General features: G+C 42.3%; 6 protein-coding genes and 1 pseudogene across 6 annotated transcripts; 6 read left to right on the forward strand and 1 right to left on the reverse strand.

Moving 5' to 3' along the window:
• Positions 1 to 502: 502 nt before the first annotated feature.
• gria3b (glutamate receptor, ionotropic, AMPA 3b) lies at positions 503 to 64,397 on the forward strand. Its single transcript, XM_068740246.1, has 15 exons — positions 503 to 584; positions 1,074 to 1,232; positions 19,860 to 20,099; positions 33,294 to 33,481; positions 41,999 to 42,052; positions 42,956 to 43,117; positions 43,776 to 43,943; positions 44,352 to 44,456; positions 45,999 to 46,103; positions 48,084 to 48,290; positions 50,365 to 50,738; positions 51,249 to 51,447; positions 58,797 to 59,044; positions 59,793 to 59,907; positions 64,152 to 64,397. Exons 1-15 carry the CDS (start codon positions 506 to 508, stop codon positions 64,395 to 64,397), a joined length of 2,649 nt encoding a protein of 882 aa, XP_068596347.1. The 5' UTR covers positions 503 to 505.
• Positions 64,398 to 92,999: 28,602 nt separating this feature from the next.
• eda (ectodysplasin A) lies at positions 93,000 to 104,416 on the forward strand. Its single transcript, XM_068740696.1, has 8 exons — positions 93,000 to 93,314; positions 100,531 to 100,630; positions 102,264 to 102,302; positions 102,588 to 102,758; positions 103,086 to 103,120; positions 103,216 to 103,267; positions 103,762 to 103,892; positions 104,156 to 104,416. The coding sequence occupies exons 1-8, from the start codon at positions 93,000 to 93,002 to the stop codon at positions 104,414 to 104,416; spliced, it is 1,104 nt and encodes a 367-aa protein (XP_068596797.1).
• A 995-nt stretch (positions 104,417 to 105,411) lies between these two features.
• LOC137895306 (tumor necrosis factor ligand superfamily member 13B-like) lies at positions 105,412 to 106,642 on the forward strand (annotated as a pseudogene).
• A 618-nt stretch (positions 106,643 to 107,260) lies between these two features.
• Positions 107,261 to 109,344, forward strand: LOC137895362 (transforming growth factor beta activator LRRC32-like). Its single transcript, XM_068740846.1, has 2 exons — positions 107,261 to 107,347; positions 107,479 to 109,344. Exons 1-2 carry the CDS (start codon positions 107,261 to 107,263, stop codon positions 109,342 to 109,344), a joined length of 1,953 nt encoding a protein of 650 aa, XP_068596947.1.
• An 8,844-nt stretch (positions 109,345 to 118,188) lies between these two features.
• LOC137894553 (gap junction beta-2 protein-like) lies at positions 118,189 to 119,025 on the forward strand. The gene has a single exon (XM_068739983.1). The coding sequence runs from the start codon at positions 118,198 to 118,200 to the stop codon at positions 119,023 to 119,025; it is 828 nt and encodes a 275-aa protein (XP_068596084.1). The 5' UTR covers positions 118,189 to 118,197.
• A 2,504-nt stretch (positions 119,026 to 121,529) lies between these two features.
• On the forward strand, positions 121,530 to 122,626 carry LOC137894547 (gap junction Cx32.2 protein-like). The gene has a single exon (XM_068739978.1). It carries the CDS (start codon positions 121,530 to 121,532, stop codon positions 122,598 to 122,600), a length of 1,071 nt encoding a protein of 356 aa, XP_068596079.1. The 3' UTR covers positions 122,601 to 122,626.
• Positions 122,627 to 127,018: 4,392 nt separating this feature from the next.
• vma21 (vacuolar ATPase assembly factor VMA21) lies at positions 127,019 to 129,682 on the reverse strand. The gene is made up of 3 exons (XM_068739979.1): positions 129,539 to 129,682; positions 129,179 to 129,288; positions 127,019 to 127,978 (listed from the first exon to the last, which is right to left on the reverse strand). Exons 1-3 carry the CDS (start codon positions 129,598 to 129,600, stop codon positions 127,839 to 127,841), a joined length of 312 nt encoding a protein of 103 aa, XP_068596080.1. The 5' UTR covers positions 129,601 to 129,682; the 3' UTR covers positions 127,019 to 127,838.
• Between the last annotated feature and the right edge of the window lie 7,250 nt (positions 129,683 to 136,932).

Genomic DNA, 136,932 nt, shown 5'->3' on the forward strand with positions numbered 1-136,932 from the left:
GAACACTCGTGTGCGCAAACTTGTCTGCTCGTAGTTTTCCGTGGTGGCGCAGCCCCTCCGCGGGTTCTGGAGCTGTAAACGGCCGGACGGCGCAGCCATTGGCCCCCTGCGATTGCTGTGTTGTTATTGATTCACCCACCCGAGACGTAATATCGACAAGTGTGGCTTTTATTACAAGAGGTCGTAATCCAGTGAGGTTTATCTGCACAGAGGATTTTACATTTACGGTCACATCAAGTTTGACCAGTATAGGCCCGCCGCAACGGGTCCAATCCGAGTCCAGACACCCCCCCCCCCAGCCCTCCCCCTCCTCGGCTCCCCGCTCCGTCTCTCTCCCTCTCTTTAGTTATTATGCAGCTGGGCTGCACCTCAGTGAACCTAATTGGCGCACTGAGGGCGACCATCATCTTTCCACTTGGTTTCCATCGCGCCCAGCTTTTATCCAGAACATATGAATTTGCTGAGACAGAACCTTTTGAGGAGTTGAACAGATAGGTTGGAGAAAATGGCACAGCGCGTGGTTTTGCTGCTTCTGTGGCTCTTCGACAGATCGTTTGCAGGATTCCCCAACCAAATTAATATCGGTGAGTGGTTTTCTTTTCTTTTTCTTTTCATGTTAAAAGATGATATCTGGGGTTTTTATTTTTTTGTGAGGGTAAACCACACGCAAGGTTGCAGTTTTGTATCATCGTGGAGCGCCGGCGCGCTGCGCAATTATGAGACTAACTTGCTTTTTACAGATGCCGCATGATTAAAGTCGCTGAAAAACAACTGGGCAGATAAAATCTGTATGCAGCGTTCAGCGTAACATTGCATTGACTGAATAAGTGGAGTTTTACAGGCGACTCAACCGGCCAGTTGAGAAGAGTTAGACGCATGCACGTCGGTCAAAAATGTGATAGTTGTTCTTTCACATGGCAATCAGCCGACTTTATATTCCAGCAGGACGCACAGAGTTCTTATTCAGTGCAAGAGCTCCATAGTTGACACACACACACACACACTCACACACAAAAAAAAAAGGCGCACAAGCAACTGAGAGCTTTGTCTGCCTGTGGTTTTTATCTCTTAAGGGGGACTGTTCATGCGTTCCACTGTGCAGGAGCACAGCGCGTTCAGATTCGCTGTCCAGCTCTACAACACCAACCAGAACGCCACTGAGAAGCCTTTCCACCTCAACTACAACGTCGACAACCTCGAGTCGTCCAACAGCTTTTCGGTCACCCATGCGTGTAAGTGTGCCTCTATTTGAAACTCAAGTCCACGTTCCACGCCGCTTCATGTCCCACGCAGAATGAGCGGAATTATTTATTACATTCGTGAAGTGAGGAGCTTTATAGAGGCGGCATCTCAATCCCACGGAACAGCAGTCAAGTTCATTTCACTCCACTCTGGTGCAGAAACGCTCAATGACTTCCATGCATGCGCAAATGCAGATTATTCGAATGCAGTTTTCTTCTCTTATGTACAAATGCATTATAGAGAAAAAAAAGTTGATATTAATATATTTTAATAACATTTGATCAGTTCGGCTGCACATTAACAGTTCCTTATTCCAGATGAACATATGTAAAATGTTATCTGTATTCTGTATTTATTTGTTCTATGTCTCTCTGTGGGTCCTGTTATTGATGTTGTGGTATATTCAGTAGTGCCACTGGTGCAGTGGCTGATCCATCAAAGAACTACTATATTTTCTATTTTCTGTCCCCCCCTTTGGCCGCAGTTTCTTAAAATCAGCAAGAAACAGACTGGGGGGGGTCAGAAGAAATAAGCTGGTAACGGCTGTTTGTGATACCATGTTGGATGTTGAGTTCAGAGTGGTCGCCTTTGTAGATGCAGTGCTCTGTGTGATTGGTGCGGTTGAATTCCTCTAACTCCTGTGGCACAATTTGTGCCCCCGCATCTCTGGCTGCTCTGTCCTCTGACTCCCCCCCTCTTGCGTTACAAAGCGTCTCCCCCCCAGCATTGCAGAGTCAGCTCATTAGCACCCAGTCCTCGTAGCACCTCACCGTGCTGTCATTGGGTGAAAGTGGGGGGGGGGGGGGGGGGATCCATAGCTCCCCAACCAACGCCAGTAAATGAGTCGGGCTCAGACCTGCAGAGGAGGTGTGTCTGAGCAGTGAGGGAGATGAAGATGAGCATCATATCACAGCCACCAGAGCTGAAAGTGCCCTAACGAAGGCATCCATAAGAAACAATAAGCAAATGAGAGCGAATAAATAATAGAGAGTGCACTGCAATTTCACGCATGTTGAAGAGGAAGGGAAGCATATAGGAGAAAAAGCTTGATGTCAGAATCTAATTAAATCCATGGGCAGACAGAGCTTTGGTGAGAGGAACGGGATCCTGTGGGAGCAGTGGCCCCGTTTCTCTTTTCTTGCTGCTACGTCTTGGCTTTTCCACCAAGAGTACGCCGTCTCAGGACCGCCGTCAACTTCACATTCAAGACAGCAAATTATTAATACCCATTGATCGTTTACTGAGGTGAAAATCCTAAATTGTTATACACAATTATAATGTTTGCTGCGAGCAACGTCTCTGCTTTGCTGCACACATAATTAATTAATTTGTCGTTAACATTACACATGATTACACGTCGATGTCTAAGACTCGATACAGAAGGAAGTTAACGATTGAACATCACTATCGGAGCTCTCCATTTTATTGTAAAATAATCGGAATGCTCTTGAAACCTTCTGACATGCAGCTCTCCTTTGAATCTGTGCTATATGTGAGACGCTTTTCAAGGTGGTGTTCTGAGACTCCCATCGAGCTGAGCTCGCAAACCGCCGACAGCTCATGCTGAGCTCACAGCCCTCCACAAGCCCCTCAGATTGTCTTTACCGATGTAGTGCACAAACCAATGAGATGACGGTTATTAAATATCACTTATCTGCTGACTTCCAGGCCTTTGAGGCTTTTCCTAGTGAGTGAAGACCTCCTCTGTTCAGAGTTTTACATTTGTCAGCGTTGTTGTTTGTTCTGCGAGCTGTCACACTTATTTACTGGGCATTCAGATTTGCTTTTGTCATCAATAGCCCAATGTGGATGACGCAGGCCTTTCTCAGCAAATAACGGGCATTTCTATTTTATGATCAGGCACAGGAAGGTTGCACAAAAGTGCCATATATGTGTATTTGGGGAGTAAATCTATTTTGAGATGAGCTTTACTGCTTGGCTGTCTGGGACTTTGCAGAGTTGGTAAAATGGCGCATTTCTTTGTGTTTGGACTCGTTGTTTTGCTTTTCTGTGCATTCTCTCCTTATACAGAGCCCTTGACTCTGACTCATCATGTGGATCACTCCCACTCACTTTCTGTACACTAACAGTAATGCGGTGGCTGCAGAGGAACAAGAGAACCTGCATGCGGCTGTTCAGCGACTTTGTTCACAGTGTAATTTGCTTTTCAGAAGCACCATATGGAAGCCGTGAATGATAAAGGCGCAGTGTTGTGTCTGAACTGTTTAAAGCCTTGAGCTGGTAATTGAATTAGTGACCCGCAGCAAAAAACAATGTGTGGCTTCAGCAATCCTTAAGGCCCAGCTTTGTACAGCGGAGGCATAGCGTGCGCTTCGGTGCCAGGTCCGTTGTTGCTTTGAAGTGACATCAGAAATGATGAAATCTGTAATTACCAATGCAGAGTCCATAATGGCTGTGGAGGCTGGGAGTCAGCTACGCTCCTCACACGGGAGACGGGAGGAGTTCAAAGCAAAGGGTAGCTGTTTAAAGAAAGCGGAGCAGACAGCTCTAATGTTCCTGATGGTCACGGCTAGCTCGCTTAATAGCTGCACCGTCCTTTTCACTCCTGTTTAGCCCTCTCCTGCTCCTTCCTTTACCTGAGCTGGAAAAAAAAATCAACCCCCCCCCTGCCTCTCCTATTTATTGGATTATTTGCCTTGATTCCTGTTCAAGCCAAATTTTGCACTGCTTAGCTTTTGAATCTCATCTCCCTAATCCTCATTCTGTCATTAAGCCAATGATCTGTGTTCCCTCTGCTCAACCTGTTTGCATGTGCCTCCTCCTCTTTCGTTGAATCCGTCGGGTCCATAAACCCCGGCAGAAGCAGACGCCCTTTTGGCTGTACCGTTCAGACGCCATCTCGCCACTGGCAGCTACAGTAGAAAAAACTGTTTTGCTCCAGGAAGGTGGAGGGAAGTAAAAGAAAGAAAGGATAAAACAAGTCATTGTGACTGCATTTTTCATTTCTGAAAGCAAGAAAAAGAGGGAGAGGGGAGAAAGGCAGAGTGACTGAGTGTTATGCCTTTTGGTAAATGGAGGGAAGATGAGGTCAAAGGAATAGATTGACATATCTGGAAATATGTGTAGTAGTAGATGAGAGTAGTATGACCGCTCTCATGTCTGTAATATATACGGTATGAAGCTGAACATACACCCAGCCAGTCTCACAAAGACAGGGTGAAACATCCTGTCTGGATGGTACAAAGGTCAAAAGGTCCACCAAGCAGCACATTTAAAGTGAATCCATATAGTTAGAGGAACAGTTTGAGATAATTTGTATTTATTTATTTTACAAGTACCGGTAATAGACATTATTTAGTACTGACAGCAAGCTGAGAATCACATTTATTGCTGATCTCAACCAGGAAATATTATGGGGCATCAGCCTCCATAATATTGTCCAGGGTGTAACCCGCCTCTCGCCCATTGACTGCTGAGTTAGGCTCCAGCTTGGCCCACGGCCCGCTAACGGACGAAGCGGTTGGAAAATGAATGAATGACTGAATGATTCAGATTCTTACAATCAGTGTTATAACACACAAGCCTGATTTTTGTCTAATCAACAAATCATTTGTAAAATAATTGTCTTAAAGTTTAAGACTTGAACTTTGCACCCGCTCAGAGAGTACTCTCTCCGCACATGTAGCCCAGAACCACCCAAATATTTTGTACACTGCAGGCCGTAACAGTGACGGAGCACATGTGGCAAATGGCATATGTTGTAAAGCACAGACTGAAGGGCCTTTACTGCATATTTGCATATATTGTTGAGTCGCTACCAGGGCTGTTGTTGGTGTTTGTGTGTGAAAGGATGGTAAACAATGCGACACACAGACGTGTTTTTGCAGACGGGCTACGGTTGAGAGAAGCTCCTCGGGTGATTGTAGTGGTGCTACGCTTCTATTTTCTTGCAGGCTGTAACTCAGCTTGAAAGGTGTGACCGGGGAACCATGGCAGGATGGAGGGTGGAGACGAAGTCTCTGCTGAGAAACAGCATTAGGGAAGAAAAAAACAAGTGATGGAAGAATGTTTCAGAAGATTCTTATATAGAAAGTATTGTATATTTGTACTTCTGTGAGTCTGTGTGAGTAAGAGACAACTTCTCCAGGCTGCAGGGGGCCTGTGCCATAGATGCCATCACAATCCAGCTGCGTTTGAGGCACAGATGGAGTGTAATTTGCAGCATGTGCATACGCATGCACGTGTGTCAGACAAACAGACACAGTAGGACCTCCTTATTCACGATGTCACAGTGTAAATCTCACTCTTTTGTACTAAAGTTCTCATGGCACGCTTCAGCTTCCATCCAAAGCAGATCGGCCAAATATTGCTGGCTCACTCTGTGTCTCTGCTTTTATATCCAGCTAACACATCTTTAGAAAATAAAAGAAAATTCACTGCATGCAGGGCAGAATTTATGTCAAATGCGATGAATAAACGAGCAAGCCTATTTGATAAGCACCATGACTGTAAAAGCCTCAGAGAGAAACATGAGCCACCGTACTGTAACACTGTGCATTTGTATGAATTGGAGGCCATTAGGCCAGGCAGTCTCAGAGGCATGTGGGGGGGGCAGCTAGATGTGTGGGCCTCAGTCACATGAATGGTACTGTAATGGCCCTGGATGAGGTCAGGCGCTCTGGGAATGGAGCAGGGAAGTTACCAGAAGGGGTTGACTGACAGCGTAGTTCAGATAGAAAAGGATGGAGTTTATGTTAGATGTTCACATGTTATGATCTGACATAAGCTTAGAGCAGTGACGTGCAGTGAGGCTGACGGTCGGTCAGTGAGGCACGGTCTTCATCACAATCAGACTTAGAAACTTGTGCTCTACAGAGTAGCTTATTCACCAGTTGATTGACAGAAGTTAAGAGGTTATAATAAAAGAAAAAACATCAGCATTGTTTACAGATACAAACTGTAGCACACAAAAAAGCACATTTAATTAAAAAAATATTAAATATTAAAATATGTTATTATGGTCTTACCTTAAAAAAAGCATAAACAACTTGTTTATAGAAGTTTTCCTTATCCTTCAGTTTTACAAGTCAAACAAGAGAACGAAAATTAGATCTCAGATCCGGATTGTGATCCGGATCAACGCCATTCTCGGGGAGGATCGAGCCACGGACAGAACCTTGCTTGTGTAAAAATTTCAAGTCGATTGGGTTACTAGTTTTTGAGTTATGCACGCGGACAGACAAACAGACAAACACACAGACAGACAAACAAACAGACCCAATTGCAATACCCTCGCCTCCCCTTCGGCGGGGGTCATAAACTGAGGAGCCACAAATGGAATCTCCGGGATCACAGCGCCCCCCTACCTTGAGGCACAAAAACTGTGTCTCATCTCGTGCCTTTTTCTAGTCGTTTCATGATCGCTCAGCATGAGAAACATGCTACACATATACATTTATTGATAATAAAAAACCCTACATTATATAAATCAGCTGAATTATTTTTGTTCATATAGCTATAGTAATTAGTGACATACAGATAGACAGCAATACGGTCTCACTGCGTAGCATGTAGCACAGTTAGCTGAGTAATTGATCAATGCATGATCAACAATTTTAAATTCAAGATAAATTCAAGATAATCTAAAACTGTTTAATTTAAAGGGAAAATTACTTGTTAATAGAAATCAGTGGTTAAATTAATATTGTTTTTATTTTCATTGTAGTTTTTTTTTTTTTGCATGATATCGGGTGAGGCACAGCCTCCCCTGTCTCCCCTGACTGTACGTCACTGGTTCAGAGTCATTGCTACTGCTATTATTTCCATATCATACCATTACCTTAGAACAAACGCTGCATGTCTCCTTAAACCTTAGTACGAATAAATTCCTGCATTTTACATGAGATTTTAACAAGTTTTGCTCATGTTGTTGTGATCCATTGCATAGTTTGTTGCGAGCATTTGTGGTTAAAGATTTTTCAGGATAGAACATTACAAAAGTCAGACCTCCACAGGGAAAATCATTTTGACCTAATTTTCTGGCCATGAGATGCCCTCCTCTGTATTTATATTTATTTATGTATTCCAGTCAGGAGCACGGCTGAAGCCTTAATGAGATTCAGAATGAAAAACATAGAACACACTCTAAGGCAGATTCAACACAATGCATTTTTAATCAGAATATCAAAACATCCTCCTAAACCCAACCTGAGGAGAAGCGTTGCTGTCGGAGTGTTATTTGTCTTAGAATCAATGATGCTGGCAGATGTTGTTTGATAAAATAACAGTTCTCCTCCCACACAGCTGTGTGAGCTTCAAGTCTCCATATATCTTTCACAAACACAGGGCACATGGCCACTTAAGCAGCTGTGGAACATTAAAACCATATAGGGTGGAGACCTATTTTTTGATTTTGGAAGGCCGAAACAGCATGACATATATTTTGATATTTTTTTTAAAAGGTGTGTTCCACCCTGTCAGCATTAGCCACTAGTTGTTTGTTCAGACCTGCTGTTTGGATGCTCGGGTCCCTGAATTTCTTATTGATTTTGTTTATCTGTTTGCTCAGCTTTCTGGGGGATGTGATAAATTATAAGGGAGGAGAAGGATTAAGGCAAAAAATATTATGCATGGACTGTCTTCGCATCCTGAAGCTATCACCTTATAGCTAGCAGTTAAACAGATGTGATGGACAACATAGATAGAATTCCTGTAGATAGTAGAATATTAAGACAATGCTTTCTTCAGTACGTCTGACACATCAGGCCATACGAGGCTGCACACAAACCATCACTATAAAATATATTAATGCTGCAGCTGAGCAATAAAAGAAAAAAAGAAAAAAAGAACAGGTTAGCGCTACCATTAAGCGGCAACTCGAGAATAGATTTAAGAATAATTTGTGCAACACTGATGCATATGGGAGCTTTATGGCAAACCCATGTAAAAAGGCGTAGATCAAGTCAGCCGACATGATACAACATGACAGACCGTCTATGCTCCTCACATCTGTTCCCAACAGTTCAAATAGTGGGGTGGTTTCCAAACCATAAGTCAACAATGACAGGCAAAGTCTGTGTCCTGTTATTGAAGATGGTATCAGCACTGCATTGGGATGAACAAGAGGAGCCAGCTGACCATTTATAAAAGTGATAAACGCCACAGCACTGGGGGGGGGATTTTATGGAATCTTTGTGGTGCACTGCCAGCAGTGATTGCTGTATTCTGTGAGGGAACATTTTTTTGATAAGAAAAAGACTGCATGTTGTGTATTTAAGCAAAAGGCTCAAAAGGGCAGGGCACTATTGTGGAGCATTCATCCCAGTTGCACCAGGGAACCCAGAAGCTCGGTTCCATGTGATGGCTGCTTTCCATGTTGTGGAAGGGGTGTGGTTTGTTTGTTTGTTTGTTTGTGTTTGTTTGTTGCAAAGATTATTTCCCATGCCAAAATGTCATTTACCCTCAAGCACCAGTTGTGACACAGGTAAGGTCACAGACAGTAAGAGTATCTTCTATACTTGCCACTTGAATAGATCTCTGAAATTGCAGTCAGCTGTTCTTTGATTTTTTTTTCTCCCCCTGCTCCATTCCTCTTTTTCATCTCTATCTCTTTATATATATATTTAATCTCTTCTAAAAAGCCCATTGCAGCTACGTTCCTGCAGCCGCTGCATCCTCACCAGCGACTGGTCTTTCACTAGACTCTTCTACAATACTGATAATCACTGAATCAGTAATCCTCTCCTTCAGCTGGAATAGCACAGCCCCATCAAGTTGTTGCATTGGCCTGGCTTTCACTGGGTCCAAAAGAAAAGGAGGGACTCCTCCTCGATGGGAGCTGTTGAAAGCATTGTCATTGCCAAGGTCAGATGGCTTATGAAAGGAGAAACTTTTTTTTGTGGGTTATTACTTGCGGGGAGCCTGGAGACGAGCGTATATATGTGCCATCTTAATCTTCTCTTTGATTGCAGCGCTGCATTTTTTGGTTTGAGAGCACGTGTGTGATGATTTATTTTATGCCAAAAATGAGGAGAATATCACGCCAGCATGATAAATACGAAAATCAGTAAGGAGCACTACAATGTATTCCCCTAACTAGTGATAATTTGGATCACGGTGCAACTGGCCTTTCAGCTTCTAGCGCTCCATCTGCAGACCGGGCAGAATGATCTGCACATTTCTGGCCCGTTTCAAAAAAAGGCAGTCTGTAGCAGAGCCCTGCCAAAGCTGCACGTCTGTGCAGAAACAAGGGCTCAATCATAACTGATTGCTTGTGACAGTTCACAGTCGCCGGGCCACTGAAGCATCATAACCTTGTGAAACGAGTGCACAGGCATTCTAGCATGCAGGCTGAAGGAGAGCAGGAAGGGAAAAAAGATGATATTAGCATATTCCTTGCAGTTATGCAGCGATGCAAATAAGATATGCCGTGTCATGAATAGCCTTAATATTTAACGTGTTTCATGTGATGAAAGACATAATGCAGACCAACACATCTGTCAACAGCGTTGGTTTAAAGACAATTACTGCAGCTGTGATTGCTTTTGTAGAGTGTAGACCCCCAGTAATGTTGGATCTGGGTCTTTTGATGTGCCGGAATAAACTGTTGATGACACTGGAAGAGAAATATCGGCTGGCAGGCCAACGCAAGTCACTCAGATCATTTTGTCTGTCATCGCTGTATCTGTTCATCGCTATAAGGGCCAAAATATATCTGATTGCTCACTGATTCCCATTGAACTTGTGACTCTAATTGAATTCTGGAAAGAGCAGAATGATAATTCAATGGCCACGAATAATCATCTTGGAATAATTCAGTTGTAGGCGACAATAAAGCTCCATGGGGCTCTGACTCATCTGTAGTGGGTTGTCGGGAAAGACGGCTTGCCATTGCTGTTCGTCAGGTTGCCTATAGCTTAAATAAAGAGGATGTTTTCATCGGGTAAAAGAGTCCGATTCTGAAACAGTGGTGTTGTCTTACTTTACGTGCCTCTGACCACGACTCTTCCATTCTCAATGCTGTCTATCCCTGTGAGTAAGAATTAAGTGAACACGATGTGCCCGTTCAACCATGACCCGCCTCTGTTTCTCCCTCCAATGGTTAATTTGGAGAGAGCTGTCGTGTGGCTCTTGCCATTTCACACACGGCATAATAAAAACCTGCGGGCGGTTGCTCCCAGGCCACTGTCCGTGTTTGTGTGTCCATGCATGAATATGAATGTGATTAAATATTGAAGTGTTCTACCATTGACTATTGGCTTGCCCCCCAGTGAGATACACATCCTTTAATTTCATTTTAAGTTCCCTTTTTTTTTTTATCTTGGTGCTATTTTACCCAGCATGGTGCGCGTATCCGGAAGGCAAGGCAGACAGACAGACAGACAGTGCTAATCCATCAGTGCAGCAGAATGAATAGGCAGTTTTAAGTGAAGCAATTCCAAAAGGCCGTATAGTGAAGTGTTTCTCAGATGTCGTGCCCTTTGCAGTCCTGACAGTGCGAGGATATGATGAAAAAGGAGTTGAGGGGCTTAGTTGTGTTAGAGAGAGAGAGAGAGAGAGAGAGAGAGAGCTGAAGATGGAGGGATGAAGAGATCAGCCACTGCATTTGTGCATTCATGCGTTTGTGATGTGAACTGAAATAAAGGCGTATATCATAGCAGCTCCGTTCATTATGACTTCACATACCTGCCTTCTACATTTAACCGGGGAAGCTCAATGTCGGGGATTTCTGAGGATGTGTGACATTATATGGTTGGATGAGCTGCATGCATTCAGTATCAGATCCACAGTGGGTGTGAAGAAGAAAGGGGTCCAAGGTTTCCGATATACGTAAGTGATTGAAATAAAATATCATCTTGCTCTTTATATATATAAAAAAAAAGGCCAGTAATATTGAATATCACATCTTCCTTAAAGTTCCATCTGTTCCTTGGCTTTCGTCTTAATACTTTGTGGCATGCTTTTTCCTTATGCTCATTGTAGTGCTGCTGGTGCCACTGTGGGCCGATCCTTAAGCTGTAAGGGGATAGACTTTGGGTCTTTTATGCATAAAGAAGCTTAAATTTAGAATTTTCTCTCAAGTGTCCAAAGTTTGTGAAAAGTCAGTGAATTCACTCCCAATTCGGGGCATATGTCTCAGAGTTAATCCTTTTTAACCATTAAGTGACCTGTAATTGAATGAAGGCTAGGCATAGTGAATATCCCTGCATGATGAGTTTCCTATTAGACTTTGTGTACTACTATCTACTAGTTTTGCTCCTATTACATTGAAATCTTCTGATTACTCTGCACAAAACAGAGAACATGCTGGTTTGAACTGTTGTCCTCTGGAATAAGTGATTATCGCTATATTTGTAGGTGCAGGTCCTTTGGTGAATACGATACGCATAATGTGCGGACTGAAAGCAGCATTTCTTTATGCATTTCTATTTTAACGTAAGCCTTTCGAAAAAGCTTTGAAAAGCTTTTAGAATTGGATTCACATTGGCAGGGACATGCTGGAGCAGTACTAAACAAATACTATAAGTAAATAATAATGAATTAACGAATAGACAGACAGACAGACAGAAAGGTAGGTAGGTGGATGGATGGATAGATATACATATACTCACTTAACATCATTACCCTCTGTTTCCCGTCTCTGCCTTTTTGCTAACTCCGACATTATCATTCTGAGATGTCAGCAAGGACTCTAATAAGATGAAAGGTGGCACTGGACTCTACATATTTAACCGGCCCTGGGTTGAGAATGAGAAGGGGAGAGAATTATTCACCTGCAAGGTTAAATTGCTCCCTTCGCCCGTCCTCATTCAAACATTCCTTTATTCTTCAGAGAAAGACAAGGACCTGGAGGAGCCCGGTCATGGAGAGGTGCTGGTTCAAAGGTCAACCCTGTAATCAAGCTTTCCACTGCAAAGCTCTAAATTGCTTGCTTTGTCACTGCCGTAGGATACGAATTGTGACGTGTAATTTGATTAGTAGAGACATCACAGGCAAAGGCTTACGCAGAGGAAGTGGACCTCGTGAGAGTGGCAGATAGTCATCCCCTTCTGGTAGCCCTGCTTGTGTGTAAGCCATGCACAAGTCACACAGATCAGAGATCTTCCTAAAGGACAGAAACAGCAAGTCAGGAAGCATTAAACTCAGACGGTTAGACTCTGACTGGAATGGAAAATTCCAGACCCACTGCTGCCCTGTCTTAGAGCTCGGGAAAGGAAAAGGAAAGAAGAAGAAACTAGTTTAGCGAGCAAGGCTGGAAATCAAGTCGAATTGATACGGGAGGGCAGCACAAACAACCAGACTTTTGACATTGATGGGAAAATATATACGTCTGCCAGACATCCAGAAAGTTCACTCTGCTTTTTTTTCAATCATCCAAATGAAAAGAGGAACAAGCGAGGCTGCCAGGTATTTCCCCTGCTGTGCAGAATTGGATTCAAAACAAGTCAGTTGTGTGTGTCACACTATTCCTGAAGCATCACCAAGAATCTTTATCCTGGTCGTCCCATCTCTCCCGTGGGCAGGTAGAATAATGTAGAGGCATCTTCTTAAAGCATCACTTTAATCTCTTATGGCAGCTTTTGCTCGCTGCGCCTCTGTTTTTAAAGGTATCTGTCATGGAGTCCATGGACTGTTTCCTCCAAGTCAATAAGGACAGTCCCTTTGTTGTGAAAGGAGAACCCCGAATGGTAACAGTTCAAATATTTGATATTTCCATCTGACGTGATGAACTTTGTCTTGTCCTTTCCTTTTCAGAGCTGCTCTGGGCTCGTCTCACTCACAGCATAGACAGGGTAATTAGACCAAGTGTTAGGACTCTCCGTCCTCGTGAAGTTGGGAGTGCTGTTCGGGGGGGGGCATCCTTTTCCCTCTTCATCAGTGATTGCCTCATTCTTCCTCACATCGTGCCTTTCCATTCCTCCATATCCGTCTGCAAAAAAAATAGCATGCTTCAGGCCGGCACCGCTGATTGGAAGGATTAGTGGTGTGTGACGGACTTTGTCTCCAGCTTTCTCAGAAATCCAATTACAGCATATCATAAGCCTTACATGTTTCACACTTTGCCGAATCCTCCTTAAAAAGCGTGCCACTCTGAACTCAAAGGGTCAGTGTTAAGCGTCTCTCTCTCGCTGTGCGTATGACGCCTTCCTGAAGGTATGCGGAGTATTCACCTTCGAAAGGACAAGACAAGTCCTGTAGCACTCCTCTCGCCTCCGCATTGCAGCAAACGTCGGGCTGCGCGAGCCTGCCGAAGAAAAGGTTGTTATTTGTTCTGCGTAACGTGTCGGATCTCAGGGCAGAGCTCTCAAGCTGAAGCAAAGGCCGGGGGGGGGGAGCTTTGTTACAGCAGCTTGCGTAGATAGCCCTTGATTGTATGTGTAATAATATTCTCTTTACCCTCTTTCTTTTCTCTAAAGCCATTTTACCAGCGACTCCTTCTCCGCTACACCTGCTATCTTCATGATGTAGTCCTGTACTTGTGACAGTGGCCGGTGAGCAATGCCCAAGGGAGTAAATGAGTCTCAACTCAATCTCCTCCTGTCAGATATTTCACCTTCAAGGTCTCTCCATCCTGCTTTTGTGTGAACACAAAGCAACACAGGGAACGTAAGCTTCGCATGTGCAGACCACATAGGTTGATGTCAAGCAATTATTTCACCAAATAAAACCAATTATGCAGAAAAAGGAGCAGGAGGTCTGCACAAAAAAAAAGGTACTCAGTCCATATAACATTGTGTCATCGCAGAGACAGGATTGAGCAGTTTGACTACTTGGGAAATCGGTTTGATGGGATTCTTTGCATGCTCTCGCTGACTGCCATTTCCTTGACACATACAATTAATAATAATACTGCTCTGATGCCAACTTCTGAATGTTTCTAGAGCAGCTAGTTAAGGTGTGTTTTTACGAGCCCTCATTCCTCCGTGTTTGCATTGATGTCATTTAACTCAGTGGATAATTTGAAGTGTAAATAGGTGCTAGATATCGATGGAGCAGAACCGCTAACAGCTTCCTTTTAACGTTTCATGGCGTAGCCTAAGTTGAGCTCCTCTTGAATCTGGGTCTGCCATTTGAGTTAATAGTTTGAAGTACTTCACATCTCTATATGACAAGAGCTGTTGCAGCCCCCCAGGGCACCTAAGAGCTATCTCCCAGTGACAGCATCCCATATTCAGAGTGCACTGGTCATGATGTGTGTGTGTTTCAGAGTGTGTGTTTCTCCATTTGTTTCTCAGCCAACCAGAATAAAAATGTGTGCCTACTAAAAAATATGGGGGAAACAGCTAAAGATATACAATCATAATTGACATTTACTGTTTCAGACCTCTCTTTCCAAGGCTGTGCAAAGCTCTGGCCCATGGGTGCAAAAGAAGATGGCAGTCCTAATGCTTTGAGTGGATGAAAAGGGTTTTTTTTCTCTATGAAGTAGCCTTGCATGCCTGCAGGATGACGCATATCCCTGTATGAACTAGCATCCAAGGCCAGCCATATCAAGTCATGCATCAGAAATGTAACATCCCTCTAGCACTGCCAAGTGTCCTGATTATGGACAGGAATGAGGGTGGTACACTGTGTGTGTTTGACCAGTGAACTGGGGATGGGATGCATGGTTCCCTGCAGCAGGATGGGGGGGATAAGGAGGAGGAGGAGAATGAGGAGGAGGAGAAAGGCACTGTTAGCTGCAGAGGAAGGGAAAAAAAGAGCAAATGAGATTGGAGAAGGAAAAAGGGGTAGCAAAGGAGCGAGATATAACCTTATATCTTTTACCAGTTATTGATCATGGAAGATCTTGAATTAACTGTACATGGTTGTCTGAGGATGCGTGACTAAATACCAGAATTGAAATTCAAGGTGACACTCATTTATATTAATTATGTTAATTATATGTGTTATGTTAATCATGTGTTATTTCTTCAGAGTCTAAGAAGGTGTTGTCTGCCTTCTACAGTGCAGCATTTTGTATTAATTTACAGAGAGGCAAGAGGCAGAGACCGAGCAACTCCTCTAAAGCAGCTCTCTGCTCTGACTGCACCGTGATTCCCCCCCCCCCCCCCCCCCCTCCCAGCAAACCCAACACCAATCTCTGCTCCGCTGATGGAGCGGGATGATATTACAAGGGAGACAATGGGAGACGGGAAAGAGTGAGGCACTCAGGTGGAGAGAGGATACGGCCATGCTTGAAGAGGATGCATGCTTTGGGGGATGACCAGATGGCTGAGGCAGAAGACAGACAACAAAAGGAGAGGTCAAAAATTGTGATGAGGATAGAGGAGAGTGGAGAGATGGCGAGGAGTTGGAGGGAGGGGTTGGTGGGTCGGTACAGCATAGAGAGACATCTGGGCGAAAGTCACTGAAGTGTTGGTATGCATAAGTATACAGAATGCAGCATTTTACTGGCCGCAAGGGGTAATCCAGATTCCAGAACTCATCAGGCAAATATGTGAAACAAACACTTAAAGATGTGAGTCTGAATCTTAAAACTTACATCTCAGATATCCACGCTGTTACCTGGGCATCCCAGGACAGGAGCCTCACATTACCGTGGTTATTTTTAGTTTTCCTGAACAACCAACAGCAGAAGGCTCTTAAACGTATAGGCTGAGGTGAAAGAGATGCATCCAGCCATTAAACGTCCTCTTCCTGAAGTCTTCCCAGCTGCCGTTACCCTGACCCATAAACAGATACCAAAGAAACCGCTTCCTGTAACGACAGCTCCTGTCTCAATTGTAACTGTTGTTATGGACGCTGGGTAATTATTTTAGCTGTAAATGTACTTGTACTGCTAAGGAGATCTGAATTAATAAATGTAGACCCCAGAATAAATCTTTAATAATTCTAGATCAAGTAATTAGAGCTGTCGTCTATTCACCACACTCAGACACGCACATGCATGCCTGAGGAGACACTACTAAAAATCCTTAATCATCACAGACGCAATGAAGCTATAGAACAAGATTAAAATGTATGTAAGGCAAAAAACAAAATCAATGATCAATAATCATTAGTTACTTCAATCTGACCATTTTAGTCACAGCCCCTCTTGGAGTAAAGGTCTAAGGCTAAAGTCCATCTCTTGGGCCCGGAGTCCTTTTTTTATGCTCCCATAAATCCTCCCAAATAAATTCCTCAAAATCTAGGTCTGTGTTAACTTCCCTTACATCCCTGATGAATCTCAGTAAGCGATAAACAACAATTAGACGAGGTAGAGTTACAGATTGCATAACCAACTCGACAGCAGGGTCATATATTCACTTATCTACACTACTCCTATTTAGACTGCAATGTATTTATCAGCATGACATCCAAAACTGAAGATTAAACATAATTCCCTGAACAGATTTGCATTTTTCATTACATAAGGCCTGTAATACCTGTAATGGATGGATGAAGGTACATATTTGATATATTAATGTTGAAAATATTACAAATTTGATATTTGAGAATCTCAATAGTATATATCATAACTAAAGAATTTAAGAAGTCAGATCTGTGTTGGAGCTTTAAGTTTTTAACCCTCATTTAAGTAATCAAACTGAAAAATAATGTTGCCTTCGCTTACTACCGTGAAGAAATGTACATTTCTACAATCCAAGCTGCTCCAGCTCATTTTGTTTGCTGTCCCCAGAGTAGACAGGCTTTGCTCTTTAGTTCTACGGTCTTGTTATTTACCCTTAGCTGGAAATGTTTTTTTAAATGAAATGGTAATTTTACATGCATATGGAATAAGTGAGGTAGTAAAATGGTCCAGTTTAAAAATAAATACATGGAAGGTTACAATTGTGTGTAATGATATGTGATTCAAAGAGGGAGGTAAAAAAAGAAATGCCGAGCTCATTCCTCATCCTGGCTGCTGGCGATGAGAGCCAATACTGCTTTGTTTTCCTCCACCACTTCTGGGTGAAAAAGTTTATTGTTTTCCGCTATTTTCTCACTGCACTTTATAAAGATGATGTTTTGTAGCTGCCCACCCTGCCAAGAGAAGGGTAATAGTTGCTCATGAGATGACATATTTCCTTAATCGGTCGCCATCTGCAGTGCTGCTGCTTCCACCTGAAGGCTCAGTTCTGTCACCTCGGGCTGCAGTATATAAACACCTGAGAACCCGTGAATCCTCCATGTGTACGATTGGCTTGTTACCCTCTGACCACTAACGATTAAGAGTGAAAAAGCAAAAGGTTCCTTGATACCTTAGCTTATGGCGCTCCATTGAAAATCAATAATGCTGCTGCCATTAGTTGTTTGAAGTGTTACATTAATTCCCAGGCCTATTTTTGGCAATGTGTTCATTTGGCTCTGAATTCCAGTCACATACAGGAGGCTTTATGACCTGTCACAAATGCCCATGGGGTAGATTCTGATGAAGGTGGTGGATGAATTAATCTTTTGCAGCAGGGTGACCTGCATCTGATGGTCAGAGGTAAGTTTTGTGTCGCATCTGGTGAAAGAAGACTGGCTTGTGTGTGCCCTCAAAACACAACGGGACCTTCTTTGACTTAAACGTGTCATTTCATCAATAATGCATGAAGCATTCCACAACAATGTGATGAAGACCCTGGAAAAGTTACAGAATAAAGACACTGGAACACTAAAGGGAGGGAGAACGACAAGGGGGTGGATGAAGGTGTGTGTGGACATATCTGTAATTGATCCTCGAGCTTGCTCAAAGCTCAACCCAATAAGCAGAGGACAGCTGAGTAGAGAGAAAGAGGCCGGTCCCCCCAGGTTTAGGTTCTTTGTCAGCGATGGCTCAAATTAAGAGAGTGTGCAAAGAAAAGTGAGGCCTCGAACTACCGGCCGGCATTCAGTGGGGGAGATTGTACCACTCACCCTGCAGCAGCAACTCACAATACTGCTGTCCACCTGTTGATTTACTTATCAGCACACATGTTCCCCCCTCTCTCTCCGTGTGTGTGCCTGCTTACCTGTGGCTTTGTCACAAAGAACGGATGCCTCCAGCTTGGGAAAGATGTCTGTAGCTGGACAGATAGAGAGGGAATAGAATTATAAGGGATGAGGTAAATCCCAACAGTGACGAGATCGCTTATTCAACACAGCAATTGTGCTAAAGAGCTGAGTATGTGAGTGCTGCCATGTCCTCTGCGTGCTTGAAAGTGTTTACACTACTCTTCACAAAGACAGGAACATTCTCAGAGTCAGAAAAAAAAAATCAAGGTTACTGTGTGTTGCATTAATGCTCTTGTGTTTCATTTCAGTGAAGGCAAAATTATACACCGCTTAGTTCAGCATCAATTAGTGCTGAAAATGCTTTGTTCAAACAAAACATCTGCTGTGTCCCACTAAACAAACTAAAAGAATATCTGTCAGGAAGAAGGAAAAAAAAGTAGCATAACTGTTACACAAGATTAGATTCAGCCTTCCCACCTGTCATTCAGCCATTGTATTAGATGCGGGAAAGTATTTACGGATGTTAAGGATGCTTGATTACCCAGCGGGAGCATTTGAGAGTCAATCAGAATAACGGCACAGCCTCTCATGATACGGCGGGAAGGCAAAGCACATCTGCAGCTCCAAATGTTGCTTCACACATTAATGGCTTCTCGCTGGATGGAAGTCAATTCTGCTTGACAATTTACGCCGTCCCACTGGAGTGCATGATGAGCACATAAACAAATAAAAACATGTTTTTTTTTTAACTATACGCTGATTAAAAAAAGACCTGTCATATTCATTCAAGTGTTCTGTCGCCATGAAAAACGTTCAAATCATTTAGTAATACAATCAAAATAACAATAATAGATAGTCATTTCACGATCTAGAGACGATCTAGAGACGATCTAGAGTTCACAACTCTAGATCGTGTCTAATGCCAAACAACCAACGTAGCCTAATGTGCAAACATATTTGCACATATAAAACTATGATCTCTATATGCATGCTTTTTCATAAGTAATACTCTATATCCTCAATAGACCTGATTTGACATTGTGGCATTCACAAAAGCAAGTGAAGCTGTGTTCACTTTTTCTTTTCTTTTTTCTTTTTTTGCCTGAGACGGATAGAGATGTGTTTTACAGCTCTGCCATGGGAGGCAACAGAGGCGGCAGCGGCTCTCGCTGCTGCTGCAGTGAGTCGCTCACTGTGGATAAGGGAGCAGACTGGTAACTGGTGGGAGCTCCTGGTGGGGGGCTGGAAACCTTAGGTCAGCGGTCCCCAACCTTTTTCCTGCCACGGACCGGTTTCATGCCAAGCAATTTGCCAGGCTGACATCACCATGGTGTTCATGGCATCATGATATCAGTCATACATTTTTTTGTATTTAAATATCTATATGTATTGTGTTGATTAGTGAATACATTTACTCTTTAAAATTTATACTAGTTGCAAAGTATTTACAAAATGTATGCAAAGTACACTCAAGTTATTCATTGTATACAAATAAGCAATTTATTAAGTGTTATTAGAAGCAACTTATCAGAAATAAAACTAAATGTATTATGCATTTTATGTTGGTTAATAAGTGGACAGTTTGGTGTTTTAGAATCATCAAACAATTTAATGCATCTTTTTTTGGACTGAATAAATGTGATAGTCAACAATAATTGCTATTATAAATTCATAATGAAAATAACAAAAACATGTTTTTGCTGATTCATGTCTTTACACTGATGTCCTCTTGCCCTCTGCTGTCCCTGCAGTTTGCTCCCAGTTCTCCCGCGGAGTGTACGCCATCTTTGGATTCTACGACAAGAAGTCCATGAACACCTTGACCTCTTTCTGCGGCGCTCTGCACACCTCCTTCGTCACGCCCAGTTACCCTACTGATAATGAGGTGCAGTTTGTCATCCAGATGCGCCCCGCCCTCCGGGGTGCTGTCCTCAGTGTGCTCTCTCACTACAAGTGGCAGAAGTTTGTCTACCTCTACGACACCGAGCGAGGTAGGTGGCTGCGCGGGCCTCGAGTCAGAACCGCGGGAAGTGTTGCAGTGGCGCAGAATAGCGGCCGCATGCCAGGGTTAACACAGGATGGATTCAGCTTCCCCTGTTAACACTGCGCTGCTTTATTCTAGTAGTTTGCTGTTATGGTAATGTGAAATAAATGACACCAGCAGCTCATAACATATGTAATAACACATTACACTCAAAGAAATGGCGTTTCTGATGAGCTATAACCTTTGCATTCTTTAAACAGTTGGCTGGTTGGTGTCAGTTAATCTTCTGTTTAATCATGTTGTTGATATCGGCTCGTCTTTCATCTGAAATGAGGTATGTCACAGCTGCTGCTGAAATGTCCTCTATGGAAATGCTTCTGGCTGCCTGTGGGGGCTGCGTTGTGTTGCCTCACTGAGGGCTTTTGTGTAGCTCCCAGACTTTGTTTCAACACAGCACTGCACTATTCATGTAATGCCTGACAACAGGGCAAAGCATTTAGTCCCTTAATGTTCTCTTATTATTAAAATGTCCTGATGTGCAGGTATGTTTCAAGCAGCTTGTCTTCTCTGCAGCAAGCTCTCAATGCAAGCTCTTTATTTTGGGTCCAGCCTCACACCACCAACTCTCAGTGTCTGGCTGTGAGGCTGAGCATGAAGTCCTGTCTGCAGGGCTGAAAAAGGTCCAGGGCTGGAATCCTCCACACAGCCTGCAGATAACATGTGGTTAATTAGGGTCACTCTGACTAGAGCACCCGTTGGATCTTCCCTCGGGATGTGAGCGACCCACACGTCCTTCAACGCAACCCATACGGTTCAGCTGCCAGTCCCGATCCCACCTCTTCTCCTCTGCTGCCGAGCAAGGGAAACGGTTTAGGGCGCTGTTCAATAAAGAGCGGAGGTGGATAAAAGAGCCTGAAATGCAAACACAGAGGAGGTGTTAGAGAGAGAGAGAAAACGGTGACAAATGCACATAAACTTTAAAGATAGAAACGATGGATTGAACGCAAAAGAGGTAGGTGGAGTAAAGAGGGGGGAACAAAACACCAGTTCAGTCGAGCGATTAAGGCAGCAGCAGGTGCCAGTGATTTACACCCTATTAGATGTGTACAGACAATTCCCTGCGTACTGTACATCCCCATGCCGAGGTCCGTGCCAAGCCACGTTTACCTCAGTCCTCACGAGCAGCGGTGTAAGACGATCCCTTATTAGTGTGAGGACATTGGCCCCAAGAGGGGATTAAAGCAGTTTATTGATGCACTCCATCCTGCACTTTGGGGGGGCTTTGACACTTGGCTCATCAGACAGATGTGTCAGAGAGCCTCTACCTCCGCTTATCAGCCTGTGCAGTTCCCCAGGCAATATGGTCAGTGACTGCTGGCTAAACTGAGAGGAGTGACAAGGGAAAATAGTTTTCAAAGGAGATTTTTTTTTTTTTTTTTTGGAACCTTCCGGCTACCGGTAAACATCAAAAGGAAAACTTAACAGAAAACTTCTCATGTCTGTCTTCTTTATTTTAGCAGTTCCGTATTCATAAACATTAACAGCAAGATACTGTAAATGATTACGTTAAAGCCGATGTTGAGTAAAGCACATACAAGTGAGTATCATATACTAAATATACTAAATAAACTATATATATACTATATATGTCCTAAACACCAACATTGGGGGCATTTTTTCTTACCACTCTTGATTATCTAGAAAAAAAGTTGCTTTATATTCTTGATCTCCTGAGCTCTAGTTATTCTTCACAATCAAGTATGCCATGGGGTGCAAGTACACTGGCTGTGGTCTGGATGTAGCCGTTTCTTTGTTCCGCCACTGAGAGGCTGCTTTGGATCACCTGATTGAGAGTCGATGAGAAATCGTTGTCTTTCGGTCCGACGGGTTATTGCTTTTCTGTGATTTTCTTGTGGCAGCATTGTCTGAAACAGAAAATTGACACGTCAAAAAAAAGCATCTCAGTGATTTCTGACCTTAAATGTAAATAAACTTTACCCCGGTAAAAATACAATCAATCAATATTTCAGTAAGGCCCATAAGACTAGACACGTCTGCCAGATTTCTATTTTAGATTCCTGGGATATTTCTAATTTAGATAGACAACAAACAAATCCAAATAACAAATGGCCATCTGCTTTAGATTGTTTATTTTCCTGGGTAACGTTTTTTTGCTTTTCGATTTGATAAATGCATTGATCATTCACAATGCTGGAGCGAACTTTGTAATTATTCTACCTACTTTTCTATTAGGGAGAAAAACACAGCTCTCCGGGTTCCACCAAGAGGCTTCATTCAGTCAATATAAAAGACTAATTACAACCACACTATTCATTTGTCTCTGTTATCGGGAGAACAAAAAATGCTTTTAGGCTTTAGTGCAGGGCTTTCAGTCAGAGAGTGACGGCTCATATGCATCAAGTTCAGATGTTCTGGAGGGAAATTTGTTCTCTAAATGCCAATATGGAGCCACCGTTGGCAGCTTGGCACCACCTTAATAATTATATAGATGTCTTCTATCTGATATTATATATTGTTGAAGAATGTTTGAGTTAACACCGAGGCAGAAAAAGAGCGATCTATGCAGATCTTCCATTATCAAATCAGCCCTAAACATCATGGTAAAAAAAAAACTGCCGAGCTGTTTTTTTTTTTTACTTTTCAGACAAATTTCCCCTTAAAGCTCCTGGCCTGTATCGGGTGGCGGTAGATGTGTCTTGGCCTTTATGTTCTGGCCGTCAGGTTTGGCCAGATAATTGCCAGATCTGTGCTGCAGACAGACGATCACAGACTTTATTTTCCTCTCCCAGGTACAATAAACCGATTCAGCAATCTCACCTCTCCTTGATTTACGAGTCACTCTTTATCTTTCTATCGTCACACTTCTCTATTCCGTATCTCTTTCGTGTAGGTTGACTTGCTCTCATCGTCCTTTCCATCTCAAAGCTCGATGGGCTCGCTCAAAGGGCCCCCACAAAATTCCCTCCCATAAATGCATTGCAGTGGCCGAGCGAGGCGCCATCACAGGCAGATGTTTAGAAAGGTGCTTTTGGAGTATGCAACAATCAAAATGCTGACAAACATCTGACAAGGCTAGAAAAGAGGAATCATAAATATATTCATGAGGGCTACATATATCAAAGTATCCCGGGAGGCGGAGCCTAAAGTCAACAACATTCAGCATCCTCAGCAGCTTCTGCACAAAATTTGAAGAAACAGAATCTTGTTTTGCAGGGTAAAGTTGTTACTTGTAAAACACACTAAGCTCTCCCTTACATGCATTATTTTTATTTGATCATTCTTGGTGAAAATCAATTCACCTTGAGCTAAGCAAAAATAAAAATAAATACATTAAAATCTAAATATTAAGTTATGTAAAACCTTAACACAAGTGCTTGGAACGCTCGTGGAATTTTGTGGTCAATGCTGGAACTACCATTTCTTTATGTCCATGAAGGGATTAAAAACGTTCTTTCAGTATCTACAGCTGCGTCAAGGCATCGATGACACAGCGAGAGCAATGATGCGCATCTCGTTTTCCCTGTCTGCCATTCAGTGTTGTAATCAATGACGGTGATTGTAGCTGCTGTACAGAGAGTTCAGTGTTATGACCTGCTGACAGTTGAAGCTACAGATGGAATAGTGTTCGATGTCAAAGCCTCGTTATAACATCAGGACGTCAAATGTTCTTTGAATGCCAATCTGCCAGGTGGAAACTGTTTTTCAAGATTTAGACCCAAACATATCTCCGGGGCATTTCTTACATTGACTGCGTCAATATTTGTTCTGACCTCGACTGCAGCAGAGTCTTCTCAGCATCTGCAGCAGTAAGCTCATGTGTGGTATTGATCATCAGAGGTCGCTGCTCCTGAGCTACTGAGTGGATACAGGCGCTTATACAGGTTTTACTTCAGCAAGTTTTATTGTCAAATATAATTATTAATACATATATCTAGATACTCTCCAAAAACATATTCAGACATTTTTTTTGATATACCGGTACACAAAAAGAAGATTGATGTCCTAAAGAGATATTTATTTACTTTCTAAAGTAGTTGCTTGCTCATTTATTATCACACAACTGGACAGCAGTCTGAACCGAACCCTAATTCAAACATTTCAAATCAATCATTCAAATCAAACATTTCCCCTTCGTAAATTCATTGACAAATATAAAAAACAAGTGATACTATGCAGTCCCATGGTTCCTTTATTTTTTACAACCCAGTGTGTGGTTCTGACAGTAAAAACTACAACAATGCAACTCAACCCAATCCCAAACCAATCAAGTAATAAAGTGATAAAATCAAAAGACAAATTGGACTGAGCTCCTGAGCCCAACCACCTACAAAGCACATAGAAATACTACAGGTTAATCTGTTCTCAAGCTGCAGGTTGTCGAGGAACTAGAAAACGAATTGATGGGAGAACATGAAGGTGATTTTACTTTGTTTTTATTTATTGCTGAGGGTTTGCGTCCATGCTGTTAAAATAAACCAGTTCAGTCCCACAGTCAAACCTGGCAAAGGATAACAGGTTTTCTTTCATATTGAAATGTCCCTTAGATTATCTCTAAATGTTATTAAAAAAAAAGAATATTTAATTCACATTTTAACTATTTTAATACAAGACTATTAACCATGCAATCCATCTTTATGAATGGCAGATGCTGCTGATAAGCTGTTAATGAAGCAGACAAGATAAAGCCGGCCGGGTACAATTGGCAGAGCGATATATTCAATCAGGGCTAGGAGGCTTGCAAATGGGAGGTTTGAATGGCCGAGTCAGTTGGTCTCTCTCATTCTATTTCCTGCAGGGTTACTATGGGTGGAAAGATAGCATGACGTACATGACAAAATGGGGCTGAGGTGGGGGGGGGGGGGGGGGGGGGTGCAATCAGCCGCGGTCAGTTATACTGTAACTGAAGTGAAGCCCGCTGCCTATTCCTCAACATTCCCTCTAATTAGCCATCCAGAGACAGTTGGGTTTGTTCCCTAAACGAGTCAAATAACGAAAGGCTCTCGCTGCTCGCCTTTGACGGCCAAACAAATCAAGTCTCTCCTTTGGTTTGTTTGTCCTCATTTGGCTTCGCTCTTACTGTCGTAAACAACCTGGAAATCAACCAACGTAGCCTAATGCCAAACCCAGTGAGGATGGTCCTGCCTTTCAGCACATAAACTAAGGCATTAAATAAGGGCTCTGTTTTCTCATGTATAACTGTGTGTGTGTGTGTGTGTGTTGACATCTTGTTACATGCAGTGTTTTGTGGTTTCCATTTTATCATCCATCCATTTCCTTGTGAATGAGACGAACTCAAAACGTCACGTCTGTTGTTGTAGCCTATTCCAGCTGGCTACGGGCGAAAGGTGGGGTACAGCCCGAATGAGACCCCAGCTCATCGCATCAACACACACACACACACACACACACACACATACAGACTAAGATGCATGTTTCTGGGGGTGACAGGAAGCCGGAGAACCCAAGCAGACACGGGGAGAACACAAACTCCACACAGAAAGGAATAGAATCCGGAACCTTCTTGGTATGAGGCAACAGCGCTATCCACTGCACCACCGTCCTGCCCTATATTTTATCTTATGACCATCATACGTTTGCAGATTAAACCAGCAGTGTTTTTACATGTAGAACTAAAAGCCATCGCCTACTTTTTGTTATCCAAGACATTATTATGCCGTTCTGATGCACTTCACGCAAATAATATCTTGTCAAGTACAGTATTGTCATCTGCACCTGCAGATTTAAACTCTGTGATCGCAATGTGAGATAATAAGTGTGAATGCCAGTTCCCTATTGTAACCTTGTCTGCATCACTGCAGCTTTTCTTTTTTTTTTTTAGCTCTGTGGTCTCATCACACCCTATTGTAATGGCGCATCAGCTGCACCCAGCTGAGACTTAAGACACACACATATGCCTCTTGTTCTTGCGGCTCTCTCCTTCATGCTGGCTTCATAACAGCTGAATTATGCATGCATCAGGAGAATAAATCAGCTTGGACACACTGACTAGAAATGGCACATCAGATAAGCCATAAAATGCACAAGAAAAATAATAATAAAGAAATATGGGTGAAGCGCTGCATCAGTGGCCATCTTCTGCACAAATAAACTGGTGTTGCTACCAAAGTGAAATCCCACTATAGAGATAGGCCAGCCTGCACCAGCAGCCTATGCATTACCGCAATGCCTTTTAAAACATAATACCAAAGAGGAGTAATGAAAGTGCTATCGTCTGTCACAATAAACCTCTCTGCTCTCTCAGTGTCTCTAACTGAACCTGGAATAAAGCCATTGCACCACCTACCCACTGCTGGCCTCAGCAGCCATGAAATTACTGCTGGGAGCTTCTTCATGTTGAAGTTGATTGCTTTGACGTTGCATCATGTCACAGGGTCTGTAGAAATACCAATACAACAATGTGTATGTGTGTATATATATATATATATATATATATATACACACACACAAGCAAAGCACAGCAGTTGATTAGCACCTTCAGAAACACACACAAAGCCACGACTCTGCATGACCTTCCCTTCTTGTCTGTTGCCATGTCGAAGTATGCAATAAAGATATGTGAGAGAAAGAAGGCAGGGAGAGATGGAGAAGCTCTAGAAAGTCTGTGGGAGGAAACATGGTAAACTGTTTCTCTCCTTCCTCCTGCATGCATGCACTTCTGTAGATGCAGACAGCATGCTTACTTGTGTTTGATTCTACATGTGCTGGCTGTTTTATAAGGACAACTCTTGGCCGTGAGGCTGTTTTGCTTCTAGTCCTAATGTTCTGGCTGCTTCAGAGCTGTTGGGTGCAGATTGTCATTCACATCATGTTTAATGTTGCCTTTCAACAAGGCGAAGCTTCCTCGCCCTGTGACCAGGGACGGCGGAAGGAGCTCATGATGCAGCTCAGATTGATTTCACATCCACTTGTATTTTTCCTTGTCTTAATCTTAGAAATGATGTTTCCCATTATCTGCGTCTGCATTTTCTCTCTTGCTTAATTTTAAACACTTTCCTCAAATCAATTATCATGTATGAGCAGCTGGCCAGATATTCTCATCTCATTCCTCCTTGTCATCATCTCAATGAAGTAAACGTGGAAATCCCCTAAAACGTTGTCTGGATGGCAAATTATTTAGTTCCAACACCTGTAAATATTGTTCAGCATTTATGATCCTTTGCAGATGGGCAGGCGATCCATGCCACGGATGCTGGTGTTCAAACACTAAAATGCAAAAAGAACATACCATCCTGGATGGTAATTTTTTTTTTCCTGTTTAATTCCATGATTTCCAGAAACTAATCTTTGAAATTTAATTTTGTGTCAGTCCATCTCGTCAACAAACATCACCTAGTCTCCTTGGCTTTTCTCTTTTTTGGTGCTGTACTATATTCCAGATTATTTATGAGAGGAAACAGTTGTTTTTTTGTTTTTGTTTTTTATCTCTACTGCACAAACACTGGAGAGATCCTGATAGCCCTGGGACCACATACTTAGCCGGGAGGCAAACATTCACTAGGGCTTAAATATTGTCACTATTTATTTTGCATCCTTTCAAAGGCAGTGAAGGCAAAGCATCTCTGAGGACGTTTGGAAATTAGAACATACACTGACGCGGCTAATTAAGATTTTGGCATTTTCAGAACTTGAAATGGACCTTTCTCATGCCAGAGAGGATGGAAGATCTCAGGCTTACTCCATGACCAGCCTACCAAATAGTAGGATGTAATAATAATAACAAAGCATTGATTTTATAGAGCACTTTTTGAGACACTCAAAGACGCTTTACATTACATTTGATTTGATCAGAAATAACTCTAACCCATATTTTGTATTAATGAGGACATGTAACAAATATGGTGGCATGTAGAATTATATACCTAGAGAACATGGTTGTAGACCAGATGTCTGTGTGTGTGAGAGAGAGAGAGAGAAAGAGAGAGAGGCCTGAGACACTGCACCACTCTGTACCCTAATGAGAGGCAGAGAACCAAAAGAGCTGGGCAATTAGATTAGATGCAACTCAATTCAATTACTGCCGAGCCGCCACGGGTGACGCTTCCAAACTCATCCTGTTAAGATCCGGGTTCACGGATGGGGAAGAGCACTGCAGCTCTCACTCAGCTGCTGTGCAATGTATGCACAGTATGCCATTCGCAAAAGCTTAGATTTGTAAGTACACTTGGTGTCAATGGGCTCTGATAGCAGACTCTGTGATGTTCTGATATATGTTCAAAGAAAACGCAGCAATAATTGAGTTTCCACCCATTGCAGCTGTTCATACACTGCTCCACGTTCTGTTTCAGCTGAACAGGATTTCTTTCTGTTATAAAAATGCATTCACTCCCACGGCATTCACTCCTTGTTACACCAGAATGAGTGGATCTGATACTGCCCTCTCAGCTCAGTAATGTAACTTCCTCGTTATACAATCACACACCAGTTCTTTTAGTCCTGCCTCCTTTAGTTGAAGCCTGAAAACTGTAGTTATGCCTCTGTGAAAACCTGGCACACTAAGTATTATGTTTCTAGCCGACAAATGTAAGAGAAATTGACAGCGCAGACCAAACATGTGTCCAAGTTCACTTATTCAAGACTGGTCAATCAACAGCCGACTGGTGGATTTAAAGATTTGAATTCATCCACTTTAGGAAAGTAGTGTGCAGCCCAAGGTCATCAACTTCCAACAAAATGATTTTGGTCTATACAGAAGCAATAAATGATTTTATCTTTCACTATTCTATAGCACACGGGTTAAAGCTAATGCACATCTATAATAAAAACACTCCAGGAACTATTGATTGTTTAACCCTTTCAGTCAATTGAAGATCAGTTCATGTTGTAGCCTGGAGGGCAACCTCTATGAAGTGCATCACTTTTCTACCCTGGTAGGGAAGCGTTGAGGGCAATTCATCACACCTGTTTCTACTTTAAGGGAAACCATTAGTCCAATTAGCCACTCTTTACTCACAAGGACAGTCTAAAGGGTGCTTTCTCGTGTTTTCTCACTAGTGGTGCTGAGGGATCACACACAGACAAGACGACATCTTGTGCTGGGATTTTGCTGACTAGCTGCATGAATTCTCTCCTTTATTATCAGGTATAATCACACATGTTCGGTGTGCACAGCCTCAGGTGATTGTAACTGCAGAATGGCAACACTTCTGGTAATGAGACATAAGCCCGACTCTGTGTGGCAAACACAATCGCCTAAATAAACATCTGTGGTATCACGGAAAAGGATGTGGGATTGCCTGTGAGGTGCATCACCCAGAGGGTTCCCATAGACATGTTTAGCTCAGCATCATTTATCCAACCCCAGCTTACTTCTAGAACAGAAGATTTACTTGATTCATTTAGTGTTTGCTGAATATTTTTAAAAGACAAGCTTTTGCTTGTCACACTTCTTTGCACTGGCTTTTCCATGACCGCTGGATGATTTTATTTTACACGGTTTTGTACAGATAAATGATAATGGAAGACATTTGCACCCTGGCTTCTTGGTCTTCTTTTATCATTTCATTTGTTTTTATCTGCAGGATGTTTCCCATTTATATATAGATATGACTCACTTTGTATTGCGTCTGTTGTCAGAATGATTGATCTTGGGTAATTGGGCCGGGCACTGTTCCTCCTGCTTGAGAGTGCTGCCGTGTTCCTCGATCCTGCTGCTTTGTGGACTACTGCCTGACCTTCTCTCCCTCACATTGTTTCGTCCAAGTCTTGATATATTCATGAAGAATTTTAAAAATCACACTGCACTGTTTACACGGTGCATAAACGGGGTTCTGTGATTCTCCTTTATACACGATACAAGCATGACGCAATTCCACCTCTTTTAAAATAAGCAACAGAAAATACATGATTAGAATGCGATAACACACTTTGACAGGGAATATGGTTTAACATGTTATGGCGGACTAGATAGTTTGTGTCCAAGTATGAAAATCTGGTTCACATGGGGCTCAAAATGTAAAATAATACTTGATGAAGAAACCGATTTTGAGAGGCTACAGAAAGCTGTGGATATAGATCATACCTCCGATCAGACCTGTTATAATCTTACTTTGAAAATAGGAACTTATCCCTTTCTATATATTTTTGTACAAATGTACTAATTCTGCTGTGCTGCACTGTTTAGCTGTTGCCGTTTTTACAGTTGATAACGTGAGAATAGCTTGCATCATGTTAATTTCCTCCCCATTTCAATGACAAGCTGTAAAGAGCAGGATCAGCAGAAGCTGCATGCCACATGCTCCTGCTGGCATATCCGTACAGCAGGAATTTATAGATGGTGATAAGGATAGCTTGTTGTTGTCTTCCATAATTTATGTAGTTGACAGTAATACATTTTTAGAAAGACCTGACAGGCTTCTGATGGTTTGGAGGTGAGTGGGGTGCACAGCATTTCGGTATTTTGGAAATATATCTGAAGGAAAAGCATATGTCAGGGTCTCCATTTCTGTTTTAGGGGGTTAACTTGACTGATTGGTTGCAAATAAAATGGACTTTGGTCAAAAATATCTGATTGCAAGGTATAGGTCAATGAGTGAGTATGAAATAACAAAATTTGTCCTTTTTTACCTGCTGGTGGGGGAACGGCTCGTCGCTGCGGTCGAATGAAGTTGCTCAAAGGAAATCTAAATTGCCAGACATGAACTTTTCCGCTGAGCGTCGAAAAAAGACAAAAATAAAGGCAATTCATTTCTTGACAAACTATTTACCACCACCAGATTCCATCTCTTAATTTCCATACAAATGTAAAACTAGGCAAGCATGGAATCTTCTGAGAATCTTAAATGAATCCAATTATTCCAACGCAGTTCAGGGTTTGCTGGAGGCAGGAGAAGATCAGCACTGCACAAATCAGCAATTTCAAAATAAAAGCACTGTGTGATTTTAATCTGATTGACAGGACAGTGTTTTCTCCTTTCCCATAAGAGTGAGCAAAATTCATGTTCATGTTCCTCCTACCTTGGACCCCAGGCAGGGAAACTGGAAACACAGTCATATATGAAGTCCAGATCCCTGCAGCGTTCCGCTTTGAGATTTTCCTTTGTATTTTAAAAGTTTCCTGAGATTTCTATTTATGATTGTATTAGAATTTTACCTTCATATTCTTGTGTCCAGTATGTTTTGCTTTCCAAAATCCAAAATAATTAAATTCATGTCGTGTCCAGATCTGCGAACTATGAAGCCAAAAATTAATTACATGAGCAGCTGTAATTACGATGTATGATAATTAGCTCGAGCTGAAAGTTAGACCCATTAAAATAGTCTGAAATCTAACAAGTTTATGGATTGCCCCATAAGCTCAAGGCCTTGTACACTGATGTCTCTGGGCAGGATGCATTGCACATCTGGAAAGATGACAATATGTCCATTAGTCTAAGCTATTTGCTGTGCTGGTTGCCAAAAGATCATCTGATGCAGTGTAGACGCAGAGTGAGCAAAATTCATGTTCATGTTCCTCCTACCTTGGACCCCAGGCAGGGAAACTGGAAACACAGTCATATATGAAGTCCAGATCCCTGCAGCGTTCCGCTTTGAGATTTTCCTTTGTATTTTAAAAGTTTCCTGAGATTTCTATTTATGATTGTATTAGAATTTTACCTTCATATTCTTGTGTCCAGTATGTTTTGCTTTCCACGCGTCTCTGGAGCATTTACAAGTGAGAAAAAAAACACCGCCTGGCATTCATTCAGATGGAATGGAAGTGAAGGGAATTGCAAAAACAGGGAACTGCCACCTTATTGCGGTTGGGAAGTTTGAGTGCCTGAATGATCCCACTGGCTATTGTCGGGAGCTCAGGCTCCTGGTAGGGTCACCCATGACAAACAGGTCCTGGGTGACGGGTCAGACTAAGAGCAGCTTGAAAACCCCTATGAGAGAATCATAAACAAGGACCGTGACGTTGCCCGGTACGGCGCAACCCCCCCCCCCCCCCCCCCCCCCCAGGTCTGGGGTCGGGGCTTGTATGCATTGCCCATGGCTTGATGAGATACCAGCAAAACGCTTGCTTGTTATTAATAACCTCCATGTTCTTGTCTTACCCATTGTACATTGGGGGAGGCTTTAGCCTTCTTTATGCGTGATCTATCCTACCAGAAATAGGACTCCATTATTCATTCTCTGGTATGTGATTTGACCATAGTGTTTCTAAGGACTCCATTAAATGAAAATATTTCATGTGTGAATTAATCATTAGAAGGGCTCTCCTCCTTTCTTCTGGAGACATAATGGTCCCCTTTTACCACCATTTTGGATGAATCTTTTATTGTCTTTATCTTTAAAAGACTTGGCACGCTCCTCCAAGGAGACGCGGGCCATGGTGTGTTTCACCGTGCTCTCAACGTGAACATGTGGCTGAGTCAAATACCAGCATTTAATTGATTCCATGTGCAATAACATCACCCACTGATCTTTTTAGTAATATGATTTGTGCCCTTTCTCTTTATTATGATATGACTTTCTAAATATGCAAATGTAAATTCATACACTCACATGCTTGCCCACGTAGTCGAGACTCTAGACAGCAAGACTTTGGAATGCTATTTTAGATCATAATGAGCTGATAAATCATGACATTGCATCTTTTTATTTATTTTTTGTTGTTTTGTCACTGAAACAAGTGCTCATTTAATTTTGCAGTTTTTCTTTTTGTCGTATTTTTGTTTGGAATGACAGTTTTTTCCCTTTCTAATCAATGTTAAGGCATTTGGATGAGGGGTTTGAGGGGTGGGCAGAGGAGGATGTGATTTTCACATTTGCATACTAATGAGAAACTGGAGTTCTGCTGTGCAGCCTCAGATATAGATAAAACGTATACAGATTCAGTTCTGTCATTTTGCTAACTCTATAGTGTGTGTGTGTGTGTGTGTGTGTGTGCGCGCGCGCACGTCCTTGCAGCAGAGACCTCAGCACAAGGATTGATCGTGTCACCAAATGGAAGGCGAAATGTTCAGTCGTTTTTGGGCTTCAGAAAGGAATCTGTGAAATGACTATCCCAATACTTGATCAATTTTACGCTACTGAAAGGCTATCTGATGCTAAAAATAGTGATGTGGCTCTAAATGTAGTTAAGCCAGCTATGCCCCAGTAGCATTGCCGCTGCCTGCCAGAGCTCAGCTCACCGTGTTCCAGTGTCTCATCCTCTGTGCCACTCTCTCCGCCTCTCTAGGTTTCTCGATTCTGCAGGCCATCATGGAGGCAGCCGTGGCCAACAATTGGCAGGTGACCGCTCGCTCTGTTAGCGGCACCACTAATGCAGCAGAGTTCAGGCGTATCATTGAGGAAATGGACAGGAGGCAAGAGAAGCGCTACGTGATTGACTGTGAGGTGGGCAGGATCAACACCATATTGGAGCAGGTGAGACTCAGTCCCAGTGGACGATAACTCCTGAAGAGTGCGTGACCAAATGCTGACTGACTATCACCCTGTTGTTCTTTCGTGATTTGGTCAAAATATTACACAAACAAGAACAACAACAACAAGCAACTCCTCCAGGTTGTCGTCTGTCTCTCTGCAGGAACTGCTCAAATCGCAGCACTTGTGTTTATCCTTATTGTATTGTCTCTGTGGGAGGACAAATTATTACCGCTAACAGAAACAGGCTGTGGAGCATTAAATATGTGCTTGTTTACTAGACAACAAAAGATCTAACAAAGACGCTTTTGAGTTGCATGATGACTATTGTTTTTAAATCCGCTTTAATCAAAAGTGTTCAACTAAAGATTAAATGCCTGCTTTAATCTGTAACCGATATATCACCCTTTTTGCCGTCCTCCTCAGCTCTAATGAGCAATTTTGTGCCTTTTAGCGGTTTGTTTTGGCTGCAGGGCATGTGTCTTTCCCATTGTTGTTCATGCACGCCACTCTTATGAGTGTTATTATTATGAGTGTCATGACAAATAATTGTTTTTAAGAGAATCTAAAATCTGACTGTGCATTCTGTACTAGCACAGGGACTAGCTGCTGAACATGCTGGAGCTTTTGGATAAAGGCCCAGATTATTCATATACAGACAAAGGCTGGACTCAGGTTGACTGAAACATTTCTGACCGTTACTGATTGATGTGTAAATGTACTTTCCATTTCTCTAAAGTGAATCCACCTACTTTATAGAGCAGAAATGTTACATTCCTGGCTGACACCTTAAGTAGCTGTGCACCAACATGTGTAAATTCTGCTTTACTTGCACGACTGATTATTTTTGCCTGTATGTATCTGATTCTTTTTTTTCATTATGTTTAAGCTCATAAATATTTAAGTTGTGTTAAGTTGAATACTTGGCGCAGCAGTAATTGGGCCCCTTTGAGGTGCTCAGCACCGCAATGTTTCAGTTGACGAGTTTGAAATCAGTGTGTGGCAAAAGCCACCCTGTGAGTCTGAGGCTGAGAGGTCCAAGGATCAGCAGCCATTTGGAGAGACAACTGATGATGCATCCTTTTTAATCCTCTTCGAACAACCCCAGAAGCCTCCATTCCTCCATCATGTCCAATCCCTGAGGAGGAAATGAAAGGTTCACCAGTCCTTGTAGTAGGGGAAACACAATTACCATGAATAACAGAGTGGTTATTATGCCATGCATCTCCTCTGTTAGCCCGCCTTGCTCCACCCAACACTTCTCTGTTTGCACTGCCTACTTATAATGCAATCAAATCGCAATTCAGATTCTGCTCCGAACATTCCTTTACATATTGGCTTTACTCTGCCACACCACATCTCTTCAAAACAATCTGGCACTTATTTTTATGAATCTAATTTGATTCCAGTGTTATATTTCATAGTAGAATGGCTTTTATTTTTTATTTTTTTTATTTGCTGCACCTATAATTTAATTATTGTGTTATAAATTATCATTGCTTTACAATTCAGGGCCAACACTAAATTCCATTTTCTTTCTGTGATCAGAATATGTATCGGCTGTTAAGAGAAGTTCAGAATATTAAACACTAAATGGATCCCGTGTAAGGCTGGTAGTATCATTGCGTTCCCCCCCTCTTACAAACACTAATAAGAATGCAAGGCAATAACGTGTTTGATGCTCTCCTGCTTCTGTTTGCTCCCTTTAATGCATTATTCCTTATTCTTCTAGAGGGAGCGCTTTCCCTTCCTCCTCCTTCACTTCATCATCATTATTATACATCTTTCTGTCGAAAACCGTGCTTTAGTGCGGGAAGGAGAAATACATGTCAGCCTTTCAAAGGCTAACCTTCAAAGAAGAAGGGTTCTGAATTATGACCTTTGTTTCTGTGCCAGCCTCGATGTGGGATTTCGTTGTTATTGTTGCCGCTAATTGAAATAATCTGGCTTCCTCTGCCAAAAATGTATGAGGTATTAATGGAAGCTTCTGGACTGCCACCCCACTATAAATTGAAACAGGGATGGGCCGTCTCCATGAGGGCAATCACACCAAAAAATGGCTTCCATTGTCAGCTATGTGGAACCCTGCTGGTTTCACCCGCTGTTGTAGTTCCATTAGCCAATAGCTGTAGACAGAGAGAGTTCATCTCTGGAGGACAGGAGTGATAGTTTCGACAGAAGCCGCGTGCTGATGCTGCGGTCTGTGTGCCGTAATGGCGACATTACGCTTCAATCCATCAAGGTCACCGCTGCTGAGAGGATCAAGAGGAGAAATGGATCCAGCTAGATGGTTTCTGGGGGGAAATGTGGATCAGCTTAGTTTATTATTATTCCAGTTGGAGTAATCCCATCACAGAAACAATTTCTTTATACTGGGCAATGAAGTTCATGGAGTGTAGAATTATCTTGAATAGGAAAGCGGTAAGCCTCCACAATTTGGCACAATTGTGGTTCACACAGTCCACAACTCTCTGTCCTTCTCTTTTCTTTTTTTTTTGCACCACTTTTCATCCAGTTACTCATAAATGCAAATTGTTTACCGGCCAACATTTATCTGACTGGGTTTAGCTATAGAACAAAACAAATATTTGAGCATATCCAGCAACAATGTTTAATGTAAATGCGTGAATGACAATACTTCAATGATTGACTTGAAATGTCTTGAAAAACATTTAAAGTGCTCTAATTTATGTAACTTTTGCAAAATTCGGAATTTTTTCATGGAGATTTTTCATGGAAATTGTCAGATGCATGTGTTGGCTTGTATTTATCAGCTTTTTCGGGGGGGGGGACTTCTACTTCAAACCTCTGAAGTAGAAGTCTCAAAATCCTGAAAGGTCATGTGTATCAAATATGAAAAAGGGTATTTACATACTGCTGCATACATTGCTGCTTTTTTGCTCAGAGAGTTAGACTCCCAATAAATTTGCTTTGGGATGCTGAGGAGAATGCAACATCCCATTATTATTATTATTTCATGCTGTAACCACTAAGGATTTATTGCTCACAGGACTTCAATACATCAATACACTGCACTGCAGATAAATTACCCCAATGGCAATCCTTCCCTTACAACGAATGGAGGAGTCTTTGCCAGCTTTGCTCTCTGAATCACATCCAAACATTGTGCTTCTTTGAACCATCTCTAGATTTATGAAATGATGTGATGATAAAAAAGAAATGTGGCAATTAAAGAAGGTCAGCGTAAACCAGAGCGTTGATGGAGGATGAGAGAATCAACTTTGTTGGCACCTCTTGTCAGAATGATGATTTTGATTTGCATGATTATGTGTTTGACTGTACATTATGAATACAGTTTTTTTTTAATTCACACATAATATGATGATGATATCTGCCTCTATGCTCCATCCTGGCCCCCTTCCCTGTGCTGGAGTCTGCTCAGAGGCAACAACCTGCACATCACAAGTGTAAAGAGAAGCAGACAGGCAGGGGGGGAAAAAAAGTGAACGGTGTCTGGGACAGGCCCAGGGCGCACAAGCTGTTCAAAGAAAAGCACTGTGCCAGCCACAAAGATGCATTTCTATGCAGAGAGAAGGATCCACAGGAAGATTAGAAAAACAGAGTTACATCTGGGATTTGTTAGAACAATATTCTGCTGCCTGTGGAGGCGTGAAGGGTGGCCATATTCTGTCCTCGTGGAAAACCGGAGAGCCTCCATATTCTTATCTCTTCTCATGAATGAAGAACGCAGGGAAAATCCACAGGTGGATGTATTATTTTTGACATCTCGGTGTTAATATCAAATTCAAGAAAGTGGAGAAAAAAATGTCCACAAAGGGAGATAAAAAGTTTTAGGAGAGGGAGAGAATGGATAATGATGAAAATGTCAGCATAAAAAGAAGGTCCTTTTTTCTGCAATAGTGTTGACGACACAGAGAAATAAGAGTATAATATCGTCCTCCTGTAAAACTGCGGCTGACACGTATAACTAGCCTTATTAAAACGGAAATAAACTCTCTAATCTCTAATAAATGCACTGAGCCACTCTTTTATTTGAAGTTACAACACAAATTTGAAAGCTTCCTAATTACGGTATATATTCTCCTGATCTCAAAATCAGGGTGTTGTCCTCTGATTGCTGAAGAGAAGCCGACAGAAATGCAACCAAACCAATCCCAGCTCACTGTAAAAGCTGCAAAGATGCAAAGTCCTTTTCACGTAACCGGGCACCAACTGTGCCGTGTCACACAGGCCATTACTAGCTCCGATTATGGAATTAAATCGGATTAAAGTGTTATCTTTTAACAGAATATGTTCTGCCGACGCTCTGACCGAATGAGACCAGCGTGCTCCGGCTCTCTGACATTTTGACCATGCAGTTATGACACTGTCAAAAATTCTTCCAATAAACAGCCGCTCTCTTTAAATCGACAAAAATTAGCCCGGACATTTCAAGCGAAAACAGATTAGGTCGTCTCACTTCTTTGCACGCAAATACGAGGCCATGCCAGAAATGTCGAGCCTGGGTTCTCAGAGCAATCACAGACATAATCATGCGAATATGTGTCGGGTGTTTCTAAATTTTGTGCGCCCATGCTATCTTCAAAGGCACACATCACTACTGCTAAGAAAAGCATCACAACCAGAGCCTCTCGTGGCTTTTAATTAGAGAGTGCTCCACCAACAGCCCTTTGTGCCAAGAGCAACGGTGCAGAAATAGAGCAAAGAAGAGGAATGTCCTTTTGTTTTAAAGCATATAGCTCCAATCCACTCTGCCGTCCTTGTACTGTGTGAAGTGGAGAACTCTCGAAACTCTGCAGGCAGTTAAGTACATCTAACAGTCAGCCTGCTCTCAACAAAGCATACAAATAAGTCATTTTGCATGCTGCTACTCAATATTTCTTTTCTTTTTCACAAGCCCTTTAAAATAATCTGCAGGTTTAAGTATTAATTTCACAGGAAAAAAAAAAATTCAGGTGATGTTGAATGGAAAAAAAAACAGGTATCAGGATTTGTGTGAAAACCAGACACTGACCTATTTTAACTTGCATCCCATAAGTAATTCATCAATGTTGTAACTGTCTTAATCTGTGGATACACAACTCAAACCCTAAACCCTAACTTTATACCTAATGCTCGCCAAACTGACATGATAACGAAGGTCCACCTCTTTTTGTGCTAATTGGGGTTGCTGTTTTTAATTCATTATCTTTTTTATTTGTATTTTCTTGCATTTTAAAAAATGACTCTGAGATACGCACAATAATTCCAATGTACCTTTACTGCAATTTACCTGTGCAAATGGCAACAAACTCAATTCTATTCTATTCTATTCTATTCTATTCTGAATCCCATAAAATCCAGGTTGGCTTTGTTGCTTTTTAGAGTGATCTTTTCATTATTTTGAGTTGATTAGCATTCATTGTTATAATTAATTTGCCAATATAAGATTTTCTTTTGACAAGTGGGACATTTGAATATGCTGGTGCCCAAATGGAAAAATATAACTTCCAAGTTAGCCGAACACTTCACCGCTATTCATTGTGAAAAGGATCTTTGATGCCATAATGATTCTGAATGTTGGAGACACCGAATGACGAGTATCAGCATAGAGTGGATAGTTATCAGAATCCCTCAGTTATACATTTAAGTCCCTCACATGAATGCCTTAATCAGTTGAATCAGAACATCCAGACTGAGCCGCAGCACCTCCTGCCAGTCTACAATATCCTAATGTTGGCTAATGTTTGCTTAGCACCTACAGGCTCGACTGAGAATTCCAGAATCACGTCAATAAATTCTATTTTCGTCAGCAATGGATAGACACCATTCATTATTACAATCTAAGACAACTGCACAGCAGCCACCAATAACAAGTGGACGCCCGAAGGCAATGATTAGAATGAGCAGAGTCTTTTAACATACCGGTAGATAATCTGCATCTATTTATTGGCATTAAATATGACCAGAGCCAAAGGACTTGTTATCCTTCACACTTTTAGAGATAAACCATGCCAATAACTGTTGAAATTATTTTTTTCCTGAGTCAAGGAATGAACGCCGCATAAGAAATCATCAGAAGCAACACCGATAAGCCTGTCTTGTATTTTTAGATGCCTCAGTGAATGGTATGTTATTTACTTACTCTAGGGAGCCTATCACTTCTAGTCTGCCTCTCCCCATGGATTAGAAAGGTCAAACTCAGAGGAAAACAGTCTGGTGTTTACTAGAAATAAGGAGCTGTGCTTTTACATCGGCCTGTCTGGAGGGGGGGAGAGGCATGTCGAGTCTGGATGAGGGTGAATTCAAGGTCATCTAGGTTGTCTGTCGCCATCAGGCTTTAAAGAAAACTCCAAGTCTACTCTCCTTCAGCCGCAGTAGAAAAGGTAGCGGGAAGGGCTCGTGGGTAGCAGGATGAAGGGTAGCGCACGCAACGCGTCCTCTCTCCTCTCCGTCAAACTGGAAAACGATTATGGCCAAGGCTTATGTTTGCGCTCTAAAGGTGATTAACAGCAGGGGTCGATCCAAGGAGAGGGGAAGGCAAAAAGAGAATCAGCATGGTGAAAAGGTTCCTGGGTCATTTCTGAAAAGCGTTTTCTGCAGTTTCAGTAAATATTCATAAGACAATTAGCATCAATTTTAATGAATAGCAGCGTGACAGTCTTAATTAACTCTGTTCTTAAGAGTGAGATGCCAAGATCGATGTAACTTGTCCTTCTCCCAAGTGAAAGAATCTATTGTACAACACCTAATTAGCACACAGTACGTGTAAGAGCTGCATCCATCTACACGCAGGGATTGTGGGTGGAGCTTTCCACCTCCGCACCCACAAATGCTGTGGAGGAATTGTGTTATTGGGTGGTTTCTGTGGATATGTATATGAATCATATTATATAGGGACGGACAGATGTGGATGACCCCGTATGCGTCTTTAGCGAGGACATAAACAGTTGTCGCCATCTGCTGTGTCTAAGCGTTTCGCTCACAGGGCATATCCCACCTCACAGCGATGAAATCTGTCCCTTTCAGCTGGAGCCAGGTCTTGCCATCTGACTAATTAAAGAGGTTGAGGGAAAAGCCTCGCGTGATCTGGCCGTGGGACCTTTGCATCTCTATGCCATCAGTGTCTCGCTGTGCTTCCTCCCAAGGTTTCAGGTTGTAGCCGCTGCCAGGCTGACTGTGTGTTGCCGACAGCAGGCAGGGAGTCGGTTGGAGTTCTCTTCCTGGCTCCAGGGCACATTTTGAGCAGGTTTACTGTCAGTCAAGGCCAGTAAACGGCAAAGGAGCGTCGTGCCGCGGAGTTTGTCGAAGAAAATGCAAGACTGTTAAAATTCAAAGCTCCGATGTGAATAATAACTGAGGGTGGGGGGAGCTGTGATCGATTTATCTCTGACATCACTGCAGTACAAGTGTTGCAAGGATTTCTTTTCATCAAGCTTTCAGTCACTTACTTATTTGTTATTGATGGATTACAGAAGCTATTTCTGCATTGCAATCAGCTCCTTTCCATCTGACCGTCTTGCTTTGTTCTCCTCTGTCTGATATCCTGCAGTGGTGGAATGTTAAAGCCTCAGCGAATGGAAAGAAACCAGGATAATTGTCAGGGTGTTTGCGCTACTGTAGAATAGTACACAAGATTTAGTTTAACTTCAGAGTCGTAATTGAAGAGTTTTGGGTGCCAGCGATGCTACGATATGAGCGTTCCATCAATCTGCTCAGTGGAAATGCTGTCAACAATCCACAGTAACAAATATCCAACATCCCGACACACACACACACACACACGCACACGATTAACTGACAGTTTGTTTTTGCGACCGAGCCAGAGCCAGAACACGTACAAACATGCTGATTTTGCTGTAAACTTATGTCGCTGTGTTTGTAGACCGCAGATGAAAACTGAGAAATGGTTGACAGGCTCCTGCATGGCAGCCACTGAGAAGTCCATCCACAGCGGACTGCAAACTCATAAATACCAGACATCACAGGGCCCAGATGACAATCCGTCCAACATTTAGAGAGCCAGAACAATTTAGAGTTTCACTCTTTGCTTTATCTTGGAGGCACAGAACAAAAGGAAGTAGAACATCTAGAATAAAAGTGATAGAACGGCTTAGAACACCACTTACTATTTTCAGACAGGCTGTGTGGGTTGAAACATGCTGTTATGTTCCAACGGTGTGATATTTTCAAAGCAGAGCCAGATCTACATCTTACCGTCTCAGTGTAAGTTCTTTTGAAACATTTCCTTTCCATGCCTATACTCTCTATCCTACGGTTGCAGAGGAATCATTTCCCGGCGCCACAAATTACTTCAAAGTGAGCAGAATATTTAAGGATGTTCCACATTTTCTCTCTCTCATCACCCACTCCTTAATGAATGCTCCCGCTGACTGTTGCCTCGCTCCCGCTGTTCCACAGTCAACTTTGTTTTATTTCAACTTCGCTGGGCAGTCGCAGGACACGACTGCAATTCCAGGTGCTGTTGCAGCCGAATGTACGAGGCTCTTAGCCCTCATTCCATGGGTGGTTTACCGCATTGATGTTTCTCTCCCATAGGCTGTGACCCTGGGGAAGAACAGCCGAGGTTACCATTACATTCTGGCCAATCTTGTGAGTACTGTAATAATGGAGCTTCTCTCCTGGGAGGGGCCGCTGCCTGCTTCTTTGCTGCATGTGATAGAACTTCCGAGCCAGGAACGCAATAAGATTATAGGCTTTTGCTTTAAATGACAAAAACCGACCTTCATATATTTTGTTTATTTCTCTTTACTGTTCATGATAGGTTTGCTGCTTATGTGTGTGTGTGTGTGTGTGTGTGTGTTGCTTATGCCTTATCAATCACCACACAGTAGTCAAACTACCCTGACCAATAAATAAACCGTATTTAACCTTTGTAACCATCTTTGGAGGGCAGCCAAGTCTCCCTTTCTGTCTGAGGATGAAAATATTCATTTAGCCTTGATGTTATCAAGAGGGTTTAAAAGCGGAGGCCGATACTGCGCTCACTTACTGATTCCCTGCTGCTGTTCCCTGACGGTGTGATTATGCAGCAGTCAGACGCATGTCCTTGCAAGCCGGGACGCAATGCTGCACTTAAAAAAAAGGCAGTTTGACAAAGCAAAGAAAGGAGCTTGTCTTGCTCCTCGAGGATAAAGAAGGAAACTTACCTAAATGTAGTTGCAGTAAAGGTTTTTTGAAATGCATGAGGAGTGTTCTTATTTTTCCATTTTCCTTTTCTTTCTGCATCATTTTAATGAAAGTGGGCCACCTGAATGAAGTTAAAAAAAATTAGCCATCTGCAGGATCTCAGGTTCTATAGAATGTGCATGTGTAAATAAAGAGAGGATGCTGCAGACTATGCCACATGGTATAAGGCAAACACATTGCTTTCACACACGGCTCCGTGTTCATAGAAAGATTAATCTTACTCCAGCAAGTGTTACTGAAACAAACCCACTTCAAATAAAAATGGTTGCGAGTCACCTCTTCCCGTTTCCCCGTGTCTCATCTCAGGGATTTTCCAATGTGAGCCTGGACAAAGTGTTTGCCGGTGGAGCCAACATCTCAGGGTTTCAGATAGTCAACCCTGAGAACCGGATTGTGCAGCAGTTCGTGCAGCGCTGGGAGCGGCTAGATGAAAGAGAATTCCCAGAGGCCCGGAACACTCCCCTGAAGGTACTTTGCTCACAAGGCCTTTCATTGTGCATGCAGAATGCAACAACTGTCCCTTTAGAAGTCCTCTCCTCCTCTTTTCCTCTGTTTTCCTTTGTCATTCCCTCATTCTTCCACCCCTCAACTCCTCATCTTTGCACCCTTCCCAGAAATCAATATATCAATCGGTGGTGCAATGCAAGGTTATATCACAGGTCCAATTTACATCTAATTAAACAATGATCAAGAAAGCATTGGATTTTGAATGGCATTTAATTAGATTTTGTCACGGTGCAGTGGTTCACAAACAGGTGGCTCGACCCTCAGTGATGAAAAGGTCAGTCGAAGTTGGAGATAAAGTGTGTGGGGGATAAAATGATTAATTAATGCTCTCTTTTCTCCCCACAATTCTTTTCTGAAAGTTTAGAAAGAGGGCATGGCCATCAGAAAAGTCTTATCCTCTCCTCTCAAATCTGTCTATTCAAACTATTTTTTATTAGTTCCCTACTTCCCTTGCTTATTTCCAAAACCAATGTCCGTGTGGTGTGGCAGGGCTTTACCCAAGACACAAACCATCATTTTCACGAATGCCACAGTCGCTCAATATAAACTTTTATCCTACCCTGTCAGGGATTATGGCACTAAACAGTCCCATTTAATTTGATGTCCTATTTTTTTACAGTACACCTCGGCCCTGACCCACGACGCCATCCTGGTGATAGCAGAGGCTTTCAGGTACCTGCGGCGGCAGCGTGTGGATGTCTCCCGTCGAGGCAGCGCTGGAGACTGCCTCGCCAATCCTGCCGTGCCTTGGAGCCAAGGCATCGACATTGAGAGAGCTCTCAAAACGGTAGGGGGGGGAGACAAAAGGACAGAGGGAAACGGGGGCGGGGGAAGAACAAGCTGATATCTCGACTAGAAAAGACTAGAAGAGGTGAAGCAGAGATAGCAAGCGAGAGTATGATAATGATGGGAAGTGACAGAGAAGGCGAGTGTGGAGCTGTTCTCCTCCCTCTGCCCTGAGATATCGCAGCACAGAACTCACTCACATCTAGGCCGACATTACCATAAAACTACATCTTTTATGAAAGCGGATTCAGTTCATCATTTGATTAACAGACTGCACGCACTCCACTAGCTCCATGAGCACGAGCACCTTAATACCATCTTTGTATGGACAGCTATGGCTCTTACACACTCCTCTCGATCTGTCTCTGTATCTGTGTGTGTGTGTGTGTGTGTGTGTGTCTCGTGACAGGTCAAAGTACAGGGCATGACAGGGAACATCCAGTTTGACAACTATGGCCGCAGGACTAATTACACCATAGATGTTTATGAGATGAAAACAGGTGGACCGAGGAAGGTAAGATGAAGCGATCACTTCTATCAGCTATCATCGTTAACTGTCGAATCCAAAACGAGTGAAAAGTTGTTGTTAAAACTCCCTGACACACGTCGCTGTTTGACTCACTACCCAACCAAAAGAACACAAATCCGTGCACTTGGCAGATTTCTGCCGCAGATTTTGTGCCGCTGCATCCACTGAGAGGACAGCGTAGATCAACGCTGATAAGTTGTCTCAGCTTCTGATTGGCCCAGCTGCACCGCACATCGCACACAGCCTCCGATCTGATAACTTAAACTGTCCCATCAAAAGAATTGCTAGCAAGATATTTCCTTGTTGATAAGATTTGACAGCATTTACTAAATAACCGATAATTAGAAAGCCGATCCATATCATGGTCTCTAATTTCTCTTCAGAAAGTGGGCACAGCCTCATTGGGACGTGTGATTACACTACCTGACACCCGGGCCACACTTCACTTAGCATCACATAGCTTTTACATCCGTCCAGGTAGTGCTGGAGAGAGAAGAGGAGAGGGATGCAAAGTGAATGGTGGGGGGGGCGTGGTGGGTGAGAGAACGAGGAGTGAACAGACATATCGGGCAGCAGTTTGTCAGGACCTGCAGCCCCAGTCACTCCGCTGACAGTAAGAGGATGAAGGATCTTAGCTGTGGCTGTCGGGAGTGATGTATGGGCTGATATCTGTCCCAGCTGCTCAGGGTGAGGTCAGGGCTCTGCCTCTCAAGCGACACGCCGCGACACACGGCTCCCCACAGCCTCGTCCGCCCGAGCGGCACTTATCAAATAGCCCCGTCAAGAGGACGAGGGAATAAATATTTGGAGCTTTCTCCAGTCTGGCATCTAAATTTCTAACCACAGTTTTGGAGCAGCTTCAAGTTTGAGATGTTTGATGCTTTCTAGCACAGCCGCTCGATATTTAAAAAATCTTTGCACTATTCTGCACCTGTCTGGCCTAAACATTTAAAGATCAGAAGCAAAAAAAAAACAAAAAAACAAGGAGCAGATGTCACTGGGAAAGCCATAGCCGGCAACAGTTAGATTATTGGCAGAGAGATATGCGACACGTTTAATCACAAGCCAGAGCAGCCATTATTTCAGATGGGCAAACAAACACTTGACATTGGTTTGACTCAAGCATCTGTGCAGCAGAATGCAGCGTAACAGCAATGGCAGGACTGAGCAGGATGGTGCCTCTGGATTATATTGATCAATTATTTAAACATGTGTGCAGTTAACGGGCCTGACTATCAATTATTTACCGTGAAACCTGGGGAGCTGACGGTGGGAGTGATTGAAGTTGTCTGCCATATGCTGTCGCAGATCAGCTCCAGCACATTTCGCAAATTCATCTTTGATCTTGAAATTAACTGTGTACCGAATGCAGAAACATTAGGTCTTTGCCGATCCCATGCTTACTGTGTCACTTGTGCAGTTTTCATATTGTTTTTGTTTTTATTCAATCCCGTTTTGGTTTAACTTTAGGGGAGTACTGTACTCTGTGCGTTGAAACGCATCACTGACCCTGTCTTCTCTTTGCAGATTGGGTACTGGAACGAGTTCACGCGATTTGTAAATATTATGGACCCGCAGGTCTCCAACGACTCCTCAGTGGAAAACCGAACGATTGTGGTCACTACTATTATGGTACACTTTCCGTGCAGTTTTAAATGTTTCACGTATTCTGCCACTCAAGGTCATGGTGTTGATTCCAGTGAGTGATACATTCTGTCCTGGGCGGGTAGAACCACATCTTTTTTGTGTTGCTTTCCATCCACTCACTACATGTTGAAACAGTCGGTCCAAAACGGGGTGGGGGGGTGGGGATGTTTCAACTGTATCCGTGTGGGTGTCAAAGCATTTTGATTTCCCATACTTCAGTGGCCTGTCGTAGCAGTGACATCACAATAATGGTAGAAATGATAAGTTGACGCCATCAATTGTGAAACGCATACAAATGCATACGTAAGTAGACCTGTCTGTCCTCATCAAGTAAATGTTCAATGACACTTGGGATAGACTGGCTGAGGAATAACTAGACAATGCTGCTGCAAAGCTGGCTAAAGCAAGAGAAACATTATTGGAAGAGGGATAAGTAAGTGGTGAAAGTGGGATTTATCCTCGTTTTCTTTTGCATCTCCAACCTATTTTGCATTGCTCTTACACGTGTTCTGTGCTGAAGTGTGACTTCCAGGAAAAATTAATGTGGTCCTCCTCCCAATGTGTAGTAAACAAACAAAATACCATTTGTTTGTTTTATTTTCTGTCATATCTTTCAATAGCTTCAATTACAAACGAATTTACAGAAGTCTACAACTCGGTGCCTGGTTGTACATCGGCGTGTCCAAACAAATATTTGACAACAATCCAATCAGGATCTCTGGCATTCATGCACAGTTAAATGTCATTTGGGTTTCAAGGCATTAGCTGGAATTGAGTAGCATGAGGACACATATATTCCACATGCCAGGATGAGGAATTATGTGCATGGTAAATGGTAAACAGGTCAACTGGAGGGTGGATACATCAGCACAGAACAAACAAACCACTGCTCTTTTACTTGCACTTTAATTGTGTGGCTGTAAGGACAATGTCTGCCCTCCTGAGCAGTCCCATTGTTTAGTAATAATGATGCACTTCATAAAACGATAGACAAGCTGCTCTAGTGTTCTGAGAACGAGAGAGAATCTAGCACGCCCCTGCTCTCCCGGTCATTTGTTATTTTTAACCTCCGCCAAGGAGGTTATGTTTTCACCCGTGTCCGTTGGTTAGCTGTTTGGTTGGTTGGTAGGTGTTTTTCCTTGTCAGCAGGATGATGTAAAAAAAACATGTTTTTTAAATGGATGGGATTCCACAAAGCTCGGTAGATATGCTAGGAAAGATTTAAGAAAATGTTTGGTCACTTTCCAATAATGGGGATTTATTTCATTAATTTTATTTAAATAAAATATCTATATAGAAAAATTATAAAACCAATGCACTAATTTTCAAGAAAGTGGCAGGGTGGGCCACAGGTCTGTAAAGCAGAACATACATGTGTAGGATTGTTTGGCCTTGGCGGACGTCTCTGCTCTACAGAGCGTAACTCTGGGTAGCAAACAGCGGCTTTTTGTTTTGGAATGAAAGCCTTTAACTGCGCATTGGTTCAATCTGCTTGAATATGTGGAGATCCTATGGACACGCTCCTATCCCTCTCCTGTCATTGACATTTACTTATGAAACCCATTCTCGTCTCCACTCACCGCCGAGCCAACCCACACCTCGCCTGGCAATGAATCCCAGCCCTATTAAATTCTTATTTTGCCCGTCTTCTACAATAAATGAAAAACGTTCCCCTCGGACTCAAGGCGGGTTGGGTGCGTTGGGCGTGGCGTCTGTTGGCTACCGCAACCTGATGAAAGCAGTGTGACCGCGAGACCACACTGCCGTTATCAGCTTGTAGTTATCGTTCACGGGGCATCATCGGTGTACGCATGACTGCACGGATGTGGTTATAGCAGCTTATAATGTTTTGAATCTGTGTGTAATGCACGGGCACATTTAAAAGGCATGCATATTTCTGTATTTACCTAAATGTGTGCTACAGGGCATGGGAGTGAATAAACCAGCGTGTGTTTGAATCAACAGGAAGCTCCTTATGTGATGTACAAGAAAAATTATATGCATCTGGATGGGAATGACAGATATGAAGGCTACTGCGTCGATTTAGCATCTGAGATTGCCAAACATGTTGGAATTAAGTACAAACTGTCTATAGTAATGGATGAGAAGTACGGAGCCCGAGACCCCGAGACCAAGACGTGGAACGGGATGGTGGGTGAACTGGTCTATGGGGTGAGTACTGGGAGCCTTAATTTCGCTGATTACATGACAGTTTGCAAGGAACTTCAACATGAGAGGAGATCTCGTTTTTCTGCCTTAAGGTTCTCACCAACCCATTGAGAGCTCAGCTCTGAACATCAGCTCTGGCCCAGTTCAAGGTCTAATGCTGTCTCAAGAAGCTCAGCTGTGAGTGAATTTGTCAAACGCAGGCCTCAGGCATTGCGGGGGGGAGGGGGGGTTGGTGATGATCTTGAGACGGAGAAAATGAAATCATTTCTCAGTGCTGTTCATTGCAATTAATACGCCTTGCATAGCCCAGACATCTTTTTTCTCTTTTACAGCCGAAACAGAGGTAGGTACATGGAAACAAGGAGCCCATAAGGCCCAAAAAAATAAACTGCAATAACTTTGATGAATGAATGATTAGAAGCCTTTGAAGTGATTGTGTAATTATGTATGATGAATCTCCCACATTGTAAATTCACAGCTGAAAAAAATCTGCTTGTACAGCTACATGCCGCTTAGAGGTTTGAAACAAGACCCAGATGTGTTGTGCACCATGTTGGATGAGCCTCTGACATTAGATGAGGGTCATACTGCGCTTTAACCAGCACAGTCTTACTCTCTTCCAAGGCCACAATACCTGAATGGGGGCCAAATGCAAAATGCATGAGGGTTAGGCCTCCTCATCTGTTCAATCTCCCAACTATCAGCCTCAGAGATTGCCTGGTTTGATGTGCTATCCCCGCTAAATTATCTTTCAAATGGAAAAGTCCACTCCTTGCAGACGGAAGGTGGGAAAAAATATCCCAATCTCATCGTCGTCAAGTCTTTCCAGTCCGATAATGAGGACTAACACTTTCATGCGTTTTGACCTTTTGACCAGTAAATTAATTTAGTCTTAGTTGTCTTTTAAAGGTTAAGGCCCGAGGCTGCGTTTTATTGCGCTGTTTCCCCTCACCATTGATTGAGTGCTGTTTACCCCCGCATGAGGATTTAATGGTTATAGCCCTTCACAAAGTTATGTTGACAGGGTAAAGAAAACAATCATGTTTATTGGCTCTATTTGTGTTGCTCCTGGTCTGACCTTGTAGGAGGCATTTTCTGCTGTGGTTCTGTTTAGGTCCGATGTTTCGACAATGAAAAGAAATGCAGCACAAGTCAAAGAATTGTCCTTCACAGAGCCCCTCCTTTGAAGAGGAGCGGTTCTTTAATTAATCACACGCACGCTAGCTGCAGTAACACTGTCTAATGTGACTAATTATTTTTACTCTGCTTTAACAAAGAAATCCATTGTGATTTCTGAAAAGTAAGCACCGCCACCGCAGTGGATGTGTTGTTGATAACATAATGTGGTTGAAGCAGCAGACCAAAGGAGGGAGATAAAGAGAAACAGCTTGGAAAATGAAAGAAATAATAAAACCGATGCTAGAATTAGCAGTGTTTTTGGAAGTGTGGCCTAGTAAATGCCAAGTGGTTCATTGATTTCTCATTAACTTTTAATATTCCGTAGTTCAAATTGTAGGCATATCTGGGCAAAGTCTACACGTTATGACTTTTCTAATAATACTTCAAATTCATGAAAATGAACAATGCTGTGGTCTCATAGCATAGACTAAAGTTAGTTGTTTTTTTACAGAGTTCCTCAATTTAACGTGTCCCTGATCTTTGGAGCCTGATCAAGGACGCATTTGGTCAAACATGATCCAGATCCTCTCTGCTTAATGATTTTTTTTCCCCAAATTAACTAATACTCGAAAAAAAGTCTTGCTTTTTCTCTTTCTTACCTCCCAATATGACAATATTTTTGTAAAATATCTGATGAAGAGAACATTTCAAATCTCAAATGCATTCATGTACAACAAGGTCATAACAGTGTGTATATGTTTTTTGATCTTGTGTGTGTGTGTGCGTGCCAGTTTATTTTCATGTGTCACAAAATGGCTCATTTCTAATAATAATGATGCATAATGTGTGACAACATTTTTTTATTCCCCAGTTCCAGCCGTTCACATTTACATTTAAAATGACCCCTTTCTTTATGCAGGTCATGACTAATGCTTGCTGTGCATGTCCCTGTTTCCAGAGAGCAGATATAGCTGTCGCGCCTCTCACCATTACTCTGGTTCGAGAGGAGGTGATAGACTTTTCCAAGCCATTTATGAGTTTGGGCATCTCCATTATGATAAAGAAGCCACAAAAGTCCAAGCCTGGTGTTTTTTCCTTCCTGGACCCCCTGGCCTATGAGATCTGGATGTGTATAGTGTTCGCCTATATCGGGGTGAGCGTGGTCCTGTTCCTGGTCAGTCGGTTCAGTCCTTATGAGTGGAATCTTGAAGAGCAGGATGAGACCAAAGACCCCCAGATGCCCCCCGACCCTCCCAACGACTTTGGCATCTTCAATTCGCTCTGGTTCTCATTGGGTGCCTTCATGCAGCAGGGCTGCGACATCTCACCCAGGTGGGTCAGCTCCAGCAGCAGCAGCAGCATCGTAGACACAAACATAAAGCTGCTCTATGACATTCTAGCTGCCAATGATGAGAAGCAGGTACACAGTCACTCAAATGCCCCTCCCTGTCCTTTTCCTCCAGCTGGCAGTCACTTGAAGCTTAACTCAATTCATATTTACAGCCGCAATTATATACGGAATTGGTTTTCTCGTTTCTTTTATGTTGAAATTATCATCACCGAAATGTTTCGTCAATACTTCCGTCAGGCTGTAAGGAAAACTTTGACCCTGATTCTTTCACAGCTAATTAAACACTTGGATTCCGTTACATTTTGAACAACTTGCTGCCCTCCCCGAATGTGCCGTTTTAGAATGCTGACTCAGCATCCCGTTGATTTACAAGGAAATTGTGATGACGATACAATAACACAAGCAGCTGTCACTTCGCAGCAGGCTGAGAGCCATCATATACCGCCATGTGATTACATTGTGCTTCCCTGTCATCACCCTCCACCCTGCAGGTCTCTGTCGGGCCGCATCGTTGGTGGGGTGTGGTGGTTCTTCACCCTCATCATCATCTCCTCCTACACAGCCAACCTGGCTGCCTTCTTGACAGTAGAGAGGATGGTCTCTCCGATAGAAAGTGCCGAAGATTTGGCCAAGCAGACAGAGATAGCATATGGCACTCTGGACTCAGGCTCCACAAAGGAGTTTTTTAGGGTGAGTGGCACCAGGAAAAGATTTCAAACACACAGTTTGTTGTCAGCTAAAAATGGTAAAGCATATACTGTGCGCTCCGTCTTGTTGCATCATTAGACTGACTTTATGTATTGTCTTTGATAAACTTCTCGCATCTTTTTCATCCTGCACCTTTCGATTTTTCCAAATTGACAGAGAGGCAGCTCTTAAACTCTCACGACATGAATGTGGAATTCATGCGGTGGCACTGCGGTGTGCAACCTCGTGGCGCCGAGACCGTCGGCGTGACAACAACATGGAAGACTCAGGTGTTAAAAACAGGAGGCTAATCAGAGCGCCCGCATCGGCCTCAAACTCAGAAGGATCAGCTCATGAAATATAATTAGGCAACTGGCCATGGACGGCAAATTGGACCTGATGAAGACGAGCCCTGCAGGTTAAACAAAAAAAGAGGCTTTAGAATGAAAGAAGCAATATGTCCGTTGGCTTTATGAACTAGCCAGGCCATTGAGTGACAAATTAACTAAAATCTTCGGGTAAGCGAAAACGCTCTATGAAGGCCATGCAGGAGTTAACTCGCGGTGAATGTCTTTGCCTGTGGTGTGGCTACATCAGCGGTCCAGTCCTGTGCGTGAGCGGAAACTTGTACTAAGACGTGACGGGAGAACACGCTCCCTGTGATGATGCGAAGGCAGCGCAACAGACTTTTATCTTTTACACTCCTCATTACTCATCAGCAAGAGAGAAATAATTCACGTGTTTCACAGCTGCAGCCTGTTGGCAAAAAAGAGCAATTCATTTGCATCGCTCGTGGGTTGAATTGCTCAGACAAAGAGGGACAATCGTGGCAGAGTTGGATTTCGAAAGTTTCAATCCTGCACCCTGCTGGGAATCATGGCACCACACAACATTCTTTACTTTATTCTCGTCTTTCATCAGAGATCCTGCTCAGGTGCATACACTGCTGATGTCTTTGTCTCGCAGATATGCTGGATGCCAATTATACATTACAGCCTGACAACGGTAGCGCCCGCAGGTCCTCAGGTAGAGCAGTCCCAGATTTGATTGGGGAGTCACAGTCTTCTCCATTGTCTCTAATGAGTGTCCCAGTTACATTCCCAAGTCAAACGGGAGATGGCATGATGTGTGACGTGCCGTTCCGAAGGGCTTTTAATTAAAGCAGCAGAGAGTTGATGAGAAAAAAAGCACACTGATTAATAGGAGTTAAAGTTCTCTTTTCGGATCTGTTTTTCTGGGTTTACACTCAGGCTTAATTAGACCCATACGGCATCAGCCAGCTGGAAATGTTAAATCAAGTCCAATGTTTCAAACAAGACATATGTCATCGTCTCTGCCACACCTGGCCTTACTTTTTCTCCACTAGGTTCATTTTGCACAGCTGCTTGACGAAGTCGAAAAAATGTCATGTAAAAAACAAAAATGTAATGTTATCCCGAGTCTAAGGTTTTACAGATCAAAATATTTCTTTCTGCAGCCTTTCCGGGTGGAGAGCAAAAAGTATGAGACTTTGAAATAAGGAGATAGAAAGCCACGTGTGTATGTCATCTGTTAAATGATCTCATCATCTTCATCATCTGTGGTTTAAGATATTCCTCCCCTGTTGTTTCCTTAGCTCCTGAAACACTGACAGTTTGGACACACAGTCCATTGCCTGACAGTGACACCGTATATCATCTTCATTTGATGGTGGGATCGCAGAGAAAGTGTCGAGTGTAAAGATTTTCAATGAATGTTCCTCTTTGAAAGCCCACATTTTCTTTTCTTTTTGCATCCAACCAGGGAGGGCTGGGAGGCCGTTGGAGTGCCCAGTGGATGCACAAATAGCCCGAGGCATTTGGCAGTATCGCTCTATCTGCATTTGGCGGCTCTTCCCTCGACTATCCTACTTGTCCGTGCATCTTTTCTTCCGTTTTTGAGCACGTCTGTTGCTTCACCTTGAGACAGTGTGGGATAGCTTCGAGCGTTGTCTTGCACTCCCGCGACATAGCAGCTGTCTTGTGCTGCTGCACCACTGTGATTTGTTTCATTTTAATTCCTGTCACGGATCTTTTCATGCAGTCATTTGAATGTCTTTCGAGTGTTTGGAAAATGATGAGTTACACTCGTGAAGCCATGCACGTCCTCTTGATGAGGTTTATTCCATCAAACAGCTCAGGGACATTCTTTAGCTGTGCATTGAAGGAGAAGCTGGATTTTAATCATGGTCGAGATGATAAAATGGATTGATGCGGCTGTTTAATTACGTGTAAAGACCGGGCTGAGACCATCAAAGACAACCGCACTGCTGTCCCATCATGCACCTCATTTAACAGTGGAAGAATGAAAGAATGATAATTGCACAGAGGAACGAGACCACAACATTGTTTTCTGCTTCCCACAAAAGATGACGCATTAAACCGAAGCCACAACAGCAGCAAACGCCGTGAATCTTACTGATCTACAGGTGTGGTGGAAACGGATGCGCCGCCATGAGATGAGTCAGCAGTGCATTTTATTGAGCATGAAAATCAATTTCACATCCCAGCTAGCTTCTTCATCATCTAACACAATGTTTGATCAGCAGCTATTTACTGTAATGCCGAGCAGGCCTGCATTAGGCTAGCGATTCCATGCTAAATAAAACACACACAAAAAACACAAATCGAGAAGTTCCTATCACTTGTGGTGCAGCGCTGATTAAAGGAGAGCCTCAGATTAGAGCCTGATTACATAAACGAGATAAGAGATGATAGAAAAGCGTGACATATGCGTAACCTCTGAGTGTGTGTGTGTGGGGGGGGGGGGGTCCTCAGCGGGCCATGACTGAACTTTAGATGAGCAGCAACAGCGGCTACTGGAGTCCAGTAAGAAGCATCAAAGATGAGCAATTGGTATTCAGAGAGTGGAACGTGGCACTTCAGAGCCTCAACTTTAATTTTCTATATTTGAATACATGTAGTACTGGCACGCAGGACATTCAGGGGCTGCAGCAATGTCCACAAACAAAATGGAAGGGAGGTAAAGGAGAAGGGGGAGTGGAGGGTGTTTGGAGATGGTATTTAGATTTGCAAACCGGGGAGCATATGGGGGGAAAGCCATAATGAAAGCAGCAAAGGAAGAATTGCCTAAATTAAACACATCAGAAGAAAGATGTTCAAAGTTTTGATTAATCAGAGCATAGGTCAATTTGACACTTTTTGGTAATTGATATTGATGTGTTGTCAAGAATTATCTCACTCAATATGAACAATAAATATGTTTCATGCAATCAATTGGATCTCGGCTGGACCTGAACCCCAATCTGTCTATCTGCAACATGCAGTGAAACTCATTTGTCTCGAGAAGAGTAAACTAAAGGGCTGTTAAAAATGTTTAGATATTGAACTTGAATTATTGATCTGGTATTACCTTCACTTAATGATTGTATACCGGTCTGATTGTCTGCATTTAGAAACGCTAATTGTGCATGACTGAAGCATATCTGGTGACTTCAAACTAAACGATAGATGTAAACATAAATAGGCTTAATCGAGAAAAGAACGTTAGTCAATTAAAAGAAAGAGAAGAAGACAAACAACAATGCTTCATTTATCGCTCAATGGGAAAATTAATTTTACACTGAACACATGCATAAAAAGGGAACTTCAATAAGAAAGAGAGGAGCATAAAATATAATATAGATTTTAAATATGAATAGCATTCAATAGGATTGAGCCAAACACAGTCAATAGATTCATTAGGTTTAATTATTATTGTTTTGTGTGTCTCCCTCCAATCTAGTTATAGAAACATTTTGACAGCTCATTTCAACCCGTTGCTCTGAGGTCTTTGCCTCGACAATTTAATTAGGACTGCTGGTGCAAGCCTCAAGATTGTCTCTAGTTTCCTGTAACGTCTACAAAGGATTATATGACAAAATGGTAAAATGTGCCATGTTTGATGTGCCATGATGTTGTCAATATAACTCTCATGTCGTGCATTTTTAGCCTGCCTTCAGTCATGACAACTCCAAAATTCTGCATGCACAAACATCTGTCCTACCTCTGGACACAGACTCCCAAACGTCTGACCCTAGGACCGCCCGTGATTCTGAGCACAAAAAAAAGCATTGCTAGACATGGCTTGCTGTGGAATCATGCATACGGGGCACAATTTAGTGTCAGACAGCTATGCTTTAAAAAGAAAAAAATACTTTTTACAACCCAGGAATGGAAGTTTTTCCATGGCATATGTTTGCAGATGATACCACATAACATATTCTGCTTCTGCTTCTGACTCGTTTCTTGATACAAATTAAATTTGGTTTGGTTATCTTCTCCTTTGAGCTACCTGCTAACTGCTCTAACCTGTTTGTTAGGTTTCTCACCGCTGTCCATTTGATGCACTCCTTTTATAAACCCTTCAATCCACTGCTGTTCCTTCATACAACAATGATCCTGTTCTGCTGCACGCCTTTAATGCAGAACGGTGAGCCACAATAAAGGTATAGCACACCCACCTCATGCAGGTTGTGTAAGAGGGGCTCGTTGCAAGACAGCAGGTAGCCCTTTGCTTCAGAGCCATTTGCAGGAGGAACACCTACGCAGATGATGTAACTGTGTTACTCAGGTAGGCGGATTGGCCGAGATTGACTATTTATGTACTTCAATATGAGCAGAGCAGCAATACGGTTGCATCTGGAGGAGAATCATGTCATTTGCAAGTCAAACAGACGTGTTTCATTTTATGCAAATATAGTTTCTTTTTTTTTATTGTCTGGAAAATGAGAGTGATTTTATGATGTGAAGAAAGGCCACACATCTGTGGCTGTATTTATAGCAGTATATAAATAGTCAATAATTTCTCTGTTCATTCGGGATGGATGCTTTTGATCATTGTCGACTAATTACATTTTAAATGACCAGAATGTGAATGTGTTTCGATTTTCAATACATTTTTTGTGCATTCATGTGTGTGTGTACTTTGTATTTATTTATGTATTTATTTTTGACTGCTTATATTTGTTTGCCACCAGAACAATCGAATGTCTCCCTTTCCCCGCCGATCATTCTCGCTGTACCTTCATCTTTTCTCTGTGTCAGGATCTATCTTTAGTGTCTGACTGGTGACTTTAGTTGCAGCGGAATCAGCGTATTCAGGCTGTGGTTGCGCTTCGTCTCCGCACTGATATTGATGAATTGACTTCATAAAGCGGTGAGGCAGCACACTCTGTCGTCAGTAATCAATGCCAAGATTCTTGAATTTCTCTTCATCAGAGGAGGCGTCTGGAGCTTTCCTTCTGAAATTGTCCTCCAAAATAGTGCCCTTTTCCTGGTGTTTGGCACATGCAAATTGATACACATTTAACAAGATTGCCAACGTAAATCACAACTATCCCAGACTGACCCCCAACCCCACACACGCCTGTTGTGGCTGCATTACAGAAGAATTGCCATCAACCCAACTTCGATGCTTTTTCACGTGTGAGAGAACATTCATAATGGAGACTTTTATTTGTGTTTTTTTCCGTCCCATCTCATTCTCACCTTTGGCTCAATGTTTTCTGACTGCATTTGTTTTGTATATGATTACATAAAGCCAGTAAAGTGCTTTCTCTAAGTCAAGGTTAATGCTTTTTATTATTTATTGCAGTGCATTAGGGATTGGCATGCTCCTGGTATGGGAGCTTTTACAAGTCTAATTCCTGACAATAATGAGTCTACGTGCTGATCAGTATATTTGGACATACTGGCAAAGCCACAGAGTTTAGTATTCATAAAAAGTTATCTTCCAACTTCATCCTAGACGATAAAAAGCAGATATTTAAATACAATATAATTTGTTTCTAACATTCTTATTTGGCTTAGAAATGATTACAAATTACCCTTAACTTCAAGAGTTGACAACTTTAGTTTGTTTTTCTTTGGCAAGCAAAGAGTAAAAAGAAAAAAAAAGTTTGGGGAAAATTCTTCAGAGGCCAAGGAACCATTTCGTAGCTTATTCATTATTCCAGATCTCCAAACGTGTAAAATATGTTCCTTTAGACTGAAGCCCTCTGGTCTGACAGACCATTATTCTGAAATGCAGCTCCAAAATCAGTAGTTCTAAACATGCATGCTGTCCAGGAATTTGTTCCCATTAATAACTTTGTGCATTTTGTCAAAGTTTGGTCTTCGGTCATGGAAACCACAAAAGAACAGATGAGCGTGTGAGGACAGACTGATTTTGGTTACGTTTAGGGACAATGGCATCTGGCACCTCTAATCATGATAATGCCATTACATGTTTTTCTTTTTTGTTGTTATTTTTGTTTTGCTGTGTTTTTTTATTTTTTCCATTATTTGGTTTATGAATAAATGATTAATGCAATACATTTTTTGAGCATCCATGCTTGTTAATCATTTAACTTTTGACTATTTTTATATTCTTGGCTAAAATAGCAAAAAAAAAAAAAAACTATTTTCTGTTCGTATATTACAGTATAGAGTATTACAGTATTCCTCTGTCTGCTTGACGGTACAGCTTTGGATTCAGCCGGTTTTTGAAAAATAACCAATCCCTTCATCTTCCTCTGGCCTTTAAGAAGAGGAAGTCTATTTTTGTGTGGGGGATCCAGTCTGCAGTGCATACAGTGCCACTCGAGAGCTGGCTCATCACTACTTATGTTTAGTGTGAAATGCCTATCCCAAATAAATCCAGTGGCATTGAATAATTTAACTGATGCTTATTATAGATAGCGCTCAACTCCCACAGATCTTACAGGCTCACTAATCCTGACCCCAGGCACTGGGGAAATTCTCCTCTGTGTCATTTTGTGTAGCCGGCTTCTGTATTCACTTCCTCCTGACGCACAGCAGAGACTTTACAGGAACATTTTGGTTGACATGAATGACTTTAATATGTTTTACAAAATCCAAACTATAAACCAATGAAAATTCACTTTGCTTGAAAAGTTTTAAAGGCATTAGAAACAATTAACTGCTAAAAAGTTTTGATATTTTTATTCATTTATATTGAAACATTTTCAATAAATCAGCCTGAAAAAGCTATATTTCTCGTACGACTCAATTTGCATGACAGTAATGTGCTGTACAGATTCTTGGTGATCATTATGCACAATCTTTTAAGCGGTGAATCACAAGCTTAAATTATATTATATATGGTTTTTGTAAATTCTTGTACTTCATGATCTTGTAAAAGTCACACCAGCTCTATTTTCTTGAAGTATTTAAAGATATCACACCGCCTCTTTCCAAGATGTCTATAAATACTCCATGATACGATTTAGGTGAAGTTGATCATTAAGCACAACGATCCTGCAAAATCCATGGCAGAGTTGATTATTTGATTTCTAAACTATATATTTTGTTCTGCTTTTCTTCTGTGCACAGCGATCCAAAATAGCGGTGTATGAGAAGATGTGGTCCTACATGAAATCCGCCGAGCCCTCAGTGTTTGTTAAGACCACACCCGACGGAGTAGCCCGGGTACGAAAGTCAAAGGGCAAGTTCGCCTTTCTCCTCGAGTCCACCATGAACGAGTACATCGAGCAGCGGAAGCCGTGTGACACCATGAAAGTGGGCGGGAACCTCGACTCAAAAGGCTACGGTGTGGCGACGCCTAAAGGCTCAGCATTAAGGTGGGTGGAATAATATAACAATATTGTCCATGTTGTTATAGTATTCCACCTACCCTGATGTCCCCCTCTTGTCATTATCTCCTCTTCGTATTCTTTTATGGACACAGAGGTAATGGTGGTATGTCTTTCAACACAAGGAAAATGTTTTTTTAGGTATTTTAAACAAGATAAATTGCCAATTTGTAGTCGAGGAAATCAAATCCAGATGATAAGGCTAAAGCTAATTGTCATTTCATGTTTAGATGTCTTTTATTGTTGCTTGTCTTTCTCTCTCCTTCGATCTCTCCTCCCGTCCTCTGTGCTGTCCTACCTGACTGTTGTGTTGTTACTTTTAATTTAACAGTTCAATGGTTTTTCAATTTAGCCCTTTAAAAGCTGTGCTGTCACTTGTGACGAATGTTAATTGCATGATGTTTGTTGTCGTTACTTTTCTTCTCAATGACAAGTGTCCCCATCCCGCACACTTCAGGTTCTAAGCTACGTAAACCCTTCATGCCACCTTTTACGAGATTGAATTCTGTGTTTACCTTAGGAGCCTTCCACATATTCCTTCAAATCTTAAACAATTTGTCCTTTCCTGGATCATTCTGATTAACAGATTCTGTGCATAAGCCCCCCCTCCCTGCTTTAACAGCGGTAGCCTACCTACCTTTGCCTGTCATTATGATGCTTAGTACAATTATTACTTTTCATTAGATTTCTCACGGACCTGTGCATTTTCTTACAAGTTATGTTTTATCGTTTCAAGAAATGCTGTTAACCTGGCAGTTTTAAAACTGAATGAGCAAGGCCTCTTGGACAAATTGAAAAACAAATGGTGGTACGACAAGGGAGAGTGCGGCAGCGGGGGAGGTGACTCCAAGGTCAGCCTCGATGTCACCACAATCGGGTACCATAGTGCAGAGTAATCGGCAAGGCTGTTACAGCAATGCAACCCTGAACAAGTGGCCGTCTCAGCCAACCAACCTGCCCCATGAGCCAGCCCATCACCGAATTGTTAGACCAGGCACAATTAACAGCTCAGATCAAACTAAGGAGCCTTTTACTTAGCAAACAGACGAAACAACATTTTGTGACTGCAGAAGTTATAATGTTCTCCATTCTGTCTTTGTCAAAAGGTAGTGAAAGTCCTTCCTAAGTGGAGACCATTGTCTGAATTTGGCTCCCCTACACCTGTGTAAGGTCGAGGCTTATTCATCCTTACTCATGTGTAGGGAAGGTCCACCTACTGTCACAACAGGAAAGCAAGGGGAACAGCGGCGTCTTGAGGGGACTAAGCATTGCAAGCAAACGTGAGAATTCTAATTAAACTAAAGACTTATATTTTCTTTTTAATGGGTCATCAGATGAACTATCTACGGTTTGATCCCACTACAAGCAGTTCATCTCTTCAGCTCATTAATAACACGGATGTGGCCCTTTTGACGAGCAGATTTCTCCCTCTGCATCTGTGGGTAAATGTGATAAATGAATTTTCCATTGCAGAAGCTAATGGTGTTAAGGTGAGAAAATCCCTCTCAACCATCACAATTTAATGTCATCTTGCATAGATTGCGTGCCATGAAGCGCTGCATCGTTTTTACGAGATTACCTATAAGATACTGGCATTATATGCTTCACATTGCAGCTCAGTCTAATGACAAATGACGCGTTCAGCACATACTGTATGTGATTATGTGGTTCAGGTAATTGGCTAGATTACAGACACGCTTGCAGGGTCTCAAAGGCTGCAGATGGTGGCATTACATTCTCACTTCATTTGTCATGGATTGGCCCAGAACACAATGAGCAATAAGGATTCAGCTATTCAGTCCATGAAGTAGCATTGCTGCATGACGCATTGATAAAGCACTGTCTTGGAAAATGCTTCATTTCTGACAAGGCTTTTCAAAAGCTAAAGCTAAACCTCTTTCCAATGTGCTGCTTCCCTAACATCGCTAGGACTGCCTTGGCTACTGACAGCTCATGCTCAGGAGCTACTTGAAAGCACCTGCCTCATGCTGTTGTCAATATTTTAAATTGCACAGATATGTACTCTCTGTCTATTTCCGCGTTTGTTTTGGCTGCCCAGTTGTATAGATGGAGTAAAGCAGCCTGGAGCACTTGACTCCAAACAGCATTTCGCTTGGCCCCGTCCTGCACACCGCTTCATGTTCCAACAGACGGGAGATGCATGTAGCCATGGCATGCACAGCTGCATGCACACACACACAGTTAACACACTTCCTTTCTGCCCTGAGGCACAACACAGTGCAGCCATGATTGAGTTTCAGACACAGTGCATGCTACAGGGTAATTGTATTGTTAATCAATGTCTCTCCAAGACAAGACAATGGCCTGGTCTTTGCAGTCCGTTTCTCCAGATGGAGTATGAGGGACATACAGGGGCGTAATCTTCTCTCAGTGCATTATGCATTATATGGATCCCCTCAAGGGGCCTTGTTCTCAAATGGTCGTCAGGAGGCTCATTTATCGTTTATCTTTTCAACAGAGAAATTGACCTGAAATATAAATGTTATATTATGAGACTGCAAAAATGCAATCCTGATCCATCGTCAAACATTTTCTTCTTTGATAATCTTGTAGCCAGATTTTTATAAGCTTATTTTACTTAGTAGGAGAATCTTTTTCAACACATAAAGGAGTACTGTATTCTTCAGTTCATCATCACCACATTCAAAATCTTCATATCTGGAGAGTCAAAGTTCTCATTTGACAAGAAGATTAGTAAAGTAAAGTGCAAAATAAGTAAGACTGTTTAACTCAGATGGTACACGATTTAACACAACGTGTTTCTTTTCTGAGACATGGAGTAGAAGTACAGCACCAGTACCTACAATTTGCACTTTAACAGAGTTCTTAGTACCGGTATTATGTAATTAGTCACATTCTGCCACTGATGGCGCGAAACGGCTGTGTCAGGCAGATTCTGCAGCTACAGGCGATATGAGAGGAATTTTTCCACTGATACTTTCGAGCTTAGTCTTGCAACTCTGTGCACTTTAGCTGGGACACACTTCATCCGGTGATAATGTGGAGTAATTGAGAGATAAGATTTTTCTTGATGATATGCTGCGATAGGGGAGGCAAGAATTAATCAACGTTTCATTTTTGTGCATGCTCGTATGAATATGAAATTGATTGTTACGCCTTTAGAGCTGACTGTTGTCATTTTGACTGAGCTGATATGTGGCAATGGAGAGGCAATGTCTATCACGTGGCTCCTTCTGTTTGTTAATACAAAGCTCCTGTTTGACTGAACTCGTTAAATGCGTGTCAGAACCCCCCCCCCCCCGATCTGCTCTCAATCCAATTTAATACCTTTTAATAATTGTTTTTAACAATCACAGACATGCAGATGGTACCTGCTTGTCGCCGTGCTAACAGCGTCTGCCGATTACTCAAAGCGATATGGGTAGGTCCTGGCTTTAGACTAGGGGCTGCTGAGGTAATCGGTAGAGTGCCTGCTCTTTGTGATGCTGATACAGCCAGGAGCCCTGCTTTATCGCTTTGTAAAGTATGTAGTAGTTTAACAGTTGAATAACATAAAATAACATAATATAATGTTATTTATGTTATTTCCCACGTGAAGAACTCCTGTAAACCTTGCAGTATTGAAACTCAGTGAACAAGGCATCTTAGACAAGCTGAAAAACAAATGGTGGTACGATAAGGGTGAATGTGGAACCAAGGACTCTGGAAGTAAGGTCAGTCGCTGCAGGTCTTTTGTACTGATTCCAAATTGCATTTTGACGTATTGTTCATATGCAAGACAAGAATTATTTAACATCTATAATATACATTTGTTTATTTCTCATACATTTGTCTTTTATTCCTTTTAGTGTTTCAGTTTTCTTGCCACAAACTGTAAATCAGTTTACATGTGGCGTTAACACAGGGCACTGCATTCCCCAATTCTTTTTTTTTGTAATTCCATGGAAGTAAAAGAGTTTTTGATGCAATTTTAAGTAGCAAACTTTTTTTTTTTGTAAAAACTCTACTAATGGGGGGAGATTGTTCAAGTGCCTTTCAGATAAATCGTTTCGATTGAATTACAGCACAGTAAACAGCTGCTGAAATGCTTTTTTGCTCATTTTCACTCTTGACATTCATGACCCTTTGACCATTATGCTGCCGTTTCTATTTGCCAAACTGTCAATGACATTTGTATTTATTTGTGTTCTTACTAGTTTGCATTGGGATGTGTCTGTTAGATTCTTTGTCCTCCTGTGGTGTGACAAACAAGCGAAGCCTCTTACTGTGATGAGTTCAACTCCTCTAATCGCCGGGAGCACCGTAGGGCGTCCTCTCAATCTTGTGGCTGCATGGAGTTGAAGTTTGAGGTTTTGTTTGTGTACTACAAGAGGTTGAGGAATGTAATAAACCCGCTATTTAACCCTCTGAGATGCAGCCAAAAGCTTAGTGTGCAGGTTAGGGTCATTAGATACCTCTGTAGTCTCTACATGCTCATTGGGTTAAACTGCAAATAGTAAAACTCCAATGAAAACAACTCTAATGGACATGTTTGGTAGGTAAACAGCAGCAAAATGGTTTAATATTTAGTGTTTTTTTAACTGTAATCAAACTATCAGCCATTAACTATGAATTTGATTGCACTGTATGACAATGTTATTATGAGACTGGTCACTATAAAACAATATATATATATATATATATATATATAAATAAAGATAGGGATTTCCAGAGTTATAGACCTACGCGATACTGACCAGCTTCCTAACATGGTCAAGGGCAGATTTTACATGTAATGCAGGGAAGCTAAAACTCTACATTCACCAGCAGATAGGAGCTCTCCTTAGTGGGGAAAGGATTGACTGTATATAGTCTGTAGTAAGAGCATTAGTTCAGATGAAGGTCTAGCCTTAGGGCTCGTTACATCCTATATTTTTTGGATATTAGTACCAGTTATACCAGTGAAACTGCCACATGCAGTATCGGTAAGATAAAGCATGATGATCTATCGAAGAGATTTTAAGTTGAGGCAATGTGAAGCTCAGTTTGAAAGGTGCAGGCTGCGTTTTGTACTGCTGCGCTCGCTCCACTGTAAAAACTGTTAATTCTGTTATTCACTTCCACCCCCCCCCAGGACAAGACAAGTGCTCTGAGCCTAAGCAATGTGGCTGGTGTCTTCTATATTCTGGTTGGAGGGCTGGGGCTGGCCATGATGGTGGCTCTAATAGAGTTCTGTTATAAATCACGGCAAGAAACCAAACGGCTGAAATTGGCCAAGAATTCCCAGAATTTTAAGCCGCCCCCCCCAACCAACACCCAGAACTTTGCCACATACAGAGAAGGCTACAACGTCTACGGAACCGAGAGCGTTAAGATCTAGAGGTACGTCGCCTCGCTGCAGCCCCCCCCCCCCCCAGGTCCCTGCACAGTGTACGAGATGAATCATCTGTCACATCGAGAATTCATTATTTATTGGAATGTAAAGCTGTATACAGTTGATGCTCATGAAATTGTTTAGCATTGTCATGTTGGCCAAAACAGAACACACAAGCAGTCAAACGCTGACATACTCTTAAGTTAAGGTGGTGTCGCTGCATCAGCAGCACCGCAGGGTGCAACACAGTACTGTTGGCTCATGTCATGGAAGGATTTAGCATGTCTTTACAATCATTTGAACTTTAAGGGGTTAAGAAAGGAACACATTTTCTTACTTCAGCCAAACAAATGTTTTTAGCTGCACTATTTTTGTCTTACTTGAGTCACACTCAAGGACGTTGAACCGGATGGTACGGATTCAAAACGCAGAGGCGCAGACCGATGTCAGAACAACAGAAGGGTTTAATCCAAGAAATCGTTAGGCAAAAGGCGCGGTCAAAAATCAGGCAAAGGTTCAGCACAACAAGGCAGAGGTCTGCAGACAGAGCGAGGGCTAAGAAGGCGGGGTGACGAAGGGAATGAGGAACAGGTGTGACAATCAGAGCAGGTGTGACAATGAGAGGGAAAGAGGTCAGACACAGAACACAGGAAATACTGCAACACGTAAAGGCAGCAAAAAATAATACAAGAAAAAAACATGAACATGGCACACATGAGAGGCTAAACGTGAAACTATGTTGAACAGCTAATTGCACTTTTTGAGTGTGTGTGTGTCATTTCATGCTGTCAGGTTGTGTGTACTGTGTTTTTTTGAGTTTGAATTCAGTTGAAAATTTCTTCAAAGTCTGAAAAGTTTTTAAAAGTCTATGAGACAATGAGAGTACATAAGAGCAGAAACTCAAAGAGGCTAACTTGGTCCGTGGATCTGAGGTGAAATAATGTGCGCTAATTTGCTGAGATCATCACTATGAGTGCGTGGAACTTTAAACCAATGGTAAAATAACAAACATTTAGTGCAGCTTCAAAGAACTAAGTGAGAATTTCCAAAATGTGTGCAGCAGTTCTGCAAGTATTGAACTGAACAAATGGGAACATAACCCATAACACTTTGAAATACGTCGTTAGCTTTGTATTTGATCTGACTGATTGCATGTGTGCGCCGTTGCTTGTCGTTAAATGTGGCACGTCTGCTTACAGAAGTACAGCTGTACAACAGACAAATATTTTAAAGGCCCTGTCAGCATAATTTCTCAATAAACTTGATGCAAAACAGAACATTTTCTGCTAAAGTAGAGTTCTGTTTTCATCTTCTCTCCATCTCACTGACTGGAACGGTATTTAGTCAAATAGTCACAGTGGATAGTGCTGTTGCCCCACAGTAAGACGGTCTGGGATGGATTAATTTCTGTGGTGAGTTTGTATGTTCTGCGTGGGTTCTCTCCGGGTTCTCCTGTTTCCTCTCACCTCCAAAAACGAAATTGTCCGTTTATTTTTTTTTGTGGCCTTGCGATTAGCAGGGTGTACCTCGCCTTTCACGTGTAGTCAGCTGGGATAGGCTCCAGTAGACCCGTCACCCGCAAGGCGGATAAAGCGGCTGTAGACCAGACGATTGAAGTCATCTCGTCTACAAGAGGATGGATGGATGGATGGATGGAACATTATTCATCTTTAAATTCAGATATTCATTAGTTAAAAAGAAAACAAAGTGCAATTTTCTTTAGAAACCACAGATTTTCTTATGTATTTTTCTGCCATGTGTGTCAACACAGGTTTAGGAATCATTTCCATTGTCCCTGACAACTGTGACTAAGCAACTCTAAAAGGACAAAATCACTGGGATTGACCTCGAAAGCAAATCCTCTCGGACGGATGGACGGACACGGTGCGATATTCTGCAATGATGACACGACTGAAGTGGTCATGGGAAGAGCTGATGTGGTGCCCTCCTCTCAGTGCCTTATGGAACTCTGAGTCCAACCAATGCAACTCACTCACAATGATATTGCTTCTTGCTTGAATCTCATACAAAACATAAGAATGGTGCAGTGACTATAAAATATATATATATATATATATATATATATATATATATGAATGAACGAATGAATGAGAGAACTAAAGCCATCAGTTGCAACTCTAAGCACATTTTGAAGTGCCACAAAAAAGAAGATTGTTCTATGAAAATTTGAAAAATATCTAATTGGTTTCGGATAATCGGTATCGTCAGATCGCTCTTCGTCCTTCTGCTGCCAGATTTTCACTGGCTGTATGTGTTCAGATAACTTTACTAGATCTCCCCAGCGCACTCTAAGACAATAGCTTTTATACTGCTGTAAGTCGCTGATAGTGACCTTGCACTTGATTTCAAAGACAGATCCATCTCATTGGAGCAAAATGCCACAAAACAATTCTGAGAGTGTTGTCTGTGCTCTGCTGCTGCCACTGTTTCTGCGCGTCTGATGGTGCTCCTGAAGATAAGATATTGATCTCATTTGGCTTTTACGCACCGCGTATCCTGGTCCTACCGGTAATTAGCACTTCCAATACTGCCAGAGTGTGTTTTGTATGACAGAGTGTGTAAAGCAAAGTATACATGCTTCAGTTAAAAAAAAATCAAAAATAGAATCTGTTTGTGTTTTACAGTTTGTATATTATCAAAGGAGCCCTGACCTGCTCAGGTTTGTTGCTCCGGTCTTTCCCTAGATTCTTATGTACATGAAAGTAAAACCAAACAAAAAAGGGTAATTAAATTGTAGATTAACTGCAATCCAATTAAAGGATAACATCAGTAATGGCTTCTGAAATGTAGTATTTTTTAATTACTTTACTGGTTTCTTTGACAATTGCACATTTTGCATAAAAAAAAAAAGATGTGATTTGCTTCCTTTAACGAGCGTAAAGTGTTTGGTGAGTTTACTTAGTAAATGAAAATATACGACTACAAATGGGAAAATAGATTTACACGCGAGAGTCCTGAAGCTTAGCACATTTAAATATTGCAGTGAAAAATTTCTTTCCAAAAGTCTGTGATTCCATATGATTATGCAGAGTGATATCTCATCGCCTGAAATTATGGGCAGGTAGAAGGAAAGAAATTATAATGTGAAGAGAAAAAAAATCCAGAGACTGTTGTTAAAGAGTCTGTATGTTTAAATAAATGAGAATAGTCTATAGGAAACACAGAAAGATTGCCTCCCTTTTTGGTTGCTTTCAAGAAACTGCATGTAAAATCAATGATGCTTCATGAAGTGTGCTTCTCACAAACTGACCATAGGTTAAGCATTAGAAATTCAGCCCTGGTTATTTTGTAAATTAGCTTCCCCTTTTTCTTTTTGTATGCCAGGCATAGTTATGGGTACAGAAGAACAAGAGATGCATGCATAATTTGCTGAACCTCATTAGTGAGGTGCTGTACAGAGAATTTTAATACCTTTTGTAAATAAAATGTACAGAAAGGGTCCTGAGTCTGCGTTCGTGTTATTTAACAACGTTGTTTGAACATGTTTAGATTTAATGAATCGCCGAGGACTTTTGATGGCCTGCAGGGTCTTTGCTCGGGTATAACACACTGCATGTTGTAGACAAATACACAAAGAGATGAGTTTTTCCAATATTGAGCCGTTAGTCAGCGGGAGCATGGAGGTTTTCACTCAATATTAAGCACCATATGCTTGTTTCTTGTTCTCCTTTCTTACATCCCCTGAGTGAGGACTCCATTGACAGCTTCACATGACATGAGATCCCCCCCCCCCCCCTCTTTATAGGATACTGTGTGACAATCAATGATGCAGTATTATAACAACCAATTACTTATAAAACATCCTGCACATGCCTGTTGTGTCAAAGGTAATTCCAGCACAAGTTTTCAACCTTTTTGTGGAGGACACTATTAACATTGAGATTTACGAGCTTAAACTCAGCTTCTCACTGCATTGTGAATTGTCAGATATAATTCAGCACAGCTGATTGCTCATCTCTGGGTCTGCATGTGTTTTAAAAAATAATTCCTGCATCAACAGATCAAGCCCACCACTCTTCCAGTAAAAATTAAAACAAATCCAGTAAAATAATGTCAAAAACCTTTTTTTTGGGGGGGGGGGGGGTCATTTCTGGAAGCAGACATAATTATTCAAGATTATTCACTCCACCAGTCCCGTAGAACACAGATTGTACGAGCCAAACAACCCGTTTCTGACAAAACATGAAAGGATATTGCTTTTTTTTGTTCTTCGTTTGCTTCACTGCTCTCTTTATGTTATTTTTTTTGTTGTTGCCTTCAAACCGGAACAAGGCAAAGAGGGGGAACGGAGCTCGAGGATAGCACTGCACTGCAGTAGATGATGCTCATGAGGCTATACTCTCGAATGAGTTTGCTCACCTGTCTCTCAGAGACGATGACACAGTGGTGGAGTCTGGCCTGACAAGCACGGCAGAAAACCGAGGAGTAGCAAAAGGTAGGTCTTTCATTCAGAGGTATGAAAAGCAAAGGGACTGTGAATCTACAGGCGGCCTCTTGTGCCTGTCATCTCTTCAGGTCTGTTGCTGCGGAGGCTAATCTGATTTGGTGTGGCTTTTTATTCAAGATTATGACATAATGATTTGAGTGAGGGAAAAGAAGAGAGAGTGTGTATGTGGCAGAAGATAAGATACAAACCCAAAAGGCAGGACTCGGATGCGTCACAAGGAGAATGGCTTAGAACACAGCCGCAGAAGAAAGATTGTTCTGGTCCGCTCACTCCCTCACTTTGCTGCACACTGCAGTCATTCACCCTGTGTGTGTCTCTCAGAGGACACAATGAATAAATCAGATTCCACCTCACTTGTTCCATTTCCCTCTTTTCTCCATTCCAGAAGAAGAATTGCCTTATTTATCCCCTCGTGCTTGCTTCTTAGCAATCTTCGAGAGCACCTGAAGAAACGTGCCCTTGACATTCAAGCTCAGGTGACATAGATAAGCTTATTCGACTGTTTAATTGCTTATCCTATTGTTTTTTTTGTGTGTGTTTTTTTTTTTACATGTTTCACATTTATTGCTTTTTAATCTGTTTTACTCATTTTCATACATTATATTTCATCTTGCTCTTCAAAGCACAGTTTAACCAGTGGAGAGACTATATTTATGTAAAGATGACACAAGGTGTTCCTATTTGTCGCCTTAGGGGCTTGACTGAAGGAGAGAGATATACACATAAAGATATGCTGTATTTATAAGATGTGCACTTGAAGATGACTAATATCACAGACCCATTAGCATTCTGCTCTGAAATGAGGAGGTTTACATTCATGGTTAGCCATTCCTGAAACATCAGAACTATGACATAACCTTGCATTTACCAGAGTTTGCAGGGATGTCTTATGCAAAGCCAAACTTCTCCAGATGGTGAGTAATTCAAGTGTGACTCAGCGTGTAGAGAGCGAAGAGGAGATTCTGCTACTGTTTGATAACAGCTGATGGCTGAGGCTCAGGATGTGGCTTTGAAACACAGTGTGGTCGCTGGCGATAGATGGCGGTCGCTACATTTGCTGACAGCTGTCCCAAGAGAATTGTGGCATCACAGAATGAATGGCTGCAGGAAGACTTCCTATACATGAAACGTATGATTGTCAATGGTGGGGAAAATATCAAAAGCTCCTGTTGGAAGCTGGTCGCCACATCTGCTGAATCCAAGAACTAATGCTCCAGCTGGTTTGAGCATGTTAGCAGTGACATATTTATCACAACATTTGTGAAAGAAATACAGAGCAAATTAAGACACGATCACATCAAATCATCTCTAAATGCACTTTAACCTTTACAGGTGTGACCTGCACTGAACCTTTGAATGCACATGTCCAACTGTTCAAGGAGCAATGGGAAAACTCACAACAAGTACTTGATCCATAAATGGACCAATACATTTCCTGGTTCAATCAGAATTGGTCTTTAAACAGTCCTCCTCATCATCCTGTTCACCAAGACGACACCTAACAATTGATCAACAGTACCTCACCCTTATGAGAGTTCAAACAGGATGTTCTCAGATGGATGATTTTCTCTCATTCCTATCAAAGAATATCCTATAGAAATTTGTGCTCAGTGAGGTTTAATGGTAACCGCTCAAACAAAGTGCAAAATGGCTTGTGGCTGCATTATATAATTAATTGTTGAGGTTTTGTTAGAAAAGAGCCATCTCTTAGTCTTCAGTGATCATGTCTCAGTCAGCCGTAAAATGCTGAGGGTGCAAAATCTCTTCTCTTTTAGTTTGATGGGCCAATGCTAAAACCCGACCGTTAAACATTTCTGACAGGTTGCATGCTGATGTAGAGAGGTGCTGGAGGCTCGTCTACATTGGCCACAAAGTTAGCATTTATGAGAAGCATATATAACAACACTAATGCACTATTTAGAGCACACTATGACAGTTCCATCAAGGTGTATTTGAAGCATCTGTAATTCACATAAATAAATTCATGTTGGCTTCGCACCTTTGGGCTCAAGGCAGCTGACTTCTCAGTATCAGATTTGGCACACTGCAAAAGTATCTTCCTTGTTATAGAATCTAGAGTTCTTTAAGGAGATGGCGTTTATGCACTATTTTAATTAGTTGCTAAGAACTTTGCATCGCATTAACATCACAACAAATCAAAGTACATTTTTACATCCATAGACTTCATCAACAAACACTCAGAGTTGCCAGTCAGTTAGAAGCACACGCTAAAGAAGTAAAAGGTTTTGCCAGTACTGACTGTGCATTAAGCTCCATCATAAAGGCCAAGATGCTGCTCGTATGACAAGAGTGAACAAACTGAGAAGTCATTTCATTCATTCACTGATGCATCAAAAGAGAAAACTGGAGCGTTTCTCCGAGTGATCATGCAAGAAAGACGAAAAGAAGTCGTGATCCTCCGCTTGATTGATGTTCCCAGTCGCAAAGGACAAGCAGCTAATCATATCCGTGCTTTTCAAAATTGACAAGCCCTTGAGCAAATAAATAGCACGCACTGTGTGAGAGTGAGAATGTAGGAAACTAAATCTGCATTGAACAAACAAAGGGATGTGCTTTGCTCATTATTGTTCTGGAAACGTGCGTGTGCAGCAAATGAGCAATGCAGTTTGTGTCTTTTAACAGGAAGTGATGTTTCTGTGACAGTCACTGCCCGAGAACCTCATTAGAGCGTTCTCGGGGCTCTCTTGCTGTCCAGGTATGGGGTGTAGACAGACTTCAAAGAAAAATTGATCCAATAACTAAATGAAATCAAAGGGACGATTCAAAGTGCATTCCCACTTGGTGTTATTGAGATTCACTCATGTATTACATGCAAAGCAGCTGCTTGTAAATGTAATTGCTCGTACACAAAAATATACATGTCTGCATGTGCACTTTAAACATCAGCAACACAAATTGCATACTGCTGTTGTACAGATATCATTAGCCTTTTAATACAATATGCTTTCCTCTTCATGAAAGTTGGAAACACCATCTGCAAATTATATGCATTGCCCTGGACAATATATTTTCAGATGATCTTGGTGACATCTCTGCCAACATCGTGGGAAACCCTGTGAAAGGGTCAGGGGTTTGGGGGATTTCGTTGTAAACGCTGCATCTTCTAAACCCAGGGGAGGAATAGTAGTTTCAAGTGGGAGTCATCAGCATATTTTAAAATTCATCATCCTCATTGACCATAACTGCAAAAAAAAAAAAAACACTTCATCTGTACCATCGCCAGACTGACACAATTCAACAGGACAAGAAGGCCTCGACTAATCATGGGGCTCAAAAGGCGCACTGCACCCAAGAGCGAGGGACTGAGCTGGAGCAGCGGTAGAGACATTCAAATTCAGAAATTGCATTACAGGAATGCGTGACATAACAATGGGAACGGGTCCGGCTGATGCATTCTCTCTAAATGTCAGAGGGCCATTCTTGGTTACCGCACGCGGAGGCAGCGAGGAGTTTTGAAGAAATAGGAATGCGGCTGGAGAAATATTGTAAATATAATAGAAAATAATTTAAAAAATAATGCACAATCACAACACTGTGGTCGCTTGTGCTCTTTTTAACACGAAACATTCATTCTGTGGGATGAAATGGAGAGGGGGGCAGAGACACAATCTGTAGAGAAAAATGTTTTTTATGGCATTTTTCAATTGCTCGTTCATAACACCCATATCTCATAGAAGTCTATATTTGAGCCATCTCCCTGAGCAATAGTTGAATTTAATAGAACAGTAACGGGATACTAGCCGCGAACACGCTTCAATTTGATTACACAGTTCATGCGGACTGCGGGCTTTGATAAATGATTGATTTATTTTGCAGGGAGCTTGAAATAATAATCCTCTGCTAAACGTTCATGGCCTCCAGGCTATAACTTTTAATATTATTATGACAGAAATGAGAACACTGCATCACTGCAGGCTTTGCTCAGCTACCCTATATGGTGTCCCATATAGGCTGTTGGTAGCTCTGAGTGATTGGTTGTTTGCTTTTCTTTGTTGGTATGAGCATCAAAGTCATTTATTAATTTGCCCTAGGGTTATGTGCACTTGTATAACCTGCACTACCAAGCATAGCTTTGTTGAGTGTTTACAAAGACAATAGAAGCCTTTATTATTAGAGGCTGCAATTCTTGTAATGGTGCTGGGGCCTCTTATTACAAATTGAGGTGAGAAGGCTCGCAGGTTGCAACCAAATGCAAAATTCAGGAAATTGTCGATAAGGGATCATAAGGGAGATGTTCATACAAGCAGGCTGCAACTGCCTTGAACTGCAACTCAGGGCTCATTATAACTGAAATGTAACTGTGTGAATTATTTACATATGAAGGGCAAAGAGATGTTGCATTAAAAATGACTACATTTGGACCAGAACGTCCCTGCTGACATGACAAAACCACCTGAGATCAAGAAGCAAATGGCATATTTTAGCCTAAATATGTTAATTAAATGACTGATTAATAAAGTGGCATTTAATTTAGGTTACGAGTGAATAAAGCAATGATAATAATTAGTTGCTGCAGCAGGTGATATGTGATCATTTGTCAGAATGCCTTTGACTCCAAATGAAATCTGAACTTCGGTGATGGTGGTGGTGACTGATGGCTCTGCTGAGACTGTTGACGACGGAGAGTCCGTAATTTGGAGGTATTGGGCATGCATTCCAGCAGCATGAATGAACTAGAGAATCATATATAAAATGCAGCAGCAATTTGAGGGCAATACTCTAAGCCCATTAACATATAATATAGATGGATGTGTCCACCTGATAATGACAGCTGGTACAGTATGCTATAATACATAACTATTATATAAGTGCTGTAAATGTGCAGAGGAACCTTTGCAAGAGGTTCACTTAAATAGTGAGACTAAAATGGTAATAATTAGGCCCCAGGGCCTTAAAATGCTGCTCATGACTTGTTTTTGAGGCAGGCAGTTTTTTGGTAATCAGTGGGCACATGTATTTATTTTTTGTTATAACAGTTAGCCAAAACTTGTCCTCTAAAACCAAAACAGTGAGCTCACAGGCTAACTGGTTGATACTGGGTATGAAGATGGCAATGTGTTGACAAGGGGTCGCTGTCTCGTCTCAGTTATTTAGTGGTTTGCAGATTTTTTTTATTATAGTCACGTTGAGGAAATAAACTTGCGCACAAAAAATCGACAAAGTGTGTGACATTAGATAACAAAACCACTATCTCACTACAAAACGGTGTCGCTGCACTTACGTCCAGCTTACTCTGAGAAACCTACGCTCATACTACCTCCCACATGTTATCGTATCATTAGGTCAGAATGAGATGGGCGTCTGGACTTATCCTCTATCATCAGAACGAGATGTTATTATTCCAGCGGCTAGTGTCTGTCTCCTTCAGCCACAAAAGCTCATTAGAATTGATAACTGATAGTATCACTTAATCATGGCTGGACAAAGGCCATGGCCATCCAAACAAGTCTCCCCCAATTGAATTAATGGTATTCATTAAGCGCCAATAAGAGCCTTTACAGATGGCATGGCCTTATCCTGTCACTTCATCTTCTCTGGAATTTACTGAGGTAAAATACAAGCTCAGGGAAAGGAAGGCGGTGGGAGAAGGAAAGAGAGACTGAAATTAGGGGAAGATGAGAGAATGAGCCCATTGAGAAGGGAGAAAGAGAGGAGTGTAAGGTATGACAGGTGTTCATTTCAGTGCTGGTGGACTGACACATTCCCACAAGGCGGATGCTGCCCACAATGATTGTCCTAGAATTGTTCCATCAGCTCTGCAGTGACTTGGAGCATACCCAGTCTAATGACCCTCCGATGCCACATATCATCAGAAGTCTCCAGAAACATATGTGAACAACATTACAGACAGCGAGGAAATCGCAGCTCCCTCATTTACAGGACTAACCTGAGGCTTAATATCCACTTAGGGACCCCAGACTATGAATCAGAGGACATCATTCAGCTGCTGCTTTAAAATCTGCACTAGAATAAAACCTGCCTAGCTTGCACAATATGAATCATTTACAGCTGCGCTCAAACTGCATGCTAGCGCACTGCTGTGCGTGTGCGCTCAGACTCCCTCAAGCAAACCGGGAACCAGTAGCTGAGGGACTAGACAACGATTTGGACACCCAGAGGTCCAGGCAGAGAAGAGATGTTGTGTCGTTAAAACAGCGTTTCATACTGTTCACCTCGGTGGAAAGCCGCAGTGACGGCACGTGACATTCAGATAAGGTATATGTAGTCCTTAGGGCTGCATTCACACACTGCGTTCCAAAAAAAGAGCTGCAATACTCATATGATAATGCAAGGCCTGTTTGTTAACAACATTTCCTTGTTGTGTGTGTGTCTAGATTTACTGTTTCTACTGCAAGTTACTGTAACAGCAGATATTTAAAAGATATAAACTGCAGAGGAGCGAAAGAAAATGAGGGCAGACTGAGCTGTCTGAAAAAAATATGGATTTTAAAACGCAAGAACAATTCAAGTGGTCGGTCAACTGTAGTCAATAACTTCATTCATTTCACACTTGTATCATACTGGAAATCCAATGAAACTACTGGATGATTGCAGTGCAGGAATTTATTCAAAGTGTGGTGCTGGATTTTAATAAAAAATGATGCAAACATGTTCTTTTTTTTTTTTTAGGTCAACAGAGCCCCAATTTACCCACGTGAAATTAAAAAAAATATGATGATGATCACACCTCACACAGCAATTAAATACATTTATAGCATTTTTAGACATTTATGAAGGTTGTAAACGTAGAGAAGGCTTTCAGGACCGGAATGTAGAAGATGGGAGACGAGTGCTCATTTTAATAGCAGGTATCAGAGACAGCAGGGCGAGTAATGATTTATGGCAAGCTCTTTAATAATCCATTGGCTCGGCACATCCACCTGAAACTAGCACGGTGTGCCAGGTTAGCACAATCCAGCTTTTTAGCACCGATGCAGCCTCCAAACACTCCCACAAATGTGCTGCCATCCCCAGCCGCTGCAGAAACGCACGTGCCTCCCCAGCAAGGATTAACTGCATACTGGCCTTACGGAATTCCTTTAGTCTGGATAAACTGGATTGATCACACACATCTGAGGGTCCATCGCTGCTATTTGTCACTGTCTGTCAAAATAAAGTCAATCTGCTACTGACCTCGTTCACTTAGCTTTATTTTTTTAGATGCGTTTTTCTTTTATCGTGTAGAACATGATGTTCGGAGCATCGTGAGAATCACATACATAGTATGCGCGTGACAAACGAGCACAAGTCTGTCGAGCTTGTGTAACGTTGCAAAGCGTGCGCAGAGCCGCAGACCAAAATTCAAAATGTTACATTGCTTAGGATGAAATTGCCCAACTGGTTTACACTACAGTCATTCATCTTTGTTAGCAGTCAGGTCACACCATCCCTCAGGAAACATAGCTGACTAATGCTTGTGTGGTAAACACACCACTTCTTTCACTTAATCACAGCTCAGTGCACAATTACACGGAGAGATGGCTATCAGACTGGCGCTCGTTGTATGGTGCTTTAGTGGGTCATCGGCACTGTGAGACAAAAGAAGACAGAGGGAGAGATAATGTCCGTATTTCCGGCTATCGCATTTGGGAGCAGCAATGGGAGAGGGGGGGGGGGGGTGCAGGAGAATGTGAGGTTTGTGGAAGAGCAGGAAAAAAATATGTTATTAATAAATCATGTTTTGGGAATCAATGCTTCACCTGCAAGTTAATTTTATTTTTTCCATTTTATCCCTTCCATGTTGTGCACATAAAGGTTCATGAGTTAACAAACTGGCTTTGAGGTTCACAGGTCAGGCTACTTCATTTTTGCTCTTGCCTTTCTTCGCTCTCCTTTTTTTTATCCCCCCTCCTCTGTGGGTAAGACAGCCATGAATCATCTATGAGCCTATTAATTAGTCCAATCACAGGCATGCAGGCCTACGTTATCGCTGCAGCATGACAGTCTTTCAGAGCTGAAATTAAACCATGCACACTACTGTTTCAGTGCCAAGGGGAGTAGAGATTTAGCTCCACTGGCAGCGTGCAGGGATAAATCACCAGCGCTAAGCAGCCAGTAGCGCTGCCATGGTAAAGAAGGAAAGGGCAAATCAAATGTGCTGCTATTTGTGACAACAACAAAGAAGTGCATTATACGTAATGGCAAAGTAGCGATGAGCACTTTGGTTCAAAGAGGATCCACTACACAACTTCAAAAGAAGTGGAAAGACAAAAGGAAAGGAAGACAGAAAGAAGGCTGAAGAATGCGAGCGACAGAGAAGAAAATGGATGCCAAAAAGAGCTTCGGCGAACCAAGGTCTCCTTTCATTAAAGGACAAAGATGAATAACAGCAGAGAGAATGAAGGACAGCGATTGGGAAAAGGTAGTGATTGGAAGTGTGTGTGTGTGTGTGTGTGTGTGTGTGTGTAACAGATTTGTAAGTGTAACTGTGCGTGCACAGATCTATGCGTACCCAAATATATCTGGCCCCAACATTGGATTGCAGGGAGTGTCATGGAACTGTGTGTCTCATCTTAGGCCTGGTTTATTCCCCTTAAAATGCACATGTTGGTAATAAATCTAGCCATTGCTTATTTATTTTGGGGGAACTGCACCTCGCTTTATTAAAGCCATCTATCACTCAGGGATGCTGAATCAATGCAGAGGAAAGCAGTGTCAGCACGGAGGCACGCAAAGAGAATACCAGCGGCCCAAACAAGCCAGAGGAGAGAGGAGCATCGGGGTAGGAATACATCAAAACATCTGTCACACACCGACAATGTGTGGTGGCAGGTCACTTCCTCGTGTATCAATGTAAACAAAAAACAACACACACACACACGGACAAAAACATTCCATATTTTATCCGATTTTTGTGTCTTTGCTTTATGATGTCGTGGAATGGCAAATCTCTTTTAAGTACTGCACATTCTAAAGAGAAAAAGGTAATAGGGCCAGTATGTTAATACAAGCCTAAATGCAGCCAGGTAATTAATTAAACTCAATCTGCACTTAGTAATCAGCTATTCAGTGTTTGGCCCATCTGGAGCTCCAGAGGTGAACTGCTTCAAACCAAGCCCATCTGGAGAATCCCTCCCTGGGATTCACTCTCCTGCGGGTCGACGGCCACATCAGCCTCGTTTCCACAGCTGCCACATTCACAGCCCAGCCTACCAGGCCTTGTTAAAGAAGTCAGCCTGCGGGACCTGAGCAAAAGAAATGAATATGGAGGAGAAGTGGCTCAGCGGAGAGAGATGAGTTAGAGATAAGGAAGAAAGTTGGAGTGCAGAGCGAGGAGGTGGGGATAAATAGACAGGAGGAGAAGCACCAATCTGTGAGGAGAGGTGAGGGAGAGCAGCAATGCAAAAGGACTTCAAAGGCTCGGGGCTGGTATGTACTTTTTTAGTGCTGATGCTAATCGGCTAGCGGAGCAACACAGCCTCGACTTTGACCGGAGGGAAAGCTGCCTGAGAGGCAGACATGTTCACAAAGATGAGAGGAAAGCCTCCCTGCAGCATTCTTCCTGAGCTGGGAGTGAGCTGTCAATCTCTTTAGTAACCATTTAGTAACGTGTCAGTGATTTATGCGACTTGTCCTTCTAGGTCTGCTTATTCAGCCATAGAGTAAAGATGGAAACAAGGTAAATGCCTTCACCCCTAAGAGGGAAGCCGGAATCTTGACATTTGACATGTTGTTTTTAAATATCTTCCTGCTGGCGACCTGTCCAGAGTATATCCAGCGTCTCTGTCCAAAAGGTTCGTATGTTGGTTCCTCACTACTTGTGACGCTTCAGCAAAGCAGGTAAGTATTTGATTCATAGTTAAAGAAGCAGCAAATAGTGCCGTCGTTTACATGACAATGATTATACTATGAAATGGAAGACTTTTGCTGCGCTTATTGCTTGGTTGACAATGGACGGGTTTCAGAGTGCCATCTTTTCAACACAACCGCTGTTAGAATGACCTGGCAACATGCAGCTCCATTGATAACATGGGAAACTTCATGCAAGCTTAGTGTGTCAATGCTGACAGAAAACTGTAGAAAGAACAGCAAAGAAATCGTTTGGACTTCAATTTATTCACTATCCTTATTTTGTTGCATGATTTTGAAAGGTTACACTGCCAACTACTGACCCGGCATGCATGGCATATACGTTTCAACAGCTTTACATGTGCATCAGAATCATAGGTTTTTCCTGTGAGCATAGCAATTTTTAAAAATCCAAATAAAAAAAAAACCTAATATTTGGAAATCACTGTTCCATATAAGGCAAAATTCACTACCTCAGAGTACTTGACAGGGGAGGATTTGATCGGGGGGGTAAACACACAAGTACATTATCTGTCAGAGCTAACAGGAAAACTCGCTGCACAAACGGCAGCTATCTGGGCAGCCATGTTTATGTTTTATGGACGGGTCAACGCCCTCGTGAGATGAGCTCACCAGACGGTTCATCACTCCTCTGACTCTCATACAACCATCAATCAACGCTTTTGATTCACGTCTAATGCTGGCAAGTCTGACAATTGATTCTGCTTAATTGCAGGTGATGTCGGTGAAAGCCAAACATGCAATGAGCTGAATACGGAAGGTCGTCTGATACCAACAGAACATCTTACAACACGTCTCTTGATGACTTTGTACAAGCGCTTGGTAAATATTCATACAAAACAAGCCAGTTTTTTCTCCTCCTTCCACATTAAACACATATTCAGCTGTGTTCCGACACATTCCAGAGTGGCCCTGCGAGCGATGTAGTGGAGTGCCTCAACAAACATTTTGAGAACTATGACAAAAGCTCTAATTTCAGAGTATGAAGTAATTCTACTGGGTGGCTTCGGCTTTAAGGTGCCATGATGCTCATGCATAAATCATGCAATCATCATCAAGGCATATTCAGAGATGTTGCTTCTCAATGGGAGACGAGAGGGATCCAGGACTGTGACAAAACCCAACTGATTGTAATGAGCTCTTTTGTGTCTTCCTGATCTGACAACACAAGCCGAAATGAATCATGACACCGCCCTCCCACAGTGGCAAAAGAAGCAGAAAGCTCCCTCTGAGACTCCCAGTTGTAAATTGAACCCTGAGACAGAAATGTCTATGATGCCGAGAAATTTAGACTCCAAAAAGCTTTAATTGAAGTCATTCATTGAAATGGATGAAAGAAGATACTTTCAGTAATTGGCTTACTTATGAAACATGACTCATCAAAAGCTTGTAGTTTATTTGTTGCACCATCTGCGGTGAACAGCGTTAGGTAATCAGTAAAAGGGATGAGAGAATTAGCAGAACTACGTCACAGGTGTGTGTGTGTGTGTGTGTGTGGGTGTGTTGACTTTGTATGCCAAACAAAGTTGTGTAGCTCATCTCAAGCTGCATCCATTACTTAAACATGAATGCTGAAAGTTCAGCTAATAGCAGGAACTCCATCAAATCAAGTACTTGTGTCTATTCCAATCCCTCACATTTAAAGTGCTGCATTGGCAAAGAGTGGTTGAGTCATAAATCTGAAATGAGGTACGTATTTTCAAAACTGCCTCACTAAACCTAAACACACTCCTGAACAGTGTTGACTGTAAGGAGCTCACTGCGGAGGTGGAAGTTGACCGTCCCTCAAAAGAATGCATACTGTTGGCTATTTTGTATGAATTAAATTATAAATAAATATCTGATTAAGATAATTTGTAGACAATTTGTTACAAACCTGGCAGTGCTGGTTGCGTATTTGGGCTTTGTCTCTTGTCTAATATGTTATTTCAACATATTGTAACCTGATGGAGGTCAGCGGGACCCTTCCCTTCTTCAGCCATGGCATACATTACAGTCGGTTCTGTTTGAAGTCGTGGAAGATCAAACAATGTTCTGTGGCTCTGTGTTAAGCTATAGATGGCTTGCAGCCCCCTGTATGTCATAGTTGCTTGTCTAAAAATGGTGGACAAATCCTTTTCACTGCTGGGACTGATTGTCCCACATTTAAACCTGGCGGCTGCTTTTAAAGTCCCTGTCCACTCAAAAAAAAAAGTTTTTTCATCTTTATCCTTCTGTGTATTTCTTGAACTTCACTTGCAGAAGGATACATGTACATATTTTGACACGAGAAGCTGAGCGAGAAAGATTGAAAATCCACTTTTAAAGGTGGCCCTTGAAAAGCCTGCATGATGAAACTAGAACCGGCATGGAAGCCAATCCAAGACCAAGTTTGAAGTGGAAGCTTGAGCATTTACTTGCAGGAGATATCCAGCGTCCGGCAGTTAGCCATCTTATAGCCGCTTTCAACATGATCGTTTTTTTGTGGAGAAATTCTATCAGGCACATTATTATCCAAACAGGTGTGATTTACATACAATTTCAAACATGTCTGGAGGATATTTCTAAATGTGTTATCTTTGTCCAAACTTTATCATACAGGAAATGGCATCACCTTATCGGCTTATCCACCTGAAGGCGTCTCGACGATGACACTGTTGCCGTTATATGACAGGATGCTGAGGGCACGTCTTATCAGACATTTTAGTCACACCGAGAAGACATTCTCTACGTCTGACTGATACTCGCCTCATGATTCCTTTACCTGGAGGGCCAGAGGCACCTGTGGGACAGCAGCCATTCACACTGGAAACCAAGAAGAAAGTGAAGGTAGACCAGAGGATGAGACGAAGGCAGGGACTCAGTGGATGAGTGCAAAATGAATATATATCAAAAAGCTTGAATGTCTCCTTCCCTGGCAAACAGATTGCCTGAGTTGGGCAGATTTCACTCCAACCATATGCCTCCAGGACATACTGGCTCTTCTCATTTTAAGGCTCATCTTCCCATTTTTGCATGTTTGTGATAATGGAGAAACTGGGTCAAACTAGCGCTCACATTCCGGTCACATAACTTCAATGGAGGGAGAACTTTTGAGCATTTGTATTGTGCTCTGGAGAGCTGGCGAAAAAGCTGGTTTAAATTCACTGAGTGAACTTTGGTGGATGCTGTTTTCCAGCGGGACGTGTGCGGAGTCAGGGTACGACTACTTACACATTAGACCCATAGCAATAGAGGACAGGGGAAATAGTTTAAACAAATTACTACTGGTCCAAGACCCACAGCCTCAAGGTTATCAAAACCAAAATCACCCAACTGCAACTTGGTGCTAAACTCAACACAAACACGTTGTAAGCATATTTTACACTTCCGACAGGTTCAATATGCGACCAGGGATGCACCGAAGCAATTTTCCCTGAATGGCCTACACTGTACCACATGCATAATTTACAAAAGGCCATAAAACGGCAACAAAAAAAAGAATGTTAATGGTTTTAACTCACCTTATACAAACTATCCCCAGAGATGTGACATTACAGAAAATCACACGGAAACATCAGGCACAAAAGCAATATATGCCATAATAAAGTTGCTGACTGCAGTAAATATGACTCCCGTCTCAGCGTATAATTTAGCTGCTGCTGAAAGGTGCTGAACTGAAGACTACACAGGCTGAGGTCACTTTGTCAACTCGGTTTAATGCAAAAAAAAAAAATCTCCCTTTAATGAAGGCTTTGACAAAGATTTCGGGAACATTTGAAGGGAAAGCAGGTGGTGTGTGAAAGAGGTGAGTGGAACAGAAGGGGAGGGGGGACAGTGAAAACACGGGTGCTCGGGACTGTGCCATTCTAAAGGAGTGAAGGCTATAGGCATGCTGTCTGCCATCCAGACGCCTGGAGTTGTTATCAGGTTGCAACGAATGGACCTTTCAGAGCTTTTTGAATGGGAAGCTGGAGCTCAGCAGTAAAAGGCATTTCAAGGCTCTTTTCCTCTGATGATGGCTGGATTTTAAAGCAGGTCAAGCTGTAAGGGCAGCAGGCAGGATCCCACGTGGCCCACTACGCTTTGAGGAAAGACTGGCAGAGGGTGGGGACGACTGGACTGTCTACCTGCTAGGGCAAGTTCTGGGGCCATTTTACACACACACACCAAAGGGCAGGGCAGCCTTTTCAGCCAATTATACATCTATAAATGTGTGAGTGAGTATATACAAATATCCTAGACAGAGAAATGTAAATTAACAGCATATAACTGGGAGTGCTGAAAAAATGTAAAAGTGTTCAAAGACAAGCAGCAATATAAGATGTATATTGTAAAAATACAAGATAAACTTGTGAAACTGCAAGGACAGGGTAATAATGGGAATACATGACAAGCAATAAAGGTATTCGTTATGCATTACTCTGATAAACTTTATCTCTAGCATCGCATTTTAACTCATTTCTATTGCATAATAATCGAGGAAAATGGAAGCTGGAGCAACAGTAAACCATATTTATCTTTAAAAGTAATTTCTCTGCAGCTAACATAACTGTGTTCAATGGAAACGGACAGCGAACAACTGTTTGCTTCCTTTGTTTCTGGATTCCTGCAGGTCAGGTCTGTGCTTCCTGCCTTCTCGTGGCTACTGTTCAAGCCAAGAAACAATCGAATGCCAATATGAAATAAGATTTTTTTTCATATATTAATGATTTTACTATCGCAGTATTTTCCGATATGCTTTACCACACTGTATGTCACTGATCAGGCTCCAGAATCTATGCTCTCGACCTGTAAGCTGCATTTCACAGCTATTTAGGAGAACACTGAAACCCGCAAGGATTCTCTTTCTCCTCCCACCAGTCTCTGAGTCAGTGGAGGTTGCTGGGTCAGTGTCTGTGGCTCTCACTATGCTCTCCCTCTTCTTCCTCAGATCTCCTGAGACCTTGATGATCCAGACTTTCCTTTAGAGGCCGATGAGAACCCGGTGTTCTGGGATAATACTCGGTTATGGTTGGATAAGAGGGATAGAAACAATGAGCACAAATAAATCCATTGCACTTTCTCTTCAGAACACTGTGTATTTCTCACTTTTTGTTTGTCCATGTTGTATGTTTCACTGTGGTGTGTACAACCCTCTATGGCGGAAAGCAGGATATTAAAACTAATAAAATATAAATAGGCTAGTCCAGATATAATTCATTTGTTCTGTAAATCCAGCCGTTGCTTGTTTGCCTGGTGGCAGAATGGTCTCGTAAGTAAGCAATAGAAACGTCGACAGTGTCATTTTTTGTCATGGCTATTGCACTGTGCAAATAAATATTTATTTGGAAGATTTTAGTAGAATTGTTGTATTTTTTCTTTTTTTCTTTTTTCTTTTTCTTTGCAAGTTTTTAGAATTTAGAAAAATTGGAGAAGAGGAGAAGAATTTATTTTGTTCCATTGAACATTGGTCTTTGTTTCTGTCCGTCAGCGCTGATCCATCCTTTTTTTGTCCTCGCTGATTCCTCTACTATTCCTTCTGAAATGCTAATACGGCAACTTAGAGCGCCAGCGTCAGCCTTTCCCAGCCTTTGCCGCTCGTGGTTATATTTCCTGGACTCGCTCTTTCCTGTGATTGCAAAATAAAAAGCAGAGTGTAGTTCTGACTTATTTAAAATATCTGCAAACTTAAGAGAAGGTCAGCAGTCATGTAAATGTTGCATGCAGTGCAATACAATTTATTTTTAAAGGCAGCTAACATACCGCTAAGTCGAACCCGTCAGAACAGTTTGCCAAGAATCAAACCCGGAACCTTCTTGCTGTGAGGCAAGAAGATGAGTGGGATGTGTGGGGCGCTAACCACTGCGCCACCAGGCCGCCCTAAGGAAAATGAATGGCGACAAATAAAAAAACATCTGTGCATCATTAAAAGTCAGTTCAAAATCAAAGAATCTGACGGCTGGATCTAAATCTGCTCTGACTAGGAGAAGAACCCGCAGAATTACACTTCACACTATGACTGCACTGCACTCCATCAGATCGGGTCTTTGCCTGGCGAGCTCTTTCCCAGTCTCAATTCTAATAAGCAGCAGAGTTAATCGAGAGCATACAGACCAACACAGCTTCCCTCTGGGAGCAGCCAGGCGGTGCTGCCGACCGTGCAGCTGACAGCCACAGAGCATTAAGCACAAGGCTACCGCCACCCAGAGCGGGCGCTCCGTGAACCATGACGGGGTCCTTTCTTTTAATAGGCCTTCTTTCTTTTTCCCTCATTGTGTGTTCTTCTTCTCTCTACTTTTTTTTTTGGGGGGGGGGGCAATATCCTTCTCTTCTCTTCTATACCGCCAACGGATAACTCTTCCCAGCCTCCTAAACATCCTCATTTCTCGCTCTCACTTCCTTTCCCGTCTTCCTTTCTTTAATCCCAGCCCTCGCCTGCCTATTTAAAATGCAAGACGCAGGGATGCAGCGGCTGCTGCGAACCCCAACGGCATGTGAGGAACTCTAATTGGTTTGCTTAACCTTCAGAGCACAATGAGCAAGCTGTAAGAAAGGCTTGTGATTCATGGCCAGGTGATGAAGCTGAAGAGAGCCATTTACCCAACAGCACACACACACACACACACACACGTACCTTTAGAAGCTTTGAATAACACACAGCTGCATATGGGACACAACATCAGGAGAGTGTTGTCAGACAAGCGTATGGTCGTTAATATACCCCCGAAGCTATTCTACTGAAAGGATATAAAAAAATTAAAAAAACTTTCCTTCTTGACAAGTAATTTTCATCAAAAACATGCAACCAACATGGAAGCCAGATGTAGGTAATTTAAATGCTAGATGCCAGAAGAGAAAATGATCAGGGAATGCAACACTTGATGACTTTATGTAAACGTTTTCAGCTCAGTGCTTGAAAGACCAAAGCTAGACAGGTTCACTCCACATTTCTAAAAGTGGGCCGTGGGCCTACCGGTACATTAAAGTTCACTTTGTTCAGCTGAAGCACTTTCAGAGGGGACGGCACCTACATCACCACCACCCCACACACCCCCCCCCCCCGATAAGGCATATTATATTCAAGACTGAAGAGAAACTTGTTTGCACCACAGGGCTATGAAAAAGATTAGGTTCTGTGTGTATTTCCGTACGTGTGTTTGCGCTCTGCATACTTGATGAGGCTTTTTAATGAACTGTCGGACTCCTGGTGGATATTGCTGTGTCAGTGTATCGTCTGCCTTTTAAAGGCTGCTGCATAAGTTATGGTATTTGAAGAGATAATGAGACGGAGGGAACGGGGCTCAGATCGTCAGCATAAAAGTGTAAACACAAACTGACATTTGGGAGTTTGAGGCATTTGTCAAGGTCAGACTGCGACAGTCAGGGCAGAAACTTGCACTGCTTTAACTTTTCTATTTTTGAACAAATAAATATGCAGGCTTGAACAAAAGTCAAACACATAAATTATTTCATTTCATTCATGTCTGAAACCTCTGGTTGGGAATTCCTCATTTAGCTCTGCTCAGTTTTTAGGACGAGTGTTGATTTGTTTGATTGTCAATTAGCAAAAACAATTTGCCCATGCATGGCAGGAGGAACGAGTTCCAGTGCGCTACATGCAAGTGGCATCAAATAGCACTGATAAAGAATGTTACAAGACTAAAATGTGGTTTGATCAAATACAAAAAAACGGAAACTAAAGAAGAAATTGCAAAGACTCTGTTTCCCCAAACAGATCCAAGTACAAACTACAGATATTTCTAAGAGGGCTGGCTGTTGTGCGGCCTTTGTGAGCATGGAGGTCACATTTCAATGTACCGGTACTTTTCTTTCAGCCTGTGTAAAACACTACAAGCCAGAGAGGTGCAGCTGCTCTTTGTCACATACAGAAAGTGCAATGAATTGCAATCCTTATGGCTCACGAACAGACTTCAGGAGTTTGGTAGCATCAAATCTTGATGCTTCATCAACCATTGAGAACGTTAGGCTTCGTGTGACGTAGCACACAATAAATCAAAAACAAATGCTTGTACCTTTTTCACGTTTGTTCGATTTAGTTTAAACAGCTTGAAATGCATTCTGATTCTGACAGGCACCTGTATATGAATAATCACTCTCTTGACTACCTCAGGTTAAATGGGATGCGCGTCTTCATTACTCATTGTCAAAAAAAGAAGAGTGCCTTTTCAATGGAAAAGTAAGATGCAGTTTGGAATTTGTGTTTAAATAAGGTGATTTGCATCTAATTTTAAAATACACAAAACTGAGGCCACTTAAAAAATAAATAAATGCTAACACAATTTGACTGAAACATGAAGACAAATTTGAAAAGGACGCTGCAGCTGTGCCCTGAAAGTCAATGGCAGCAACAATACAACTGAAGGTTGTCATCCCATCATCATGTTTCTTTATCAATGCTTTACGATATAACGAACACCTGCACAAATAAGACCTGAAGCATCGGGGAAACAGTATGCAAGATAATATAAGCCCTAGATTTACAGGATTATATTACCAGTCGCTGAGAAGGTCTAAATGTGTCAAGCCCATCACATTGAGGCCGGGTTTATCAGTAATATTGCTGACTTTTGTGTTGAGCGTTTGTGACTAATGGAGTCAAAACGGCAGTTAATTCATGCTTCAAAACGACTTGGTTTATCCGGGTGACTTAACTTGTGCCACCTCTGCCTTGGCGATTTGATATGTTGCTCTCAGGTGTGCCACAAAACGCTTCTTTGTAAGCGGCTTTCATTTCCCTCTGGTGAGCACAATAGTGATTACTTTCAGTGGTGGGCATTCTCTTCCTTCCCATTCACATTTATTTGAGCCAAGTCCATTCAGCCATTCGGACGATGTGGGGCAATGGGGCAGTTGCATTGTTTCACTCCTGCCGATTCCCGGTGAGATTGCTCCAGTCATTCATCTTGTGCAGACAGGTGAATTCACCCCATACAGAAGGAAAATATGAAGACTGACCTGAGCAAATGGGATATTTTTTTCTTTTCAGCAAAGGTTGTTCTGGGTTCTGAGATGGAAAATAAGAGTGAGATTGAGGGAGACACAAATAAATGGTTGTGTGACAAAGTGCATAGTTGGCAAAATATGAAATTCACTGAGGTCAGTGGGTGCTGGGGAAGAAACAGAAAATCCCTGGCATATGAAGGTGTTAAATTACCATGATAAGAACTCTTCAAAGTCAAACCAAGGAAATGATACTATAAAAAATGTTGTTGCATTCCAATCCAGAAGAGAAATATGAGCAAATCGAACACAAAAGTCTGCAGAAATAAGCAAAGACAGCAGCACAGAGAGACACTGAAGTGTAGATCACCTCTGGGTTCACCTAAGCCCTAAGGTGTGCCTCTTGATTATGTTGCTGGTCCGGCATAGAGCTTTTAATATGGGTAGTTTATTGAAGATGGCAAAGGTTGTGCTCTCAGAGGTGGCGGCTTCACGCATGGAAAAAAGGGCTGCAGAATGCAGAGGCAATAAACGGTCATCCAAGGACATATGAATGTTATTAAGCATGCACATCAGTCATATGTCACCTCTTTTTCAGAGCTCAGCATCATAACAGATCCAACGATGTACAAGATGTGTGTACAAGAATGCAATCCGCATCCCTCCTGTAGCTGCTCTGGGTTACTGAGCAATTTGACCTGGAATGATAGAGCTGGCCGCAAAGCATGAGAAGTCTTGAGTGGGATGATGGCTAAAAGTGTTCTGACTGGTATGAAACATATGAAAAACCAAAATGTCTTCCTGGTCTAACTGTAGAAATGCATGCAATTTTATTTCCAAAACTTTTGCAGACTCTGCGTTACATAGAGGAAAGGAGTAGATCTTTAACTGACCAATCAGCATTCATTCTCTGAATGCGAGTGTTTTGTGGGCCTTTCCAGCCAGGTAGAATATCGCAATATATAATCAATAATACAATTGCTAAATCTGTAATAGTATTTGGCTCTTTTTGTTTAGAAGCAGGTGAAAATAATGACTTATAGCTGTAACTCCCTTACGAGGGCTTTCTAGGTGGTCTCGTTTCACTGGAATGAATCCGGAGAGAACCGCCTGAATCTAGAAGCGCTGGGCACAACAGAAGCAAGTGGAAAGCTCGTAAAGTTGCTGTGGCGAACATGTTGGCAAACAGTTCCTCTCCACTGTCTCTGTCCTGAGAGAAACACTCTTGTTCTCTCTCTTTAGATGCTACAAGCTTCACTAGCTACTCACTGTATCTGCCGATCACTGCACCGGCAGCATACAGAGACACGGTCTCTGAGGGGAAGCCCTGTGAATTATTGATCATGAAAGACACTGATCTGTGCATCCTCAATGATTTCATCAGTGCAGTTTTAACTTAATGTACACCAGCCTTTTAGGGAAATCTGTTTTCATTACTTCTCGTATGAAAACGTATAATGCTGAGTATCCTTTTCATTTGACCCCCTCCCCCTCAAAACATAATTTTACTTTAATTTCATCTACAGTTCAAATAACAAATACTACTTAAGATTAAGCATTAACCGTGAACAGTTTCTCGATTGCTAACCATTGAGCAGTGGATCAGTGACACAGTTGTACTCCTCTGGGGCCTCCACAGCACCTCATTCTGTCATGCAAGTGTTCTGTATGTCTCTCAGGTCTTCTGCCTTCCATTAATAAATAAAATTACAGAATTATGTCTGTGCTGCAGTGAAACCAGCGCGGAGGAGGAGTCGTTCTCAAGCTTGAGGCAAAGGAAGAAATTACAGGTTTTACAGCAAAACATAATACACTGCATAAAACTGGAAACTTGGCACTGGAATACTGCATTTTTGTACAAGAATATTTATAAAAATGAGCAAAAACTGCATGAAAGTAGAAGAAAGTTGAAATGCAAATGCTTACGCTGCCTCATTTCACCTGAGATTAGCTATCTCTGGATTATCCAGTGGTATGAAAATCTATTTCAATTTAGATTTATTTATTTTTCCCCTGAATATTTCTGCAGCTGAGAGAATATTCTGAAACGCAGTTCTTAAAATTGAACGAGTCAATATTTGCAAATTAAAAATCGTTCAGCTGATGCATGATCTGTGAAAAGCAAATGCACAACTGTAGTTTTACCTCAGCTAAAATATTTGGTATTGTGATTCACTGTCTTCCAATTAAGTAGTTAATATTGACTTTTTTGTGCATCCTAACACTTTTTAATTTAATTTGAAATCAAATGATTTAAGGACTTTTCTAAAAGAAATCTATTAATTTGATACATTTTTCACTTTACATGATATGTCCCTTTTTGATGAGCACTGGCTGTCAGCACGATGGCAAGACTTTTAAACATTTCTCGACGCCTCAAGTCGCATCACGATGACATTTCAGATGTTGATTGCTTTCACTAACAGCCTCTGAATCAGAATGAAATATTTTAATGACATCTGGATTAAAGAGTCGAAAAATGTCATTAGATAATAATATACAGTATAAAAGGAAGATAATTATTATCATGATCAAAAGTAAATTAATTGACATTATGATAAAACAGAATAACCTTTGTTGTATGGGAACGATGCCAGCATCTTCTGCTCCTGTGCACTGCCCTCAGGTCAAAAATTAAAATGGCTTGACATGATTAAATCACCTGAGAAGTTATTATCGGGCAATTATGGAATCATTGTTGACAGGCCCAATAGCCACGATGTCCTGATTGAGTCTGTCGATGTCAATAAAAAAAATAGAACAGCACTCGGAGAGTGCAAACCTCCGCCAAGGCCCAAATAAATAAATACAAATAGCCAGCATAGTTTTAACAATATATTAAAGGGAAAAAGGGGGAGAAGCCCAGGTCAGAAAATCAGCACAGAGTGGAATGAAAGGCAGTGAGAGCTCTGCCATCTTGATAAGGACAATGAAGACTGGCACCCACAGCGAGCTCGAATTAATCGTTGTTCAAGGAAATGGGAGACCGGCTCCAATTTACAGGAGATTTATAGGTAGGAAATCAAATTATACAGTGTATCAATAAGCCAAGGTTGCACCTTCACAATTCAATGTGCAGAAACAATGGCCCTTTAGAAGGTAACATATGGGCAGAGAGGTCTCGAGCAATTTGCCATAATATGCGTTCTATTGGCTATAAATGTGACTCCTTATAATGACAAATGAAAGTCTGTTTTAATTTGCACCAGGTTATAAAAATGTTGGTGAAAGGAGGAATTTGCAGATGGCAGCATTTAGCTGAGACCAGACCGCCATCATCTTCCCAAAAGCTTGACGAAGTCTTGAACCTCCTCCCGCCACTTAACTCCCCGGGGTAAAATATATGGATGCCTATTCTTCCTGCAAAATTCCATCGTCTGGCAAGCAAAGTCTCTAAATCTTGTTATAAGCTCAGAGAGGATAGAGTGGCACACTATTTACGAGTGCTGCATTGATGCCCGGGGAATTTTAGGAGAATTATCCCTCCTCTTTTCAATGCCAAACAAACAGTTCCCACAAAACTGGTTTTAATTGTGATGGGCTTCAAAGCCGAGTTGTCTGAAATGAGGCAGCAGATAAAGACGCGGCCCAGACAGCGGCCTGAACCTCGGGACTAACATGACTTCCTCTTTCCACAAAAACAAACAATGGCAAACAAAATTCGAACAGAACTCGAACACAGCAACTACTCATATGCACATATAATAACCTAAAAATAAAAAAAATAGGACATGCATGTGGCTAACTATTACAATGCTGAATTATGTGCCTCTCAAAGTCATTGTGGCTGGTGCCGGGATGAAAAGCGTGGCAAACCTGTTCAGGCTTAGCCCTTAGTCACAGGCCCTATATGAGGGTTACTTTGAATAGAGGAACTCTTCGATTCCATTATATTATAGTCTGACAATGGAGAAATGACTTCCTGGAAGAGAAAGCTGGAACAGGTTTAATGGATCAATAGTCCACAGAGAAGCTGCGTAAAGAAACCATACATTTGAACTTCAGTGGGATACTGAATTATAAATTATGGCTTGACAATGCTGCCCTACAGTGGCAGAGGACAGCATCGCTTTTGTTCTGCAGCTGAGTTGGAAGAGTCAAACAGATTGTGGCTAGGAGAGATGAGCTGTGACGCAAATGACAGCAAGAGCAAAATCCACGAAGAAATAAGAAAGAGAAAATGTCATGGGCAGTCATCATGGGCTCTCACCTTCTTAAAGTTATCATCTAGGAGCTCTGAAACCATTTCTCAGTGGTGAAATACCCATACAGTGATCTATCAAGGTGACCTCAGAATGTGAGCGTCACCTTTGTCCTTGAGAAAAAAAGACGGATGCTTTTTCAAACATCTCAAGCCTCAAGGCCAGCCTGATCCACCTCTGGTTCCTGGATTCCCAGATCGGTGTCTACATCTGAAAAAGAACAAGAACAGGAAATTTGGATGTTGAAAATGTCAAAACCGCAGTGCCAAATCCAATCTTGTTAAAGCATTGTCTTCAGCTGACTTTGTGATAACATGAATGTCAAGCTATTCCCCAAATTCAGCAGAGTGGCATGTGTTTAGAATAATTGATACCATTGTAAACAGAGCAGGGTTGACCTTGCAGTGACATTGGAGCTTATCCATGCCAGCAATCGTAATGTTCAGGTTGACAACAAGGTCCAGATGTGATTAAACATAATTGTGTTATGTGTTGGTTGTTTAAGTGCCATCGGTTTGCCAATCCGTTTCTGTCTTATCTGCTGTTGATGAAAACATCCTCCACTTTTCCTTTGTCAATAACAACACCTGGCAATATTTACCGGGGTTTCAAGCCAATTCTTCACACGGGACCACCCCTCCATGAGACACCCCTCCATGAGACACCCACATCACAAAAAACAAAAAAAGAAAATAGAAAATGATCTTGACCACAACCATAAACACATAAAACATACCTGATGTGTTTGTTTTATTTTGAGTTTATGCCTGATGTTTGATGCTCAAAGAAATAAATAAATACCTAAACAACATGCATTACATATAAGTAACGTCTTATTGCCAATCGCATGTACAGTGAATCACAGAGGAAGGTCTGCTGGAGTCCTCTTCTGACAGAGGAGCTGCAGCTGCTCAGGCTGTCCAGCAGGGGTCGCTCTACTACCACACCTGGCGCATCCAGGCGCAAGCAGCCCTCTGTCTTGGGTTTGCCGAGGCTTAGTTAACTTGTCATCGGCCAATCACAGAAGAGATGGGCGGGTCTCCATTGTCACTCCGGAATCCTCGGAGCCCGACCTGCCTGCTTTGCGGCTGCTGCTCCTAAATGAGTCTCCCACGCAAATGAATAGCCGCGTCCTGCGCGAGAAAACAACCGGGACGAGCATGCCGAGATAAAGACGCACTTCTGACTCTCGCGCTTTCTCCGACAATGGCATGCGATGGTCCGCCCGCGGACAAAGTGATGCCCCGCGCAGCTCCGTGCACGTGCAACAAGAAGTGCAGGAGCCGCGGCTGCAGCGTCGCCTTCCTGGGATTCTTCCTGCTGTCGCTGTGTCTGCACGCTGTCACTCTCGTCTGCTATTTAGATCTTCGGTCGGAATTCAGAAGGGAAATTATCCTCCAGAAGAGGGACTCCATGTTGACACTTGCCGGGGGTGACCCGGATGACCCGGCGGCGGGACTGTCCCACGGCCAGCCGCGCCTGGAGTCCGGCGGCAGCGGCAGCGGTGCAGAAGTTCATGAGGTAAAAAAAAAAAAAAAAAAGCATCCAATATTACAGAGGGGGCAAAAAAAAAGAAATTCGGCAGCAGCTAATTCAAGATGACATTGTTTTTATTGCTCGCACGGAGGCTGTTTGGATTCATTCCCATCCGCTCTGTCCTCCAGTTCCCGTCGCGGTGTCAGATTCAACTGCCTGTGCGCTTTTACGCGCTGTTACGCGCTCTTACGGCCCAGTTTCTGGGTATCTTCTTTTCCCCAGTCGCCTGTCACGAAGCCTGGCCAGCTCCGTTTCCAGAAGGATACGTTTACAATCACGCACAGTAATGTGAAAATGATCATGCAGGAGGTGTCGTCTTCAAGTCTTGTCTACCTGGCCAAAAGTCTCCAGTTCAGGCAAACACCAACACTAAAAAAAATAACGTTTGGGGATGAGAATGGGAATGTTGCTGTCTATAATGCTCATGGAGTCCGGTAATCAGAAATGTCTTTTTTTTTTTTATCATTCCATCATTGATCCATTGATCTTGTTTCCAAGGCTGCATCTAAACAGGCAGAGTGTGATGTTCCAGCCTTGGGCAGCTCGCCCAGCTGGATTCCCAGAGACGGGTCAGAGAGTGTGTCGAAGCAGGTGGACGGAACGTTAACTGGATCACCAGCAGGTGCAAAGCCCCGAGGGCTGATGTAAATGCGTCAGGACTTAGATGGGCATTCGGCACTCGGAGCTGAGCCAGCCCGTCTCACATGTGTTTTCTTTTCTGGCAGGGGCTGATTGAATGTTCATTGTGTTGTCTGTGGCTTTGGCAACAGCCCCCCCCCCCCACACACACACACCGCCTCACCTCCACACACTCCCTAATTTCATCAGTACAAAGGGGACCAAAGTGGATGTTTGAACTTTTAGCTCGTAAGTCACCACTTGAGTAAGCTCTTTACAGAGAAAACAATCCCCTTTGCTGGGGCTTCGGCTGGACGTTTAGTTTGTGCAGAGCCGTGATCTTGATGGTGACCTGGAGGAATTCGGCTTATTATTGTGGAGGAGACATGTATTTCTCGGCAGGGAAGATTATCGAGCTCAGTGGCTGCTATTCTGGCATTTGATGTGTAGAAGTTTCCTCTCGTACATTGGAAGCTCGGCCAGTTCATTTAATCCTTTTTGCAAAGCTTCTTTTAGTTTGGTTCGCCCCGGTCGGGGCCGATCTAGATGGGCCCGGTATTCAACCCAGATGGTGATGCCTCGTGAGGTGAAAGACTGTGGGCCCAGCTGTAAATGTTTAGCAGCGCTGTGATGCTTTCCATGCCAGATGTCCGCATTAAACAACTCTGATTACACATCCCACAGTTTACATAGTTGCAGAAACGGGAGCATGTGGCATTCGGACATGGAGGCCGCACTTGTTAGCTTTCTCAAGCATTTCCTTTTGAAAAGTCTTCTTCTTTTTTTTGTCATGCTACAATTTGTTTACTTGGGAGCTCAGCAGTGCAGTGTCAGTGAGAATTTGATGTGATGAAATGTGTAACATAACATGAAAAATCCTTGCTGAGATCAAAGGAAAAGCAAAACATTTGCATGTCAGAGACGTAAGCGACGAAGCGCATTGCCGTTGTCCTCGCGGCGCACCAGTGCGTCGTCGTGCGCGCTCAGGAGGACTTGGTCCATGTTGCGGTCGAGGTGTATTTTGAGAAAGTGTTGTGGCTTCTCATCGTGTAATTGCAAGCCTTTGCATACCAGATGTTGTGTGTGTGTGTGTGTGTTTGTGCGTGTGTCAGTTTTCAACTGGGCTGATCATTGTCAAACAAAAGTCAACTTTATATACAATGGCGATCCAGACATTTTCAGCATAATTTCGTTGCTTAGGAGCTTCTGGAATCAAACCAAATGGAAGAGAACTGGAGTATAATTGGGAAGAATGGGGGGGGGGGCTGAATTTGTGAGATTAATGATGATGATTACCTTTGATTCTGAAAAAATCTAGTAATATTAATATTGACTTTATTTTTCCAGACCAGTTCCGCTTCAACCAAATCAAATATTAGGGCTTATTTTTTGTCAGAATTTAAAGAAAGTGTTTGTGGCTCGAGCCTCCAGACAAGGATCTTGGTCTTATTAGCTCCGATTAGTTTTCATTATGTCTCTGGTAATGCAGAGGAAGGACTGCTGCTGGGTTTGTGTAGTTAAAAAAAAAAAAAAAGAAGAGTAATGAGACTGCAAATGCTATCAAACCGAATGTTAATCAAGGTAACGCAGCCTATTTGAGGACGCCTGCGGCCTCTTATTCAGCTGTTTCCCCAGAGGTAAGTATGGTAATAGAACCGATGCTGCGTGGCAGTGAGGTTCATAGAGAGATATTCCCCATTTCATTGTGATCATAATTTACATGTCTTGCCTTCCTAGTTGCTTCTTAATATGAGCAGATTATCTGGTTATTAATGATCCAAGCCTGCAAAGTCTTTATACCTCAGTCAGTATGCCCTTGAGCAAGGCAGTAAATCCCAGCTGCCCAGCAGATCTGCACATTTCCCCAACAGTAAAGCCCCTCCCAGGTGTGTGTGTGTGTGTGTGAAGCTCTTAGGTCTGAGGTTCGATCGTGATGCAGGGTAATACCAAGTAAGAACAAGTGTCGCTCACAGCTGGCCTGGCCCTCTTTTATCCAACCTCGTTGTATGAAGTGCAATAAAAGTCAATCTGTAGAATATTGAATTGCTTTCGCTCAGATTGTGTTTTATTCCTGCCCAACATTTTTCTTACAACCATTATATGAAATAATTTTTCTCCTCTGATGTATGCCTTCAAAGTCTCACAGGGGAACAGATGCTGAAACATCTGGAGTGTAGTTAACTGCTATTAAAAAAAAAAAGTCAGTTTGATGGGACACAAAGTCCTCGGCAGCATGCGAGCACTGGGGGGCTGCAGGGGTGGGCTGTCACCCACATTTAGTTCATTTGTGATCAGAGCGTGATTACTGCAGTTTCATGTGTACCGACTGCTTCTCTAACAGGAATGAATCATGGTGGGCACGTGGGGGGGGGGGGGTTGTAAAAAGCATAAGGAGAAAGGAGGCTGAAACATCAGAGCTATGAGACTGAAGCTTTCACACAGAAGACCAAATAGACAGATGAAGTAGAAAGATACTGAATTAAAGACAAGCCCAGAAATATGAACCACCAAATGGATAAATTCTCTAGAGGTTGAGAACAAAGTAATTTTACCAATAGCAGTCCCAACATTTTGAAATGTGATTGGGTGCTGATAGGCACTGTTTCCCCTAGACTCGAGTGACCTCCTTAACATGGCAGTATGAATGCTTATTGAATGACCTAAGTTAGTGTTTGAAACGTGTCCCTTGCAGAGAGGATTGTGTGACCTTTGACTCCTTCTCTACAGCGGTGACGGGCACCTCGTCTGCATCCTAACCGCACATTCTCAGCTGCAATCTGGTGACTATGCCGAGAGAGAGAGAAAGAGAGAGAGAGAGAGACATTAATCGTGCTGCGTTAAGTAGACAGCTTGCAAAGTGCCGCATGCCGAGTTTGGTGCAAGTGCGGAACTGGTAAGAGATACAAGCCGCCGTAATGTGAAGTGTTAATAGGTCAAAGAGAAGTCTGGCGATCAGTAAATTACACATCCCTTGGGTGTTTTAATTTTAGTCATATCCTCACGGAGCAACGGGGAATCGCGTCCTCAACGCACAACAGCAACCCCCCCCCCCCCCCCCCCATGCTTTGAAGATTTGAAAGCCCTCTAATTAATAGCATTTTTTCCTTGTGCTGAAAAGAAAGGTTTACTCAACAGTTGGCACTTGGCGTACATACCAACACGCTGTCATCCTGATTTACTGTAACTCGGCATGCCTTTGAAGGGCATGAAGGCTGTAAATGTTGTAATGAAGTGAAATGAGGCACTCAAGCACCAAAAAAAACATCTCTTGTAGTCATATAATGGCATAACCTTTTTATTTTTACTTCATTCACTGTGCTGTCTTCATCAGCAGCGCCAGCCTGGTAGTAGACCACCGGATTGCTTGTTTGTTTTATGGCATTCAGCAGGAGCATGATCTTTGGCAAGAAACGGGCCGTTGGATCCAGTTTGGCTGTCAGAACAGACGAAAGTATAACGCCATGTGCCTGAGCATACACCCAAAACCCCTTTGAGAGGTTAAAGAAAGCCCCCCTCCCCCCCCTCTCTCCTATATGCCAACAGCTGGAGAGGAGATGTTGAGACACCTGCACACCAAATGAACAGCAAGCAATTGTGCACGCTGGAACATCTGGACGTCTGTGTGCCGATTAAACTATTCCAACACGCAGTGCTCCTCCAGGCAGGAATTCCCGCGTTTATACGGTCGGACATGTCTGGCAGCTGGTCAGGGATGTAGATTTAAATGGCTCTTCGTGTGTCCAGTTCAATACACGGGGTGTGTTTGACATGAGAAATCTCATCCGTCGAACACAGGGGGCAGGGCTGCGCACTAACTGTGATGGTGTACGAAACTAAGAAGCTTTATTTGGCATTGTACAATTGTTACAAGGTTAGTCTGCCACACTCCGGTTGCAGACCAGAAAGGACCGACATAACCTGTTTCTACGATGGTGTGTATGTGGGGGTGAGGGGTGGGGGGGGACCAGGATACCCAGAGGAAAAACCTTTCAGACACAAACTTTACACAGGCCATGTTGGGAATACTGGGGTTTAAACCCATGACCAGTGCTAACTGAATTATGCGTGCATCATGTAGAAGTGTTGTCTCTTGTCACTTCCCATACTCATTGGCAATTTCTTGCGTATGCATATTATTGTTAAAGGGAATAGAAGTGCTAATACATGTTTGTTCCTCAATCAAACACGTGATCAACAAAAATCAAAGTGCTGACTTTTCGTGTACTTGACATAATTCTATAATAGAGTTTATAAAAAGATCTCGTATGTATGTTGCAGTTCTTTCTTACTTGACCGTTGTGTCGTGTTGCATCCAGCATGCACGTATACTGCGAACTTCCTCCAGAGACAGGACACCTTAAATAATTTGTCTAGGCCCTAATGTAATTAGTTACATCATGTACATTACACACTACTACACTGCCACTGAGTGGCAGCTGGCTGAAGTGATCGGGTTAAGCTGGGTTAAATGCGCATTGGCAGGTCGTGATGTCTCATTTATAGAATGAATCAATCCTTGCTCTGCGGCGTTTTCGTCATGGCCCACTTCTCTTGCCTCTGTCCAGGCGCCGTCTCAGACTCTTGTAACTCTAGCGAGGGTTAGACAGGAGGAAACCGCTTGTTGATGGCTGTCTGGGAGAAATGGTGAGCAGCTAGTGATTAAACCATCAAAATAAAAAAAATACAATGTTTGGAGGCATTTCTGCACACCCTGTTTGTGTTTTGTAAGAAATACTTTCAGACTTTTTATAAAAAAGAATATATCAGACCTGCTATATTTCAGATGCACCAGGGCAAATGCCTGGTTGCGTGTGCGAACAAAACGGTCACGCCCTGGAGTGGGTTGGGTTGCCACATCTGAGACAAGGTATGAAAGAAAGTCAAAACATAAACTTTTCTTGCTTCTTATTATGGTCTGTCATTGGCCATGCTCGAAACCACACAGAGAGGCACTGGGGAGGTCATGCCACTGCCGTGGGGGGGGGGGAGTTCTCACCATCAAACTATGTTTGCTTTGAACGTCACAGGCAGAAACAAGAAGGATACTATTTTGCATCCTGCTAGAATGGAGCCCACATAGAAAAGAGGTCAAAGCATCTGTCAGTAAGCTTGTATGATTCATTTCAAGCAGTAAAACTAAACGATAGATCAATATTGAGCTATCCAACGTGATAAGGTGCTGCATGTGTCACCGCTTTAAGTTTCCCAGACTTTGTGCAGATGTCCAATTCAAGAACAGCGTGTCTCTTCTCAACCATTTAAAGCCATTATCTAGCACTCTTCACACGATTTAGTCTGCTACATGTAATTGTGATCAAAAAAGTCCATGACATATTTCTGGAATTGACAAAAGAAGGCTTTTGGTAGTTTTGTGCCAACAGTTTCCCTTTTATTTTGGATTCTGGAAGTCCTCCAAAGGAAGAGTTCACGAACTGTCCGTTCTAGCTGAGTGCAACTTTTTAAACCCTGAATCCTTAACACGAAACTGCTTTCTTTGTTGTAGTATTAAAAAGCCAGTCAAATCTCCAGCGAGTTACTGTTCAGGCCAGTGCACCCTGCAGAGTTCATGTGAATGTAGGTCGACCAGAACCGGTCTCTCAGAAGAACACAGCCATGTGGTTTGTCCCGCTACTCTCTCGCCCATGGGAACACCCTCCACTGTAGCGTTTGCCTGCCTCCCAAGGATGAGCTCAGACCAGCTACATCAGATAGTTCCTTTGACTTCCTATAGTTCCTTTGTAACTCTGAATAGGGTTGGGGACCAGGTGCCATATGAATGGATCTTCCTCTCAGATTAACTCATGGCCTCCTTTCATATCAAAAGGTGAATTTTCAGGTGGCTGCCTCAAACTTCAGAAATGCGCACAAAAGTGACTTGGGTTACCGGATAGATTACAGCCCCCAATGGGACGGACAATGGCGTTGCCACAAATGAATGTACCGGCTGACGGTGTTTCTCATATCTTCAAATCCCTCAAGTGGTCTCTGTGCAAACAATATACCCGAAGAATAGAGAGGCCATGTGTGACATAGGTTATGCTCTCAAAATCTGGTCTTACTGGTATTCATCCGTTTTGTTGCCGTTACAGAATTAATTTGAGTGTTGTTATTAATATTCTTCCGAGACAATGATGTGTGTAAAAACCCAGTGGCACTTTTCTGCTATACCAATGCTACAATATTTAATAAATGTTCACTTTGCAATTCCATTAAACTACAAAATAAAGCTGGTTATTCACAAGTCATCCACTTTTTGTAAGATCTGGTATCTTAAAATTTGGTGTTAAGTGATGGAATCAGTTGAACAGCAAATTGAAATTGTGTAGCTTGTTGCTGAGTTTTAGAAAATCTCTAATTTGTAAGTGATTTATGAAATTGAATCAAGTTTAATTTGTGTTCATTGTGCTGTAGTTGCAGGTAAGTTAATTTAAAGGATATATGGGAGTAGGAGAAGCAAAATTAAGTCTTCGGCTTCTTCTTTTTTCAGTTTATATATATATGTATGTATTGAACCGAAATAAAAAAAACATTCATTGAAAAATAACTTAATACAACTTTTTTTTGTGTGTGTGTTCTTTTTCAGGAGAAGTTACTGCACAGAAACGGTGACTTTCACGCCAAAGACGATAGCAGGGGCATAACGCAGCGAGCGAAAAGGAGTCCCGGCAAGCAGCCAGAAACAGGCATGTTTTTCTAAGCATTTGTTGTTATTTATTTATTTTTGTGTCTTCTGTGTCTTTTGTCTTTCGATGCTGACAGTTTAGCTGTATTGTCTCCCCAGTTTCCCCATCTTTATGTGTCAGGCCCAAATTCCAGTTTCACTATTTCCAATTTCAGTGTCGAGGAAATCCCCACAAACTTTTTGGAATTGATTTGTTTTTGTTTTTTTGACTGGTTTGTAACTACTTAAATTGACTCCCCAGTAAAAGGTTTATAGCGCAAGTGATTATGCGGAATGGGATTGATTAATACTTGGACAGCGAGCAAGGACAACATGGTTTTTGGGAGGGTTTCACCGATTTGAAACAGACTGTATTGATTTCCTCATCTTGAAATAATGGAAGGTCCCAGAAACGACTTTTCTGTCAGTCAACTAAATGGATCGAGACTTTCGGACAAACTAAAAAATTACGTTTGTATGAGATGCAGTCGTTTGAACAAACCAGACTGCCATTTAGCAAGGTCACCTGAAACACTCGTGACATTTCGGTGCCTCCACGTTGATTAATTGTGATCGATAGCTCTGCAGACTGCCATATGCACATTAGTCTGAATTTGCTTTTGTAGTTTTTTGTTTAGAATGTGAGCAATGCGAATAAAAAAAAAAAGCTAAGCCTTTGAAGTTTCATGTCTGAGAGCAACAAGTGCAGCATGATCACAAGGCGTTCTGGCCTCTGCGGCATGACACTGAATACTTGGGGAAGTTTAGTGATTTAGTTTAAATTAGAAGAAAAAACTCACCTTTGAGACTTTCTACATAAATCAGTAAAGTCCCAAGCCTCTAAACACTAATCATTCCCAGGTCTCCCCGCTGCTCAGAGCACACAGACAAAGGCTTTTGTAATCTCAGCCTTAGGTGTGTGTGTGTGTGTGTGTGTGTGTGTGTGTGTGTGTGTGTGTGGGTGGGTGGGTGGGTGTGTGTGTGTGTGCGTGCGTGCATTTTGGGCACTCCTAACGGGCACCAGATTCCAGATAGGGCTGCTCGTTAAGAACTCCACGCGGATGCATCCAGTCATTTCGCCAGGGGAGAAACGCCGGCCATATGTTTGAGGAGGACTCAAACTGTGAGGTTTTAAGGTTAAATGGCCTTTGTAGTTGTAATGCCATGGTAAACACAAGAGCAGCGACGTGTCTTTTAGAAAAGGATTCTTCACACACACACACACACACACACACACACACGCATTGTGCACCACTGAAGTAGATGCCCCACTGACACCCATGCATGTAAAGGGGAGTCACACTGATAAAAACACACACTTTCATCTGCGTTCTCCATCTGGGCTTAATTCAAAGAAAAGCATTTTGGCAGCCTAAAGTATCTCCCTAATGATCTTGTCCGGTTCCATTGCCCGGTGAATGCTTAAGGCGCTTGTTCGTACAGAGGAGGTGAAACCACAATGACAAATTGCTACACTAGAAGATACCACAGACTGGCGCTCCTCCACTCCGGCATTCATTGCCGAACGTCTCGATCTGTCACGTTGGCCTATCAGGACGCCTTCAACAAATGAGCTGGATGCACGAGAGAATATTGGACCAAGTGACCATTTCAAGCTTAATGACATTGCTTCTTTTTTTTTTTTCCCCTCACAGAATCGACTGGAAGGGAAAAAAGGAAAGAGAGGAAAAAAGGTAATACACAATTCAGCGTAAATATCAGGAGACACTTGTCATAAATTTGACTGCTGCCTGCTTCCTAGTTGCCGGAGCGGTCCAAAATCCAATCTCTATGTTGGCTCAAACTCAAAGTGACCCATCAGATATGTTTTACTGCCTCTTTGTTTTAGCCTGCCCACAGGCTCTACAGAATGTCGAGCCCTTGGAAGCACATTTATGATCTCAGGCCATAAAATGGACTTGACTGGCAGATGATTAACCTGCTCACGGTTTTGGTTCAATAACCATTTCTACTTACAGGGAAAAAAAGGTTTATGCCGGGGCCCCCTGGTCCTCCTGGTCCCCCTGGCCCACAGGGGCCACCGGGCATCCCCGGAATCCCTGGTATTCCAGGAAGCAATGCTGTGGGGCCTGCGGGACCTCCTGGACCCCCCGGGCCACAGGGACCTCCGGGAATTCAAGGTCCAGCAGGTACGTACATAACCCTTAATATAAATGACTCGATTGCACACTGGGATAATCACAACTCAGGCCGGAGGACTGGGAAACACCCACAAACTGGAAACGTGTTCTCAGATTACCGTATTTCCTGCACACAGACCAGTTCCCACACCCGAGGAGGGCTCAAGTTGACATAATTGATGAACTCGTTGCCTCGTAGTGAAAGTTTCTGATATAGGATGTCATATTGTGGAATAGTAGTGATCCATCTTTTAAAATGTAATGTTTGAGTCGTCTCTTTTTATTTTTGGAAAGCTATTTCATCGTGTTTCTCTGTTCTTATTCTCTTTACCACAGGGGCTCAAGATAAAACAAGATCTAAGGACTTCCAGGTAGTGCACATCACCTTTACTGCATTACATTTGACGATGCCTGATGTTTTATTGTGTTTTCAGATTAGTCACCAGGTTGTCTTTTTTTTTTTCAGCCTGCAGTGGTCCATCTCCAAGGGCAGGAGACGACCATCCAAGTGAGGGAAGGTGGGTTTACCGGCCTCGTCGCTGTGTTTGACACAAAGCGATCAAACGGACGGTGTCGGTCTTCGGTGACCTCAATCGGGCCGCGCTGAACACGTCCCCCCCCACCAAACCTGAATGAATGGGAACGCTGTAAAGTGTTGACTGCGTGCCAGATGTAGTCCCGTTTCAACATATCCTTTTCATGATTCGGTCACCTTGGGGCTGACATAAGATACCCGGTATAGAACCTGTGGAGAGTTCATTATTTCGAGGGGAAATTGATGTTACTAATATTTCCTATGAGATTACAGCACCGGTAACTCTAAAGTAATCGGCATAGCAATTATAGGATTAGTATAGTCTTATTTCATAAGACGTATCCTTGGTAACTCTGGCCCAGAGATGATCCTGCATCACTATGTCAGCATTTAAAGCAGTTTAAGCATCATCATCATGGTTGCTGTCTCCATTGACTTGTGCCTCTTGTTTGTTTGTTTGTTTGTGATCTGTTTTAGATCTTTCTGAAGGCATCCTTAGGAACTGGAAGATGGTGTCCATCCATCACCGCGTGTTTAAAATGCACTCCCGCTCTGGAGAGCTGGAGGTGCTGCTGGACGGCGTCTACTTCATTTATAGTCAGGTAGAAGTGAGTACGGTCTTTGACGTAACTCTTATCATTTGCAAAGTGACACGAACTGGCAGTTCTGTAGTTAAGCCGTCCATAAGTGTTACAGAATAACACGTTCGCTCTTCCCTCTTTGAAAGGAAAGTCGAACGTCAGTAACTGAAACCCCACGTTGGCTGCTCTCATATTCCAGCTGTTTCAGCCTTGAAAGAATATCACATGGACTTGTTTTGAGTATCCGTCTCAGTCTAGTGGGAATTTCTTGTCTCCTATCTCTACCCAAGGTGTACTACCTCAACTTCACGGACATCGCCAGCTATGAGGTGATGGTGGACTCCAACCCGTTCCTCCGCTGCACTTGCAGCATCGAGACGGGCCAACGCAAGTTCAACACCTGCTACACAGCTGGGGTGAGCCTGCTCCGCGCTGGCCAGCGGATTTCCATACGCATAGTTTATGAAGACACGCTCATCAGTATGACCAACCACACCACCTTCCTGGGAAGTGTCCGACTTGGAGAGGCCCCATCTGCTGGACAGAACTGAGAACTACACAACACAGCTAGCCCTGTGCCCAAACGATCAAGTTCCAACAAGCAAAACGACTTCTGGCCGGAATTTTGACCCCGTTTAGAGCAAGATTAAACCCTCTGGGTTAATAAAGTTGAGGAAGCACTTCAAAAGGACTTTCATACCTTTTCACATCTTCTGTATTTACATGGACGTCATGATTATGGTGCCCTTCCTCACATCATTCTGTACGAGATCGGCCAAAATGTTTGTTTTCCTATTTATAGCTGGCATTTTGTGGAACACGGAAGGACACTGTGCTGATATATGCCTTGTCCTTCGCATGTTTAAAAGTGCTGTTGATTGATAATCTTGTATCTCCAAAAATGCCAGCAACTAAAAAAAAATGTTTTATTTGCAGACCGTATAGTTAGCCTTTTTTAATCTGTTTAATTACATTAACAGTCATAAGTAAGTGGGTTAAAAAAAGGGGCTGAAACCTCCATGTTGTAAAAAAAAAAGAAAAAAAAAAAAGATTAAAAGATCATATAAAGGTTCAAAGTATATGAAGCTGCCTGAGAAACATCCATGGCAACTGGAGAACTGAAGTTATAAGGTATTCACTGAACAATATATTTTGCACACTTTTGCACTACAGCATCCCTGCAGAATATAAGTGATGTGTTTAGTTACAGTGCTATTGTTAATTACCGTATGAATGAACCTGTGTGGAAAAGATAGTTGTTTATACGTCTATGTACATATTGTATATAAAATGGGATATACTTTTGTAAATGGAGTTGATTGATTAAAATGTTTCATTTTATGTATAAACCCAAGTGTTGTTGGTTTTGTTTTCTTTTTGGTCGAAGGTGGTTTTGATTTGAAAGGCTTTCAGACGCTTTGCAAGAGTACTGAGAGGAACAGATGATATTGAGTGAGGCGTTTGTCTTTATTAAAATGTGGATTCTACTTTGAGTTTCGGTTTCATAACACTCTGCACGTTTGACCGTAATCTTAATGCAATCTAAATGACTTCAAACTTGAGAGGCAGTGAGGAGACGGCTCCTCGTTTTGAAACTGAACATTTAGGGTTTCCAGTGGTTAACTGTGACCTCACCCCATCTGAGTAACTTGAGGACATGCCGGCTGTCTCACTGACACCAAAGCTTTATTATCACTAACAGCGTTTATGTTTTGTCTTAGTCTTGGTCCTGGTGCACAGAGTCTGTGTTTTAGAGAATGAGTTTCACAAACTCCAAGGGGACATTCTACAATGAAATCAGCAACGATCGGTGTGAGTCGATGGGATTACAGACGAGAGGTCGAAAACAAAGAAGGTATGTCACTGATTATGTTGGATGGAGTTATAACTGGGGTTATCTGCTAGTGAGGCCATGTGCTTTATAAGTTAGTAAAATAAAAAATGATTTCTTGCCAGCTCATTCTTGCAATTAACAGCAGAGACTTAACACACAACCAGACAATAAGAGGTAAAAGTCAAGTCAAGCTTTTGTTTTAAGCATGCAGCATCACATGGCATTATTTTGAATAAATGTGGGAAACAGAAAAGTGATTCCTTGGACTGTTTCTGCAAAGCAAAGAGCAATTTCACAAATGGAAAAGGAAAATTGTTGTCCAAGACGACGGTTATTACGTGGTGTTTGGCCAAGTGTTGTTTCACGACTATTCAAGCGTAACTAAGTTGTTGTTACATTTGATGTCTTACCAATGTTCTGCTTTATTTACAGATTTTATTTAAAAGCCCCAGTAGAGTTATGGGCCATGTCATTCAGAGCTGGGGAGGGGGGGGGGGGGGGGGTCCATGAAATCATAAACAGCAACGGAACGCCTGGTGAAACTCCTGCCAACAGATGCTCCACTGCAGGTCAGTAAAGTTTTACTCGTTCTTTGTAGCGACACAAAAGAAACTGCTTTCTTTGCTTATTTATAGACTTTTAATGATCACATCAATGACTTTTGTGTCAGTTTGCTTGCCTTCGATAACGGGGGTTCAACGATGAATTTGTTTAGCGACGGAGTCGTCAGAACGTAAGTCTGTATGCCAAAGATAGAGAAACTGATCATTGTGGACTTACCAGGAGGAGACCATGCCACCCCCACCCCCCCACCCCCTTTCCGTAGGCATAGTGCATCTACATCAGGATGATGAGCTAGAACCGGTCATACCCTACAGGCCCACAAGCCCTCATCTCCATGGGTGCAGACTCAACTTTTTTTGGCATCAGAACGCTGAGCTGAAACAGTATAAATTATAAAGATGGTAACAATGCAGCTCGTTGTTGCAGGATGTGCAAACTGCAGGGTGCTGATAAGGGACTGAGTGACAACAGCAAAATAACAACAACAACTTGGAACATATACACTTTTTAAATGAACTGCACATCTCAGCAAGTTTTCTATAATAACATCCTGAAAGTGTGTCGTGTTTCCGGTCGTCCTTCACCTCGGCTCTTCCTCTATTTTGGAATAATTTCAATTTCCCCAACGAGACTAGACCCAAGAGCAAACAAAGGTATACATTTTCCCCAACGAGACTAGACCCAAGAGCAAACAAAGGTATACATTTTGTTAGTAATAGACAGACAGATAGAATTTCTAATGCTTTTTAGTTAATCATTTTCAATGTTTCTATGTGAATTATACAAAGAATATTCCTATCCAAAAAGAGAGTTTTCTTAAAGTGTCATATCTGAGGCCAAGCCTTTATTGTCTAAATATAGTTTCCACAACGCCTATCTGGTGTCGGCAGCTGTTTTCTGTCACACTTCTTTTTTCTTTTTTTTTATAGAGCATGCTAATAAGAGGGTCTGGGCGCTCTGACAGCAGCAGAGGTACAGACGCAGCAGCAGAGAGAGAATGGTCAGCCGCGTGTTCTCTCATCTCCTGCTCCTCCGGTCGCTCATCTGTGACCTTTATGGCGGAATGACGCATGATGAGCCAAAGGTATGTTAATCATTCAGAATGATATGTTTACTTAGACATGTCACACCTTTGTATTCTCTATCCATGAGAAGTTTTGGTGTCTTAAATCTTGACTTTGTTTCCGTGGCTTGATTATGATCTGTCATTTCAAGGGGCCTTCCTGGAAGAATCAGAATCTCTATTTTGTTCCTCTGGCTTTGGATACAAGGCTTAGAAGACTAGACCTATCCAACAATTTCATCAGACAGCTGCACCCGCTCGCACTGCCATACTTGGAACAGCTGGACCTGAGCTCCAACCAGCTGGATTTCATCTCTGAAGATGCTTTTGAAAACTTGGCTCGACTTGAGGATTTGAATTTGTCCAGAAATACGCTGAACAACAACATTGGCAGAAACACCAAAGCCCTCCGATCCATGAGTGGGCTGAAGACATTGGATATTTCAATGAATGGCTTGAGTGATGATGCGGTGCAGCAGTACCTCAGAAACAAGCCTTCCCTTAATCATCTTAAGATGACCGGCAACGCTTTAAGAAGACTTTCACACGAGATGTTTAAGGAGAGTAAGGGGTTGAGGTCCATTGCTATTGATAACAATCTGATATCAGTGATCGAACGGGGAACATTTGAACCGTTGAGACGATTAGAGATGCTAAACTTGGCCAGAAACAACCTCGCACATATCTGTGATTTTAAATTAGATCAAGTCAAATATCTGAACCTCAGTAGAAATTCAGTCGAGTTCTTCGTTGCCCGTGAGGATGAACAGTTGTACAGGCTTGAAATCCTCGATCTGAGTCACAACAGACTCCTTTATTTTCCAATTGTTCCAAAAATGAACCACTTGAAGTATCTTCATTTACAGAACAATATGGTTGGGGCCTTATATTCAGAGCCTATAATGGTATCACATGCCAATGGTCTCTATTCTGAGTTAATAAGAGAAAGAATAGTTCAAAAAAATAAGCTACACTCCAACTGGAGGCTGATGCCATTAATTTACATTGACCTGAGCTACAACCACTTCAGGTCTTTCCCCTTGGAGACTTTAAGCCTTCTCTCATCTTTAGAAACTCTGAACATCAGCCACAACTGTCTGCAAAGCATCGCGTGGAATGTTAGAAACGATAAAGAGTCCGGACCCCCAAGGAAGCTTTTCTTTAGCAGCTTGAAGCACCTCGACATGCAAAGCAACGGACTCGTGCATATCTCTCCGCTATTTTTCAATGCACTCACGCAGGTAGAGACGCTAAATCTACAAGACAATTCTGTGCAACCATGCGGCTCCATCAGCCATTTATTAAGAGCCCAATCAACACAAGCAATGGGCCTCAACAGATCCTGTGTCGTCTTTGACTCGTTAAAGACACTGAAACACCTCAACCTAAAAGAAAACAACGTAGAAACGCTTCATCCGAGCACGTTTCAGAAGACCTCTTTGGTTTCTTTGAACCTCGCGAGAAATTCACGCATGGTGATGAAAGCTGGCGCATTGGAAGGTGTGCGAAACACTCTCGAGTCCTTGATCATCAGCGGCGTCAACATGAGTAGCGCTGACCTCTCTTTGCCCTGCATGCCAAAGTTAACTGAACTGAACGTCTCAAACAACCGCCTAGATCTGTTGCCCGGCAGTTTAAGCTGTTCCCCTTTGAGGGAACTCGATTTAAGAAATAATAACTTTGTGTCTTTAAACCACTCTTTGATCCTGGCCTTATCTGTTCATCTAAATCTCATGTATGTTAGTGGAAATCTGTTTAACTGTTGTGACAGCAAATGGCTGACATCCCTGCAGGCCAACATCCTTCCCAATATCAATGAAACTGTATGTTTTACAGGTGATAGGAATGTTCTGATGACAGGGTATCTGAATGAAACGTCAGCTGATTGTGTGGCTCGTCCGCAGGAAAGTCGCCTCGGCCAATTGATCGGAATCGTGTTATTTCTAAGTGTAATATCAACAGTGTTGATCATATTCACCAGGAAGGTGTGTTGCAAAGACACGTTTTATATCAAGTGACACCTGAAATACATTGTCGGTTTATTTCGTATATTGTTTTTATTTATCAAGACGGGTTATATACAGTAAAGCAAACTCCGGGAGAGCAAAGTGCTGCAAATGAAACAAAATATAAACATTAATTAATGAACTGAAATGTAAAGTCATCATCCAGCACATGACTTTCAACTGCATTCAAATTCTATTCAGTTCTTTTCATCTGTGTAGCCAAAATGTTGCATAAATCTATTGATGAAATTGTCTTTACCAACTACCAGGCTGTTCCGTCACAGGAAGACGTTCACTAATCAGGTAAAGGGAATGAATTTTTTTTTACTTACTTCATCATGAAATGCAAATGTCATATTCATTTCCATTAGTACTATGTCCACATGGTATTCCCAATCAGTGTTAAACAGCCATTAATCTGTCAGACATGTTGCTCCACCCACAGGCTTCAGGTAAGCAGCCTGACAAGTTCAAGCAAAGAGCGCTTGAAGAAAAGATTTCCGTGTGGATAGTATTCGATATATAAAATCCTAGGAAGGCAAGGCACAGATTGTCTTCATTCCTCTGCTTGGTGATTCAGCAGCAGCTTGTTTGTTGGCACACTATAGCAGGTACTGGGAGATGCATCACCGGCAGCCTCTCCCTCAAGACAACCGTGTTTTTCATGAACTCTATATTTACTTTTAAATCAGTGCTGATAACCACTTTCACAAATGTAATGCAAGTTGATGATGCACATAATATTATTTAATTAATGGCAAATGTGTGTCATGAGTGTGTATGTTAATCCATCTTTTGACATTGTTATTGATCCTCTTTTTTTCCGCTCTCATTTCCGGCCCTCCTTCTTCCTTATGTCCTTTTTTTTTTTACATATGATCCCCTGATCCTTGTTCCCAACATGTATTATTGGGATATGTTAATTCGTTACGAAACAAAATACATAAATACTGGACTTAAATTATATGATTTACTGCCTTTTCTTCTTTTATACCTTCATACCTATACCTTGACCAAAATAAACTCCGTGGGAAGGTGCTTAGGAAGTGAACAACTGAGATTTTATGGCTTATCCAGAAGGATTGAGTCCAGAACGTTTTTTCACCCCCAGTTTTTATGAACTATCAGCCTCAGTGGAGGTATTTGCACTCTGAATGACCTCTCTTCAGAAGAAACAACAGAATATATTAGTATTTCAGTCATGATTATGTCACAGATATTTTTTTTCACGATACTAGAATACATTAGTACTATGTAAAAAACAAAACAAAAAAAACCATGAGTATTTTAAAGATCCAAAGTGCAAATTATGATCAAGATGTCTATATTTTGGCTGTGTTATTCCATTGTCCAACATAAATGATCACAGTTCTTTTGGTTTCGAGCCCATGGGGTCGCATCCATCAATCATCCAAGAAAAAAAAAAGATCCCTCCTAAATCCATGATGTAAGGAAAAACAACTGCAGGATGATGGGACACATTACATCACAGCAGCATCACATTGCAGCAAACCAGAGAGTTAATCTGAACATTTAAGAAAACAAGTTATCTTTAGAAAATTGCACACATTTTAATGAGTGCATCAAGAAGAGGCTTGTCATTAAAGGCCTCGTTCAGGTCCAATTACTCATTTGGATTTATTTTGTCTCTGCTGTCATGGAAGCAGTAAAGCTGCTTTTAAAAATATCTTAAAAAGGTCAACTACAGCAAGAGTCAGGTTGATGAAAGAGCAGGCACTCATTTAATTACGTTTACACCACACTTTTATTCCAAGTCATGTAACTATTGAAGTTGCTAATGACAGTTCTCAACATGGCAATTAGTGTTTGTCTTCTCATTTTACTTTCAATACCCCACCAAAAAAGTAGAAAACAAAATAAGTGCATACATTAACGTAACAGCTAAAAGAAAGACATGTAGACTAAAGTTAATACACATTAAGACAATTGACATTGTTTTTTTATATACGAATATACTGTATTACAAAAATAAACATTTTAATGTGAACATTGGTCATGACAAAAAAATATACATTAATTAGACACGTGAAATCTTTCACAAGTTGTTTTGTGGCCGACTAATTGTTTATTTACCACTTCTGTTAGCTTAATAGATCAAAAGCTACTTAGCTTCCGTTAGCTAGTAGCCCGGTGCTACAGACAAACTCCTCCGGGCTGGTACGACTATTCTCTTCCTGCAGTACCGCAGCACGAGGTGGTCCAACTTCAGCCGCTCGCTCCTCCACGATGAACCCGAAACAACAGTTACTGTTGTATAGGCTGTTTTTGCTGGAAAATGCCCGGAAAAAATTTGAGCAGGAACTACTAATTTTCATGAACAAGGTATCTTCATTTTTTTTGTTAACAATACACATTTATTTGCCAATATCTGTAAATTGATTTCGCTAGGTCATTAGCATACATGTTCTGCAAATGTAGTCTATTTTTTCCCCCGAAGTTCGTTAAATAGAATCGCGTCGTTCTGTCACAGTGATATACATAATACAGATTCCGTTTATTGTTCCCAGAGCAGCTATCAATAGGTATTTATCTTTATTGCTGCTTCGTGATTTTACAGGTGTGCAGCCTTGGAAATGGCGGAGCAGTGAGGAACAGCCGTCACAGTTTTACTCTTTTTCCCTCTAAAGTCTCATTGCTAGGGCTTAATAATTAATAATATTTTGTCCATTACAATATTCACATTTGCAACTTTGGCGAGTTGTGGTTCGGGGGGCGGGGGTTGACCCGATTCACGCTGCCGGTCAGGGACGGGGCGTGCAGCACATGAACCCGGAGTCGGAGAGCGACTGCTGCCTTCTTCACCGCTCCGGGAATGTGCCACAAAAAGGCTTATAGCTAGCATTTTACGCTTCTTACAGCATTGTTGTCGGCTTTTCAGGTAGTTAACGCGACACAGTTTCGGGCGCGCTCGCCATGTCCGCTGGCGAGAGTGCGCTCACCTGTGGGCGCGCACGTCCCGCAGTGGGGCGGAGCTCCGCGGTTCGCGACAGCGCGTAGTAAGAAGATTCGGTCTCTTAAAGAGGAAATGGCAGGGGATCGTCGGGCGGCTGTGGCTCAGTGGGCAGAGCCGTTCGTTCAGTTACCGATACGTTGGCTGTTCGAATCCCACTGCCGGCTGTCCGCACGTCGAAGTGTCCTTGGGCAAGACACCCAACCCAAAATGCTCCCAGTGGGCTTGGCAGCGCCGCACATGGCAGCAGCCGCCCCCTGGCTTTGTAAAATATTATTTTTTTAATAAAAATTCACAAGATTCACTTTCCCTCAGGCCTATGAAGACGTTCAAGGTTTCTTCAATGCATCTTTTCCCACCGGTGTATTGAGGGATCTTGCAACGTCTTTGGATTTAAAATGTCAAACACTTGACAAGGTCTCAGCTTTATTCAAGGAGCTCACAGACGGTAAGTAAACAATCATACTTCATTGATGTTGTGTGTGTCGCCAGCTATTATACCTCCAGCATCATACTGATATGTAGTGTTTGATATTTTTCCTCATCTTTACAGAGTCACACATTTGTGAATTGGGAAAAGACAAAGTTCAGCCGCTCGGAATGGAAGAGATCCAAATGACAGATGTTGTTGAATATGGGCAACCTTCTACGCAGGATGTCGTCCCAACGAGCAGCAACCCGAGACCGATGGAAGCGACGCCTGTAATTAACTGGGGATATGCGAGCGATGTCGAGGTGCGTTGCCAAAAACAAACCTCCGCTCAGCTGCTTCGCTTCCTCAGCACGATAAAAAAAGAACACGATTCAGGATCACCCGAGTCAACGCCGCCTGTGAAAACGCCGAGTTGCCTGTTTCAGGGTGCCGTGGCGGACGTGGCCGATTCAGACGTTCCAAAAACATTGAGCGCTGGCATTGAAAACCAAGCCCCCATCTTCACAGTCAAAAGAGTGGAAACCAGCGGCTCTCTCACCTACGCTTGTGTGATTGTCTCGAAAACAGAATTGTGGGATATGGGAGACGTCGTTACTGAGGCGCAAGGAGAGGATTCTGAAGCCAAACCTTCGGAAAGCCGAGATGACCCACGCGCAACAGTTAACTGTGTTCATGCCCGTCAAACCCCGCAGTCCACACAGCCGGAACGCGAGGGCCGTGCGAGCGCCATGATTCCTGAGTTCCAGATCAAGGGGTTCCAGGAGACTGAGGTGGTCGTGTCTCATGTTGTCAACCCAGGCAACTTCTACATCCAACAGGCAGACTCTCCCGTGAAGCTGCAGGCCCTCGTCTCAGAGTAAGCCGTTCAAGCGTGGCTTCTTATCTTTTTGTGTGCTTTTTATCGGCTAATCATTAAATCGCTAAACACTTCAGCAGAACTTAAAGAGCCATTTACCCCTTTTGTTCAGCAGCAGAGCTTTTCTTTTGTAGTTTTTCAGATTTTTTTTTTTTCCCTCAGTTTTTAATAAATCCACATTTCTGGTTGTCATTATTATTTTTTCTCGTTTGTAGTTCGCTGAAAGCCAGTTGTTCATATGCTAAGCAGAACTGCATTCCAGACATTGGAACCAAAGTAATGGGTTGGTTTCATCAGCCGAAACAATGGTGCCGGGCCCAGGTCACAAAAATATGCGGAGTGGGTGGAGGTGAGTCCGGCTTTGAGTATTGATGCAAATGCGTTACCTCTAGATGCTAGCGAGGTTACCTTTTGCTCGTATGAGAGCGCTTGGGGATTTGAGCTGAGCCTTGTTTTACGTATATATCCTCTTATGACGCCACAGATGGCGACGGGAGTGAGACGTCCGTCATAGTGGAGGTGAGAAGGCTGGACCACGGTGACACCGCCTGCCTATCACTGTGGAACATCAAGCAGCTGACCCCGGAAATGGCACGGCTACCACTTCAGGCTGTACGAGTCTCACTCGCAAACGTGAGTGGTTCCCTGCGGATAGCGTTTCTTTTTTTTTTTTTTTTTAGCGGTGAGTGTAGGTTAGATCTGCTCTGTAGTGATTAGTCCCAGCCTTTCTGAGCAATAAAGGAAATGAATTATCTCAGTTCATGGTATGCGTTATCTCTTTCCTGTGCCCCCCCCCCCCAGGTGATGCCTGTGAACGGGAACAATTGGTCTGAGAAGGCGGTGTGCTGGTTTCAAGCGGTGGTGCACAACCGGATTCTGTATGCCAGACTTTACCCAGCGGGGCCCAAAGTCACCGTCGAGCTCTTCTTGGAAAAGGGAAAGCTCGGTGCAATGAGGTACTTATTCACCAAACACAGGAAGTAAACAGAATTATAGACGGATTAAAAGTTGAGTGCATCGCTAAGATGAAATGACACGCACTGATTTTGTAGTCTAGCAGAAAGGTGGCCGTAGGGCTAAGCTCTTGTACAGCGGAAGGAAAACGGCACTTTCCGGACTTCGGATGTTGTCTGCGGGTTCTCTGGAAGTGGGAGTGTGTTCGTGAATGAGTGTTTGCCTGCGTGTTTCCTGCCCGCTGTTTTAGATGTTCCCCCGACTCCAGAACTTAACGAGGAGCTTATCATTGGAATTAGGTGCTCTGGAAGAAGGGAACACATAAAAGGAGATTTCCTTTTATGTGTTCCCTTCTTCTTCCAGGGCAGATGGTCCCTTGCACAAGAAATCATGGACGTTGTCACATTATGATCTACGCATCACCAGGGATGGATTGAAAGATGGATTTGGAGGTAATGTCCAAAGGTCTGAGGATGTTTGTGTTTCATTCTGGACAATATAATATCTGTACTTTATTTTTGCAGATATTTATTTACTCTGTGAGTGAATGTTTAAAGATGCTGTGTGGCCCATTGGCTGAAGTTGAATTGGATCAGCAGATTTGTTGTGAATTAAAAAAAAAAAGTGTTGCTGCGGTGACACCATCAGAACTATTGACACCGAATCCAATTGAGGATATTTGGTTAAGGATTAGACCTATTGGTTAATTTTAATGGACAGGAAGCAGCTTTCCTGGCAGGAAGAAAAAGTAGAAGAAAGAGCATAATGAAGAACTGGGCAAAAGAAGGGGAACAAGCAGGACCACTGCCCGGTCCCTAAACATATTGTGGACCGGTGGTTCTACTGGGGAATCCAGATGTCACACAAGATCCAAATGCTATATTTTCTTTAATATTTTTTGATAAAGAAGTACATTTGTGAGCACATGTTACTTACTATGACCATATAAGGGTGTGTGCCATACAGTTTCAAGGCCAGTAGCCAATGTCTATCTTCATTTCAGGAGGGGTGATTCTCTGTCTCTAAGACTGGCTCAGAACGGACACGCAAAACACAGCAAGCTCAGGAATAATGATCTCAAGAAAAAATGTAAGTAAGACTTTCAGTTTTTACTCCACATTGTTCATATACAGTAGCAGTATTGCATGTGTGACCAGATCATTTTCATTCAAACTGTTCTGGGGTATCAATATCACCCTTGATTTAACTCCATTTGCTTTTTAGGTGCGTCTCGAGTTAAGGGGACAAAGCCGGACTCCGACTGGGAGAAGTGCCTCATATCGTGCTACATTCAAAGCAGGAAGTAGTTCAGAGGGCGGGGATTGTGTTGGTGGCATTCTGTTTGTCTTGTGTGACATCTAACCAACAATAATGATTCCATGTAATGATTCTTTAATGAGAGATCAGTTGCATAAATGTTACAGATTGACAATCCTTATGTTACCAGGATAAATTATGAGGTAAATTAGTGTTCAGCGTTAGAACCGAGGGAAGTGGCTGGTTGTCTACAAATAGTTCAGCCTTATATTGCAGCGCCTTTTGTTTTGAATTCCAATTCATACATTCACAGCTATCTCAAGTGAATGTGAAGAGAGCGAAGTAAATATTATATATCTTAAGGAATCTTATTTTCAAGATAAATTCCTGCCCCACGACGTGTCCGAGGCGTATCCCACCTCTTGCCCGTCGTTAGCTGGGATACAATGAATATTCAAGAATATGAATAGGTATTTGTTGGACATGTTTTATTTTTATTTACATTATGCATCTGTAGATTTCATTCTATTTGCTGTGAGTTAAACCTATTGTAGTTTTTCACATGCATAATGCCTATTCCAGCCACCAGATGGCGCCAGTTCAGTTCAAATGCCTGCCCTTCTTCCGTCTGTATACTAGATATATTATTCATTCATTCATTCATCTTCTGAACCGCTTTGTTCGTTACCGGGTCATGCTGGAGCCTATCCAGCAGTCAATGAGCGAGAGGCTGGGTACACCCTGGACAAGCCGCCAGTTCATCGCAGGGCCTAGATATATTATGTGTTTACTATTTAATATTTTGTGCAGTACTTTCCTTTGTTGATGTTAATGTTTGGAGCCACGTTTCTTGGGTTTTAAGTTCTTGTGCAAGGCTCTATTATTTTGAGTGTATCTTAAGGTGTGTTTCTGTATCCTGTTCTATTTTCTGCGCTGAGAATATTGATGTTTAGTTCATTCAGAGAATTCGAGGACCCGCCCACTACTTGTGTTGTAAGTAGCAAAAACGCTGTAGGTCAGCTGGTGTGGCTTGACAAATGAAAGCATTGTTTTTTCACTACTTATTATTTCTGCACTCAAAGGGAGGAATTGAACCAGAATAAACGATGATGATGATGAGAGACAATCATTTGAGATTGAATTGAGCATTGTGCTTACATTTATTCAGTGGCTTGCAAAAACATCTCTGTTGACAATGAGTACAATACGATTAGATATATTATTATTATTAAAACAACGGCACAGTTTACCTGTTTAAAATAAAACCGCTGATGCAAAACATTAAACCACACATCCATTTCCTGCTACCCTTTTTATATTTTAGTCGACCCGCTCGAGCATTTTCCAGATGAATCTGCAAACCCAGTTCGTGACTGGACTTTTCAATGAGTGGCTCAGGTCAACAGTTTCCCTCCCTGCCCTGCCCTGCCCTGCCCAGCCGTGCACAATAAATCATGTGTCAGGCTGAGGGCTTCTGTGTCCACACAGATTCCTTCTTTTGCTCTGTGGAGGCGGAAATCCAAGCATTTCATCCGAATTCTAAAGAGTCTTGTTGAGGCCAAATAAAGGCTTCCATTGTATGTAAATAGTTTATATAAGAGCATATGACTGCTACGGTGCTGGCCAGTGGTTAGTGCTGGAGGAATGATTAGCATTTTCCAAACACTTCGTGTTCTCAATCCAGCCTTTTTTGGCTTGCTAAAAAAACGACAACTTTGATTTCTTCTCACTTCGTACACATTTTTGTGTACCATCACAGCTGAAGGTAAATATATTTGTTTCATACTAGCATTCAGTGCCATATGAGGTCAGATTGTACGTGACTAATGGCTGATGCCACCCATCGCCTCAAAGCAACTATGATGCTTAAATTCTCATCACAACTTTGCAGAGGTTCTATTTAAACCTATCAATAGTCTCAGTTTATGTCTCAGTTGTCCTATAAAGGTTGTGTACTGAGATTGGTGCTGCTGGTTGAAGTACTGGCACTGTGCTGTCAGACGGTTTGGAGTACAGTATTAATACAGCGTGCACCAATCACGTGGTTCCAAATATGTTTTGCAATTGGCTTCGTCCTGTCGCGTCTTGTGACGGTGTGCAGCGTTAGGGCCTCGGCGCCGCTTTTATACGGCCAACGCATTACTTGGCAGTTCTTTTCTGCTGCTGCTGACGGTCAAATCTCAAGATGGTCATCTGTGGACTCGGCGCTGCTTACGCCGCGTGCACTGCCGGCTGAGCCTGGTAAAATCTCCATTAACTACATTAACAACTGTCTTTTTATTAAGTTAGGGTTAGATTACAAACTTTTTCATGGCACAAATGTAAATTTTTGTTCAAAGCAAAGGTCTAGAATTGAGAATATTAAACTTTCATTTTGCAGACCTGGAGTCCAAAATGAACTGGGGGAGCTTTTATGCCGTGATCAGCGGCGTAAACAGGCACTCGACTGGCATTGGACGCGTTTGGCTGTCTGTGATCTTCATCTTCCGCATCCTGGTCCTGGTGGTTGCCGCCGAGAGTGTCTGGGGAGACGAGAAGTCCGGCTTCGCTTGCAATACCCAGCAGCCTGGCTGCGACAGCGTCTGCTACGACCAGTTCTTCCCCATCTCGCACATCCGCCTCTGGGCGCTCCAACTCATCCTGGTCTCCACCCCTGCCCTACTGGTGGCCATGCATGTGGCCCACCGGCGCCACATTGACAAGAAGATCCTGAAGAGGACGGGCCGCAGCAGCGCCAAGGACCTGGAACACATCAAGAATCAGAAGTTTCAGATCGCCGGCGCTCTGTGGTGGACGTACATGATCAGCATCGTCTTCAGAATCGTCTTCGAGATGGCCTTTCTCTACATCTTCTATTTGATCTATCCTGGCTTTGCGATGGTGCGTTTGGTGAAGTGCGACTCGTACCCCTGCCCCAACACGGTGGACTGCTTCGTGTCCAGACCAACAGAAAAGACCATTTTCACCGTGTTCATGCTGGCAGCGTCTGGAGTGTGTGTGCTGCTTAACGTGGCTGAGGTGGCATACCTCGTAGGAAGGGCCTGCAAACGGTGCTGCCAAGGCTCTGAGGACGAGTCCAACGGAGCCTGGACAAGTCAAAGGTTATCTTCTTATAGGCAAAATGAAATCAATCAGCTGATCGCAGAGCATCCTCTAAAGTCCAAGTTAACTGCGCTCAAAAAGGGCCCGACTGAGAACGCTGGAAGGTGCACTCCCCTCTGAGACTGTCCCGCCTGGTCATCGCAAAACGAGCACATTGATCTCCATTAATGCCACATATACTCTATATTTGATTAGTGCCAACTCTGCTGATGCCGTTTTATCTGTTTGAGATCAGTGGAGGCGGTCGAAGGACCTTAGCGGTTTGTGTCAGTCCGTTTTCTATAAATCAGGAATAATTCACACGGCCTTTGATTAGTGTGTTGAGGTTTAAGATATTTGGGCATTAATATTGTCAAGCTGGTGCCTGAGAAGACGAGCACTGGCATCAGATTCCAGCCGTGTTTCAGCTGCTTCATCACAATTATGCAAGAAAGAAAAAAAAAGAATGATACCTTTCTTAAATTTTGTACTTTACTTTTCAAATACATTTAATGATTGGCTATCGGGACAGGAATGTAAAACATGTAGATATGCACACAACGTGCAAAAACACCAGTCTGGTCCCTTAACAACGATTACTATTGAGATTAAGATGCTGGATGGAGAGGAGATGTTCTATTTATATCAGAATATTGTTCATATGTACCATATTTGAGTTGATTCAAAGTACTCTACATATCTGATATTTGAATGCCTCTGAATGCATTTTTTTTAAATACTAACATATTTTTTACCACTTCACTATAGCTTCTGATCATATTTCTTACCTTTTCTTTTAGAACTGATTACACAACTATTCTGTGAATTTAAAAACACAAAATATTTCTTGTTTTAGTTCAAACTGGGTGAACAAATATTTTTTTTTTTGTATTATATGTGTTGAAATGATACAATAATCAGCCATAACATTATATCCGCATGTGGAATATTGCAAAGATCCCCTTTTGCCGTTGAAGATACTCATTTGCTGCAATGCTGTTGACTTCACCCGGCAGGGGTTGTAATGTCATGGCGGGTTGGTGTAAATGTCCGTTGCGTGGTATAAAGACATCAACTGCCTCATTTGACATGACTTGAAGTCACATCGTAAACACGCGCCTTGTCTTTTCCGTTGTTTCTCTAGAAGGTGACATAAATAAACCTGCTAAAGGACGGTAACTCTATCGAGTAAACTGTACTTCTCCTTGTTGAATTTCAACTTCTCTTCCTCCTTCCTGTCGCTGTCAGTTGAAACTCGAGGATGTAAATGGCTACTCATCTCCAAATCATGTCCCTTGTGATAGGAGAGACTTGCTTGCTATATTTAGAGCCCAGAAGCACTTGTGGCCGGCCCGATTTAGTGGACAACATCATTGGCCAGCTGCCGTGTCACTCGGTATAGCGAGGGGGGCTTTAATAGTTTACTTTAGAGTCCACCCTGTGCCAAATTTAAACTGGGGGTTTTGGGGTGGGGTGGGGGGGTGGAGGGGGGTGCTTGCCGGACATGGTTGAGTGTGTGTGTCCACCAACTCTTACATGAGTGTTGTAGCGGCCGGTGGAAGGGGCTTGGATCTTACTGCCTGCGCAGTGTTTCAGCACAAAAGACGGAGCAGTCGGTGTGGAAACGAGGACATGTCTGCGTTTCCTGTCCATTCAAGGACATTGACCAGGGCCTGAGGATCAGCTTTGGATCGAGGCCTGTCGGCGAAGCAGGCCGCCTGATGGGCCCTCGAAGACGTGAAGGGCTTCACTATATGGGATGTAAGAGATGACAAGGTGGGTTGTGATGACATTCATGTATTTATTTTTTACTGTCTTTGAACATTTCCTGATTTAAGTTCTTTCACAAGTTAAAAACATTTTGCTGTACTTTTGGTACTGCTTCAAAATGCAATTGTATAAAATTCAGGCAGCCATACTTCATAAAATGACCTTTATCCTGTGCGAATAATTTCCCCCCACATCTCTTGAACATTGTTTGGCTCATGTTTGCGTTGATTTAGTAAAAACTGCCACCCAGGATTTGCTTAATCCCCCCCCCCCCCCCCCCCCAGGCAGATTTCTTAGTGGTTTCTCTCTGGAGCTCAGATTTGTCCTCAGCTCTCAAAATGAATTCCCTGATTTTGTAACTTTGCTACTGTACACCCCATCACGTATTTATAATAAAAGGTGTTGCAGGAACTGACGATACCCGTACTACCAGTTCCAGTTTGACTTCCACCACATCTCCCGGGTGTTTGATCTCCCTCCCGTGAGCTCATGTTGCTGAGACGCCAGCCATCGAAGGCCGGGAGCTGCAGAATCATGACTGGAAGCTGCCTTCCCTCCTGTCCACACTTACCAAAATATACACCAGCTCCTATGGTAAATATATTCTGGTCCACATGTGAAAGCCAACTATACCTATGCCTGTACCCCAGTTGCACACTGGGTTGTCAGTTTACCTCCAGAGAGAACCATTTGCCCTGATAACTGCTGGACCCGGAAAGACGTTTGTGAAAACTTCTGTGACGTTCAGAAACACTGCCGATTTATTTTTGTTTTTCATTTTCATAGACCCATTTTCATTTTCATGAGTATTGTAAAACACACTTTTATACTCTTTGCTTTTTCCTCGCCATTCCCAGGTCTGAGCTCACGCAGCCATGGGGGACTGGAATCTGCTCGGAAAGCTCCTAGAAAAAGCCCAGGAGCACTCCACGGTGGTGGGGAAGGTGTGGCTCACCGTGCTCTTCATCTTCCGCATCCTGATTCTTAGCGCCGCGACAGAGAAGGTGTGGGGCGACGAGCAGTCGGGCTTCACCTGCGACACCAAGCAGCCCGGTTGTGAGAACGTCTGCTACGACGTGACGTTCCCCATCTCTCACGTTCGTTTCTGGGTGCTGCAGATCATCTTCGTGTCGACGCCTACGCTCATCTACCTGGGACACATTCTCCATTTGGTGCGCATGGAGGATAAGCAGAGAGAGAAGGAGAAGGAACTTAGCCAGCATTCGGCCAAGCGCGTTCTTATTGCGAATGCGAACCAGAAAAAGGCTCTGGTGAGGGACGAGCAGGGCAGAGTGCGCCTGCGGGGCGAGCTCCTGCGTACTTATGTCTTAAACGTCGTCTTTAAAACCCTGTTTGAAGTGGGTTTCATTGTGGCCCAATATCTCCTGTACGGCTTTGAGCTGAAGCCCATGTACACGTGTAACAGACCCCCGTGCCCCAATGTGGTAAACTGCTACATATCCCGCCCCACAGAGAAAACCATCTTCATTATCTTCATGCTGGGGGTGGCGAGCGTGTCTCTGCTCCTCAACCTCATAGAGATCTACCACTTGGGCTTCACCAAGTGCCGCCAGGGCCTCACCTTCAGGAGAGGCAACCGCTCCCCCGAGAGTAGCCCCAAGGAGCCAAGCGAGGCCTCCGTGCCGTTTGCACCGAGTTACGACGCCTACTTCCACAGGCATCACCAGGTCCAGCCGGCCTACCCGCCCGTGCCCAGCTACAACGGCACGGACTCATCCTACCACCCCTACCACAGCAAGGCAGCGTACAAACAGAATAAGGACAACTTGGCGGTGGAAAGGAGCAGCAGCAAACCAGAGGAATGCGACCTGAAAGGAAAGAAGGGCGCAGCAGACTCGGCCCCTGGGTCACCGGCGCGAGCCGGGGCCGACCGCAGCGTCAAACACAGCAGCAGCAAGACGAGAATAGACGATCTGAAGGTTTGAGGGGGGGGGGGGGGGTATGTTTCTCTGAAGGGTCTTCAATTACTCTGAGTGCCCGAGTTTTCACGCAATTCCCCCCCGATTTTCCGAGCCCCCAGAGAATATTCTTTATTATGACTATACAAACGGCGAACATACCGAATGAAAGATTAAAGTATTTTCTTTCATCAGTAAAAAAAAAAAAAAGTGTGTTTTTCGTTCCGTTATTGGCCGTTGAAGAGATTCAGGTTTCAAAATAACGTCTTTAGACGTGAATGGCACTCAAAGAGTTAAGAGGACACAACGGAGAAGGTGCAGCTGAACGAGATGGGCCGGAAATCTAATTTCTAATGAACTTGCACCTGTTCAAGGCGTCCCATAGGCGGGTGCGTCACTGTTGCGTTGGACGGTATGTGGTTATCCATTTATCAATGTTGGTAAATATCAGTTTGTTTTTGAATTGATCGGAGTATGGAATGGAACTTTCCACTGTTGCCACAGATAATGGGCTGACTGTGGACGCGGAACCTTCGGAACATCGTCCAGAGAAGAAGGCTGCTGAGCACGTTTGAGTTCATCTGACAGGGTGAAAAGTCAAAGTGAATATTTTTTGGGATGCCCATCCCTGAGAGTTCATCTTCAGTGAAATGTCGTGCAATATTCTCTGACACGAGAAACGACACTGCTCTCAGGATCAGCCACGCCCTCTTTGCGTTGTGGCAGCCAGTACACAATTATAAGCATATTGTTTTGCTTCTCCTTCTTATATCTTTTATTGTTGTTGTGTGTGTCATGTGTTTTTTGTAATCCACTTGGTGACAACTGTTAATTTTCTCGTCTTAAATCTTCAAACCACCAGTTTTAAAAAATAAAACAACATTTCAATGGAACACATGTTGGAACTGTTATATATGTTCCCAAATAAATCAAGCCCATCAAGTTGAAATGATGGCGTTGGGGATAATAAATGATTCGATTCTATTTGAAATAAGTCTAACATAGATCTGTGACGGCAGAGAATTTCAAAATGTAATCTGGATTAAAAGATTAAAACCCTAAAACCTCAAATGTTTCAACCGGTTAAAAGCTGACCTGCTTGAGTGGGAATGAACATCTCATGCGTTAAATATTTGCACGTCTTACACTCATCGATGTCGGAAAAGCAGAGGACACGGCGCTGCTGGTATGGAGACCAAGAAGGAACCTGTCATTCCTTTAGATATACAGTATGTTCATCGTTGTCCATGCCGTTTAGGTCAGGGGGTGAAAAGACACACATTTTACTTTATTTAAAAAAAAGGGAATCCACTTTCCGAAGCTGCATTTTCTTGATCTACGTATGATTGAATGGTTTCTTGCTGTGCTGAAAGTCTTTCTCTCAGTAAGTTGTTCAGATCTGTCAGTTTAAGTGCTCAGGAGTGTTTTAAATGCAATCTGGCACTCCATAAATCAATAACTCAAGCAGAATAGTCTCTTTATCTTTAAAAGAAGAAAAGAAAAATCACTTGTGCTTTTACAAGTGAAAGTAAAATAAAAAACATAAGGGTTATGTGTGTTCCTGAGATGTTGACAGATGAATAGAAGAGAGTTATGAGCACAGATGGTCATCCAGCACTTTGAAATGAAAATCTTTTTATTCTAAGGCCAATCCTTCAAATTGAAGTTGAGTTGAATCTGAAGGTCAAGCCATTATAAGAGACACATATTTTGTGGAGAGGAAGAATGCTTCAATAAAGTTTATGGCTACAAACATTGAAACGGTTCTTATAAAAAAATAATATCAGACTCGAAGAAAATACCAAGATCAAAGCGGTAAAAGCAAATAAGCTGCACATGAGTACAAATTTGGGCTGTTTGTATATATGACAGAAGTAAAGCTTGGAATTCTACTCGTCTACATCTAAGAGGAAAACAACAGGAGTGTCTAATCCACTCCATCTGTCTGACAGCTTTATTTACAAGTTACTTTTCAGACTATATTTTTTTTACCATTGACAGTGAAAACCATGAATCCCCACATTTATGTTCGGTTTCGGCACTTTGTGATGCACTAAAGGTTTTTTGTGGTCCTTTGTGGTTTGAGGGGAAAAATCTGCTTAAGATAAAGAAACTATTTAAAATCCTTGTGTTTTTTTGCCGTAAATCGCAGAGCTGCAAACGGGAACCATTTTCTGAGCTGAAAAGATGTCATTTCACAGATGTATAGATTTCATCAGCTATTAAGGCTATAATGCGATGACGTGTAGAACATGCGATCAAGTAAGGTGAGCTCAACCCTACACAGTCACAGCAGTGAAATCGAAACAACACAATAACGTGACAAAAATATTGATCCAGGCTTTATGAGACATTGACAAAGATCATTCTATTGATCGATGAGTGGTTTAACTTACAGACATCTGACACATTCTTACAGATGAAGTTCTTTGGCTTGATGAAACAGCTCTTACATCTTTCGGTGACTGAAAGCAGGAGCTTCAGTTCATGCTTTCATCGTGTAGTATTTGGTGGCATCTAGTGTTTGTGATCTCAGATTGCAACCGACTGAAATCTTGCCTCGCTCTCTCTCTCTGGACAAGAATCAGTGTTTTGGTTTGTCCACTGTGGACCGCAACACAAGTGGAACCGGACTCACTCTTTATATATGCAAAAGCCAAGAATGGTTTCAACCAAAGTAATAATTTGATTGATAAAACCTTGCGCAGGACTGGAAGTCCGAGTCCACCTGCTTCACATAGTGTGGATTGAAGGCACCAAGCTTGAAAGTCTAATAATATCTAGAATAAATGTAATTCTTATATTTACCAGAACATGCATGAGGTAAATATTTAAAAAATAGAAATCTACATTTTGACAGTTCCAAGTTTGCACGGGGTTTAGGAGCTTTTAGTGCCGACATGCTTATGCAAGGTTTAATGAATCTGAATATTTTCTGACTTAGGTTTTTCCTTAGGAGAATGTAAATAAAGCTTGCAATAAAGTTTTACTACTATATTTGAATTCTGTCAAAAACAACTCATTTTGCTTGTGCAATGTAATGACCATAGAATAATGGCACCATCTGCATTAGATTGGCTCCCTATAAACGTCGCTTTCATTTACAGGTGATCCCCTCCTTTCATGTACTAAATGAACTAACTCTTTGTTGTTGCTGCTATGAGGGGAAAACTACTGTTCTGTTGCCAGCGGGAAAACCTCATGAGAAAAGTGTCCTTCTCTTGCTTCAAGCTTTACTGACCCAAACAATAAAACCTGTGATTTTTTTTTTTTTTTTAACATTGGAAGAAATTTAGGGATTGTTGCATGAAACTGCCACGAATTGATTAATTAAAAATTAAAGGTTCAGTCTGTAAGCTTTAGTAGTCGAGATTAAAATATGGAAAAGCTAAGTTTTCATCCGTTTTATAACCCGTCCTAGTTTTATACCTTCAAACTGGGTAACCAGTGACCTCATATTACAGCGGTTAGTCTGAGGGTTGCATCAGCTGCAGTCACAGTCGGTATTTTATGATGCTGTTAGTTTCACTTTATGTTCTCTTGAGGAACAAATGAGAGATTAACGTGTGGTTACAAGAATGGATTCCTTCGTGTCATTCTGTTGAAGCAGGAGAGTGAAAAGAAAGAGGCCATATGTGGGTAGCAATTTAGGGCAGTCAGGACAGTCGCTTTTGTCATGCTTAACTAATCTGACTCGTTGAAGTGTTGTGCACTCCCTCTATTGTTTGTCATCACATTGACATGCAACAAACCAGACAATGTGTAATAAATGACAAACATTTATGTGGCATAGCAACAGAAATAAACATTAAAAAAAATATCAGACAAAGGGATAACTGGGATTATGATTATAATCAGAGAGGGATTATGTTAGAAAGGAAAATTAAAATCAATCTACTGCTGATTCTGAGGCAGAAAACATCCCTGAGATTTAGGCAGCTCTGTCTCCTCGCCTCCTTCTTTGTGCCGCCTGCTGCCACCGTGTGAGCTCCAACGCAGACAATAAGGTATCTCATCACAGCAGACGCGTGGGAAAGTCAGATTAGCTAGTCACCGGATCCCAGACCTGATGGGAACTGCCTCCCATCAGGTCTGGGAAAAATTAGCACTTTGGAAAGGTTTTTATGAATATATGAAAAGAAAGTCTTACTTATAGCACATTTGCTTTTAGAAATAGTTTACCTTTATAGAATAACTCACATTTACGTTGCTAATTCAGACCATAATCTGGTTTTATGACTACAATGACAAAGTGCTCTACGTCCTACTGTTGAGTCATTTGAACTTGATTTTGGAGAAACAATACGAGAAAGGAACAAGAGGTGCACGATGACAGTCGCTTCCAGATGCAGCTCCATTTCCACCTGAGCTGATCATGACGTTCACACAGCAGATAACGTAAAGTTTAAAGACCAAATCTTTATATAATATATTCACCCTGGTTGTTAAGCATAAAATCACTTATCTATAAGCCACAGACAGACGTCACACACTATCGGGCCAGAGCCACTAAAAAGCAGAACCCTTTACAATATGTTTAATAAAAAAAGAGACGATAAGAAAACTAAAGACATCTGTTTTTGTCAGTCCCCATTACAGAACCGTTCTTGTTTTATATACACATAATTTATTGACCAATGCAGCATGTTCCATCACACAGACTGCACGTGCATCTAGATTCATAAATCACCAAACACCAATAGAAAAACTGTTTGTGTATTTTTAATGCAATTATTACCTAAATAAAATACCACCGAACCACAATTCACAAGTTAAAAACAGCTAACATACATGTTTACAAGGACAAAGAGATGACATTGGAATATTTCAGGACATAACTTATGGTTAAAACTGAACCGAAGAATCGTCTGTATCCAGGTAAGAACAGACATTTCAGGACATAGCCAGAAAACAAATGGATTTTTGGAGTCAACACAACCCAGTCCGTTTTCCGGCATGACAAACTCTTTACTATGAAGGGACTTGCAGCACTTGAAAGAGCCTCTTAAAAATACGGCCCCCATCCTCTTTCAATAAAGAGAACCAAACTCAAAACTTGGGCCAATAGAGGCTGAAGTGAGAGCACAACCAGCGGGCTCCAATCCCCCCCCCACGCCAGAAAACAATAAAACACTTTGCTGCTTTAATGTGGAAGCCAAAGCGGGAACCAGATCCCGTGAGGCTCTGGTTAGTAGATGGCGCTGTGTGTAGTGCCGGGGCCCACGGTGGGAGGGACGGGGTGCTGTGGATGGACGAGGGTGTGCCTTAATCGTCTTTGCCCTTCACTTGAGGCGTGCCTTCGTTCCAGGCTACATAAACAAACAAAGCCAAAACCACGTGCACGGCGAACACGGCGACGATGGCTGCATAGAAGTAGCTGTCAGAGCTGGACATCTTCATGGAACCTGCAAAATGGGGCAGAGAACAGTTAACCAATCAGCAGTACCGACCATCAGGCATGATGATTATCATTAGATGTCACAAAAGTCATCTCACATGCAACATCTGTTAATATGGCCGGCAGCTCATTCCCCTCATAATTAGATTTACACCGTCCACACGGTGATCTGGATCATCACCAAAAGGTTATAAATTGTTCTTGGTATCTTTATACACCAACCAAGAAAAGTAAAAGTGAATCGGAGTTGGGCTTCCAATGTTATATTTTTTCCTGACCTCATTCTGGATCCGATCCAGATGAAATTCGGTGGTGAGATAGAGATAGAGCCCCCCCTGAATGACTGTCAAATCGGTCAATAACCTAATTTTGAAGCTTCATTGACTGCAATGTTAATGAAAATTCCAAAGCGATCCAGAATCCAGGATCTCTTCTGGATTATCACCCAAATGTAATCATCTGTTCCTGCTAACATTTCCAAAATTTCAAGTTATCTTGCTAACAGACAGACAGACAGAGGGACGAAGAAACCGACTGACCTCGGCGACGACATAGCAGCCGCCTGGACGGACGTAAAAACGGAAATAATTTGAGCATCTCTACACAGACGGGGACGTCTACTCAAACTAACACGATGGGAAAGAGGACGATGAAAACAGATGTCGGTCCAATCTGACTCTAAAAAGTAACATGTCAAGAATGGACCAATACAGAAAATATTATATTACAAATCTCAACGTGCAAAGCTGTCAGAAGATTTGACGCCGAAGCAAGTAGCTGCGCACGGCAGAGATGTCTTCTTGTTTTATTTGTCTTAAATATGCCCGAATTTTTTGTGTGTGCTGCAGAATCTCCAAAAGTTAGTGTCCATCTTACCTTAAAACAAAATGTAGAATACCACTAACAGCAGTGGGTCAATACTATTGAACAAACATTGATAGATAGTAATAGATTACTTTCAAGCTAACCTACTGTTAGAGAAGGGGAATTGATTGTGGCTATCTCACACATTAGTCAGCTGCCGACTAATGTTTTTCTTTTTTTAAGTTCCTCCACGTCCTCGCGTTTCTCTTCAAAGCACTGACCTGGAAGCAACCCGCGCACAAGTCCCTTTATCTTTAATTTGCAAACCCTTCCAGGACATGCGTGGGTCTTGCCTTTAGTCACGCAACACACAGAACAAAGTAGTGTTATAGAAATCCCGCACCCTCAAAGATGAACGCCTTGGATGTGAAGTAGAGTCCAATGGGGAGCGTGACCATGAGGACGGTGAAGAACAGCAGCGTCTTCAGGGCCGACGCCAGGGAGTTGTCGTTTCTGAGAGCAAAAGTTCAGACAGGAGACAAATAAAGACATGGTGGGGTGGGTAACGAGACAACCACATGGACCGTCTGCTGATGTGGGGACGCTCCCGAGCGATCACTAACGTTCTGTTCCAGGCCTGAGGTCCAACACGAACTCGGGATTTACGGGGACAGAAGTCAGCCCACTTCAAGATGAAGATGAGACGCTTGCTAGCTGGCTAGCTAGCTAGCAGTTGATGTGCAGTAAATGCGCCATTTCTCACCCTCTGAAATAAGGCGGCGGTCCGGCTGCGACGTCTGAAGGTGCTCTGATCGATCCGTCCATCGCTGAGCTGATCAGGGGCGCGATGCAAAGAAAAGGGAAACGCGTTAGCTTTTCAGTGTCTTTACTGTCGCTGCGGAATCCCTCACTTACTTCCGCGTTGGGTCACGTGCGGTCGCGTGACGAGGGTGACGCGTTTTAATATCGCGAGGCCAGGTCCTTGTCTTGCGCGGTGGCGCAGTGGGGAGCGCTGTTGCCTCACAAGCAAGAATGACTCATCAGCATAAATGAGCTTTTTATTCATTTTTTTATATTAATTTAATGAGTTTTTCCTAGAGAGATTCCAGTTTTAGTGCAAATACCTCTTTTTATTTTTATTTATTTTATTTCCATAAATGCTGTACTCCATCAGGGTACACGGAATGTCTTCAGGTCATTTTTGACTTTGTACTCTCACTAAACCACAGTCACAGAGTCACTGATGCATTACAAAAAAACCACACACGAAATTGAGTTTATGCGCGCTTTAATAGATCTCAGATGAAATGATCATGTTCTTGTCAGGTGCAGCTTCACCACTCCACAAATGAAAGATCAGTTGCATAGACAAAATAAGAAAAGCATTCAGAGAGCGCAGATCTCTGCCGTGCAGCTCATTCCCCTCCTTTTTGCATCCGTAAATTGAGTTTTTACTGTTAAAATGTAATAACCACCGCCTCACCATTCTACCGGTTCATTGCATCAGCCATTAAACCTGCTGACAGCTTTTTAAAGGTTTTCATAAATATGAAGGAACGTGGAAAAGGATGGATGAGACTGGCCAGGGTGTCTTCATTGATCTGCTTATCCAACCTGAGGTAAAGTCTCTAGGATGGAGAGAGCAGAAGAGTGTTTTTTGGTGCCACAGGCCACTGAACATCATTTAAACATTTTATAGAATACTACAGTAATGGGAAAATAAAATGCGTCAGAATTTTCTAATTTTAATGCCTCATTGCACAGAAAATAATAAAGCACTCTTAATTGGCAAGCATTTGTTCGCTTCTTCAATAAAAAACATTCAAACCTACTTTCTGCAGTACTACAGTATCTGTTACTAAAATAATGTTGTGCAGGACCTGCATTAAAGCAATATTAAGAAGAAAAGCACTCAGATCATCTGGATCACCATCAAAAGGTTCTAAATTGTTCTTGATATCTTACACCAACCATGAAAAGAAACAGAGAATCGGAGATGATGTGTATTTTTAACAGATTTTTGAATCCATAAATGGAGTTTTCAATGTTAAAATAAAAACCTAAAATATTTTCCCTGACCTCATTCTGCATCAGATCCAGAAAACATTTTGCATGATAGTGCATGTTGGACTCCTTTACGCCTGAGATGTTTGGTGAGTGAATTGAATGCATATTTTATAATATATGATATTTGTCTTCTTTTTTAACACTCCTTTATAAGGAAAGGGGAAATCTGGATTTATTTATTTTTTGTATCCAGATGGGTATCCGGATTGCTCTTAAAATAACATTTTGAGTTATGTTGCTTATAGTAAACAGACAGACAGACGTCAGTGTTTTATTGATGAATGACATGTAAATATATATTTGTAGATTAAAATTAATTTCAATAAATGTAAAAATAAATTAGTTCATAAATATGATAATATATAGACAATTTAAACCTGAGGTAATTATACAAGGGTAAAACAAAAAAAGAAGGATGTGACAGAATCTCAATGTTCCCAGCATAAATAACATGCACAGCAGGCACCTCACGTTCCTGAATAATTCAACGCTGCAGACTATTTCTTGTTTAATTGTTGATGTCACCAAGAGCCATTTGGACCCTTCCATGCCGCCTGCATACATTCTGCATTGTTCACTGATGATGTTTCTGTTTGATGGCTTGCTGGCTGAATGTCAAAAAGGGGCGATTTCAGCTCCAGTTGGCTTTGTTCTCACCAGTTCCACGCTCAGCAGGTTGGCCTGGAACATATTTTATACAAGACTCTCTAAGGGACAAGCCAGAAGCAGTAAGAACAATCTAATGGCGTGTTCTCAAAATAATCATTTTGGAAATTCCTCTGCCAAGCAGTTAATGAAAAGTCCAAGAAGTACCAGACGGTTGTGGCACTCAGTCATATTATTCTTTAGCATATCACTGGATGGACCGCTGGCAGAACTGTAACACACACCTAAACTCTGTGCTCATGCATTTACATTGACATGTAACACTTAAATACACGTTTGTGTTTTTCAGAACCACATTCAGATATTGCAAATACAGAGATGCAAATACCTCTGTTAGTATTAATATCTTGGTTTTTTTACGCACAGTTCATAAAAGTCTTTTTTTATTATTATTATTATAAATGTTCGGGTTGTCAGGGACTGCATACCCATTATAAAATATTATTAAAGCCTATTGAATAGTGGCCAACTCATTATGCTTGGGCTTTACTCTTTATTATTTTTAAAATCATCCCACAAATAATTCTTATGTTGAAAAAGTGATCTCAGAGCTGGTCAAAAATAAACAGTGACCTCTTTCCATAGACATGTCACGAGGAAAATTACATCCTCTAAATCAAAAACAAAGCGTGGTACAAACACACTTTGTTTTTTCTGGAAACAGATGCAAACTAAAAATGTATTCCATGTTGTCTTGTGGGGAGTTTTGGGGATAAACCACACATTACAGGTACATACATCGGTGCTTGTGCAGAGTCCTGCTGCACATTTCCACACTGTAATGGTGAGGTTACATTCTGCACCTGTTGTTTTGACCAGAGGCTGCAGTGTCCTTCAGAAAATATTCACAACATTATAACAATGAGCCGCCACTGCCATTCCATTTGAAAACAAGAGTATAAGTATCAAAAAACACTTTAAATATAGCTCCTTGCTATTCTTAGCTTTGACATTAGCTGCTATTGGGAAGAGGTTTTACACTATTTTTGGGAGGTTATTATGTATTCAAGGCAAGTACCATGTATTCAAGAATAATAAAAAATACTTGCCTTGATTCAACACTCTGCTGCATTTCAGACATTACTTTAGTTATATTTATTCCACTCTTGAGAACTGGAGTTTTTAAGATACATGTTTCAGATTGGGATTTTACATAAAACCCCCAAAACAAAACAGAATTCATTTTTACACTTGTTAAATTAATTTATGTACTAAGGACTTTCAACGGAAACAAGACCGCAAGGGCTTTTTTGAAATGCTCCTCTTAGACAGGATGTTTGACTTTATTTGTACTGTAATACATGCTACTGTGTGACTGTACTTGTACTCTAACATTCTATCTAATAAATATATTCGTCATCATCACCCGATAAGATACACCTGTCTTTATGTCAAATAAGATTAACTTTACTTAGCACAGTGATTGAAGATGGGGGGGGGGGGGGGGGCAGAATATCCACCTGCCAACAGCTTTAATGTTCACCAGTGATTCAAACAAGCCCTGATCCTGACAGAAATAGAGCAATAACAGTCCAAAAGAAGTCGATTTGTCATTTTTATGCCTGTTTTTGCATCCTTTACATATGTGGTGTTGGGGATACGGGGCAAAACGATCCGACCTTTGCCGACAACGCCACTTCAGGACTTTCAACCTAAAGAGCTATTTTTTCATTCCTTTGGTTCCCCACCCACAGGTCCGCTCACAGTGACGACCAGCATGGCACTCAACAATTCAAAATACTTATTCAACACCCTACTAACAAAAGAAAAGGAGAGACAAGGCAGTGACAGTCTACGGCCAACCTGCCTTTGACGGGGGAAACACAAAGACGGGAACAGGGGAAGGGAAGCACCTATATACGCCCCCCCCCCCAATCAGTGGCAAATGGGCCACAGGTGCTCCCTCCCACACCTGCCTGCCTAATTACATCCCATCCGGTTACACATAAATGACATACAATGTGTGGATAAGTCGGCTTCGGAGGTGCCAATAGGTGGATGTTTTGGATAAAACCAGGCTGGCTATTTTTCTTTTAACTCTCTGGAAGAAAGAAAATAAGATTTGTTCCTGAAATATCAAACATATCCTGCAGTCCAGTCTTTTTGGCATATGACCAGTGTAGTCTTACAAGTCTGAACATTTCTAAAAAAAAAGGATTTCCCCTATATATATATCTGATGTACTTTTTAAAATAACAATTAAGGGCCTCGAAAGGTGAAACAATCCAGTGTTGAAGCGAGACTTCGTGGAAATTCAGTACAAATATGGGGAACAGAACTTACTTTGTCTTCTCTGTGCTGTTAATCATTTTATAATCTCACTGTAACTCATGACCCTTTGAAGAGACCCTGACAGCAGGTTTGAGAAGCTGTGGACCAAACCGCTGAGCTGTATGCAAAGAAGCTCTATGTAGGGCTGCAGCTGTAAAGTCTACTATAGGAATATACATATTTCTATCAGTCAGTAACTTAGACCCCATTAAACATTGAGAGTAATCCGGATACCCGTCTGGATACTAAAAAATTCCCATTTACTTATAATGGAGTCTTGAATTTTTTTTTATTCAATTCACTCACCAAAAAGCAGTCCGATATGCACTATCATGCAAAATGTCTTCTGGATCTGATCCAGAATGGATTAATTTTAACATTGAAAACACCATTTATAATAATCAGTTACTCATAAACTCCGATTCACTTTTACTTTTCATGGTTGGTGTATAAATATATCAAGAACTATTTAGAACCTTTTGATGGTGATCCAGATCATCATGTGGATCCAGGAATTTTTAAAAACATAACGGGGGTATTTATTTATTTATTCATTTATTTAGTGTGCATTGGCAGAGAGTGTTTTTCTAGTTAGCCATGCAATGGACATATTTTCTTGCTACTATAAACAAACACATGTTTCCAATATATGATGAGAATATTAAAGTAATAAATATGCTAATAATAACCACCATCATCCTAATTTCCTGCCATGCTGGGTTCCTTCTACTGCCACACCAATAGCTCCAGCATTGTGGCCCGCAGTCCACTGGGACAAGTAGGAACACATTATATGCATGAGAACACATGCAGGCAGGAGGGGAAAACTATACAAGGAGACTTGCTGTTACCCAACGATGCACCCATCCACTGCAAAATTCAAGAGCTCGCTGTAGAAAGTCCTCTGTTCAAGGAGGGAAGTTACGTGTGACTAAATCTAACGGGCGAAAAGCATAACACGCTACCTTTGGACCGCATCGTGCATTTTATGTTAATCACATTAGTGGCGGTGTTTTCTTTCAAATACTATCTTTATTCCAAAAGTGGGAGATATCCACACACTAGTGAGCTCTCCTGTTCACATATACTGCTCAGAAAGCGAAAAGAAATGTTAAAACATTGCTTAAAAGAAAAAGGCTGTGAGGGGAGAGTTAATTCTATCAGCTTCAAGTTCATGGCTTCTTCCCCTTGTGTTTGATTTAGCTCGACAGCAAATGTTCAGTGTTAAAATGCTGCAAAGAGCACAGAACGCTCAGCTATACATACAAATAATTAACGAATGATATTACATCATTTCATATATTAAATTCTGACAGGTCCTTTCGCTACACTTTGTAGGAATTTATGTCACGGCTGTAGAAACTTGCCTGAGAGCCAAAGAGTAGAATATGGAGCAGAAAAGTGATGTAAGAGGAAATACACTTTTCAGAAAGAGGAGGTAAATTAGAAAAGTAAAATTGTGGGTGATGATGGAATGGATCTTATTGTGTAGTAAAGTGTGGGTCGATGGTGCTCACCTTGAACATGAGGAAAGGAAACGGTCCCCATGAGCCCATTGGCCTTCGCATTAAATCATCATCGCTACCTCCCTGGGACTGACTGCATTTGTAATTTTGAAATATCAAGGTGTGTAAGAGTCTCTTCAATCTTCAATGTGTTGACAGACCTCATTATTTCCCGTTCTATGAGGCTGTATGTCTTAGACATCAAGTGTCTCTTTTCTAAAAACTCATATAATAACATTCCTATTGGTAATTTATATAAGAGAGGATGTTTTCGGACATATTGCTTCTTGCTGAGAGACAGAAAAGTCCTGTTGTTGTGTGGCTAGCCATTGGTTAGCTGAGGTTAGCAGGAGAATACAGCTTTTCTTTCTCTTGCTCATAAAAAAAAAAAAATCATATTTACAGCCTGCAAATACACAAAGGTGACTTACACCTGTCGGTGATAAAGGGAAGTGTTCAGATTCAAGTCAGTTCTTTGGCATCTTCCTGAGAGGTCTCTCTGAACACATTCAATACTCGTCAGTTATGTAGACACAAATCTGAAGCCACTAAATGACTTGCAGGTTTACTTTTGTTTTCACAACTTCATTTCACTTTATCTATGGCAATATGATGTGTTACATTCTGAGAGAGTCTTTGCTGTTAACCTGCAGCGTTAGAAGCACTATTGATCTTCGCATGTCTGCAACACTTTCCTAATTTTACAAAATTATTCCTTAAATGCCCAGAGAGAAATCGGATTGACTAAATATAATGTACCACAGGTAAAAAAAAAAAAAAAAGAGAAGAGAAGAAGAAAAAGAACAGATGATGGAGAGACTAAAGACTGGAATAGGAGAGGAGAGGAAAGCGACTCTTTGGTCTGGTGGAGCCGACACTGTCATCTTCCCTCGAGCCCCTTTAGCCACTCATCTGTGATTGACCTTGCGCCGGCATGCCGGCTGCTTCTTTCTTCCTCATTAGACACTGTCCTGTACGATTGCAGGCCGATTTGAAGAGTTTATTCCTGCTCCGCATCTCTATGGCATCTGGCTCCACGACGCAGTGCACAGCGGCAATGATCCAGAATTGATCGTGAGTTAATATTCCACAGAGGGTTTAATTTAATTAGACTACAGGCAGCCTACCAACGCATAAAATCATCAAACCACATCCCAAATTAAAAAAAAAAAGATTTATGTGAAAGTAAATCTGGAAAGATAGAATGTGCTATCGCTTTAATATTTTTAACGAAAAGTGCATCATATCAAGAATGTGTCACACCAACAGCCTCCCTGTGAGGAGAATCACTCTGTTTGCTGGGTCGAATCCGCGCTCGGAGCTGTCAAAGCTCGTTTTTGCTCCAGTGATATGTGCCAGGAAATGCTTGCATTATCACGAAAATTACATTTCTGGTTCATGGAGCTTATCGTGCCCCTCAGGCATTTAATAAACAACAACTAGCTTTGTTTCGCATCCAAATCCCTGAATAATTTGATGATGTTAGGACTTACAAGATGTTAGGATTGGATTATTTCCGACTGCTAAACTAATGATGATCAGTAAACTTGACCGAAAACTGAGGGAAATCAATTTTACCATCAACAAACTTTCTGTTTTCCCGTGAAAATCATTGCTTTCTTGCTGAATTGTTTTCCTTGACTTGCCA

The sequence above is a fragment of the Brachionichthys hirsutus genome, chromosome 6, assembly GCF_040956055.1.
Source record: "Brachionichthys hirsutus isolate HB-005 chromosome 6, CSIRO-AGI_Bhir_v1, whole genome shotgun sequence".
NCBI lineage: Eukaryota > Metazoa > Chordata > Actinopteri > Lophiiformes > Brachionichthyidae > Brachionichthys > Brachionichthys hirsutus.

Bases quoted from the DNA above. Each gene is read 5' to 3' on its own strand.
- gria3b (XM_068740246.1), top strand. From the start codon at position 506: ATGGCACAGCGCGTGGTTTTGCTGCTTCTGTGGCTCTTCGACAGATCG. The intron at 585-1,073 runs GTGAGTGGTTTT...TTATCTCTTAAG, and splicing joins CCCCAACCAAATTAATATCG to GGGGACTGTTCATGCGTTCC. The intron at 48,291-50,364 runs GTGAGTACTGGG...CCCTGTTTCCAG, and splicing joins TGGGTGAACTGGTCTATGGG to AGAGCAGATATAGCTGTCGC.
- eda (XM_068740696.1), top strand. From the start codon at position 93,000: ATGGCATGCGATGGTCCGCCCGCGGACAAAGTGATGCCCCGCGCAGCT. The intron at 103,121-103,215 runs GTAGTGCACATC...TTTTTTTTTCAG, and splicing joins CAAGATCTAAGGACTTCCAG to CCTGCAGTGGTCCATCTCCA. The intron at 103,268-103,761 runs GTGGGTTTACCG...GATCTGTTTTAG, and splicing joins GACCATCCAAGTGAGGGAAG to ATCTTTCTGAAGGCATCCTT.
- LOC137895362 (XM_068740846.1), top strand. From the start codon at position 107,261: ATGGTCAGCCGCGTGTTCTCTCATCTCCTGCTCCTCCGGTCGCTCATC. The intron at 107,348-107,478 runs GTATGTTAATCA...TGTCATTTCAAG, and splicing joins TGACGCATGATGAGCCAAAG to GGGCCTTCCTGGAAGAATCA.
- vma21 (XM_068739979.1), bottom strand. From the start codon at position 129,600: ATGGACGGATCGATCAGAGCACCTTCAGACGTCGCAGCCGGACCGCCG. The intron at 129,289-129,538 runs GTGAGAAATGGC...TTTTGCTCTCAG, and splicing joins CCGCCGCCTTATTTCAGAGG to AAACGACAACTCCCTGGCGT. The intron at 127,979-129,178 runs GTGCGGGATTTC...CCCATTTTGCAG, and splicing joins CAAGGCGTTCATCTTTGAGG to GTTCCATGAAGATGTCCAGC.
- LOC137894547 (XM_068739978.1), top strand. From the start codon at position 121,530: ATGGGGGACTGGAATCTGCTCGGAAAGCTCCTAGAAAAAGCCCAGGAG.
- LOC137894553 (XM_068739983.1), top strand. From the start codon at position 118,198: ATGAACTGGGGGAGCTTTTATGCCGTGATCAGCGGCGTAAACAGGCAC.